Here is a 137501-nt window from a genome sequence, read left to right on the forward strand (position 1 = left end):
GGAATGGGTGGGATTGGTGTCTTACCAGAATGAGGGAGCTGAGTTGATGGGAATTTCTGGTCATTCTGTGTCACCCTCACCCAGCTGGTGTCATCACCAGGTCAGGAAGACTCAAGTGGACCTTTCTGGCCTCAAAATCTCTTCCCAATCTTTCCTCATGGTCTAAAATCAGCCCTGAGCTGTGCCTTAGGTTGCCCAAACCCCGGGTCCTGCCCTTGTGATCCGTCCTGGGCCTGGTGACAGTGACCTGAGGGGCTGGCAGGAGATTTGTCACCTGCAGGGCTATGTGCAGTGGATTTTTGGTGACGTTTTGTCCCCAAGCCGGCTGAGCTGTCCCACATTTGCAGCTCCATGTGGTGACATCACCTCTTCCCAACCCCATGTGAGCGTAAGACGCTTTCAGGGGCTTGCAGGATGATGAAAATCCCAACAGGAGCCTGAGGATCAGTTTTCCCACTGGGAAAGTTTCCTCTCCCTGGGTGCAGACATTTTCCACCATTCCAAACATTTAACTTTCCCACTTCCTCAAGCCCAGGGAGATCCTGGAGAGGTACAAATGTTGCAGCCCAAACCTTGATGTGCCACTCACAAGGGTGGAAGGAGAATCATGGAATGGTTTGAATTGGAAAGGACCTTTAAGATCATGGAGTTCCACCCCCAACCATGAGCAGGGACACCTTCCACAATCTCAGGTTGCTCCAAGCCTCATCCAGCTTGTCCTGGAGCAATTCCAGGGATGGGGCAGCCACAGCTTCTCTGGGAATTCCAATCCAGGGCTTCGCTACCTTCCGAGGGAAGAATTCCTTCCCAATATCCCATCTAATCTCACCCTATTCCAGTTTAAAGCCATTCCCTGTGTCCTGGCACTCCATCCTTTGTCCCAAGTCCCTCTCCAGCTCTCCTGGAGCTCCTTTAAGCCTCGGAAGGGGCTCTGAGGTCTCCCTCGACCCTTCTCCAGGCTGGACATTCCCAGCAGTTCCAGCCTGGCTCCAGAGCAGAGGGGCTCCCGCTTTTGGAGCATCTCCATGGCCTCCTCTGGATATTTTCCAGCAGCTCCACGTCCTTTTGACATTGGAGCTCCCAGAGCTGGATGCTCCAGGTGGGATCATCAAGGCTTCAACACCTTCAGGGCAGATCTCCAGATCTCTTTCTCCCTTTTCACAGGATTTTATAGCTCAAACCCATGACTCTTTGTAGTTTAAGGTCATTTCTTTGTCTGTTCTGATTGTTTTGATCTCAAGGATTCCCTGATTGCTGAGAGGGGTAACAGGGAACACTGGGAATGGCATCATGATGAGAGTGATTTTATATTTCTCTTCTGCTGTCTCAGATCACACAACAGAAAAATTCCCAAAACCCAGTCCAGCTTTTTTATTTTAAACCAAATCTCTACTTTGTGCTTAGCCACATCTGAGAACACCTCATAATTTTTCTTTAAATCCCTAAGTGGAGCATTTGACAAGACAAGAAAAAAAGGGAAAAAGTCAAAAGTATCTTCCTAAGGTGTTTGGGAAGCTGAAAAGTTTCTCATTACTCAGTCGTGGTATCAAACAGCCTTTTCCCCATCCATATAAAATAATTCCCTGGATCTAATTTTAAACAATTTTAGGCCATTTTGTGGGAAATCTTAGAAAAAAAAATTAACTGGTGTCTTTTGAAAGTCAAATCGAGTCAGGGTTTTTTTTTCTTCTTCTTCTTCAGGGAAGATTTTCCCTTTTAGATTTTATGGATCTTGGTGTTCTTCCTAAGGGGAGTGGGGAACAAAGTCCTTGTGAGCAGACAGAGTTCTTCCTTGGCTGCTTTCATACTGAGTTTAAATCTGAGGAGGAAATTTAAATAGACATAGATAAATTTATAGATACAGATATGGGTATATGTGCACGTATGTGAGCAAAACAGACTTAAGACAAGGCTTTGCTTTGGCTTAAAATATTAATATTTAAGCTGAGCACCCTCTCCCATCTGCCTCATTCCCAATTTAATCCACTTTATACATGGGGTAAACTGAGGCACAGCCATTCTGTCCGCATTCCCAGGGACCCTGATTGCTCAGCTCTTGGCTTGGCACCTTTTGGGGCCGGATCCTGGTCTCCTGGAGGATGAGCATCCTCCAGTGACCAGGAACAAACCTCGGGAATGTCACAAGGCAGAACTGCTCGATGACGCTGAGCCCATGCTGGGAAGTCCCTGTGGCTCCTGAGGTAATTTCTAAGCAATTCCTGACCACTCAAGCATTTAAATCTTTTGCAGACTCAATTAAAAGGTTTTGAGGGAGTTGCTGGGTGTTTTGGGAGGTGTTTTTTTTCCCCTTAAAAGCCTTTTAAACACCACTAAAAAAGTCTTTCCTCATTTCTGCTGCGGGATTGGTGGAGTGAGGACAAGGAAAGCCTGGGGTCATTCCAGGAGTCATTAATCCTGCTGGACAGGAGCTTTGTTGGCAATATTTCCCTCTCCAGCTGGGTGAGATCCCACTGTTCCCGAGAGCCTGGAGGAATCAGACCCAGCTTTGGGCCTAGGCTGGAGCAGCAAAGCCTAAAGTCATCCTAACAACAGTAAACTGGGCTTATCTTTATCTCTTGCTGTGAGGCATGAGGGGGTAGAGACAGAAATTTCTCCTTGCAGAGGGTTTTCTTCTCTTTTCATCTGTGGTTGGAGCAATCTGGGATAGTGGGAAGTGTCCCTGCCCAAGGAAGTAGGTGGAATGAGATGGACTGGAAGTTCTTTCCAAGCTGAACTATTCTATGATCCTAAGACTCTTCCCCTTGCTGGTTTAACTGGCCCCATAAAATGGGATTTTCAGCTGCTCCGGTTTTCCTTCCCAGCTGTCACATCCACATGGAACATTCCCCATGGAAGGCAGAAGGCAGGGCACACATTGGGATGCTCTCAGAACCAGCCAAACATCTCCTGGCTTGGAGAGGAAGACAAAGTCTTCCCAAATCTCTGCCAATCCACCCTGGTGACCAGGCTTCTCCTTCATCCCCATCCTGGGATCAGTCTTTGAACACTTTCCAAGTGGTGGGAAGATGCTGTCAGTCACCCTTTGCTTCCTCTTTCCCACCTGGGATTGTTCCTTGCATTCCTGGCAGTTTTCAATCATCTTTAGGAAAAGCAAAGCTTGATCTTTCTCCTCTTTCCCCCCATCATCCCAGTCCTGTCCAGAGCAATTCTCATCCTTGTCAATACTGCCTTGGATGGACAGGTCAATCTGGTCAGAATCCACCCTGGAATAATTTCCAGGGGTTATTAGGGATAAAATCAATCAGTCCATGAATGACTCATTCCCAGCTGCCACAGGCCAGGTCTCTTGCATCCCACTGTGGGGTGACTTTTTGGGATAAATGAATTTTGTTTTTTCCTTGCTCCACCTTTGTTCCCCCCTGACCCTTTCCCTTCAAACATTCCTGTTTCCCATCCCAAGCCCTGGAAGGTGCCTCTAAGGAGCCAGCTGGACTCCATAAGCCCTTAAGCAGCTCGGGGCCATGCCCACGTCACCAAAGCCATGGCTGGGATGGCCGAGGTGAGCAGGACAGATTTTCGGGAGCTCATCTCCCACTGGGATGCTCCAAGGCTGGGACAGACGTTAGATTAGGGGTTATTATCCCTTCCCAATTATAGCAACGCCTAATCCAGGGATGATGCTTTTGACAGGTGGAGATGAGGGATGGATCCATCCCTCCTGACATTAAGGCGCTTCCAGAGGCTCCGGCATTGTCCAGACTTCCCGTTATCCACAGGGATCCCAGCCCTGCTCCAGGTGAGGTCCTTGCTGCTGCTGGATCCTCACCTTTAGCTGGGGATAAAAAAAAAACCCAAAAGAGTTCAGAACAGAGTTCCCAGCAGGGACAAACAGGAGGGATCATATCCAGGCCCTTTTTCCTGGGGAAGGTGGCTTTGGGACACAGCAGCTCCAAGGATTTTTCCTTTAGTGCAGAACCTGACTTGGCACTTTTGCATCTGTGTCCTAACGAAGCAGTGATTAATTATCACTGGGATCCTCCTAAAGGAGCCAGCACATCCCAAACCTGGCCCTGGCTCCCCTGGAGCAGGGCTGGGCTCTCTCCTCTCCCCCTTCCTTGTTTTTCCACTCTGCCTTCCCTCTCCCACTAAATTAATCTCCATTGCTCCAAAGGTCTCTCTGGCACACGCCGCTGACCCAAGCTCAAATTGATTTTTTTCCCTCACCCCTCACCCCTCGCTGTTTTCTGCCAGCAAAGCACAGCGAGGATTTTTTTTTTTTCCCCACCTGGAATTATTTTGATTTTTTTAGTTTTGGAGGGACTAAACTTTGACCCTTTAAAAGTGAAAAGGAATTATTTCCATGCAGGGAAGTGGGGAACGAGCCTAGAAGGTGGGGACCCTTTTTATGGCTGTTTAAGAGGTGAAATTATCGAGGCAGCTCCTGGGGATTCATTTTTACTGCTTTTTCCCTGCTTGTCCTGATCCAGCCGTGGGTTAAGGCAACTGATTTCTCCTGTTTCCAAAGAAATCAGTGGAAAACCATCCTGTCCTGTGGCTTGGAGGTGTTCTGGTGGCCCTAGTTTTCCCTTTTTTTTTTTTTTTTTTTTTTTTTTTTTAAACCTTCAAATTAGGAAGAAATTCCTTATTCAGAGGGTGGTGAAACACTGGACCAGGTTGCCCAGAGAAGCTGTGGCTGCCCCATCCCTGGAAGTGCTGAAGTCCAGGTTGGATGGGGCTTGGAGCAACCTGGGAATAGTGGAAGTGTCCCTGCCTATAGAAAGGGGTGGAATTCCATGACCTTGAAGGTCTCTTCCACTCCAGACCATTCCCTGATTCCATGACTTCACTATTCAAATCCTCTCACTGATCAAAATGAAGCTCATCTGGCATATCCCTGCCTTTGAGGAAGTTTTCTGAACCTCTGGAAAGAGCTGGAAATGTTTCCTGCATGCTTCCCTGCAAAGGTTCCCGTGTCTCTATGACAAAGGAATTAAAATTTTTCAATAAAAAAGAAATCTTCCTGCAGATGTAGAGCAGGATGGTGGGATGGGATCTGATCCATTTCCACTTCCAATTTTTCCACTTCAGAGAGGAAAATCCACCAGCATAGGCAGGAAATGTCTCCATGAAGGAGAAGGAAATATAATTATTATCCCTGTTCCATAAATTAGGGATGATTTAAGGAAAAAGCACGTTCATGGTGTGCCAGAGAATTCCCAGGATGTCCCTACAGCACCAGCTCTCACAGTGACTGCCAAGGGAAAAGAGGTGGGCGTAGAGAGCAAGAGGAACAAGGAAAATCAAGGAATGACTCTGATCCACTGGTCGCCAATGTGGGGTTGAGAATTTTTCAGCATTTTTCCAGGGAATTTTTCCTCCTGGGAAGTTGGAGAGGAATGGAGAGATGAATCTGGGTGCTTGATCCAGCTTTTCCTGACTAGGATAGGCACTGGGAGAGGGAGCATGGCTGGATTCTCAGGAATTCCCCATCTCTTGTGGGTTCTCTCTTTCTCTTCCCACTCTGGAGTCTGGACACGCTGCAGGAACACCTCTCATGGAGGAGCATGTGGGAGCTTCAATCCTGGATAAAACATTCCAACATCCCCCTTGGCATGGCAGGGCCTCTTCCCTCCCTGCACAGCATTCCCAGGCTGCTCCTGGATATGAGGCAGGGTGTTCGGGGATGTATTCCATGGGATGAAAGCAGTGTTCTCAGCCCTGGCATGAAACATCTTGGCCAAAATCCAGGAAAATAGGACCCTGTGGATCTTCTCATTCCAGGGCTTGGACAAGGAGCCAGGGATGCTCTTGGCAGAGGCACTGAGGGCAATGTTAAACTGCATTAAAATCCAAGGAATTTTGTCCAGGGAAGGGCATTCCTGCTTTTCTTAGGTCCAAGAGTGTCTGAAAAAGGAGTGGGAATGTTTGAAAACTTGGCCTGGTCCCACCACGGGATTTGGGAGCAGCATCCTGGCAGTGACAGAACATTCAGCATCATCCCAAGGGTCAGCCTGGAGTTGGATTTCAGCTCCAGGGCCCAGGTGGGGAAGCTGCTCCCAAAATTCCTCTGCGCAGCCAAGTCAGCAGCTCTGGAATTGGTTCCTCAGCAGGATCTGGGGGACGTCTCAAGGACAACGCTCCCGCAGAGGCCACACAGGGCTGAGGACACCAGGATGTCACACACAGCAGGGTGGGATGGGTGGAGTGGAGGGAAGAGGCAAAGAGAGAATTGCAAGGAATTTTGGATGGACTCATCCCTGAATTTGTATAGGAGCAAATTTGGGATAGGTGGCATTGGGAGACTGTCCCCTCTGGAAGTGTCTTGGGGACATTTGTCCATCAGGATCCTGCTGAGAAGCACCTTGGGATTGAGACATTCAGGACACCCTTTCCTACATCCCTAAAGCAGGAATTCTGGGCAGAATCCCTGATCCAAGGGGTTTCCCAGATGGGACCTTCATGAGGGAGACAGAAGGGGAACCTTGGAATCAGCCATTCCCTAAATTGTGCTCCTTGCTTGGAGCTGCAAAATCCAGGTCCCTCTCCTGTGGTTCTTTACCATTGACACTTCACATTCCAGAGTCTGGTGGTTTCAGAAAAGGGTTGGAATGCCAAGACAGGAAATATTTTGGGATTCATCTCCTGGACAAAACAGATCCAGGTTTTGTGGTGTCCTCAGGAGCTGCTCAGGTTTCTTCAGCTTTGCTGGGCCAAAACCCCTGGAATGGAGGGCAGGAAAAGGGAGAAGTGGTGTCTAGGGAGGAAGATTCCCAGCAGAGCTGCTGAGAAATACTGGGATGAAAATTCCTGTGTAATCCTGGCCTGCAAATGAAGGGCTGGAGCAGCTGGGAGATAATTCAGGGAAGGATTGAGACCATGTTTCCCATGGGATATGGTGGAGTTGGAGGAGATTTGTCACCATCAGGTTTTCTGGGATGTGCCCATGTCACAGCTGATCAGTGTGGGATCAGTGTGGGAAGTCTCCAGCTATTGTGGAATGATCAAAAATAGACACAGCCCTGCTTCCAGAGCCCTTGGAAAATGGGAATGGGAAGAGAGCCTGGGAAATGGTGGAAATACAGCATGTCCTGCCAGGTTAGAGCCAGGCCAAGCTGCAATCCTGGAGGAAAAATCTGTGTAGGCATCCCCTCCTTGGACTAGGATCCCCAGGGAATGGTCACAGCTCCAAGGCTTCCAGAGCTCAGGAAATGTCTGGAAAATGTCCTCATGGTGGAATTCTTGGAGTTGTCCTGTACAGGGCCAGGAGTTAGAGTTGATGATCCTTATGGATCCCTTCCAAATCCGGATATTTTGATTCTCCTGAAGATCAGCATGAATCGGGTCAGGAATTGTGGTGATGGAGAGATAGCAAATAGCAGCAATTTCTCCAAATGGAGAATCCACTGGAAAACTGGCCTTTCCATCCCAGGAGAAGATTGCCTATTGCTCCAATCCCAAGGATCCTCACCTTTCCTGAGGTTTTCCATGAACTCACAGCTTGCTTTTCCATCACTCATGAGGGTGTTCCTGGGATGGATCTCTTGCATTTTTGGGAACAAGTGGAGGCATCACCCCCTAAAGTGTCTCCAATCCCAATCCACTGCCATCGACTCCAGGGATTTTGTGTCCGTTCTGCTGAGCTGGTTGGAATTCCAGGTGTGAGTTGGCAGCAGGATCACATGAGCAGAGGGAAAACTTTCCTCTGGACGTTGCTTCCCTTGGGTTTAGGATGGAAAAACCCAGAGTGGATCCACAAAAAAAAAAAAAAAATTCCTCCTGCCCTGAGGAAATGTTGCTGTGGATTTTAATCCCACTAAATTCCAGGCCCATTTTCACTCATGAATTTGTTAAAAATCCATTAATAAGGGAACAAAAATCTGCGGATTTACCTTAGGTGGGATTATCTCTCATTCATCTTTATTTTTCCAGAAATTCTCTGTGTTTTCCATGAGAAAATGAAAAGGCCTCAATTCCCAAGTTTTACCTAAATGAAAACACTTCCTATCAAGTCACCAGAGTAAACCAGGTGGTTTTCAACAAAGACACAGAAATAATATTTTGAATCATAATATTATCGAAATATCTGCGGAATTTGGGCTTTTAAAGTCCATGCAAACACCACTTTTTCTGGGAATTTTGTTTAAATAACAAATCACAATTCCCAACTCTTACTTATTCAAGTTCTGGAAGGTTTTCACTTTTATTTTCATTTATTTTCCTTTTTTTCCCATTAAAAAAAATATATTTTTTCATTGGATATTCCTGAAGGAAATCCACCATGAATCCACCCAAATTCCACAACTGAGGGCCTCCAGGTCTGTGGGGAAAATCCAGCAAGAATTCCACAAGTATATTCCCAAGGGGAGGTGAAAATCCTGATAAAATATTGGCCGTGATTCCCTTTCAGTGGAGTTGGCATGTTTAACATCCAGGTAGGATCGTGGGGAAAGAGAGGGATCATGAACTCATTGCCACTCCATAACTACAGGACTGGGGAATGTGGATGGGACTTTTCCAGCTGTGGATTTTTGGGATTGTAGGAACAGGAGCATTGTTGCTCATATGGAGATGTTGGGAAGCGTCATTCAGACTTTTCCAGGTGAAATCCATGAAAATCTGCTCAAGCCACAAAAATCCTTCCTGGTTATCACCAGTGAGACCTTCAGGGATGGGCACAAGGAAAATATTCCATGGGGAGGGGTCAGATGAGGGATAAGATGAGTGGGAATGATTTGGGAAGAGGGCAGGATTGTGGGATTCATTTCCCAGACTGGAAGGAGAACTTGTCCTGCTGCTGGAGGCTCTGGAAATACGGGATTCATCCCCACCTTGTGCCCCAGTTGCAGAAAGGATTTCAGACTTCTGGGATTTGCTTCAGGACACAGACCGCTCCCCAACCCCCCCCCCCCCCCCCCCCCCCGGCCAATATCCTGGATTTTTCCCTCCAAAGCTGCTCCCAAAACAAAGCAATTCCACGGGCAAACAGGGAATTTTGGGAGTGTGCGGATCCCCAGGATTGTTCCTGACCATCCCCGCCTTTCTGAGCTGGACCTCACTGGTGCTGCCCCTCCTGATCTGAGTCTTGCACAGGAATTTTATGTTTCCTGGATTCCAAAGGATGAGGAAAGGGTTAAGAGGACCTGGAGCTGCTCACGGCTCCCGCTGTGGGGCTGGGAGTGGGAGCTGAGGACACTCCCGGGAATTCTGCCTCATCCACAGCCCATTTCCAGAGGCTTCTTCCCAGCTTTATTTACCTGTTCAATATCAGGGAGCAATTCCCACTGCAGCCTTAACATTCCACGCTCCAAAGTGCCAACTCCACAAAATCACCGCTCCCTCTTAAAGGAGCACATTCCACAACACCCTGCATCCCTCCGTGGGGCATCCATGCATCCCTAAAAATGCTCCATGAGGCACCAGCCAGCTGCAGGGACCATCTGCACATGGATTTGCATACACAGCACTTTTCCAGGGAAATTGTGTGATCAGAGTCAGATCCAGCTCCACTCCTGCAGGAAAAGCTCATCCGTGGAAGCAAGGACTGAGCACACACAGGGAATTGGAGGGGTTTTCCTCAAATGCTGCCTGGGTGGGAATTCTGAAGTGCTCATTCCAAGCCCATCCAGCTCTGAATGTGTTCCTTGGAGGTTATCCAGGGAGACATGGAAGTGGGATCCCACTGCGGTGTCAGGAAGTGAGGGAAAAGCAAATAACTACAAAGAAGGGGTAAGAAGAGGAATCCTAGAACTCTCTGAGATTCTTCAGTGGGATCTGGTGAGCTTCAGGGAAAAAAGGGGCTGGGAAACCACAGCCACGATGAGGAGAGGCCCCAGGATGGAGTTTCCATGTCCCCAGCAATATGTCCATGATCCATAGAGACAGACAAGGCTCAAAAGGCCTCGCTCAGCCCTGGGTGCTGCATTGGGAACATCATTCCCAAACCCTGTGGGCAATCCAAGATTCCTTGAGCCACCAGGGAATCCCAGTGTGTGACATCCCTGTCCCTCCGCATCCCTGGATTGCATCCGGGGTGAAAAATCCCATCTCATCCCACTGTCATCCCAATTCCCATCCCGAGGTGGGATCCTTGCACCACCTGCAGTCCGTCACTGCAGCTCCATTCCCCAAACAGGTGCTTTTTCCTGGAAATCAGGATAATAGCAGGGGTTTTCTTGGACAGGGATGTCCCCCCTGCCCCGCTGCCAGATGTGCTCCACAGCTGGTGGCTCCAGCTGCCTGTGGCTCCTCTCCTCGTGCCAGGCTGATGGATGGATTTTCCCAGCAGGAAATTGCTGGCAGCAGCTCAGATGATCCATCAGCTGCTACTTGCTCCCCATTTTTCCCTTTCCCAGCTGAGCTTGGCATCCTTGGCCTTTCCTCAAGGCTCGGAAAGGCCTGGGAATGGGGATGGGAATGGTACAAGGAAAGAAGGAGCTGTTCCCAGGAAACTGGGACAACCTGGTGGGATTCAAGCTCCCCAGGGCCTGACGTGGTTTCAGTGCTTCCAAACCTGCCAGGAATCATCTTCTAATTCATGTATTTATTCCCAGATTTTGGATGTCAAACTCTTCAGGGCAACACTCCCGTTGTGGGATGGGTTTTGCTTCCTTGGAAAACTGGATATGAGGAGGATTCCTGCTTTTCCCCCCATCCCTGAGGCTGGAAAAGAAGTGGTGGAGAAGGACAGAGGGGCTGGAGAATGGATACTGCTGGGAAGCTGCCCCTTGGCAGAGCCGGAGCCTCAGGATTAATGCTTTCCTTGCATTTCCGATGGAATTCTGTCTGCTCCGGAGGAGCCGGCTCGCCTGGTATTTTTCCTGCTGGAGCCGGAATGCTGGGACAGGGAAAATCCTTGCAAGGTGAGGGGGAAGGTGCTGGGGCTCCAGCTTGGACTCCTCATGGCATGGGAGAGCAGCTCTGGAGGTCGGTGCAATGTGGATGCTGACCTGGACTTGGAGGGGGAAAAAGGAAAATTCTTTCTTCATTACAAGGGAAAATGTGGAAAGGGCGGGATGAGGTGCTGAACAACCAGATCTAGTGAAGGTATCCCTGAATATTGCAGGGAATTGGACTGGATGACCTTTAAAGGCCCTCCCCAAAACCATCCTGAACTCATGGAACGGGAATTGCACAAAATTCCAGCCCAGCTCTGAGACAAGACCCTCCTGTTCCCTCTGGATGAGGCTGAAGAGCCCAACCGGTCTTCCCAGCTCCCAGAAGCCTCCTGGTGCCTCAGGAAGGGTCTCCCTGGAGAGGGGACTCCCAGGATCCTGCATCCACACAGAGATCCCTCTTTTCCACCCTCTCCCAGTGCTGGGATCAATTGATACGTCCAGATCTAATGAGCCACAGAAGCGGAGTCCATGTGGGCTTGGGCAGGGTAATGGATGGGAAAAGCCCATTCAGCGAGAGGGAAAGTGGGAAAAAAAGGAAGGAAAAATCAATGGGAAGGACTGGGATGACATCATAGCACCATTATTATGTCATCAGCCCCACTCCAAGGATTTATCACTCTGGTCGTGATTTTCCTTGGAGCTTCCTGCCCTTCTCATACCAGAGCATTCCCAAAGCTGCTCTTGGCTCAAAAAAATAGGGAACAAGGACATTCCAGACTTTGCGACATCCCTCTGGCCTCCCCACTGCTGCAGGTTTTCCCAGAGAAATTAGGGAAACAATGCTGGTTCTTCCCTATTTTCCTTTTCACCTTTCATCCTTTGGGAATGAGCCTGGAAGCATTCCTGAGCCTGACCTCTTTTCTCCAAGCATGTTTTCATCCTTTTCCATCCTTTCTGTGGAGAAAAACATGGAAAACAGAGCCCAAACCTCTTGGAACAGGCAAGTTCAGGGATCAAAACTCTTCTTTCCTGTTCTACCTGTCCTGATATCAGGATAGAAATCCAGCGGGATGAGTTTCCCACTTTCCCAGTTTCTTTTCCCATTCTTTTCTGCTGATCTTTGCTGGGAAAAAACCATCAGGATGACACAACACCTGCAGTGTTTCCCTGTGGATAGGGAAGGGAAAAGGCTGTTTTGGGATACCCAAACCACAGGAACATTTGTGTTTGCCTTGGCCTGATTTAAAGGAAAGATTAAAAAAAAATTTTAAAAATCAGGATAAAGTCAACACATCCTAAAATGGGTAATTAAGAAATCTAAGTCTCTGTAGAATAATTATCCAAGCAGCATTCCATGTGGATGGCAATTTTTAATGGCTGTTCCAGCAATTTAATATCCACTTTAATATATCCATGTTTTCCAGCACACAGAGCCAGGGCAGGGAGGCAGATTTGGGCTCAGCAAGGATTAAATGATGGGATTGTATCCCATGAAAAGCTGAGGGAACAACTCCCCTCCCTCAGCCTGGTGATTAGGGAAGATGAAAGATAAGGGGCAACAGCCAAGCTGCCCCCATGTGCCTCAGTTTCCCATCACTATGGAGCAAATCCAAGGCATTTAGGGGCTCCAAGCCAACCGGACACGGGAAAAATAAAATTTTCTGGCAGGGCTGACCTGAATCCAAGGAAAACCCACCCAAATCCTCACATGCCACAGAACATTCCCTGTTTTCTCCAAGCGCTGAGTCACCTCCCACCCCAACTAGTTCCCACTGTGGGAAGGGGCACTGAATTCCCAACTCTCCCAGTCCCACATGCTGGTAATTTTTGAGCTTTGCCAGGTGGGGACTCGCTGGTTTTCCTCACATCCCACACCATGGGAATAGTTCCGTTCTCCCAGTTAAGCCTGGATTTGTTATTTGATCCCGAAAATTCAGCACTTCCAGGCTGCGGCGGTGTTGAGGCTGCACCTGATTTCCTGCAGGGCTGGGGCGCATCCAGATGTGCTGGGCTGGATTTGGTATCCAGCTGTGGCAGGCTCTGGATTCCCATGTGGAGCTCAGCATCCAGATGTTCTGGATTCACTTTCCAGCTGTGCCAGGCTCCTCAATCCCATGCGAGACTCGGCACCAGCCCATGCACAGTTCCGGATCAGCTCCCCCCATCATCCAGATGTGTGGAGCACAGCACCCAGCTGTGCCAGAGCCATATCCAGCTGTGCCAGAGCCATATCCAACTGTGCCAGGCTCCTCATCCCTGTGCAGGATCCATGCCCAGCTCAGCATCCAGCTGTGCCGCATCCAGCTGTGCAGAGCATCCAGGCCCAGCAGGATTCTGTATCCAGCTGTTCAGGATTGTCTTGGGACATTCTGGCCATATGAGGCAACATGTTTGGAATTCTTTTGGATGTATGTCGGACATTACCACAAAAAAAGACTGGGAGAGGCAGAGACAATCCACAGCTGGTGACTGACAGGGATTCACACCAGGGAAAGGGCAGGGAAAGTCTGGGGAGAATGGGAATGTCTCATCCCTGAGATATCATTACGCTGAGATCTTTCCTTAGGGAATTTTCTTTGAACAAAACATTTTCCAAAGAGGTTTTCCTTGTCTGGAAGAAAAGGATACCCGCGTGTTATGGGGGTTGCAGTCTGGTTTTCCTTCAGAAAGTTGGGATACTCAGCTGAGGTGGTGGCCGGAGGTGACAATGCCACCACCCTGACCTGTCTCCTGGGCTCCGGAGGTGGGAATTTCCCCAGGACTCAGCAGCACAAGGTTATGGACTCCGTGATTTTTAATTAATGCCATTGACTCGGAGCGTGTTGGGAAAGGGGAGGGCCTGGAACGGGAAATTGTCCCTTGGAGGGACAAAGCCTGACAACCTTGTCATCCTCAATTAGCAGCTAATTACCTCCATGACGAACATCTTTATTAATCCAATTAATAGCGCGGGTGGCGTGACCTCAGCAGAGCTGCTGACTCAGGGTGGGGCTCGCCAGGAGTGGGATGGGAGGAGGAAGGAGTGAATTCCTCCTTTCCCAACTCCTCTTCTTCACTAATTAGTGGCTGATTCCCACTGATCTTCCAGCCTGATCCCAAATATTTCCTCTTTCATTCCTCCTGTCCATCCATCTGTCTGTTTGTCCCTTTATCCATCCACCTTCCAACAGTTTTTTTGGGAAAAATAACCCCATCTCTGGGTGTTAAATCATGGATCATGATGATCCAGGACACTGGAATGTCTCCCTCCTGGAATGTTGTGCTCATCCCTGGTGACCTGCAAAGATCTCAGTGTGCAAATCTTCCCTGAGCAGGGAAAAGCTCAGGATAGATGGAGAAATGGATGGATCAGTGGAAAGATGGAGGTGGGTGGATCTATGGATGGATGGATCGATGGGAAGAAGGATGGATGGATGGATGGATGGATGGATGGATGGATGGATGGATGGATGGATGGATGGATGGATGGGTGGATGGATGGATGGGTGGATGGATTGATGGATAGGCAGATGAATGGTTATATGGATAAATAGGAAGCTGGATTGGTGGATAGATAACTGATAGAGGTGAATTAATGGATTGATGGATGAATGGACATTGACTGAATTGGAGCAAATGGATTGATGATGCTGATAAGGATGGGACCAGGAATCCCATGGGAAGAGCTGGACATTGAAGGGTCACTGGAAGGCCACGTGCAGGTCGGACAGGTGGGATGACAATCCCTCATTCCTCCTGTGAGGCCAGGGCTTCCCAGTATGGATGGAGGTGCTTCCAGCACTTCCCACTGGGCTTTGTGGATCCTCATTCCCTGCAAAGGGAGCATCCAAACTGGGATGTCCCCTCCCAGGCAAAGCACAATCCCACGGAGGCACCACTGAATGTTCTACATTCCCAGGGCCACCAGCTGGGCTGGGAATTGCTGCAGGAGTGTTTATTTTTTTTTTTTTTTCCCCAGCTCTCTTGTGGAGTGACCTCTCCTACGTCTTCCCCCACAGATGGAGCCTCAATTAAATTCAGGAATCCATTTTTTAATAGGACTTTCACCTCAGCTCCCTGCCGGGCCATTAAAGCCATTACGGCAGAGTTAAGTAAGGAATCCTGGGAGCCTCTGGAGCTGTCATCCCATGTTTATGGCCCAGGCAATGTTTGCTTTATTAAAGATTCAGGAGCCATTTCCGAATGCCTCCGTTCTGTCCTTCCCATTAAAGGCTGGACCCTGGCAAAAGGGTGACTGCAGGGAAAAAGAGGATTGCTCCTGAGATGGGAAAAAAATAGGATAGGGTTGCTGGGAGAGTCTAAGGGCATGGCAGGAGCTGGAGAAAAAGGGAAGAGGAGAGGCAGGAATTTCATCCCAGAGTGCTGCTGGGTGTTGTGATGAAGCTTTTCCAGCTGCTGCAGGGTTTGGTTTTCCCTGGTTTCCAGGAGTTGAGCAGGATCTAAAGGCAAATCCCTACCTGGCCCAACCACACAGGTTGCCCAGAGAAATTGTGGAATCCCCATACCTGGAAGTGTTCAAGGCTGGGTTGGATGAAGCTCTGGAATAGGGCAAAGTGTCCCTAACCATGGAAGGGATTGGAATGGGATGGATCCCAACCCAAAACATTCCATGATTCTGTGATCCAGCCACGCAGAGTGAGTTGACATCATCTGGGCTTTTTTCAAGCCATTATGGGGTCCCCACTGACTTCCAGGTCCCTAAAATTCCCTTTTTCCCACCACAATCCCCCATTTCTCCATTCCATGACCGTCCCCCCTCCTCTTTTGGACTACAGAGCACAGATTCTTCGAAAGCACCAGCATCCTACAGAAAACAGGGATCCCTTCTCCATCCCTGTCTTGCTGCCAGGCCAGGTCTAACCTGCTTCCATATGGGAGACACTTGTTCCCATCCGTGGGAATATGATCAAGGGATGGGGTGGGATGGGATGTCATTCCCAGGTTATCCCCAAGTTCTTGTGCATGAGAAGGTGGTCAAGTACTCCCCATGGATCACACATGGGATGGGATAAGGGGTTATCCCCATCCCAGCTTTTGTCCCCCATAGGAAGCAGCTGAGGATGAGGGGCCTTGGGGACAGGCAGGTCCCTGCTGTCCTTCTCTCATCCCAGCTGGGCAATTTTTGGAGCTGAGCACCCTCGGGTGCACCTGAACTCCCACCCATGTGACACCCAAGGGTAGCCAGAGGACGTGGAGCTACACCCGTGCCCCACATGTGACTATTTGAGTCCAGGGTGACGGAGGGATGTGGAGAACAGGATCCAGCGTGGCCCAGCTCTGCCCTCTAGTGCAGCTCCACCAGGTGCCATCGCCACTCCTGAACCTGCTGGTGTCACCCCTGCAGGTCCCGGTCCTCCAGCTGAGGTCCCCAGCCCTGGTGGCTCTGGTGGCTTCACACCCCCTGGTGAAGCCCCTCTTGGTGGCCTGATGAACTTCTCGGTGTTTGCTGCCACCTGAGGTGACACAGAAGGGATTTTGTACCTCCAAGGTGCTGGGAGACAGGGGCAGGAGGGGACCTTGGGCCAAGAGAGGACCTCAGACCAAGAGTTGACCTTGGAAATCTTAGAGAGCACCTTGGCAAAGCTTTTAGGATGAGCCCAGGGGAGCAATTCCCTCTCTGCAGCCCCACAGGAGGACGAGGGATGAACGCTCCAGCTTTTAGGAGCAGGGTGGTGCTCCCACTGCTCCCAGGAAAATTCCAGCCCTTCACGGGATGGGGTTTGCTACGAGCTCAGGGTGTATCTGCACTGCAAATGTTTGGCTTCACTCCTTCCACACTTTTCCCAGCAGGATTTTTCAGGATATAGGGACTAAAACCGCTATTTATGCCCTTTTTTTTTTTGGGATGCACTGGACTCCAAAGCACCCCAGGGACAACTGTGCCCGGCCTTGGGTGCCAGCGTGGGTGGGGGGTGCCGAGCTGGGCAGATTTGGGGGGGTTGTGGGCAGTGGGTGCATTGCACAGGGTGCTGCTGCCCTCCAGTGGGCTCAGGCTAGAGAGGAGGCTGGAATTCCATACGGATGCTTGGGAAGGCAGAGGTGGAGCTGAGGATGTCCCTTCCCATGGGGTGGAGCAGGCGCCGAACAAGGGATCCCACAGAGAAATCCTGGAGCAGGAGAAATCCTGCTCTGCCCCATCCCACCGCTCCTGGACCAGGAGTGGTTGGAGGCAGCTCCAGCCGCCGATCCCTCTAAAAAATTCTGAACTTATTAGATTTATTAGCAGTGAGAGCACCTGGCCTGGCTCCAGTGTCCCACCACCAATCCACATCAACCCTCTCTTGCTCTTTTCCCTCTGTTATCCCCAGGGAAAGGCAGGAGCATGGATTTGGAGCCAGTGACAGCTCCAGAGGAGCCACTGTGGGTCATGGTGCCAGTGGGATGTGAAGGGACAAGGACAGCACAGGGACCTTCTCCTCTTGTGCAATTAATGAAGGAGGGGATCAAATTCCCTTCCCACCAGGCTGGAAGGGCTGGTCCATGGGCTGGGAGATTTTTATTATGGAGGGTGATGCTCCAAGAAGAGGAAAATCAGGAAATTTGGGTGAATCCTGGTGGTTTTGCTGGACTCTCCAGGATGGGATTTCCAGGCTGTTTTCAGACTCAAAGGCCCTGGAAATCATCAGTGATTTAAAAAATCCCCAAAATCGTCTTTTCATCTCCTCTCTGGTCATAAGAGCTGCATGAACTGGTCCCAGTCCAGGATATCCAAACATTCCTTGTTTGTTGATTCCCCTGGAGCTCCTCTCTGCATGGACAGAGACACTTCAATTTCTTGGTAAATGTGAAGTTATTTTTGCCCTATTTTTTTTTTTATGGTTTTGACCACGTTTTACCCTACAGGACCTCTCTGCTTCCTGGTCAAGCTGGAGAAAACATGCATGGAAAGGTCCAGCTCCATGGATTTCAGGAAAGAGGGAAGGAGCACCAGGCTCTTGCTGATGGAGCACAGGTCCCATCTGAGCACATCACCAGAGGGGGAGGTGATCCCAGCTCTGGAGTCACGAGTTTTCCACATCCACTGAATGTGGGTGGGAAAAGGATCTTCTGCAGCAGAACGACTCCACTGTGGGTGGCTTCCAAAACCTGGCACAGGAGGGCTGATGGAAGGGGAAACTCCTTAAATTCCAAAATTATGTCCCCCCCAAAAAAAGCTGGATGCTGTTTTAACCCTGGCTTGGTAGACAGGACAAAAAAAGCTCCCACCACATTTCAAAAATAAATCTGATTTTGAAAGTCCTGGCCTTGTTTTTTTTTTTTCCCATTTATGGGGGTTTAAACCCACCTTTCTCCTGTGGGATGAGTGTTCCCATAATCCAGCCCCAAATCCATGGGTTTGGTCATCCTCCCAGGATGATGGGGAGGTGGTGTCCAGGTCCCAAGGGAAAACAGGGGGTGCCATGCCAAGGATTTGCTGCTTTCCACCCTAAATTGCAATTGATGAACTCTTCCAAAAAAAAAAAAGGGATAAGAAACCCTTTATGGAACCAAAAAAAGCAGTTTAAAACCGGCTGTGTGAAGCAAAAATTACTTTCTTGACCAATTCCCTTTTTTTCTTTGCAGTGGAAAAGCCCCAAAGGGATCCAACCTGAGCCCCACCCTTCATTCCCCACTTGACTTCCATGAATTCACGTGACAAAGCTACCATCTCCCATTGCATCCCCCTGGAGATGGAGACCATGGCTCAACAAATTAAATTTGGATGCTTGGGACCTTGTTTTTTCTTGGAGCAGCCCATCCTGGATCCAAAAGATCTCTCCCAACCTCAACAACTCCAGACTTGTGTCAAAATGACCCAAAATTGACTCTTTAGGAGGATCAGCCAGGGCTTGCTTCCCGTCATGGGTGGTAATTCCCAACAAAAGTGCTACAAGCTGGATTTGAATCAGTGCTTTTTAATCCATAAAAGGTGAGAATCCATGTACAAATTAAAAAAAAAAAAAAAAAAAAAAACAAACAAAAAAAAAAAAACCCCAAAAAACCAAAACCCATAACAAGCCCGACATAAAACCCTGGAATTAGGGGAATTATCCCAATCCCACAAAACACAACCCCTTCGCCAATGCTGGGGTTGGGTGATGTGGGCGGAATGCGACGGCTTCTCCTAAATAAATTCCTCTCCACCACAGAGACGTCCGTGGTGGCATCCCACGTTTTTCGGATGGTGGGAAGATGCTGCTGGGATGTTTTAAGGGCAAGGTGGCCTTTTCTGTGATCCCACCCCCTCCTTTCCTTCCCGCTCCCACGCCAAGCAGCCGGGAAGATGACGTGAGAAGCCTGGCTGCTACAGATGGCACCGTGCTGGAAGGCGGATCCGGAATCTGGTGTGGTGATGCCTCTTGGCTATGGAGAGGCCTCCTGGCCAACAGCAGAGCTAAAAAGTCCTACTTGAGCTCATAAATTCCCAGGGTGGGTTGGCTTGGATGGGATCTTAAGGCCCATCCTGTTCCAGCCCCAGCCCCAGCCCCAGCCCCAGCCATGGGACAACTTCCACCACCCCAGGTTGCTCCAACCCTGTCCAACCTGGCTTTTTTTCCTGGAAGTTTTCCTTAAATAAAATTAGGGTTAAAAGCTTGGAAAATGGACAAGGAGCCACTAGAAGAAGTCACAATCCCAGGGGACACTGTGGCCACAAGATCCCACTGCTCCTTTAAACCAACCCTAAAAATTCCTTAGAAAGTACAAAAATACAATCCCATCTCTCCCAAGGGAATTTTCTACCTCCCAAGATCATCCAAGCACTGAAGACCAGACAGCTTCTCAGCCTTCAAAAAAAAAAAAAAAACAAACCAAAAAAAACCACACCAGGCAGAAACAGGATGGAGGAAATTTTGCCAATCTGTTTTGTGGATGCAGAGTCTTCCAGCATTTCCAGGACAATTACCAAGATGCCTGGATCCATCAGGCCAGCCCAGGAATGCTGACAGCAGTGTTAGGGAATTAGCAACATGTGCAAGATCCAACAGTAACACAAATTTAGGAGTTTAATAATCTGGAGGAGATATCTTCCTGGAATTTTAATCTCCTCCCAGGAAAAATAACCCCCCACCAAGGCTCTTAGCTATTAATCTCCTCACAGAATATTTAGGGCAATCCATGTCTCCTGATTAAAAAAGCCAGACAACAACTGCACGTTAAGTCCTTCCCTTTTCTTCCAAAGAATCCGGCTGGGCAGCTGGGCTGGATTTTCTGAGCCAAGCTGGGGGTTCATTCCCCCAAAACAACACCCCAAAAGCACTAAAAATGGTCAAACCATTCTACTTTGTTGGGATAGCCCCACCTGGGAGATGCTGCCTGGTTTGGACCCTGTGATGGGATCACCACAAGTCATCGATGCCCATGTTGTCCCCTCTCCCAAAAAGAGGGAGTCTGGAAGGATTCAGCTCCTCCAGCAGCTCTTGGAGAGCAGCTCCATCTTGTACCTCACAGAGAAAGCCCAGGAGATGCTACAGAAGGTGACACTTTTGCTTTAATGGCTGGGGCTGCCTTTGGCCAAGCAGAAGACACAAACCAGGCCCTGCTTTAGCACAGCTCCCCCCGACCCCCTTGAGAGAAAAAAAAAAATCCCAAAATTAACAATAAATCCGAGTTCCCCCCAGACTGAGGGAATCGTTGGATGCAGGAGCTGGGAAGTGGAGGTGCCTCGCTCACCTCTCGGCGCGGATCCGACCAGCGGCGCATTCCCAGGTCTGGGAGTCCTCACAGCCCAGCCAGGCTTGGGAATCTTCCCAGGCAGCCAGTCCTGGAGCTCAGGGGACACCGTGGAGCACGGTCAGTACATGGCCTCGTTGTCCCCCACGGCAGTGAAGGGGACACCGCTGTAGGTGCTCTTCTTGCTCCTCTTGCTCTTCTTGCTCCACACCAGCAGCGTGCTGGCGCTCTTGCTGTTCATCAGGCTCTTCCTGCTGTTCTCCTTGTTGCTCTTCGGCATCCCAGATCCCGAGGACATCACTGCTGCCTTCCTGTCCATCTGGTTGGGAAAGGTGGAGAGGGGAGTGAAGCCAGGGCAGCGCTCAGAGAGCTCCAAGGAATTCCATGGTTTCCTGTGGGATGTGACTTACGGCTTTGGGACATTCCGAGCCCTGCAGGGTGATGATTCCGATGTCCACCCCCTCCTTCCCGGTGTTCTTCAGCAGCTGGACAACCTCGGCATGCTTGGACCACTTGCAGTCCTTGCCATTCACGGAGATGATGTAGTCTCCCTCCTTCAGCCCAGCTTCCTGCAGGGAATGAGGGAAAACGTGCATGAACCATCAGAGAATCTTGGAATGGTTTGGAAGGGACCTTCAAGATCATCCAGTCCCACCAGGGACACTTCCCACTATCCCAGGTTACTCCTTGGACATTTCCAGGGATGAGGCAGCTGCAGCTTCTCTCAGCAACCTCTGCCACGGCCTCACCACCCTCACATCCAAGAATTTCTTCCCAATACCCATCTAACCCTGCCCTCTGGCTTTGGGAAGCCATTCCCCCTCATCCTGGCACTCCATCCCTTGTCCCAAGTGAAGGACAAGCTCTCCTGGGCCCTTTTAGGCACTGGAAGGGGCTCCAAGCTCTCCCTGGAGCCTCCCCTTCTCCAGGATGAGGAGAAGACACAACTCTGCTCCAGATATGGACCATATCCAGTCCACATCCCAATCTTTGGGGAGATTTGAGTTTTCCAAAGAGGGACGTGATCCTGCTTCTAAGGAGAGTGTTGTTCCAGAGATGCTGGGACCTGGATGGATGGGTTGGTACTGAGGGAGTAAGGAGATCCTTAGAGCATCCCACCAGGATTCTCCAGCATCTTCTGATGGAAAACAAAGCTGCTCCCCCTGTTTTTTGGACGTGCCATCTTGTTCTAGCCACTGTCACATCCCAACACTAAGGGAGCTGGATGGGCTTCCAGCAGTTAAAAACTGAGCAAAATTCCATGTTTTCTCCTTAGCCGTCTCCTAAAAATGAATAATTTCATGACTCCCACCTGCAAACCTCAGCCTGAGCTCCAGCCGGGATAGGTCTCCTCCTGAACTGTTTTAAGACCTAAAAACACCTGGAATCCCTCCAGGCAGCTCCCTTCCAGCATTCCCATGGGAATAGCAAGAAATTGGGATACTCACAGCAGCGCAGCCCCCCGGGATGACCCCAGCAATGAGGACGGGGGAGTCTCCTCGCAGGGTGAATCCAAAGCCGTTCTCTCCTCTCATCAGGTGGACTCTCCGAGCTGGATACCATTTGTTCTTGGCTGAGAACACGGAGAGGGGGCCCTGGGATGAGGCAGAAACATGGAAAGCACCTTTTCAACTCCCTGGAATTGTGCAGCCTTGTAAAAAAACCCCATTGCAGGGATGGGGAGGGGGCAGAGGAAGAAATCCTATATTTTGCAGGGAAAACAGTCCCATCATCCAAGAAGAAACCATGGGGGTTGAGGCTGTCTCGATCTGGGGGATGCCACCAGGGGTTGGTCCAGGAGCAGGGTGGTGGAACAGGTCACCATTTCAGGGTCACTTTTCCCCAATTCTTTCCCATTTCCCCCTCTTTTTCCTGCTTTTCCATTCCCACAGGAGCAGGATATTCCTGCCTGCCCTGAGGCTGAGATGCACAAGCTCTCCCTGGGGCACTCAGGAGATGACCCAACCACAGATCCCACCACTGTCCTGAATTCCAGTCCTGCTCCCCAGGACCCTAAACACCCAAAGAGGACGTGGATAAAGCTCCAGTGGGATTTTTCTGCCACCAAAACCCTTCTTCCCAAGGGTTTCTTGGGAAAAGCCCACCCAAAATTGCTGTGCCTGCTCCCCTGTCACCAGAGGAGCTTTGTGACCCATTTAGGTGTCACAGAGACAGATCCCAGCCCTTCTCCTGCTGCTCCTCCTTGCAAAACTGCTGGAGAGAGGGAGAAGAGGCTGCGGGAGGAAGGAATCCAGGCAAGCAGAGCATGCAGGAGAGGAGGAGGAGACGGCTGCTCCCTCGGGATATTCCGATTCCCAGAGCTGTACATACCAGCCTGTAGAAGAGGTCGGTCACCTTCACCTGGGAGAAGTTGGGGGACTTGATTTCAGGTTTCTGGTGTGTTTTGGCTGATGGGAGGGAGAGAAAAGCACAGACAGGGTGTGAACTCAGGCAGTTGGGGCAGCTGCTGCCATCCCAAAGAGGGACAGTGTGACCCTGTAAGAGCCAGGACCTAAAATCCTGGAATAGTTTGGATTGGAACTCAGAGATCATCCAGTCTGTAGAGTCTTCCCACTCACAAACCCCCTCCCCACCCACAATCCCAAAAAAACCCCACTCACGATGGATGTCCGGAGCCTCTCCAGTCTCAAAGAAATCCTCCTCATGGTCAATCTCGGAATATTTGCTCAGAGAACGTTTGTGGGCGAAGGACAGGACCTCCTGCAGGATATCCATCTTCCTTAGGATCTTGCACAATCCATGGATCCTCATGGCCTCCTCGTGCTTCATGATGGCTTTTTTGAGGTGGGCTTTGCCTGCGAGGGAGCAGAGGGAGCTGAGCCCGACGGAGCGGCAGCTCCGGTGCGCCGTTCCTGCTCGGCTGCCCACGGATTTCAGGAGCGGTGCCACCACCCCGCTGTGACTCAGGGACAGCCCAGTCACGTTCCCAGCCCTAAATGGGGTCGGTCCCAGCTGATGGAGAGCTGGGAAGGGACCTTGAAGGGTGACCTACTTCGCTCCCCTGACGCCGGAGCTGGCAGATGTTCCTGAAAAACCACCCCCGACGTCCCTCCTCACGCTTAACCTCAATCTCCTGAGCAAATTAACTTCTCTCCATCGCCTCAGATCCCTCGGGAATGGGAACGTGGAGAACAACCCAGCCCCATCCTCCTTGGGAAGGTGCAACACGTCCCTGTTTTCTAGGCTAAGCCTTTTCCTTGTCCTGCAGGTCCTGCTCTTCATCCTCTGCTCTTTGCTCCTCTCCACTTGCCTTCAACGCGTTCCTGCCCTCGGGAAATGGAAGTGGTCGGGAAAGAGGAGCTGAAATTCCAGTGACCCACGGATATCAACGCAAAGCATCTCCTCCGTGGGAAACTGCAACCAAGGCAGCCGTATCCAAGGCTAAACTCCCAGAAAAGCTCTCTCCCTGTGTCTCATGGAAACGCGTGTGCCTGTGGCATTTCACGTTCAGGACACACGGTGGCAACAGAATCCAGGGAGATGAGGTCTGCTTCAGACTCCCGGAATCCACAGCCAGAGGAACGTAACAACCCAGGGAATGTTTTGGGGTTGGATGGAAAACAGAGAGGAGACTCCTGGCATTGAGAATTTTTATAAAATCTATAAATTGTGAAATTATGGGGAATAATAACTGTAATAGAATCATGGAATGGTTTGGGTCGGAAAAGAACTTAAAGCTCATCTCATTCCAACCCCCTTCCATACGGAGGGATACCTTCCACCATCTCAGGCTGTTCCCAGCCCTGTGTGAACTGATCTTGGACACCTCCAGGGATGGAAATCCACAACCTCTCGGCATTTTTCCCATTTTTCCCTTCTTGCAAACCAAATCCAAGCTGAGCTTGGTGTCTGCACATCTAGTTTTTACCAGGAATGTTGAACAGAGCCTGTTTTCCCCAGGAAAATCAGGCAGAGCTGGAAAAGCTCATGCAAACTACATCTGAGGGTGTTGGGTGCTGTCACCATAAAAAAACTTGGATTTTGGAGTTTATTTGGAGGTTTCCAGTGAAATCTGGCTGAGCATCCTGAAGGATTCTGCTGAGGCCAAACTCATTCCTGGTGGGATCTGCCTCCTTCCACACATGTGCAAGGAGGGAAAAGAGCTCCTAGGGGAGACAACACCCCAAATTCTGAGTGCTGAGTTTGCTCTTGGTGCAGCCCTGTTGAGGAGGGGCTGCCAAAACACGACTTCAGCTGAATAAGCAGCGTCTGTTCTTTCCCTGGTGCTGAAATTCCGCCTGGGAAGAAGTTCTTGTCTCCCAAGAATTCACAGCAGCTGAAAAAGCCACCCCCTGAACATCTGCTGTGTCTTGTTTTCCAGCCAAGTCAGCCCAAACCAAGGAGCTCCCAGGATCTCCGTGTCCCTATGGATTTCTCTGTAGTGTTGGGTGATGTTACCTGGCTTGGAACACCTGGAATTTTTCCTGTCAGAGCTGGACAGGTTAGGACAAGCACCACGAGTTGGTCCTCACACCCTCAAGGGGACTGTGATGCTTTCCTGCTTCCCAGGAGAAGAAATCTCCTGAGAAATTCCTCTTTGCATGGAGAGATCCCCCTAAAACCTCATCATTTGTGGGAATTATGATGGGATCCAGAAATTTGTGCTCACCCAGCTTCCTCCTCTCCTCGGGATCCTGCAGCAGGACACGAAGTGATGGCCCCTCTGGCATGGTGACATGGAATTGCAGGAAAGCCTTCTCCTGCTCCAGCAGCTCGGCATCCGAGGGAGCTGTGGGGAGGAAATGGATGGGGATGGGATTAAGGAGAGGTCAGGGCCACCCAGCCCGCAGTGACAGTGGGGACAAAGAAGCCACATCCACATTCAGGTGGCCCTGGCAGCACCTTCCTGTCATCCAGCCTGGAAGGAATCAGGGATGGGCCCAGGGATGATCCCAGTCAGGGATGCACCAAGACCTGAAGTTAAGGGCAGGATTTGTCCTGAACACAGCTTTTTTTCCTGTTTCCTCCATTCCTTTGCTCCAGTGTGGAACCAGGGTTGGGAATAGAGAGCCCTGGGAGGTCACTGACAGGGAGACAAATGAGACAACAAAATCAGAGAATCATGGAATGGTTTGGGTTGGATGGGACCTTCAAGACCGTCCAATTACAACCACTTTCCATGAGGAGGGGCACTTCCACTTGGCTGCAAGCTCCATCCATACTGGCCCAGGATAATTCCAGAGATGGGGCAAACACAGCTTCTCTGGGAATTCCAGGGCCTCACCACCCTCAAAGGGAAGAATTCCTTCCCAGTATCCCATCTATCCCTGCCCTCTGGCAGTGGGAAGTCATTCTCCTTGTCCTGTCCCTCCATCCCTTGTCCCAAGTCCCTCTCCAGCTCTCCTGGAGCTCCTTGAAGCACTGGAAGGGGCTTTGAGGTCTCCTTGGAGACCAGAATATTCCAACCCAGAATATTCCAGGGAGTTTTGCTCCAAACAGAGGATCCCAGCGCCTGATGGGCACAGGGGGTTGGGAACTGGCAGCTCCAGGGCTGGCTCTGTCTGTGTCAGCTCCTGCCATGTCAGCATCCCTGAGGGAATAAACTGCAGTGTAAGGAATTTATCCCCAGCTGGTTATGGAAGCAAAAGATTTGTTATTCAGACAAGGGAGAGGTGGGAGCAGGAACATGAGATCCCAACAGCAGGCAAAAAAATCCTAAATTAGGCATCTCCTGCAGATTTCTGCTTCCCACAGTGCCTAAGGACACCAGAAATTTTAGGAGGAAGGTTTGCTCTGCCCTTGGTACCCCATGGAATACCATCTCCATCATCATCCTCTCCTGTTTGGATCTTTAAGCCCTTCCAGCTCCACATTATCCCCCTCTCTCCCATCTCCTTCCTTAATCCAGCTTTTCTGCAACGCCCACATGGCACAAGGAAGATTTTGGGCAGGCTCTGGAGCGGGGGAGGGTGTGAGGACAGTCTGGCAGCCACTGGTCACAGCACTGGTTTTGGCAGCCAGCCCTCAAAAAACTTCTCAGCCACCCACCACGTGACACCAAAGGTCACCAGGAGCATCTGCTGCCCACTCCTGGATCCTCTGCTCCATCCCAAAATTGATCCCAGGGTGTCGGTGGTGGCACAAATGGAGATCAAGGGTCACATCTTTAAGTCACGCTCCAAGTGACTCCATGGGATCACATGTGCCTTGCTGCCACCACCCTGAGATTCCCAGGACATCCATCCATGAGGCTGGAAGTTAAATCCAAGGTAGTTTTGGACTTATTTATGATTTTTGAAGCCCTTGGCTGGCCCAACACAAGGTGACCCAAAGCAGACAGGTGACCCTTCTTTCCCCACCCAGCCCCAAAGGGGACAACAGGTGACATCCCTCCAGCAGCTTTTTCCTCCCCTTCTTAGGATTTTTCCCTGTGGAAACCAGAAATATGGGAAAATCTGCCTTGCGGATGAATTGCTGAGTCCATAAAGAAGATCCACAGCTCAGAGCATTCCAAAAACTTCAGGTGCTGTATCCATAGCCTCTTTTTTTTTGGAATCCCTCCCCAAAACCCAGGAATAAAGTGGAATTAGTACTTGGATGAGCAGGAAGCTCCCTCCAGGCTGGACACTCACCGGGGCAGTCACAGAGGGCGATGGCAGCAAAATAATGGGAGAGGGCTTTGAAATGCTCCGACTTGACCTGGACCATGGTGGTCCAGGAGAAGGGAACGTAATCCTTGACGTGGGGCTGGCTCATGGTCTGGTGCACCAGGGAATAAACATCTTCCACCTGGGAAGAGGGAAGGGAGAAGAGATGGGATGCAGGATGTCCCCTCAGGTTGTGCTCTTCGTGAAGGTTCTGCTGACCACAAAATCCCACCAAATCTTCTCCTTCCAAAAATCCTCACCCTTGCTGCCTCCTGAGCCAGCTGCAGGCGGGCCAGGAAGTCGTTCTGGGAACGCAGCAAGGTCATCTTCTCAAAGACACATTCCTGGACCTGGGCCACCATCAGCCTCACCAGCATGGTCAGGGAGGCCGCGCTCATGTCCAGGCTGGGAGCGTTGGAGAAGTTTTCCTTCAAGTAGTTAAAGGCACCTGGAAGAGAGAGGAGCTCCTGGAAGTTACCAGGCTTCTGAGGAAGAGAATCAAACTTTGGGATCAGGCAGGCTTCCCTCCAAGAACATCAAACATCTCACCGACAGTGGTGGGTAAGAAGATCTGAGGTCCAACCCTTGCCATCTAAACCATCCTTGTGCCCAATTTCTTCTCCAAAGGCCTGGGTGATCCCAGTTCCAGGCTTTGTTTTTTCTATGGGCAGATGGATCAGCATCTCTCCTCTCCAAAGCTGGGACATCCTTTTGGATGTCATCCTTTTGGGGGACATCCTTTTTGGCTGTTGGACCATTCCAATTCCTCATCCCAACCCACACAACCAACATGGAGCCAACTCACGCTCCATTTGCGATCCCTTGGGAACACTTCTTCCTATGACTGCTCCCACTCTTTCCTGTGCTTCTGTGGATCATTCCCACCTTTGGGAAAAGCTTCCTGGGAAGAGGAGGAAGAGGGGAAGCCACTTACCAGCTGCCTTCTGGAAGGCATCGATGGCCTGGTTGAGGCCAGGCAGGGAGGCACGGTCCTGCCGCGCTCCGATCTGGGTGTGCAGCGCTCCAAGGTTGAAGAGGACACTTCCCTTCTCGAAGGCCAGAGCCCTCTGGTGGGATGGCACCCCTGTCAGGGAGTCGTACCTGGAGAAGGGAAGAGCCAACAGCTGCCCATCCCCTGGTCATGGTCCCCAAAGCGTCCCTGTCATGGACCACACAAAGTCCTCACTTGTGGAAAGGGGCTTAGAAGTGGATGACCTTGAAGGTCCATTCCAACCTAAACCAATCCCACGGATGCAGGAGGAGCCTGAAGGGTTTTCAGTGCTCAGGTGGGCTTGCAGGCACCATTCCCATCATGGTACGTCCCCTGGGACTTGTGTTCTCCTCTCCCTCCCCAAATTAACCCACCCAAAGCAACAGCAAATCCAGATCCTGGTGTCCACCAGCCCCGGCAGAGATTCCATCATGGAAATTTGGATCCTGACTCCCTCCCCACCCAGGTGGGACCGGGAAAGCTGCACCCACCAGTGGAAGAAGATGCCCAGGGTCTTGGTGGGAGGGAAGAACCGGCTGTCAAGGAAGTAGAGCTGGTTGTAATATTCCATCAGGAGCTCCAATCCGGCCTCGTTGCGGCTCGGGGTGCGCATGGCCTGCGGGAATGGGAGAGGAGACATGGATGGGAAAAGAGGGACAGAGGGACAGGACACAGGGAATGGCTTCCCACTGCAAGAAGGCAGGGATAGATGGGATATTGGGACAGAATTCTTCCCTGTGAAGGTGGTGAGGCCTTGGAATGGAATTCCCAGAGAAGCTGTGGCTGTCCCATCCCTGGAAGCATCCAAGGCCAGGTTGGGTGGGGCTTGGAGCAGCCTGGGACAGTGGAAGATGCTCCTGCCCATGAAAGGGGATGGAATTGGATGATCTTTAAGAGCCTTTCCAACCCAAATCATTCCATGATTCTGAGGTTCATCCATGGGGAAAATCTGACTGCTGGGACACCCAAATGTGAAAGCAGCAGCCTGGGAGTTCTGCTGGAAAAAACTAATGGAAATTCTGATTATATAAATCCTAGGGAATAAACAGGATTTTTTCTGTTACTTTCCCAGACTGCTTTAAATTTCCTCTTCTCCAAGGCCTACCTGGAGAGAGAGAAGTTGTTCAGCCTTGCCAGGGGTGAATTAATATTCATAAATTATGGTTGTACCAAAATTTTGTTGCTGCTCATTTGTAGGTCAGCAGGGCATTGAGGACAGGAAAAAATGAACAATTCCTGAATAATCTGTGATATTTTGGAACCTATAAACCAAGTCCAAGGTGCTCCAGCATGGGCATGCTGCACCCTGAAATACAAGGAAAAATATGGAATTTGGAGAAAGGATGAGGGGACCCCCCACAAAGAAAATGTGGCATCTCCAAGGAGTGATCCTGGACAAGCTAAACTTTGGAAGCCAAGGGACACCAACCTGTCGCAGCTCCATGAATTCTTTGATTTCCTTTTCAAACAGGACACCCTCCTCTCCATAGTGTTCACGGATGAAATCCTGGATTGGAAAACAGAAGAAAATCCTGATTTTTTTTTTCTTTAAAGGGAAATTTCTGGCGATTTTGCATAAGAATTTTCCACTTCTGCCCACAAGAAAACCTCCACTAAGTAATAATCTCCTCCCTTTCCTGCTCTCCAGCATCTCCAGACCTTCCTCTCCCACTTTCCCATGTTTTAAGTCCAGTTCCTTTCCATGAATTTATTTTTTGGCAGCTTTTCCAAATGGGAAAATGAATTTCAGCTGCTTCATCACTGATCAATGAAACAGCAAAGCTCACCTTGAGTGGGACCAGCAAATCCAGCTCCTTGGTCTCCTTGAGTCCCAGAGGGATCATGGGAACGCTGATGGATTCACTGGGAGAAGACAAGAACCTGTTTGGTGGTTGGATTAAAAATCTTGGATGGATCCTGTGGGTCGGAGATTAAAAGGAAGCAGATCCTTGCCCTGAGCTGGTACTGCTCCTATTGAGAGACTCCACATGGAAAAATGCTCTTCCCAAAAAGATTTGGGAATGGCAGCATAAGAAGAGAGATGCAAAAAAAAAAAAAAAAACACCAAAAAAACCAAAAAAAAAAACCCCAAAAAAACAAATCATCTTCTTCTTCCAGCTCCTGCTATCCAGAGGAATCCTGCATGTTGGGTGGGCAAGGCAGGATCAAGCCCTCACCAACACAACAGACCCCTCTCATTATCCCCTCAAATTGCTGGTAACTCATTAATCAGTCATTAATTGGGGAGGAAAAGAGGCAAAGGAGGTTATGAAAACCAGGAGAGCAAGGCAGGGAATTTGCACCCACATTTTCCTTGGAACAAACAGCTCCAGGAGCTATAATTAGTGCAGAAAGCCATTACTGCTCATTCCCTAACGAGAATTCCACTGGAATCCAATGTCTGGAATAAACAAAGGGGTTTTTGTTTGGCCTGGGCAGGGTTTGGGGTTGTTGTTGCTGCTCCTGATTTCTTTTTAAACCAGGGCAAGCAAGTGCCAGATTGGGAAAACTGAGCATCCCTGACAGGGAATGTGCCTGGAAAAGCACGTGGATGGACAGAGAAACGTGGAATTATGAAATAGTTTGGATTGGAAGGGGCTTTCAAGATCATCCAATCTCACCCGCTACCATGGGCAGGGACACCTTCCACAGGACCAGATTCCTCCAAGCCCCATCCAACCAGGCCTTGGACACTTCCAGGGATCAGGGAGCCACAGCTTCTCTGGGAATTCCATTCCAGGGCCTCACAAGGAAGAATTCCTTCCCAAAACCCCATCTATCCCTGCCCTCTGGCAGTGGGAAGCCATTCCCTGTGTCCTGTCCCTCCATCCCTTATCCTAAGTCCCTCTCCAGCTTTCCTGGAGCCCCTTCAGGCGCTGGAAGGGACTCTGAGGTCCCTGGAGCCTTCTCCAGGCTGGACATTCCCAGCTCTCCCAGCCAGGCTCCACAGCAGAGAGGCTCCAGCCCTTGGAGCATCTTCATGGCCTCCTCTGGATCTGCTCCAGCAGCTCCACATTCTCCTGATGTTGGATCCTGGAGCTGGATGCAGAATTCCAGGTGGAGTCTCACCTGAGTAGGGTAGAGGGGCAGAATTCCCATTTTCCTGCTGCCCATGCTGTGGGCAGGGGGGATTTCTGGGATGTGAGCACACGTGGATGAGGCATTTCCAGCTTTTCATCTGCCAACACTCCCAAATCCTTCTCCTCAGGGCTGCTCTCCATCCCTTCACCCCCCCAGCCTGGATTTGTGCTTGGAATTGCCCTGTCCCAGGTGCAGGATGTTGCACTTGGCTTTGTTGAACCTAATGAGGTTCATCTGGAGCTTATCCAGGTCCCTCTGAATCCAATCCAATCCCATCCCATCCACACAACACCTCATGTTGCCATCCAACACCATCCACCTCAGGAAGGGAAAAGGAGGGAAAAAAAATCCCAGCATCCCAGAATTGTTTCAGCTGGAAAAGACCTCCAAGATCATCGAGTCCAACCTGTGATTGATCCCACCCAGCCCAGAGCACTGAGTGCCACACCCAGTCATTCCTTGGACATTTCCAGGCATGAGGATTCCCATCACCAAAATATCCTGTTGGGAAGAGCTCTGGATTGTCAGGAAAGGGGGTCACTACAGGGGAAGATGGTTCTTTCTTCCCTATTCCTCCTGCTTTGGGACATCAGTGTCCAAAGGATGCTGCATCTATCCCAAAACATCCCAGTATCCCATAGGAAATGCTGATTTTTCTCTCCTTGCAGCTCTAGAAGGGAACCACTGACATTCCCAGGATGAAAATTTTCCAGGAATTCTGGCCCATGCCCAAATCTTCCCATATCCTTCAGCCATCACCTCATTGTCCCTGACCATGGAAAGGTTTGGGTTGGAAGGGAGCCTCCAAAAGTCATCCCAACCCTCAGCCATGGGACAGAGCAGGGCGGACAAGGCAAGAGCAGCCTTGCTCCCAGAAAAATTCCATAACAGTGGGAAAAATGAAATCCCAAGGGAACAGGCTGCTCTTCCCAGACCCACCTGTCGTTCTGATACACGTCCATGCTGCTATTGAGCTCTTCCAGCTCTTCCTTCAGGAGCTGAAGGTTGGAGTTGACATAGCTCAGCTCCAGAGCCACCGTTTCCTTCACCTTGTGGTTGCTGGTGGCCCTGCAAGATACCAATGGATCAAATTTCCCTCTTTTTATCCATGAATTTATTTTTCCACCCCAGCAGTGCAATCCATGTCGAGCCCAAGCTTGCCAGAGGATTGTGCCTCTGGTTCTCCGAGTGATGCTGGAAAGGTTTGGATGGGACCTCTGAGGATCATCCCATTCCACCTCCTGCCATGGGACACCTTCCATGGTTGGAATCCCAGGTTGTTCCAAGCCTCATCCAACCTGGCCTTGGACACTTCCAGGGATCAGGCAGGTGCAGCTTCTCTGGGAATTCCTTCCAGGGCTTCACCACCCTCCCAGGGAAGGATTTCTTCCCAATATCCCATCTATCCCTGCCCTCTGGCAGTGGGAACCCATTCCTTGTGTCCTGTGCCTCCATCCTTTGTCCAAAATCCCTCTCCAGCTCTCCTGGAGCTCCTTTAGGCACTGGAAGGGGCTTTGAGGTGTCCATGGAGTCTTTTCTTCTCCAGGCGGGACATTACCAGCTCTCCCATCATTTCAGAATTAGGGAAGTCCGAACAGCCAGGTAGAGGCTGAGCCCAGGCAAAACTCATTGCACTGCTGCATCCAGGAATTCCTGCTCCAAAGCCACCTTCCCCTTGCCCATTCCTGCTTCAGCTCCAGTGCAACTTCAGCTTGGGCTGTGACCAGTCCAGGTGCTCCCCCATCCCAAATAAACAGTGGGATTTGAGGAGGAAAAACTCATTTTTGGGTGCAAAGAATCCTTGTGGAAAAGAAAGGATTTGTGAGCTCCTGCCCTCCCTTCCCTGCTCCCGGCAGAAGCTGTAAACACCAGGGATTGATTCCAGCTGTTCCCAGCAGGACAAGCTCCCAGGCTGATTATTCCCTGCTTATCTCCTCCAAAGGAAACCAGGGAGAGATAACCCAGAGCTGAAAGGGGCTCTGGCTGCTGAACCATGCTGGGATCCAGGGAAAACAACACATGGACAAGCTCTGCTCCACCAGGAAACGGCTTTCCTCCCGTTTTTCCAGAGTATTGCTTTTGACATGGATTTTGTATGGATTGAATCCTTCTGGGTCCTGCCCTGCCCTGGTTCAGGGCAGCAGAAGGAGCTCCAGGGTCTTCCTTTGAAAATCTGGTGGTTCAGAGTCTCCTCCTGCCTCCCCTTTGCTGGGACTTTTTGATTCCAAACAAACCAAACCACAACACATCCAAAGATCCCCATAGCTGCTTCCATTGAAAAATCCTTCAGCATTCCTGCAATTCTCCAGGCACTGTCACCCTATGTTTCCATATAAACCAGTATTTAATCCCTATAAACCAAGACTTAATTCCTATTTATCCCCCATACATCCCAACACCTCCAGGACACTGTCAGTCTGATTTTCATCCCATATGGATTAAGTTTTCCCTCCTTGTTCCCAGCTGCCAACAATTTTGTTGGCTCTCAGCAGGCCTCTGATTATTTTCCAGGTGTCTTAGCACAGTTTCCAGGAGGATCTGCTCCATGATATTGCCAGGAACCTGTTAACAGGAAAAAGGTTTTTCTGGGGTACTTGCAAGTGACACATGCAGCAAATAATCCTGGAATGGGTTGTGTTGCAGAGGACCTTCAAAATCATGGAATTCCACCCCTTGCCATGGGCAGGGACACCTTCCTCTATCCCAGGTTGCTCCAACCTGGCCTTGGACACTTCCAGGGATGGGGCAGCCGCAGCTGCACTGAGAATTCCATTCCATGGCCTCACCACCCTCACAAGGAAGAATTCCTTCCCAATATCCCATCTAATCTCACCCTGTTCCAGTTTAAAGCCATTCCCTCTCTCCTGTCCTTCCATCCCTTGTCCCAAGTCCCTCTCCAGGCACTGCAAGGGGCTCTGAGGTCTCCCTGGAGCCTTCTCTTCTCCAGGCTGGACATTCCCAGCTATTCCCAGCCTGGCTCCAATCCTTGGAGCATCTCTGTGGCCTCCTCTGGATATGCTCCAGCAGCTCCACATCCCTCTGATGTTAGACCCCAGAGCTGGATGCAGAATTCCAGGTGGGGTTTCACCTGAGCAGGACAGAGGGGCAGAATTCCCCTTTTCCTGCTGCCCACGCTGTGGGATGAGCCCAGGACATGGGGAAATTCTGGGATTTATTTTGTGATTTATTTTTCTTTCATTCCAAAAACATGGACATTTTTATCTCCCCCATTCCTCTACTCCATCCCAGTGTTTGAACAGGAAGGAAAAGGTTTCCTCTGGCTCTTCCCATTTATTTACCCAGCAAACAAGTCCACTGAGCAAATACCACATAGATTTTTTTTTTTCCAACACCCCATTCCTGCCAACTTTTCCAGGAAAAAACATGGAAAGGTTGAACAGGAAAATTTTTACCAAGCATTGGGATAGCTTGTTTTTAAATTTAGAGGCAAAATTCCAGCAAATTCAGCTTCAAACTGCTCCACGCTGGACAATCCACAGTTTTTTCCATCAGCATCAGGCCAAAGATCCAAAGGAACTTTATCCATGCACCACAAATCTTTAATTTTGAAGCAATAACCTTTAGACTTGCAACATAATCCCCCCTCCTCCTCATCTTTTAATTTCAAGCTTGATTATTCCTTTTTCTCTCTCCCCCTGCTAAATTTCCGAAGTTTCATAAGCCTGAAGCACTGGAATGCCGAGAAATCAACTTTATTACTCAGCTGGATTTGTGGGAGGGAGGGAGGGAGGGAGGGAAAGTGGCTGCTCCAAAGGACACCCAGAGTGCTGAGCCAGCAAAAAAAGAGCTCCCTCAGTGCATTTCCCTGATAATTAAGATGTGTTTTGCATCCCGTTTTTCCTCACTCCCACTTCCCACAGCTCCAATTCCAACCTAAACCAGGCTAATTTCTGCTGAGCCAGCACATTTCCCTCTTTTTTTTTTTTTTTTTTCAATATAACACAGGAGGGGCAGAAGTTGGGATTCTGTGGCTTTTTTTCCTTAATTAAACGAGGGACAGCATCGTGGATGGAGCAGTGGGATCTCATCCCCCAGGAAAACACCATTTTTTAAATGGATCAACCATTATCCCCTTCTTCCAGGTGCAACAAGAACACTCCATTGATGTTAAATCATTCCAGTTCCAAAGTGGAAAGTTAATTTTATTATATTTTATTTTATTTGGGATAAAAACAATCAACAAGTTAGTAAAATATTCCCCAAAATTGTACTTTAAGGCAGATTTATGGAATTTTTTAATATTAACAACCTGCCCAGCCTGGAATGTGCTCCAAATATTAAGGGAAAATGAAATAAACACAAAAGATGCTAAAAAAAGTTGTCCTTAGGATAAAATCCCCATGGATGTGGCACTTGGGGACAAGTGGTGGCCTTGGCAGTGCTGGGGGTATCACTGGACTCTATCCTGATGGGATTTTCTGACCTATTTATGATCCTAAAGCTGGATTACATGGAATGGTTTGGGGTGAATCTTCAGAAACCTCCAGCTCCACCCCTTGCCTTGGGCAGGGACTTTTCCCTATCCCAGGTTGCTCCAAGCCCTGCCCAACCTGACCTGAACAATTCCAGGGATGAGGCAGCCACAGCTTCTCTGGGAATTCCATTCCAGCTCCTCACCACCATCCCAGGGAAGAATTCCTTCCCAAATTCCCATCTAACCCTGGCCTCTGGCAGTGGGAATCCATTCCCTGTGTCCTATCCCTCCATCCCTTGTCCCAAGTCCCTCCCCAGCTATCCTGGAGCCCCTTCAGGCACTGGAAGGGGCTCAAGGTCTCCCTGGAGCCTTCTCCAGGCTGAACATTCCCAGCTCTCCCAGCCTGGCTCCAGAGCAGAGGGGCTCCAACCCTTAGAACACCTGGACTCACTCCAACAGCTCCACATCCCTTGGATCCACTTGCTGGGTTTTTAGACTGGACCTCTGCATTCCAAGCCCAACCTCAGCCACAAATTCATTCCCATTATCCCATCTGCTCTGATTTTTAACAATCTTCCACCTGCTGAATCTTGGACAGCAAGACTCTATTCCTGCCTCCAACCAAATTCCAGAGCCAGGGGGATGCTCAGGGGATGAGGACTCACCGGAAGAGGTTTTCTGCTCCTGCTCTCATCCTCATTTCCTTGTTGATCTGTTGGTTGATCCGGGCCCGGCGGTGCTGGAGTTTGCTGCGCTGGGTCTGGGCAAAGGGGTCACAGCCCTGCTGAGAGATAAGGGCAGGTTCTCATCCCAAGTCCACGTTTTGGGATTCAAAAAATCCCATCAATTCCATAAATTGTGCACTTTCACAGCCCAGAGTCACAGAATGGTTTAGGTTGGGGGTTTAAAGATCATGGAATTCCACCCCTTGCCATGGGCAGGGACACCTTCCTCTATCCCAGGTTGCTCCAACCTGGCCTTGGACACTTCCAGGGATGGGGCAGCCGCAGCTGCACTGAGAATTCCATTCCATGGCCTCACCACCCTCACAAGGAAGAATTCCTTCCCAATATCCCATCTAATCTCACCCTGTTCCAGTTTAAAGCCATTCCCTCTCTCTTGTCCCTCCATCCCTTGTCCCAAGTCCCTCTCCAGCTCTCCTGGAGCCCCTTCAGGCGCTGCAAGGGACTCTGAGGTCTCCCTGGAGCCTTCTCTTCTCCAGGCATTCCCAGCTCTTCCCAGCCAGGCTCCAGAACAGAGGGGCTCCAGTCCTTGGAGCATCTCCATGGCTTCCTCTGGAATTGCTCCAGCAGCTCCAGATCCTTCTGCAGTGGGAGCCCAGAGCTGGATGCAGAATTCCAGGTAGGGTTTCACCTGAGCAGGACAGAGGGGCAGAATTCCCCTTTTCCTGCTGCCCATGCTGTGAGATGAGCCCAGGACACTGAATTTCTGGGATGTGAGCACATGTGGCTGGGTCATGTTGAGTTTCTCACCCCTTAGACCTTCCCCTGCCCTTGGAATAACCGATTTATTCCCTAATCCCATGTTTTGCCAAGAGGGATCTCTTTCCCTGAGCTCTTCCTGACAGCCCTGAACAGGAATTCCATATCCCCTTCTCAGGCTCTGGACACAAGCCAAGATCCAGGGGGGCTGGAGATGAGTTCAATACCACCCCAAAGCTCGGGAAGAAATGTGATCCCAAGGCCATCTCCAGGATGTGAAGCACAGGGAGTCAGGAGTTCACAGGGATGCAGCAATGAGGGGCGCAGAGCCCTAAATTGATTCCATCCTTTCCACGGCTCCGGCTCGGAATTTCTGCAGACTGGGAAAACACGCTGAATTCCCGACTTCAGGAAATAGCAGCCACCTAATTTCCCTCTGGCTCACGGGGTTATTATAGGATGCCTCGGGGAATGGAGCTGCCACGAGGAGTGTCCCCAAATCCAGGGCCATAAAAGTTCTGCTCAAGTGGGGATGATTCCCACTGAAGATTCAGAGGCATGGAATGAGCCTCTGGAAGATCCCTGGATAAAAAAATCCCTGGGAAGGCACAAAGTTTAAAAGCACGGAAAGTTCTGAGCCTGCAAATCATGGGAAGATCCCAAAATCATGGAATGGGTTGGGTTGGAAGAGACCTTAAGGAGCATCTGATTCCAACTCCTGCCCTGGCACAGGTTTCCCAGAGAAGTTGTGGATGCCCCGGGAAGTGATCCAGGCCAGGCTGGATGGGGCTTGGAGCAACCTGGGATAGTGAGAGGTGTCCCTACCCATGGAAAGAGATGATCTTTAATGCCCCTTCCAACAAAAAACATTCCATAATTCCATGGAATGCTTGATCACCTCTCAGGTGGAACCCGGCAAGAAGGAAATGGAAAACTTTGCATTTCTGTGGACTTCAGCTTCCTTAAAATGAATTCCTCATATTTGAAGTCCACTGAGTGCTGCTTCCTTTGGCAAAGGGTCTGAAATTAACAGTGGGATTTTCATTTAAGGGAAAGATTGGAGCTCCTAATTGGTCCCTTGGAGACTGAGGACTCAGAGTGACTCCAGCTGGTCCATAAATCTGTGGGATTAATGCTTTACCATGATCCATAAATTTGATGAAAGGAACAAGCTGGAAGCATATGATCCCAATTATTCTGGAAAAGCAGTGGGATTTGAGGAAAACACCCCAATAGCTGCATAAATATTGGATCTGAAACACTCAGGAGCAAATAGAGGAAAGTTTGATCCAGAATTGTCACTTCTGGATTTGTCCTGGGGGGAATCCACCCATCCTGTTGGCTCCCTAGGGAGAAAAAAAATCTAGGAATCAGAGGAAAAAAGGGAAAGGATCAGGAAATCAAGCCAAGATGTAAAGAGAAGGTAGTCATTAAAATTTCAAGGTTTAATTTCAAATTTCAAGATGAGATCTCTGAGAGCTTGACAGATCCAAAACATATGCAAGTATACCCAAATATATGCAAATGAGACAGCTGCAGGTTCCCTCTCTGTGCCTCCAGAGCCACAGAAATCCACACAAAGCTCAACAGGTCGGAAGTTTCTCTTCCCTGACTCCATCTCTTCCTGCAAATTCCAGCACCCTGGAGTCCCTTTTCACCTCTGGCAAAAATTTGTTTGGAAGCAGCCAGAGGATTTTAAGGGAATTTTTGTGGGGGAAAGGAGCAAAAATCACCTGGACTAACAGGGACGAGGCCTGGGAAGTGCAGGTGGGATGATGGAAAAGGCACAAGTAGAAGGATTATCCAAACCCAAAATAAAGATTGTTGTCGGGAAGGAAAACACCAGTAATGAAGGAAAGAAAGGAGTGGGATGCAGAAGACACTGGGATGGCTCCACAAGATATTCCAAGAGGGTTAAAACCTCTTCCCTGCAGGAGCCATGAAAGGATTTAGCAAATTGATTTGGCTTCTTCTGCTGGGAAGCACTAAAGCTGTTCGTGGAGATGAGGGTTTTTTTTTTTCCTGGCTTCTCCATCAGATTTAATGGGATGAGTTCTCAATCCCTATTCAGGCTCCTAAGCCAGCAGCAAAAAGGTGCTGGAAAACCACAAGCCCCTGATATAAACCCAAAGCCTTGTGAGGTTAAGTCAGGAATTCATGGATTTCTCGTGATCTCCACACATTTTGTTTTCCTCAATATTTATGAGGCTGGCAAAGTGCAGGAATATGAGATTGCTGCACATCTTCCCTCATGAGGCTCTTCCTTGATCCCAAAAAAAATCTTCCCTGGCTTGAATGGATCAATAGAAACATCATTCCATGAGGAACAACTAAGCCCCATATGCAGGAGCTCCTGGGGCGTCGCAGGAATGTTTTAATTCCACAAATCTTGGAGCAAGAAGGAAATTTGGAAAGCATAAAAGGCCATCTTTAAATCCAAATATAAATGAGGAAAATAAGGAGTCAAGGGAAGAGCATTCCACCTTCCAACAGTTTAAAGGATCCCAAAGCTTTTCCTGTCAGAGTTACAATTGAAAAACTAAAAACCTCTGAATGAGTTTCCAGGGATTTAGACATGACTTACATAAAGGGGAAAAAGAAATCCCACCAAAATCCCACTGCTGGGTTCCAAAAGGGATTTTCCTCACTGAATTCTTTGCTCAAGCTCTCGAGGTCACCCCTGTAAGGTCAGATGAAAGAGAGGCTCTTTCATCCAGGCTTTGGGGTGCACCTGGGGACACCTGGAAAAGGGAATTTGGGTGTTTAAGAAGTGGTTCTGGAGATAATCAGACTTTTCCTTCCTGGTTTAAAGGTTTTAAAGGAAGAACAAGCACAGAATTCTTCCATACACAGTGGAGGAGCCATGGAACAGCAGCTCTTGTTTGTAGGCAGGGAATGATGGAACAGAAATGCATGAAAATGAGTAAGGTGTGGCCAGCCCTGACATTTATCACCTGTGACAAAGCAGGATTAGGGTCAGGAACTGGACTCTGTGATTCCAACGAGTTCATTCCAACCCATATCTAATGATTTTATTGGAATAAGGCTCTTTAGGCCCAGAAAAAAACAGGGGAAATCCCTCTGCATTCCACCCTCACATGGAAGTGACAATGGAACCAAAAAGCCTCATCCAGGCTCCCCTCATGAGGGAAAAAAGATTCAGTAAGACCCTTTCCAGAGGGAATCAAGCTCCCATTGAGGGGGAGCAAGGATTCTCCAGCCTTATCTTTGCAGGGAATGTTTGGAATGACTCAAGGGCACTTGCCACTTCCAGCCACCTCTCCCAGTTCCAGAGGACCCATCCAGGGCAGCGATTAGGAGTCCTTAGGGAATGTTTACTCAGGGCGGACTTTGAACTTCCCACCCCCAGGAGATGAAGCCTTGGGTGACTCCTAGGTGACAGCCACACCCTGAGAGTGATTTGTGACCTCAGGGACAAGAGACAAGGCTGCTGCCTCCCCAGTTTTCCAGCACCAGGGACAAACCGAATCATCTGCAGGAAGATGTGGAAACCAGTAACTCCAAAGGGTAATTCCATGTCAGAGGGATTGTTTCTGCTCCTTTGTAGCTGGAAGCAACAGAGGAGAAGCGAAACTGAAGGCTATTAAGTGAGAAGGGAAAACTGGGATCTTTGGAAGTGCTGTTAAAGTTTCAAGGAAGAGAGAAATGGAGATGCAGATCCAGTTCCTGAAGAACCAGCACAGATCAGGAATGTGCTGGTAAAATCCAGGCACGGATCTCTCCAGAGAAATGAGGAAGGGTTTGGTAACTGGGAGTTATAGCCCAGCAGGAATTGCAGGAAAAGTTCCTGGAGATACTGAGAGAACCTGGCTGGATCCCAGAAGCTGCTCCACAGCTGCCCAGGACTGGACCAAGCTGGGACATGTCCAAGACCACTTTTGGCCACAAAGGAGTCACCACTAGGATTCCTCCCAATTAGGGAAGCTGGGGAATGCCCAGAGAGAAACTGAGGAAGTTTAATTTGAGTGGAGACTCGAGACATCCATACTGTGGGAAGAGGAGTCATCATCTGGTGCTGAGCTCAGCTCCACAGCCAGCCCCACCTCCAGGGAGACACCTTCCCGCTCCCAAGGACACAGAATCAAGGAACGCAGGACTCCAGCCAGTCTGGATCGCTGCCGTGGGTGCGGGCAAACACATGGAGACCCTTTCATGCCAGGAAAAGGGATATTGAGGGGATGACAGAATCATAGAATGGTTTGGGTAGGAAGAGACCTTCAAAATCATGGAATTCCACCTCCTCACATGGGCAGGGACACCTTCCACTATCCCAGGTTGCTCCAAGCCTCTTCCAACCTGGCCTTGGACACCTTCAGGCATGGGACAGCCACAGCTGCTCTGGGAATTCCATTCCAGGGCCTCACCACCCTCACAAGGAAGAATTCCTTCCCAATATCCCATCTAATCTCACCCTGTTCCAGTTTAAAGCCATTCCCTGTGTCCTGGCACTCCATCCCTTGTCCCACGTCCCTCTCCAGCTCTTCTGGAGCCCCTTTAGGCACTGGAAGGGACTCTGAGGTCTCCCTGGATCCTTCCCTTCTCCAGGCTGGGTATTCCCATCTCTCCCAGGCTGGCTCCAGAGCAGAGGGGCTCCAGTCCTTGGAGCATCTCCATGGCTTCCTCTGGAATTGCTCCAGCAGCTCCAGGTCCTTCTGCTATTGGAGCCCAAAGCTGGCCCACAATCCATGATCCCAAACCCATCAATTGGGCCTGTGGTCTGTGGCTCCAACCTCAACCCCATAAATTTCTCCCACTAAACACCTACATCCCACTCCAAAAAAATAAATAAATCAGGGAATTATTTCCATGCCCTCTCAGCAGCACCAGCATTTCCTAACAGAGTTTTTCCCTTCAAACAGGAAGCTCCCAAGTGCACAGATGGTTCCAGGCTGAAATAGGATAACTCTGAGCACCTGTTTTAATTCCAGAACCACAGCAGTCTTTAAAGCATTTTCACAGAGCCAGAGCTGTCAGCTGGAATTTTTATTCCTTTTTGGAATCCACAAGTTTTTGAGCCAGGCCAGCACAGGAGAAGTGGCCAAGTGACCCTCCTTTAGCCACATTATCCCATGGGACAGAGACGAAAACAAAATCCAGGGAAGCACTCCACACACAAAACCAGGCTTGGAAAGTTCCTTTTTTTTTTTTTCCAGGGTTATCCACGATTTCCTTCCTTTTTTTTTTTCCAGCCAGAAGCATTTAAGAAATTAATACAAGCTGTTATAAGACAAGCAGGAAGTGACAACAAGTGGGTTTTCACTCCCTGAAAATCTATTTAGATAGGAAATTCCCTGTCATGGAATTAATCTCATGGAGCACCCTGGCTCCAAGCTGGGTTTCTGTGGGAGACAGGAGCAGCTAAAACCTCTAAAACCTTTTATTGAGAATATGGTTACATCACAGAGCCTTTGAACAAATGAGGGGAGGATTAAGGTTTTAAATTTCCCAAGTGGCCTCACTGGTGGTTCATGCAGTCAGCAAGAGGAAGGAAAAAATAAACCCAGGGCTAGGAATAAAAATCTGGGGGACTGGGGGTTTTTAAACAGCACAAACTGCAGTTAAAAATTTAATTTTAGGAGGGTGAAAGTGCTCTGAGGAGCTGGGGGAGGCACAGAGTCAGGGCAAGGTGCCAGCAGGAAACAGGTGGATTAAGTCCTCACTCCTGGGACAGAAAACTTGGCAAAAAAAAAAAAAAAAAATTAAAAAAATCACTTCATCAGCAGCATTCAGGATCTCCTGCAAGGCAGAAAATATGGATCCATGCTCCTGATGTTGTCAGGGTGATAAAAACAGCAGGAAAAGGTTGTATTGATAATATCTTTTAAATAACAATAACAAAAATAAAGTAATAGAGCTGATCAGGTGCTCTGCTACTTTAATTAAAAAATAATCATATTATGACAGAGGCTGCTGATGCCCTGCCCAGTTCTCCCTCCAAAGCTTGGCAATATTTACCATGTTTTATTTTGTGCTCCAGACCCGAAGAGAATAAATTGGGAAAAAAGTCCAAAATCCCTTCTGCTAATCTTCCCTCACGAGCAGCACCTGCTCTTTAGGCAAGGCCCTGACTTAAACCCCGACCTGGTTTAAGGTTGCAACCTCTTGAGCTGCAGCCCAGGCTCAAGTGACTCCAGATTAGATTGATCCAGGGGAAACAAAAAATAAAAATGCCTCCCAGAGCTTGGCTAAGTTTGGCTTTCTTGGTTATTTGGGATTTTTTTTTAGGGGTGTTTTAACTTTTGGGACTTTTTGCAAGAAGAGCTCAGCTTATGGAGTGAACTCACTGCTGGTTTATCCCGTTGGATATCAGGAGGCAAAACTAACTTGGGAAAAACACTTAAATGGATCCAAAAATGAATGTTTTCCAAGTTTTCTTGCTCCCTAAAACCTCTCTGACCCCAAGAAATCAGGGTCTGGTGGCAGCCCGAGGGCAATTCCCACTGATTCTACCCCAAATTTTGGTAATTAAACGAAGACACCAGAAGAGCAATCAGCCCCATCTGCCCCGAAACATCCCGACTTTCCCTGGGAGCACCTGGCTGGATCAGCTTCCCGCAGGCAAGAAGGAGGGAAAAAAAAACCGGAAATCTCGAGGAATGAGGTGGGAAGCTTGGGGATGGAGCCAGCAGAAAAGATGGGATTCAGGAGCGGAGTTTTAGGGATGAGGAGCTGGGAGGGAGTTGTTTAGGGCTGTTTATGGGGCAGCAACAACATTTCCACCCCTAGCAGGGCTGGCTGTCCCTGTGCCCCCATCATCCATGTGGACAGCCATCCCTATGGATGGGACAGGGATATGGGGCCAGCCCATGCCATCCTCACCTTCCGTGTGCTGCCGCTCTTCGGGCCGTGCAGGAGGACAAGGCCACCGTCCCTGTCCCCATCCGGGCTCTCCTCCTCGGGGGGCATCATCTCCAGGGATGCAACATCCACAGGCTGGGAATGGTGGGGGCTGGAGCTGGGGGGGACTCCTGCTTAAGCTCACAGTGGGGTTTTGGCGACCCCTCCTTCAGTCCCACCGGGGTCCAGATCCCAGGCCTGTCCTAAGTGGGGGCTTAAACCCTTCCTAACCTCTGCTCTGTTCTGTTGCAAAGCCCCCTGCACTCAACATCTGGCCAGATGCGAGCCCACAGCTTCCCTCCTAGCAGAAATGATTTAGGTAAAAGAGGGGACACAAACCCCCTTTGTAAAGCTACCCCAGACAGGGGGATGTTAAATCCCACCAGACCCTAAATGGGGGATGTTTAAAGCCCCCAAAACCCGCTGGGAAGAGCTGCTCTGGATAAGGGAAAGAGGGAGTTTAACTCCCCTGGCAGAGCTGCCCTAAATAGGGGGGGGGGGGGGGCCGGGGGAATGTTTAAACCCCTACAAACTCCCCCTATAAGAGTTATTCCACAAGGGATGGGGGGTTTAAACGGAGAGACCGGAGTGGGGAGGGAGCCAAACCCTCTGAAAACCCCTTTACAGGGCTACCCCAAATGGGGGGAACCCCCCGAAGCTCCCTTTTAGAGCTATCCTAAATCGGGGGGGGGGGGGAAGTTTAAACCCCCCCAAAACCCCTCTTCAGAACTACCCTAAACACACGGAGTACAAACCCACCTTATACAGCGACCCCAGATGGGGCGAGGGGTCGAACCCCCCCTCCCCTCGCAGCGTAAGCGCCCCCAAAATCCCCCTCCCAAAGATGCTCCAGCCAAGGGGACCTCCCCCAAAACCTCCTTCCAGAGCCAAACCCCGCCGAGCTACAACTCCACAGCCCTTCCCCGCCCCGGGGTGCCCCAGGACCCTCCGGCCGTGTCCCCGCTCACCCCCGGTGCCCCCTCAGGCCCCGCCAGCCCCGCAGCGATCGCGGCGGCTCCGCCGAGCGCGGGGCATAAGCAGGGCGGAGGGGCGGGTCTTAACCGCCAAACAACCAATGAGAGCGCGGCACAGCGTTGATGGACGGCAGCGCTGCCCAATAGAAGCGCGGGATTGGGAGAGGTGGTGGGGGGGAGGAGCGGAGGGGCCGTCGCCCGTGGCAACGGTGGGAATTAGAACGCGGGTGACGTCGCTCAGGGGCGTGGCTATAAGCCACGCCCACAGGCACGGCTGGACTCGGGCCGCCCCTCCCGGCTCCACATCTGGGGGGGCTGCGATCCCCGTCCGGACACATCTGGATGATCCCAGCTAAAACAAGGGGCACCTTCCCCATCCCGGCCACATCTGGACGACCCCTGACTCCAGCCAGGCGACCCCGCCCCCCGTTCCAGCCACATCTGGGCCTGTCCCCACTCCCTGCCTCACATCTGGGTGCTTGTATGTTCCGACCTCGGCCACATCTGGGTGACCCCGCCTACCACAAGGAACCCCCGCCCCCACACCAGCTACATTTGGGCTACTCAACTTCAGTCTTCCCTCGCCCCCCTGGCCACATCTGGGCTGCCCCTCCCTCATTCTTCCCCTGCAACCCCTGCACCCTCTTCCCCCCGGCTCCCCCCTTCCTCACCTCGACATCTGGGGCTGCTGTCCCCTTGCCCTGTTGGTAGCTGGTCCTGTACAAACCATAGTTTAATACAAAATATAATGAAAAAATAATGAAGCAGTCAAATCAAACCCACTTTATTCCTTTTTGCAGGCAAATCCTGCCACATATTCCTGCTCTGAACCTTTGTCACCAACCACAAGAAGGTCCCTGAGTCTTTACATGGGTCACAATGAAATTAGTGAGTGATAAATCCCATTAATATCAGTGGGACACAGGGAATTCCGTGCGGACCCAGCTGCTTATTGGGTGGAAACTGTTAGCCCAGGATACACTAAATATTTTATAGGGTGTGGATTTATTTTATAACTGCATTTATTAAGCCCATTCCACCTTTCCCAGTTATTTTTTCTCATCAGGGCTTCAAGGGCTTATGTGATCCCAGGGAAGGGCTTCTCTCCCTCCAGGATTTCCCAATCCAAAAGGAACAGCTGTAGTAGAAAAGCGGAATTACTGATTAATCTGGAATATTTCATGGATACATCCCCCAACAACTGCTGTGGTGTCACCAAACAGTGCAGGGATCCCATTGCACTCTGGTTTTCCCTAAGGATGAGCCAAACCCTCTTTGTGCTCCACTTTTCCCAAGCAGAGCTCGCTCTGGATGGAGCTCCCATTCCAATTCCCCCCATTGCAAAGAATGTCTGCGAAGGGAAATTCCATAAAAATACACAAAAACTCAGCTTAATTTTTAATGGATTTATCCCAGGTTGTGCTTGGGTGGGATTGAGGAGCAAACTGGAGATGCTCCAGGCTAAAACAGGTTTTTCCCAGCTCACATCCCTGCAAAACCCATCTTTTCCCATCGTGGACACGGAAAACTTAGGAGAAAGCCGAGTAAATCTTGTGGAATCCAGGGAAAATGGGAGAAATTCAAAATTCAAGCTGTCCTTGGAAGGAGGCGGACAAGGGCGAACAAGCCCCGGCTTGAAGTTGTCCTTCCCTGCTCCCTTCCCCGGGGCTGGCTCCCATCCCTGGACAACCTCTACTCATCCAGCCAGAAAGGTGGCTTGGATGTGTTTTTCCTAGGATGGCGCAACAGGGATCAAAGAGGCTTTCCCAGATCCAGCCCTTCCTCCGGGGGTTTCCGCTCCTGGCCGCGAACCGGGCGGGACCTTCCCAAGGGAATGTGGGGTCTGCGCTCCTCATCCTGGCTGGGGATTCCACGTGGAGCAGTGCCCTTTTCTGACCCAAACCCCTTAGTTTTCCTGGAGTTATGGGATGGTTTGGGTTGGAATGGGCTTGAAAGGTCATCCAGTATAGAGGGCAGGGAGACTTCCCACTAGAACAGGTTGATCCAAGGCCTTGGACATTTCCAGGGATGGGGCAGCCATAGCTGCTCTGGGAATTTCATTCCAGCCCCTCACCACCCTCACAGCAAGAATTCCTTCCCAATATCCCATCTAATCTCATCCTATTCCAGTTTAAAGCCATTCCCAGTGTCCTGTGACTCCATCCCTTGTCCCAAGTCCCTCTCCAGCTCTCCTGGAGCCCCTTCAGGCACTGGAAGGGGCTCTGAGGTCTCCCTGGATCCTTCTTTTCTCCCCTAATTTGGGGAAAGCTTTTGCCCGTTACCCCTATTCCCCATCCCATTCCCAGGTGTGCTGCTTGCACCTGTTTTGGGATGGATGAGGACATTGGGAGGCTCAGCTGGGATGAGGTTCTTGATGACATCAGGGGCAGGCTGGAAGCAATGGACTCATCCCATGAAAAGGGCTGGAGAGGAGTGGGATGGGTTTCAGGATGAGGGTTAGGGGCAGTAGGACCCAGTGGGATCTGGGCTTTGTGCCCAGACCTCTCTACATCCAACCATGGAGCTCTGATGGATGAGAGGCAGCTGGGAAAAGATGGATTTGGGGATTACATAATTAATTTAATGATGTAATTGAAGAGGAAGCATCTCCTGCCAAGCAGGTTTTTCCTGATTATTTTTAAATCCATATTTTTGGCCCTGTTCTCCACCTGAGTGGTCCAAAATATTTCCCTGCATCCCAAGTCTACTTGCTGAGGAGTTGCTGGTTGAGGGATATTCCCAAAATTCACCTTTTGGGCTAAAACTTCATTTCCCAGGGTGCATCTTGGGCTGGGAGCCTCCAATCAGGCTGAGGGGGACTTTAAAGGAGTTTCCTGGGGGAGGGGGGACTTCCCTTAGGGAAGCACGTGGGTGAGGAGGAAGGTCTTCTCCAGGCTGGCTGGGATTGGGAATGTTCTTCTGTACCAACTGAGCTTCATCCCAACTGCAGCTGCAAGTGCTCTTGGCACAGCAAAGCCTGGTAAAATAGGGAGTTTTCCCAAGTGTTTTCTACTCCCAGAAAAACTTTCAGGATGTTTCAGACTGGTTTTCACTTACCTCCTTGAGAAATCCTGTGGTTTTTTTTTTTTTTTTTTTTTTTTTTTTCCCCTCAACATGGAGGTTTTTCATGGACGGGGACCAGGAATATGACCTGTATTCCTTGCATCCTCTTGAGTTTCTAGGGAAAACAGGGATTTGGGAGAGTTAGGCTGCTCCATGAGAAGAGGAGAGTGGAGAGGTGCTGGTGGAGACTCAACATCTCCATTTACCCCATTTCTCTGCTGTGCTTAATTATTATTAATTGTGGTGGTGGAAGCTGTGAATTCCTGAACTGTTTTAGGGAATTTCCTCTTTTTTCCTTTTATTGTCTTTTATTTTGCCACCTCCAACAGAAGTTCAGGGACTGAGCTTAAGTTTTTTCAACATGGATCCTCATTAAAGCTGAGCTTGACCCTGTGGGCTCCAAACTTTGGGACTGAGCTGTTGGGGTTTCCTTGCAGAGGAAAACTGGGGTGGCACCAACCCTGTGCTGTTTCCGTCTCCTTCCAGTGACCGTCCTTGGATTCTCTGCCTTAGCACTCCTGGGAAATTGTGGATGACAGAGCCATGGGGGTGTCAAAAGTCAGTGAGGTGAAGAGCAGCAGCAGGTGGGTACCATGGAGCATGGCAGGGAATTCTGGGGGGCTCCAGCTTTGTTAGTGCACAGGTTTTCCTGGGAATTTTGTGCTCAAGAAGAGAAATTCCTCCAGAGTTCCTTTTGGGAAGCAATCTTTGGTGCTGCTGGGCATAAGGATTAGGAAGTATGGCATCATGCCACGATTTATGATTACCACCAAGGGGTTGGTTTCAGTGGGATCAATTCTTCCTTATCCCAGGAAGCGAAAGAATGAGTTGGAAAAGGGACAGGACAAGCCAGAGGTGCTCCCAGCAAAGAAGGAGCTGGAATGCGCAGTGAAGGTACCGTACCCCCCTCTGTGCTTTGGGGTGACCCTTGTAATTATCCCAAAAATTCATTAGGAATCAAACCCATGGCATGAAGTTCCTTTTCCTTTATCCTGCTCTGTCCTGGTGTGAAGCCTTCCACAGTAAAAGGGAAGAAGAAGAAACCGTCAAAAGTCAAGGAAAAGCCACTGCAGGAGAACATCATCAGCAGGTCAGTCCTTGGATTGGGATGGAGATGGGATTTGCAGGGCTGGGCTTTTCCATCTGGATTATCCCAGAGCTGTGCATGGGAACGCCACGTCCATCTCTGCTTTCCTTGGGTTGCTTTGATTATCAAAAGGAGTTTGATAAGGAAAATAGGGTAAAATAATAGGGAAAAATAAATGTGGAGTGATGGGAAAAGAGGAATCACCTGAAGCTAAAGGTTGGAAGGTTTAGATTGGATATCAGGAAGGAATTCTTCCCTGGGAGGGTGGTGAGTTCCTGGCAGGTGTTTCCCAAAGAAGCCATGCCTGCCCTATCCCTGGAAGTGTCCGAGGCCAGGTTGAATGGAGCATGGAAAAACCTGGAATAGCAGAAGGTGTTCCTTCCCATGGAAGCAGCTTGGAACAACACGATCCCTTAAAACTCAAACCATGATCCTAAAAATATGTGTGTCCCTTCTCTGTCCCATTTCTGGCCAAGAAGCTCCCTGAAGCAGGAGGCTGCAGATGGGAAAGGCCTTGGCTTCAGCCTCTGGAATGGGATCCAAGCCGAGGAGGGAGCTGCGCCCGGGTTGGTATGTGGTGGTTGCTGTGCTGAAGGACTGGGGAGCATTCCCCGTGGCTTGTTCCCAAGGGAATTGGGAGGATTCTGGTTTGTAGTTTGGTGCAAGCCCCTGGAAGGACCTTTTGAGCATCTGGAATTAAATTAAGGAATAAATTTCTCGTTTTTGGGGTTGAATACATCACATTTTGGTGACACCAGTGGGGAGCACCAGGATATGGGTGACTCTCACTTCATAAGTAGGAGATTGGGATTGGGAATCCCTTCCTCAGGAATTTGGTTTTCACTGCCTTCCTTGTTCATGCCCCCCTGGAAATGTCCAAGGCCAGGTTGGATGCGGCTTGGAGCAACCTGGGATAGTGGAAGGTGGTGGTGAAATGAGATGATCCTTAAGATCCTGTCCAACTCAAACCATTCCATGATCCTTTCCTGTTGCTGGCGAGCACAAACCCCAGCAAATCCCTGCTGTATTTTGCTTTTCCTGTGTTAATTTGTCCTCCTGGTGTGTAAATCTAGCAGAGATGCTTTTCCTTTTTCCCCTCTTTGCATCCCTCTCACAAACAGGGTCCCAAATGTCCCCAGAGTCTCCTGGATGGATCAGATTCAAGGAGCAGCCTTGAAACCCCCCCAAGGGTGCCTGTGGTCCTGGCATTCCCAATACAACCATCAGGCATTTGCAGGCAGGAATGACTTTGGAAGGTCATGGCTCTTCCTGAATTTCCCAACAGGGTTTCTGAAGGATTGTGAATCCAAGAGCAGGCGTGTTCCCAGGGAATGAAAGTTTATGTGGATGTAACCAACCTGTAATTAACTCAGGGTTTTGTTTTTCCCTTAATGAGTTCACTCAGCAGCTTTCAGGAGAGATCCCTGCGTGGTTTTGGCTTCCCTTGAAAGCCTTGGGAAGAGAAACTTGGGGAAGTTGGGATTTAGAGTGAGAACCTCGGTGCTTGGCAAGCCCCGGATGATGCTGGGATGAGTTTTAGGATGCCTTGTGCAGTCAGGAGCAGGAGAAGATGGTTCCAGCTTGGAAAACAAGTGCAGAAACAGTGGGATGGGATGGTGGCCTCCAAGGGACAGAATTTAGGGCTGTGTGTCCTCTCCAAGCTTGGTTTCTATTAGGTCCCCATTTTCCCTATATTTTGATTTTTTTTTTTCCCTTTCTCTGGGATTTCACATGTGACCCATGTGGCCTCCATGGGTCACATTTTAGGGGCTCCATGTCCCCTCAGAGCTCATTTTCTTTCAGGTCCCCATTTTCCCTATATTTTCATGTTTTTTACCTTTCTCCAGGATTTCTGGTGGCATCCATGGGTCAGATTTTAAGGACCTCATTGTGTCTCCTCTGAGCTAATTTTCTTTTAGCTCCTATCCCCATTTTCCATATATTTTGATTTTTTTCCCTTTCTTTAGGATTTTTTGTGGCCTCCAAGAGTCAGATTATAAGGATTTGTTTTGTGTCCCCTCTGAGCTTATTTTCTTTTATCTCCTATCCCCATTATCTGTATTTTTTTTTCTTTTTCCTTGCTTTCTGCTCATCCTTATTGTATTTCCCACCCCATGGCTTTGCTCCCCACCTCTCTTTCCCTCTTGCCATCTGCTGCAAGGGTGATTTCATCTTCCAAGCACCTGGAATTTGATCCATCTTTATTTTGGAGCCCTCCCATACCTTCTGTTCCCTGGATTCCTCTCCCAGGAGTGCTTCCAATGAGCAGGTGGTTGAGGAGGGCTGGCAGTTTTCCTATATTTATCCATAAAAATTCCTTTATTGTGCTGTTGGAAGGAAACCAGGGATTTCCTAACCCCATAAAACCTCAAAACTTGGGGAAACCTGGTATTTTGTGTTCCTGGATTCAGGCCAAGGGGGCTGAGGGAGGGAAAAGTCCTGGTTTGGGGGTGATGCTGCTTTGGGGTGCTTGTGCCCCAGAACCTTTCCCAAATCCTTGATATTTTCTAGGAGGAGACGAAAGCAACCTCCCCTCAAGGGCCAGCAGTGGGGCTGGAAGGCTCTTCCAGGTGAGTTGGGTTGTTTTTTGGAATATTTTTCTTCCAGGGAACTAGAATTTTCTCCCTTTTCTTGTCCTCCCTGTGGAGCTGCACAATCCTGGTTTTCCCTCCTGGAGCATCTTCTCCACCTCCTAGTGTTTCCGATGACTTTAAATCTTTCCAAAACCAATCCAAAATGGAAATTGAGGCTCAATCCTGGGATTTGAGGGTGGAGAGGGAAGTTCCAGCCCCATCCACCCTCCCCAGTCAGCAGGGTGTGATTGCTCAGGTGCACATTCCTACATAAATTTGGGGAAGTCCTGGTGGGAACAGCCACCCTCCCAAATCCTGGGAAAAGGCTGTTTTTTCCCCTCTAGATCCTGGCAGAGATAGGAAGCAGGATTCCTGAAGCTGGTTAATCCTCTCTGCCTCTTAAAAATTCCTAGTGAGAGGCCTCTAAATAAAACCTTTGGAGGAAGGAGCTGATCCCAAAAAGTTGGTGGGATTTTGCCTTCTGGGTCATGGATCTGCTCCCTGCTGATGGGATTGGAGGGGCTGAGCGTGTTTTGCAGGGTAATTTTCCCTAACTAGTTTAGTGGGATTGTGTAACAATGAGGAAAAAGCATCTGACTCCTGGTGGGTTTTTTTTTTTGGTTTTTTTTGGGAACTTGTTTCCATCCCAAGCCAGCTCGAATGTTTTCCTTGCTTTGATGTCCCACAGCCTGGTAGTTAATTATCTGCCTAGATTTATTTATGGAAAGGGGCCAAAATTCATGCTTTCTGTTGCAGAAATTTTGCCATATTTTGGCTAAAAGCAGGAATTTTGTCTCTTCTCTATTTGGTAGTCCGGGAAGACCAATCATTATCCTGCTTGAGAGGAGGAAACTGGATTTCCAACTCCTTCTTTTTGGAAGGATCAGGGCAGCTGGCTCTGCTTCCAAAGGGTTTCTGCTGCAGGATCCAGGAGCTGGGAAAAGCAGGAAATGGATATGATCCGTGGCTTGAGCTTAGCTCCAGGTTTAGCTAGGATGGATGAGAGGATTTGGCTGGGATGTGGCAGTGACCTGGAAGGGAAAGCCCCAGGTTTCCCTGTGGGAAAGGGACACCATCACCTCAACATTAAACTCATGGAATTCTTAGGGTTGGAAAAAATATCCAAGGTCACCACTAAACCATATCCCAAAGCACCCCATCCATGGGATTTTGGAACACTTCCAGAGTTGGTGATCCCACCTGGATAGCCTCTTCCAGTGCTTGGCCACCCTTTTAGTGAGGATTTTTTTCCTAATACCTCACCTAAATCCACCCTTTGGAGTTTTAGGCTCAGCCTAGGAGACATAAGCTTGGTTTAGGCTGTGCTGCTGTTTCCTCATTCTTATTTTGCTTGATTTTTCTGGAATATGAACACCTTGAAGACTCACAACTCCCTGCCTGGCTCGAAGAAGCCTTGGGAGAAATTATAGGGGCAGGTTGATGCTTTATAATGGTGTCAGATCTCTCAGAATTCCCAAAGATTCACCTGAGCTCTCTGCTGAGCAGGGAAACACTCCTGGATTCCTCACCCATATGGATGGTGGAGATCACGGATCTGGACACTCCTTGTCCTGTATTGATGAGGCTCCTTCCCTGCCCATTCCCCACTGGAATCATCCCCACAGTCCCAGGAATTGTCCCATTTGTCTCCTTTACCATGATTGGCCTGATCCCTTCCTTTGTGCTATTGGTGCTGCCAGACCTTTTCTCCTGAGGTTTCTCTGGGAATATTTCCTTAGGACCTTCCCTGTTCTGTCTGGAGACCTTGTGGTTCTGCTCCTTTGAGCTTCCTCATCCCACAAAATCTGGCTTGGGGTCATTCCCTGCTGCCTCGGGATGTCTCCATCTGTGGTGCTACCACAACTGGAGGGAAATGAGGGAGCAATTCCCTAATTTGGAATGGAAGAGGAGAATGCTGGTGGTGAGAATTGGCTATGATGTTGTCGTAGGTCTCTGGAGAAATCCCAGAGAACAGGACCTGCAGTGGGAGAGAAGCTCTTGGAGACCCAGAATGGAATTGGGGTAGGAAAACTGGGGGGAATGTCACCCCCTGGACCTAATCCTGCATCTCCACCATTCACTTGGGATTTGGGATAACCTCTCTCCTTTCCCAACATCTCTTCCCTTTATTCCCGCTTCCCACAGGTCCCAAGTGAAGGTGTTGCTGGTGGGATTGCATCCCCCTCTGGAGAGCCTTTGGAGAGGGATGTGGGGCTCACAGCTGTGAGGGAGAGTGAGGAGAAGGAGCTGGATCCCCGGATCCCACAGCAGGAAGAGGATTCCCAAGCCTCAGAAAGAAAAAGAGGGAAGAAACAAGAGGAAAACAAGCAGGAAAAGGGATTGAAGAGAAAAGGAGGGAAAAAACAGGAGGAAAACAAGCAGGAAAAGGGACTGAAGAGAAAAAGGGGGAAAAAACAGGAGGAAAACAAGCAGGAAAGGGGATTGAAGAGAAAAGGAGGGAAGAAACAGGAGGAAAATAAGCAGGAAATGGGATTGAAGAGAAAAAGAGGGAGGAAGGATAAATTTGAGGATTTGATGGATGGCATTGAGGAGGAAGAAGGGGATGAAGGCAGGAATTGGGAAGGGGAACAGGGAAGAGCCAAAAGACAGAGAAGCAACAGCAGCCAGGCATGGGATGATGGGAAAATAAAGCAGGAGAAGGGGAAAGCAAAGAAGCATAGGATGGGTAAAGTGGAGAGGGTGGAAAAGGTGGGTAAGAGGAAAATGAAGAAGGCAAAATTACTGGAAGAGGACCAAGAGATGGAGAAAGACAAGGAGGGGGAGAAAAGAGTGGGAGGTGAAGAGGAGGAGAAGGGGGGAAAAGGAAGTGGAGATGGAAAAGGAATAGAGGAGGAAGAGGTGGTTGAGAAAGGGGAGGAAGGATTGGGAGAGACTAGGAGTGCGTGGATGGGGCAGGAGGTGAAGGTGGACAAGGATGAAGGGAAGGGAGATATTCCAGGGAAAGAGAAAAAGAGGAAAAACAAGAAAAAGCCAAAGGGGGAAACAAAAGAGACAAAGAGTGAAGAGGAGGAAACCCAAGGGAAAACTAGGAAAAGGAAATCTAAGGAAGGAGTAGAAAAGAATGAGGAAGAAAAGAACAATAAAAAGACTAAAAAACAGAAGGAAGAAGAAAAAGAAGCAGAAAATAAATGGAAATGGTAAATTCCAGCGTGCCTTTGGCAGGTCTAACCCTGGGACTGGGATTTTAATTTTATTTTGTGGGTCAAAATAGTGACAATTCCTATTTTTTTTTTCTATTTTCCTATATTTCCTTGAGCCTTGAACTTGCCACTCTTGGAAATGGGTGAGAGATCAGGGAAGGAGATCCTGAATGCACAGCAAGATTTGTATCATAATTATTTTTATTTTAAAATTTATTTGTAATATCTTTTCTCCTCCAATGATTTTCCTGGTGCCTGTCCTGGGAAGGGAGAAGCTCATAATTATTGGAAGGGAATTATTATTATTAATAATAATAATAATAATAATTCCAAGACACCAGCACCTCTATCAGGGAGCTGTAGAGGGGTTGAATTCCTTCCCCACTTCTTTCTCCAGCAGATTTGGGATGATCCAAGCAGGTATTTTATAGGAAAGGATGTGGAATGTGGCTGCTGAATTATCTTTTGGAAGTGCGACTTTAACCACTTGGTGTCACTCTCTCCCAGATCTGCCCAAGATCTGGGACAGAGCGGGAGAATTTTTGGGATGCTTTTTGGGAGCCTGTGGCAAACCCTGATCTGGGAGGAGCCATTATCCCAGACAGGGATATCCATGGATACGTGGAGCTTTGAGGTGGCCCTGGAAGGATCCAGGGTGATGTGAAAAGTGGGATTTTATATTTTTTTTTCCTAATTGATGCCTTGTTTGGAAAGGCTGAATCTTGGCTGGTACGTAGGAATTCAATCCCAAAAAATTATCCACAGCTACATTTCCCATGAGGAAATTCCCAAGTGTCACCCTCCTTGGCCTCTGGATGGGCTCAGGGGGACTGTGCAAGGTGAGTGTGGGCGATGCTTTGCAGGGATTTGGGATCCCAGAATTTTGGGAAGAGACACAATCACAGAATTATCCTGACACTGCCTTTCTCCAGAGCTTTCAGCCCAAATTCCTGGAGTTTGTTGTTTTTCCTTGACTATTTCATTTCCTCTGTTTTTATGGCAAAATGCACCTTTGGATACAATGGATTTATTCCACTCTGCTCCCCATGGGAAGGAAAAAAAAAAATCACAAATAACTTCCTGGGCACTGCTGAGCAAGAAACAGGAGTTTTACTTTCTCTGTGTAGAATCTTGCTGTTTTCCCAGAAATCCTTGGCTTTTCTTTCCCTGGAGATGCTGGGATTAAGGGGCCAGTGACAGTCTGGCTGTGGGGGACAGATCCCTGCCTGTCCCCTGCTGTCACCAGTGCTCTTCCTCTGACCCTAACCTGTGTTTTTATCCTTGTTTTTAGAGTCCTGCTCCTGCTTTTCCAGTTGGATTTTTTGACATTACTATTTTTGTAATTTTTGAATTTAATTTTATTGGATTTTTTTTGTTGCTGTTTTTTTAAGTCCTCACAGTTAAAACTTGTAGTGGTTTTAAAACCCCATTTGCTCCGGCAGGGGGAAAGATTCCTTAAGATCTTATTTGCGTTAAAATCAAAGTTATAAATATTTATGAGGCATAGGTTTCCCAGAGAAGCCCTGGTTGCCCCATCCCTGGAAGTATTCCTTGGATTGGATGGGGTTTGGAGCAACCTGGATTAGTGGAAGGTGTTCCTGCCCATGGAAATGGGTTGGAATGACATGGCTTTAGAATTTCTTCACTCCCCCTCTGAGTTCCTCCATGTCACCACACCTCAATTTCATGGATTCCATTCCAGTTTTCCTTGTTTTAAAGAGCAGGGAAACTGAGGCAGCAGCAGAGAAGATGGGATTTCACCTGGAGTTTGCCAGCTGTCACTGCTCTGAGCATTCTCCCAGTGTGACCTTGGGAGGAGGTGCCAGATGCCAGATTTGGGATATTCTCATGGACTCCTGTGTGTTTATTCCAGGTGGGAAGAGGAGAAGAAGGAAGATGGAGTCAAATGGATGCAGCTAGAGCACCGAGGGCCCTACTTTGTGCCCCTCTATGAGCCCCTGCCCAAGGATGTGCAGTTTTATTACGATGGTACAGCTGTGATGGGACCTAGGTCTTGGGGTGGTGCCCTTTCCTTAGGAAAGATGAATATCCCATTGGAAAAGCCATGGGCTCAAGCTGGAGGATCTTGCACGTGGTTGGAATCGGGGGGGGGGAGGTTTGGGGAGCTGATCCTAATTGCTGTTTTTTCTCATTAAGCTGCATTTTGGGTTTGAGCTTTTGTCAGCTCATCCGTGTTTTCCCACGAGCTGGAAAAATGGGATTTTACTGATCCATGGCCTCAGTGACTGACACATCCAAGGATTTGGCTGGGCTGCTCCAAGCTCCTGATGTCCCCAGGGTCACCTCACATCACCTTAGAGCAACTCAGGGCGTCACTGGCAGGACAGATCCAGACCTTTGCTGCCTCCATGTTTTCCTGACATTCCCACTGTGTTTCTTGCCATTCCCTTCTCTCAGTTCATCCCTAAACTCATTTCTGATGGACCAAAAGGAGGGGGAAATAAGGACATTGAGGGTCAGCCAAGGGATGCTGGAGATGGAAAGGGATCACATTCCCTTGATGTTCCTCACTTCCCTGGGGCTTCCCATACTTTTTTGCCGTAGGAAAAAGGCCATTTTGGGAAAAGGAGGTTCCTGGCAGCACTCTATGGGGCTGTCAGGGATTTTGGCTCCATGAGGAGGAGCCTTGACAGGGTTTGGACCTTCTCTGTGATCTTTGAGGTGTTGTGGATCTGGGCTGGTGGCTTTGGCCTTTGGGATCTTTGATGTTGTCTTTTTTCCCTAAAAAATGCCACTGTTCCTGGATGGAAAACTGTGGACAGGCAACAACCCCAAGTAGGAAGGGCCCATGGATGAGCTGGTGTTTGGAGGTTGCTCCAGGGCTCCATTCCCTTCAGTCCAAAAGTCCCAAAAACTAGTGGTTCAAGTAGGAATCAAACATTCCCTGGACATCTCCAGAGGACTTTTTCCTAAAAAAAAAAAAAAAAAAAAAAAAAAAAAACAAAAAAAAACAAACAGTTTTTTCCAAGTAATTCCTAGGATGAGCCAAAATATTCCTTGGTTTTGTTGTATTTCTCCAGCCAAAGAGCTCGGGAGGGGATGGTGGCTTTGCCTCCAAGAGATGATTCAAGATCCTTAGAAAATCTAAGAACTAATAGAAAATTCTGCCCAAAGAAGCGGTGGCTGCCCCATCCCTGGAAGTGTTCCAGGCTGGACAGGACTTGGAGCAACCTAGTCTAGTGGAAGGTGTCCCCGCCTCTCTTTTCCCAGGAAAACCCTTGAAGCTGAGCCTGGCCACGGAGGAAATCGCCACGTTTTATGCCAAAATGTTGGATCATGAGTACACCACCAAGGAGATCTTCCAGAACAACTTTTTCCATGACTGGAGGAAGGTACCTTCCCTGGAGGGCTCCTTGACGTCCATCAAACCCATCAGCCTCAGGCTGTGGTGTGGGATGGAGGGGAATGGGGGGAATTTGTTCCTTATTTGTAATTATTTATAATGATGAGGTTTTAATCCTAATTTATTTCCATGTTTCTTTGTGGGTTTGGGCTGGGATTTTCTTTCTGTGCTCCCTCTGAGTTTTAGTGATGGGTACAGGTGGTGGATCTTGCAAACGGCTCCAAAACCAGTTTGGGACACCAAAGGAATGAAGGAATGACCTCTAATCCCAAAACAACCCAAAACTCTTTCTAGGGAATGTTTACACCTCCCAAATATATTTGGTGCTGTCCCTACAGTTGTGTTTGGGGACTTTTTTTCCGTGTTAGGTTCTTCCACCCCAGAACTGGCTGTCTTTTTTCGAATAATTCCCTTTTCCAAGGACAGGCACAAGCAGCAGCTCCATGTGGAATCAGTTTTGCCTCATGGCTTTTCCCAGCCCCTCTCACCTCTTTCCCAGGAAATGACCTCAGAGGAGCAAGAGATAATCAAGGACCTGGACAAATGTGACTTTGGGGAGATCCACAAATATTTTGTGGACAAAAATGAGGCTCGGAAAATGCTTCCCAAGGAGGAGAAGCAGGTGAGGACTGGTTCCTATGACACGTTTTGGGAATTTTAGCTCTTTGTTGTTGTCTTTCCTGGTGCTGTGCCCTGAGCTTGGACTTCTTTAATCCAGCTCTGTCTCCATGGCTATTGCCCCTCTCTTCCTGAATTTTACCAGCAGATCTGCACCTTCCATGGCTTTGCAGGGTGCTAGTTGTCCTTGGATCATGTTTTGGAATTCTTTCCTGTCCAGAGGATTGTGGACTTTGCCAAGGGAATGATGGCACTTAGACTTCTTGGTTGGAATGTTAAAGATCCTTTCCAATCCAAACCATTCTGATTTTTTTTTTTTTTTTTTTTTGTGGTGTCCTGGTTTCAGAAGCTGAAGGAGGAGGCGGATAAGATCCAGGAGGAATACGGATACTGCATCCTGGATGGGCACCGGGAGAAGATTGGCAACTTCAAAACTGAACCTCCAGGGCTCTTCCGTGGCCGTGGGGAGCACCCCAAAATGGGGATGCTAAAGAAGAGGATCATGCCAGAAGATGTCATCATCAACTGCAGCAAGTGGGTTGTCCTTGGAAGTGCTGAGCTCCTGGGGCTTCCCTTAGGATTTGGGGAACTGGACACTTCCTCTGCCCAGGGTTGGGGTTTTTCCCTCTTCTAAAATCCCTGTTTTCTACATCCTGAGAGTGTTTTACCCTCTGAGTTTTGTGAGCTGGAGTGGTTTTAAGCTTTTTTTGAAGACCTTGGTTCAAAACATTCCCCACAGGTCCAGCAAGTTTTTCTGTTGTTCCCAGCATCCAAATGATAAACACCGGATTGTGGGAAGGGTCTGGAGCACTAGGAGCAGCTGAGGGAGCTGGAGGGGCTCAGCCTGGAGAAAAGGAAGATGGGGGGGACCTTCTAAAATTCTCTGACAGGAAGGTGGAGCAACATAGAACTTGGATTCATCTCCCAGAAAAAAAAAATCATAGGAGAAGAGGAAATGTCCTCAAGTTGTGCCAGAAGAGGTTTAGGTTGGATATTAGGGAAAACATCTCCACAGAAAGGGTTGTCAAGCACAGGAAGAGGCTGCCCAGGGCAGTGGTGGAGTCACCAGCCCTGCAGGGGTGTGAAAGCTGTGTAGATGTGGCACTTGGGGACATGGTTTGGTGCTCCTGGCAGTGCTGGTTCATGCTTGGACTTGATCTTGGAGGACTTTTCCAACTTAAATGATTCCATGTTGTGGAGTAATTCTAGGTGGATTCCATGTTTTCTCAATGTGCTGACCATCTTTGGCTCACTGAAAATTTCATTCTTCATGGTCGGAGGGCTCTAATCCTGCTCTTCCCACAGGGATTCCAAGATTCCTGAGCCCCCAGAAGGTCACAAGTGGAAGGAGGTGCGCTTTGACAACACGGTCACCTGGCTGGCCTCGTGGACAGAGAACATCCAGAACACCTTGAAGTACATCATGCTGAATCCCAGCTCCAAGCTGAAGGTTGGAATAATGCCCTTGGTCGTGTGAAAAAAAAAAAAAAGAAACAACTGGGAAACTCAAGATGTGGAGTATCAAAAAAAATTTTTTTTTTCCTTGCCCTCCTCTTAAAAGTGGATAAACAAAATGAGGGAGAGGACAGATGATTGTGAAGCATCAAACTTATTCCAAGGAATGGGTTGCTCCTGGCAGAGTGATCCTGGTGCCATGTTGCTCATGTGTGTCCAGGGAAGGCTGTTGGAAGCCAGATGGGAGCTGAAAGGATCCATAAGGGCTAAGAAGATCCACAGGGACCAGAGTTATCTTGGTATAAATTAACCAGGAAGTGGAGGGTAGGAAGAGATGGGATTGAGCTCTGTGGGAAGAGAAAGGGGATTTAAGGCTATTTCCAAGGGAAAGTGGGAATGTTGCCCAGGTGGACACAACTGAGCAAGTCCTGTGTCAGTCCACATTGGTGTCTAAGGAGCCACCTTTGGCCATGGCGTGACCACTGGTCCTTGCCATGCTCTGACTGGTGGAGAACACCCTGACTTGGCCATCCAGACCCAGCATGGCCAGCAGAGGGCATAGAAATCCTGGATGAGCTGGTTTTTTTCCACTTTATTCCCTTCATGGTTGTTTTTTTTTTTTTTTTTTCCCAAGAAAACAGTGGGGTTTGAGCAGGATTTAGATGCTGGAGGTGTTTCTAGAGCAGGGCTTAACTGGTAGGGGTGGAATAAAGGTGGGGCACGGAATGGAAAACATCCTGGTTTCCCATTCTAGGGGGAAAAGGACTGGCAGAAATACGAGGTAGCTCGGCGCCTAAAGGATGTTGTCCACACAATCCGGGCTCAGTACAGGAAAGACTGGAAATCCAAGGAGATAAAGAAGCGGCAAAGAGCAGTGGCCCTCTACTTCATTGATAAGGTATCCACAGCCTCACCCCAGGTCCCCCATCCAGGTGGAAGTTGGGAATTCACTTCCCTGATCCACCCCACCGTGTAGTTTTTGGTGTTTGCTGGTTCTGCCACCCAGGGTGGCTCCACATGAGGAATCTGGGGATGATTATGGAATCCTGGAATGGTTTGGTTGGATGGGACATTCAGGATCATCTCATTCCAGCCCGTTCCACTTGACCAGGTTGCTCCAAGCCCCATCCAGCCTAGATTTGAATATTTCCAGAGGTGTGGAAAATGAAAATTGTCCCTAATGGAAAGTGTCCCTGCCCATGGCAGGGGATTGGAATTTGATGATCCTGAAGGTCCCTTCCAAATCATTCTATGAATCTATAGATGGAGATGATCCGGTCTCTTCTAGTCCCGATCCACTTTAACAACCTGGGAAAGGGGAATTGAAGTGGAATGGCATGGGATGGATGACTCCTTATTTTCTTTCCAGCTGGCCCTGAGAGCTGGGAATGAGAAGGAGGAAGGGGAGACTGCGGACACAGTCGGCTGCTGCTCCCTGCGCGTGGAGCACATCCAGCTGCACCCCCAGCTGGATGGGCAGGAGCACGTGGTGGAGTTCGATTTCCTCGGGAAAGACTCCATCCGTTACTACAACAAAGTGTCCGTGGAGAAGCCGGTGAGTGGGGCAGGAGTAGAGGAAGGGCTTGGTTATCTGGGTTCCCTCAGTGTTTATCAGTCCCAAATTCCCATCCAAAACCTGTTACCAAGATGTGCTTTAACCCTGGAGAATGGGAGAAATTTTGGGATAGAACTTCCAAGGTTGTTCTGCTCCATGAGGGAGAAGTCCCACCCCTTGCTGGAGCACCCTCAGTTGGCTCGTGCGTGTCAGGACTTGAAACATCTCAATTTATATTAAATAATTTTCCTTTACCCATGGGAAAGAAGATTTTAATGGTGTTTGTGGAGAAACTGGAATGTCAGAGATGGGAAAGATGGGTGGGGGACACCCAGTGGCACTGTGAAGTTGAGAAGGTTGGTGGGATGTGGGTGAATCAGTGTCCATCTGGAGGAGGAGAGAGATGAGGGAGATGTCTGGGAGCAATTCATTCCTTGGCCCTGACCAGGGCTGTCCTTTCCCCCTCTTCAGGTGTTCAAGAACCTGCAGCTGTTCATGAAGAACAAGGACCCCACCGATGACCTCTTTGACCACCTCAATGTGAGTTGTCACCTTGAAGCTTTTCAAACAATGCTGGTGGCCCTGACGGAGGAGAAGCCAAACCATGACACCCTTGGCCACCTTTGGTGGTCATCCCTTTGCCCTTTTTTACCTCTCTGCTCTCTAGGGACACCACTGTCACTGTTTGAACACCTTGTAAGGTTTTCCAGCCTCTTTTTGCACTGGAGTATCTCCACTTCCCTGTGTCCCTGCTGAGCAGCTGGATTCCTACTCCTTCCCTCCTCCAACTCACCCACTTGGGCTTTTTTTTTAGCCTGGGAAGGTCTGCCCACATTTTGGGAATTACTGGAGATACCAGAGCTCAGCTTTTTGATGCTTTTGCACGTCATTCGGGCTCCACAGAAGTGGGAGAGGTTGCTGGAGGGATGTGCTGCCTTCCCTCCTGGAAAAATCTCCTCCCTCATCTTCCTCAGGATGGGATATGGGATCGATGAAGCAGCTCCATGTTCTTGGTAGAACAGGGGTGTGATATTGGATGTGAGGTCAGGAATGATTGTTTGGAAAAGACCTCTTAGATCATCAAATTCAGGCATTAACCCAGCACTGCCAGGTCTGCCACTAAACCACGTCCCCAAGTGCCAAAGTGTGTCCTCTTGGACGTAGGTGGGCAGAAATTGTTGACTTCCAGAAAGATTTTTTTTTTTTTTTGTGGATTTAGGTGGAATTTTAGGCCAGTTTTGGGTAGATGATGACCTGACCCCACAAGTAGCTCTACAAGCTGCAGGATTTAATTTTTTGTTAATGCCTAATCTTGGTTGCTTAGGCAGAAGATGGTCTAAAAAGAGATTTGTCCTGGCTTGTACTTGTCCTATTCCTTAATGGAATCATGGAATGGTTTGGGTAGGAAGGGACCCTAAAGACTGTCAAGTTCCAAAACCCCACCATGGGCAGGGACACCTTCTACTATCCCAGGTTGCTCCAAGCTCCATCCAACCAGGCCTTGAACAATTCCAGGGATGGGGCAGCCACAGCTTCTGTGGGAATTCCATTCCAGGGCCTCCCCACCCTCATAGGGAAGAATTCCTTCCCAATATCCTGTCAAACCCTTTGTCACTTTGAAGCCATTCCTCCTTGTCCTACCACCAGAATTCCTAATGTGAGTTTCCCTACACTTTTCCCTGTTTTCCCTCCTTCAGACCACCTTCCTGAACAAACACCTCCAGCACCTCATGGATGGTTTGACGGCCAAAGTCTTCAGGACCTACAATGCTTCCATCACCCTGCAGGAGCAGCTCAAGGCCCTCACCAACCGTGAGTGCCGGGGGTCGTGGTGTCACCAGAGCATGGTGGGACCAAAGGGCTCAGGAATGTCCATCCAGTCCCTTGGGATCCCTAAAACTGCCCATGTCCCACTTGGGGCAGGTAATGCTCCACATAGTGGGGTGGGAGTGACATATGGGGATGAGCAGCAAATCGGGGATGTTGGTAAGTGAGAAGTGGTGAACTTGGGGATACTCTGACTAACTGATGGCCAGGATGGGAATATTTTTCCCTCTTTTCCTTGTGTTACTGTTTGGCTGTACTATTTCTGCCTCCTTGGGTACGTGAGGGATGAGTCACAGCACCAGACTGTGATGCTCAATTGTCCTTCCCCAATTCCCACAGCCATTATTGCTCTCCCTGGAGAGAGAATGTGATGCCAACTTGTTTGCCTTTCCTTCTGCTGTATTCCCTGCTTTTCCAAACTCCTGGAATGGAGTCAGAGTGATGGTTTCATTTCTTTCCAGCTGAAGACAACGTTGCAGGAAAGCTCCTGTCCTACAACCGAGCCAACAGGGCTGTGGCCATCCTGTGCAACCATCAGAGGTCTATACCAAAAACCTTTGCCAGGTCCATGCAGGTCCTCCAGGAAAAGGTGAGACAGACCCAGCGGAGAGATCCCAGACCTAATCCGCCTCTGAATTTTGTTTTTGGGCTGGGGTGATATCTGAAGGAATCACCTTGGTCAGGAACATCAGGGAGTGTCCTGGGAGTAGTAGATTGCAACCCAGGGGTGGATAGGGATGTGGTGACCTCAAATGCTGAGGGAAGCAGCTTGGCACAGAATTTGTATGAGTTTTTATGAGTTTAGGGCATTTTTCATCACTCTGTCTTCAAACCAAGCTGGGGGCCTTTTGTGGTGACAGCTCTGGCCCAGTTGTATCAAGATCAGAGAAATTGGTTTTCCTGTCTTTTTGCAGGAGGAGCAGCTTGAAAATACTTTAAATTACCACTTTTAATTGTTCTCAGTTTTTGCTCACACCCCACTGAAGGGCTGGGACTTTTCTGAGCGCTCTGGTGCTGTCACAAGTCCCTCAGTCTCAGGCCGGTGCAGAAGATGGACAGATTTAGGAGCTCCAAGTGTTTGCGGAATCTGGGCTGGGAGGATATTTTAGAAGATGCTAAAAAATGCTTGAGCCCAGAAAATAAATGCTGCAGGGACAAATTGGGAAGTTGGGTTGGTGTAAGAAATTAAGGAATGGTGTGTGAAGGAGAAGAGGGAGGAAGCTAAAACCTTCAGGGAGGTTGGAAGTGTTGCCTGACTGTTTCACAGATCGACACCAAGAAGAAACAACTGGAGGAAGCCCAGGAGGAATTGAAAAAAGCTGAAGATGAGTTTAAAGACACAAAAGATGCCAAAGCAGAACTGTGAGTAGCTTTTTCTTGAAATCCTCTCTTGCAGAGGGATCCTGAGGGCCCATGGATGAGGCTGATGTGTCCCAACACCCCATCAGAACAGAAATGCCCATATTTGGGATCGTGTCCTTCTTGTCTCATGGAAGTTTGGAAGATGGTTAAGATCTTATGGATGGTTCCCTTCAGGGACACCTCCCACTCTCCCAGGTTGCTCCAAGCTCTGTCCAACCTGGCCTTGGACACTTCCAAGGAAGGAGCAGTCCCAGCCTCTCTGGGCAACCCATTCCAGGATGCTGGATTTTGTTTGCCTACCTTTGGTGGTAGAAATTACATTTTTTTATTGTTAATTTTTAATATTAAAAAAGCATCTCACCAGATCTAAACCCTTGAGAAATAGGTTAGTGCTGAATGGCACCTTTGACTCTGCCATTCCAGAGAATTTCTGGGCTTTGGGACATTCTGTGTTATTCCTTCTCTGCCCTCAGCAACGTGGAGAAGAAGAAGAAGCTGTTGAAGAGGCTAGAGGAGCAATTGGCCAAGATGAACATCCAGGCCACGGACAAGGAGGAGAACAAGCAAATAGCTCTGGGCACATCCAAGCTGAATTACCTGGATCCCAGGATTTCTGTGGCTTGGTGAGTCTTGGGCGTGAAATCATGGAATGGTTTGGGGTGGAAAGGACCTTAAAATTTGTGGTGTTCAATGGGCAGAGACACCTTCCAGGTTGCAGGTTGCTCCAAGCTCCATCCAGCCTGGCCTTGGAGACTTCCAGGGATGCAGTGGAGAGGGCACTGCTGGGTAACTGGTCCCTACTGGTGTCTTGTGGTCTGCACAGGTGCAAGAAGTTCGGGATTCCCATCGAGAGGATCTACAACAAGACCCAGAGGGAGAAGTTTGCCTGGGCCATTGACATGGCTGGCGAGGACTTTGAATTCTGAGCCGGTGCCTTCCACGTTGAATCCCAAATCCTGCTCATTTGGTGCTGTTGGGAAGCTTTTTTGTTTTTTAATTTGCTGCTGCTGGCAGCTGAGGGTTGTCTGAGTTTGGTGCCTGCTTTTTTTTTTTTTTTTTTTTTTTTTTTTTTTTGTATGGAAGAGCCAGCACCTGGATTTCCAGTTGAAGCAGGTATTGCTGATAGGGATTTCAGACTTTGGGAACTCTTAATTCCTCTTCAGACTTGCCAAGTACTTGGGATTTTTTCTTTCTTCCTCTGGAGTCCTGGAAGGCGATTAAATAAGAGCCTTAATTGTGCTGATCAACAGTCTAATCCTGTCTCCTTTGTGTAGTGGAGCTGTGCTGCCCCTTTCCAGACTTAGTGGGATGAATGGGGAAACATGAGGTGATGACAGCAGGAAAACAGGAACTGCAATATAAAACCCAGGATTAGGTTAGGGATGCACTGGGGGCAAAGGAAAAAAATCTCAAAGTTTTACGTTTCACAGAATTCACAGAATTTCCGGGGACTTTGTGCTCTTTCACCTCCAGGAGGGGAGAAAGTTGTGCAGCTGCAGGGATATTACATGGAAAAAACATGGGAGGGAATTTGTGTCATGTCAGGGGAAGATGTTGGATTTAAAAGCAGTTTCATGTTGCAGGGGGTTAAAATTCACCCTGGCCATGAACAAAGTACATTTTTAGCACTCCCATGTAGTTAAATTTTTGTCTGGAAGAGGACATTTCACTTGAGGCCATGTTAATTTCCTTATTTTCTTCACTTGGCTCTGGCTCAGCTCCTGTATCCAGAGCAAGAACTGAACTGTCCAGACAGAGGTTTGGGAAGTGGGGGATTTCCTAGGAAATAGGTTAATGGTGGGCCAGGCTCTGTGTGATGTGTGGTGGGGAGTGGGACCAATATTCCTGGAGCTGCTCCTGTGTTGGGATTACACCTTTGGCATCATCCTTCCTGCTCCAGCTGGGAATGGAGCAGGCAGGGATCAACAGCATAAACTGGTAGTGTTTGCTGCTTAATGGGCTGCTTTCCACATCCCCCAAAAAGGCACTATCAGCACATTCCTGGCAGAATTCCCACATCCCAGTCAATCCCAGGTGTGAACAAACTGTTGCATTGGCAGCAAAACCTTCTGGCACCTCAGGACTGATGTCCAGGCCTCTGTATTCCAAAGCTCCTGGTGCTTCCCATGTGTTTATTTCCACTCATTCTTGTGTTGAAATTTTTGCTGTTTTGGTTGGAAATGGAGATCTTGGACTGCATTTCATTAAAACCGGGAGTGATTTTTTTTTCTGAGTATCTGTGACTAGAGGCTTTTTGTAACTCATTCCATGTGTGGTTCTGGGTCCTCCATCCCTGGAAATGTCCAAAGCCAGGTTGGATGAGGCTTGGAGCAACCTCGGATAGGTGTCCCTGCCTATGGCAGGAGCTTTAAAGTTCCTTTCAATCCAAACCGTTCTGGAATTCTATAAAATAAAGGAATGATTCCAGAAAGGCTGAGGTGTTGCTGTCCCAAATGGTCCTGTCCATACTCACCCTGTTTTTCCTGGAGTCCTCCAAGTGTTTCTGGCAATATTCCATAGACCTTTCCCACGGCCTAATGCCCAGGAGCTTTTCCTACTGCTCAGAACCCTGTGGAAAAGGATCATGCTCCTATCCCAGAGAGGAGGATCCCTCTCCCACCCCAATAATTTGGGGTTATTTGGTGTCTCAAAGCAACACTGATGTGCTCAGATGACCCCTCCTCACTTTGGCCCTTCCAGGCGTGGTTTCAGCTTCGTTTTTCCAGTGTTTTTCTGAAGTCTCCATCCCTGCAAGTGCTCAAAAAAACCCTCTGGAAATGGCACTTGAGGATATGGTTTAGTGGTGGACATGGTGGTTGGACTTGACGAGCCTAACAGTCTTTTCCAACTTTCTATGATGTTGTAGGCAGAGGAAAACCTGTGTTTGTTTGGTAACCCAAGGTTGTGACAGCATTTGGTGATTTTCGAAGTCAAAAGTTTAGCATTTTTCCGTTGTGATGACTTCCTCTTTTTATTTAAAAAAGGTCAGTTGTGGTTTGTGACAAAACCAGAAATGACACCTCCCTGTGTGATTTCTGGTTGCCTAATTTGATTTTCATAAAAGCTTGTCAACTCTGGCTGGGTTGTTCAGGGTTTTCTCAAACTTAATTTCAGTATTTCTGTGCAGGGAGATTCCCCCACTCTCAGGGTCACTATTTTGGAAATGAATCACTGCCCTGGCAAAGCTTTTCCTTCCCTAGGTCTTGTTGGAGTTTCCCTTGATGCACCTTGGAAGTGGCTGCTTGTCCTTTGTGCAGAGCCAGAGCCAGATTATCCTTGGACATCAGCTCCACAATTGTCCCTGTTAAAGGCAACAATGCCATCCCCCCTCAGCCTGTCCTTTCCATGGGTTCACTTAGCCCCAAAGTCTGGGACTTAGAACTTGAAACCAAAGAATCATGGCATGGTTTGGGTTGGAAGAGAGCTTAAAGATTGTGGAATTCAACTCCTTGCCATGGGCAGGGACTCCTTCCACTATCCCAGGTTGCTCCAAGCCCTGTCCAACCTGGCCTTGGACACTGCTAGGGATGGGGCAGCCACAGCTTCTCTCGGAAACCTCTACCAGGGTCTCACCATCCTCACAGACAAGAATTTCTTCCCAATATCCCATCTATCCCCACCCTCTGGCAGTGGAAAGCCATTCCCTGTGTCCTGTCTCTCCATCCCTTTTCCTCAGTCCTTCTCCAGCTCTTTTGGAGCCCCTTTAGGCACTGCAAGGGGCTCTGAGGTCTCCCTGGATCCTTCTCTTCTCCAGTCTGGACATTCCCAGCTCTCCCAGCCTGGCTCCAGAGCAGAGGGGCTCCATCCCTTGGAGCATCTCTGTGGCCTCCTCTGGATCTGCTCCAGCAACTCCACATCCCTGTGCTGATGATCTCAGAGTTGGATTCAGTGCTTCAGCTCTGGTGCCCCCAATCTGAGGATGGCTCTACAAGCAATTTCTTTTCCCACAGAAGCTGATTGAGCAGTTGGAAGCTCCAGTGGGATCCATGTCTGCTCGTTGCGTCTGCATCAGCATCCTGGAGATTCGGGAACATAAATCCATTGCCCAGAGCTGTGCACATCACGAACCTTCCCACGTCTCTCTCAGAGGGATGAGTCAGAATCTTGCTCTGTGTCAACTGATTATTGGTCCTCATGGATGAAAAAGCCTAGTCAGCCTCCTGTTTTCCAGAGCCACATTCCATAGCCAGAGCTCCTCCCCTCCCCTGGCCCATCAGATGATCTAAATCATGGAATCGTTTAGGTTGGAAAAACCCTTTAAATTCATCAAGTGCAGCCGTTAATTGCTGCATTCACCACAAGACAATGTCCCCAAGAGTCACATTTCCATGTCTTTTACATCCCTCCAGGAATGGTGACTCAGCCACTTTGGGGAAGGGAACTCATCAGCTCTGCTTGGCTGCTCTCTCATCTGCTTAATGATGAAGCCTTCAGACTTGAGGAGAGGTGGAATTTCGGCTGATTTATCTTAACTGGTGCTGAGAGGGAAAGGGGAGGTGATGGAGCAGTTGCTGCTCTGCTGCTGCTTCTCCCTTGCATCCAGTCCCTGGAGTGATGGGATGAAGGGAAAACCACCCAGCTGTAGCCTGGCAGACTCCTAAAAGGTGGGAAACCTCGGTGGAGTTTTGAGGAAGAAAAAGGTGAAGGATTTCTACAGGGTTTTTCCTCCCTGCCCTTCTCCCCGTGAGGTCTGATGTTGCAAAAATGAGGAGAAAAGAAAATGGGAAATACAGAACAGAAACTTCCAAGGTAATGTTTTGTCTGCTTGAGAGGAAAAGGGGAAGGACATTTGAGGCTGTGGCTGCTGTGATTCAGATGCTGTCTCTGAGCTCAGTAAGTGGAGACGTTTCCTTTTCCAACCGTTTTTAGTGGGAGACAAGAGAGCATGGCTGCGGTTTGGCATAAATAAAAAATGTGCTGAAAGAGCTCCCTGGATTTCTGTCCCTTCACACTCAGCCAGGCTAAGATGGATGGAAAATCAGCCCGAATTGCAGAGCCATTATCCCAGGCCACGTGTTTGGAAGCCCTGATGCCAAGGAAAGTGGCTGCAAGGAAAGCAGCCTGGGAGAAATTTGATCCCTGGGATAAACTGAAGGACTGGGTAATAAAGGGCAGAGAAAAGCCTTCCAAGGAAGGATGAAACTCCAGGATCTCAGGTTTTTACCCGTTGAAAGGGCTGACACTGACTGTGGGGTGAGGATGGCTGTGCATCCTGGGTCTCCCACTAGGAATGAGTGGGTAACATCCAGCCTGGCTCTTCCTATCCCTATTTTTGGCCAGTGGACACCTCTATTACTCAAAACAAAATAAAGAATCAGGAAAAGCTCAGCTGAGTTGTCCCAAGCCCTGAGACTGGCTTCTTCAGACTTTATTCCTGAGCCATTGCAGGCTGGGGCAGGAGAAATCCCCAAAAATTACTTGGTTAATATTCTTAATCCAAGCTGGGATTAAGCTGCAATTGATTTGATTGGTTTGGCTCAGGAATAAGCCTTGGGATAAAGGCTCTCCCAGCTCCAGGGAGGCTCCTAAATTCCTTCTGCTGCCATGAGCCTGGAAGGAAGAGGGATCCATGGAATCATGGATTGGTTTGTGTTGGAAAGGACTTTCAAGATCATGGAATTCCATTCCCCTGCCATGAAGGGCTTGCTCCAAGCCCCATCCAACACTTCAGGGATGGGGGCAGCTACGGCTTCTCTGAGAATTCCATTCCAGGGCCTCACCACCTTCACAGCGAAGAATTCTTTCTTTTCCAGTTCCCATCTGACCTGCCCTGTGGGAGTGGGAAGCCATTCCACCCGTCCTAGTGTAAAAAGTGCCTCTTCCAAGTGATGTGATCTCTCTCCAGACTGTAGGAGCTTCCAGAAGTTCCCTGGGATTGCCCTGTGTTGCAGGAGGCAGGCAGCTGATTAGTTCCCAAAAAATGCCGAGTTTCCAGGTGGGTGGGTGGCATCCAGGCTGCCCCTCCTCTTGGAAACAGGGCAGACGATTTTCCTGGCAGGATGGGACAACAAGGAAGTCTCCAATCCCTTCCCAGGGTCACTTGGAGTTGGATGAGCTCATTCTGTGGAATCTCTTCCATCTCTTTCTCAAGGTTTTGTTGGGATTTTCTACTTCTGAAGGCTGGATTTGCCAAAGTGGAGGACAATGGGGTGGCAATTAATTCAACCAGCTTTAATTGGGGCTCCTGTTCCAATCTGGGCTGTCCCCCAGGCAGAAACAGATTCTGACTTTCCCACAGTACATTCGTGGTGCAGGAAGCAGCACTTCAGTTGGAGGGAACACCTGGAAGGCTTAAATCTCCACGTCCACCCCTCTCCTGTGCATCCCTGGATCCAGTACTGGATTTCTGACAAAAACAGGCATGGAATGAACTCAGATGTCCACAGATTCTGCTGCTGCTGAGGCTGGGAGTTGAAGGTGGTAAGGGGAGATAAACTGGACCCAGAAGGTCTGGCTGCTCTTCCAAGCCCAGGAACTTGGCACAATCCCTTTTTTAAAAGTTTGGTTTCTCTTCCTTTGCCTGTGGGACCCTGTACTGGATGGCTACAGCCATAATTTCATTCCATTTTTTCTCCAGCCACTTGGGCAGGCTTTGGAGTGTGGCCCTTTCAGCAAACACCTGGCTGAACTGAGGCTGCATAACCCCTGACTCCCTTTTGTGATTTAAGAAAAAAAAAAGCTATAGGTATTTTTTATTTATTTTATTTGTTTGATTTTCCTCTGTGTTCTCACATTTGACAGAGCTCCTCCAAGGGGCTGTGCTGGGTCATCCTCACAGGGACCTCTTGTGTGCTGAGAAAAATAAAAGAACACCACAAAAATGACAAAAGCAGGAGATAAAATTCCACAAATAGAACAGAGAATTGTTCAATCCAGGTCTTCCACTCTGAGTCCAAGACAAGGTTGTTCGTTATCCCTTTAATTTGGTATTTTCTATGGATACTCCTCTGCCCCGCTCAGGTGAGACCCACCTGGAGCACCGTGTCCAGAGCTGGGATCAGAAGGATGTGGAGCTGCTGGAGCAAGTCCAGGAGAGGCTATGGAGGTTTCCAAAGGATGGAGCCCCTCTGCTCTGGAGCCAGGCTGGGAGAGCTGAGAATGTCCAGACTGGAGAAGAGAAGGATCCAGGGAGACCTCAGAGCCCCTTGCAGTGCCTGAAGGGTCTCCAGGAGAGCTGGAGAGGGACTTGGGACAAGGGATGGAGAGACAGGACACAGGGAATGGCTTTCCACTGCCAGAGGGTGGGGATAGATGGGATACTGGGAAGGAATTCTTGGCTGTGAGGGTGGGGAAGGACGGGAATGGTATTTCCAGAGAAGCTGTGGCTGTTCCTGGATTCCTGACAGTGTCCAAGGCCAGGTAGGCTGGGGCTTGGATCAACCTGGGATGGTCGATGGTGTCCCTGCCCATGGCAGGAGGAAAATGGAATGATTTTTAAAGCCCCTTCCAACACAACCCATTCCATGATTTTACTACCGGGCCACCAGCTTTGAGTTTGTGAAATCTCTGGATTGAGGCTTCTTAGATTTGCTCAGACTGAGTTTGTCTTGACCTGCCTGCGGCTTTTTTTTTTTTTTTTAATTTTTTTTTTTTTAAATCTTGGCTGAGTGGGAAGAGCAATTTTCCTAATTGACCAAGTGGTTCTGGCTAATTAGCTCTGCTTTTGTTTAGCTTTTTATGGAGCAGCTGTAGATTTGTATAAATAGCAGCACCAAGCCATAATTCAGCACAGGATGAAGGATTTGTGCCTCTGATTCAAGGACACAGAATAGGGAAATTCTGGCTTGGAGATCTGGAGGCGGGGAAATGTAGGATGGGAGAGAAGGGTAGGTATGGAATGATTGGATGGGGTGAGGCCCTGGCACAGGCTGCCCAGAGAAGCTGTGGCTGCCCCATCCCTGGAAGTGTTCAAGGCCAGGCTGGATGTGGATCTGAGTAACCTGGGATAGTGGAAGGTGTCCTTGTCCATGGCAGGGGGCTGGATTGAGATGGTCTTCAAAGTCCCTTCCAACATAAACCATTCCATGATTCTATGAGTTGCCTTCAAAACAGGAATTAACATTCATGGAAAAGCCTCCATCCACATTTCCCCCTGTTGTTCTGCATAGGATTAGTCTTTATTTTCCTGGAGTAGGCAGCACTGGGATGATCCTTGAGATGCAATTCCACTTTTGGATATTTTATGGAGTCACAGGAGAGAAATCCACATGGCCACAGTGGGAACAAGCCCTTCCCAAGGTTCCGGGATTGACCCCAACTGGACAATCAAAACTTGGGTCCTGGTCCTCACAGAGTGGTTTCTCCTGGCTGGATGCAGCACCACGGAAGTCGAGGAATCCCCATCCTGGGGTATATAGGAAGTCAACAGAGAGGGATATACTAAGAACTGGGCTGGAGGTTGGTTTTCCTTCTCCTTCTTGGTGTCACAGCTCCCAGAAAAACTTGGCCTACAAACTTGAAGTGCCCTTGGAAGCTTCTTGTCCCATCCCAATTCCTTGGAATCATGGAATGGTTTGGGTTGGAAAAGACCTTAAAGCTCATCTTGTTCCATCCTCTGTGAGTGGGGACACCTGCCATTATTCATAGTTGCTCCAAGCCCCATCCAACCTGGCCTTGGAGACTTCCAGGGATTCCAACTTATGTGGAAAACGTGTGCCAGGGCCTCACCATCCTCACAGGGAAGAATTTTTTCCCAGTATTTCATATAAACGTTCCCTCTACATCTACCATTAAAAAAAACCCCAAACAATTCCAAGATGTTTATTGTTTATTCTCTTTTAATGGAGAGCTGACTCATAGCAGGGCTGGTGGTTGGGAACAGGTTGTTCATGAAATTACACAGGGAATAAAACAAATTGGAAGTGAGTAGGAGGAAGATCCAATCCAGATCAGCACAGCCCCAGCTCTCTGCATGTCTCAGCCAGATGGAAATTTCAGAAGGTTTATGGGAAAAAATTCTTGAAAAATAATGGATTTACAGCTCCAGTGGTATTGTTCCTGTGTCCTCTCTGGAGAAGCTCTGGGATTTTGGATATGAGATTTTCAGGAGTGGTCTTAATTGGTCAGGTCAAAGCCACGGCGAGGAACACATTAACAATTAAAAAGTGTGGACAGCTGTTCGACAGCCTTTGGAATTGTGCATGGATATTCCATGGTATAGATTCCATGACAGCTCTTCTGCAGTGATTCCAGCCCCAGGGAAACTTGAAGGGCAGTTGGATCCCCCCTAATAATGTCCCCAATTACAGGTGTAATCCTTTTTGTGACCTAATCCAGATCCAGCTGGGATTTGGGCAATACAGGAGCCCCAGAGACACCATAAAATCAGGTAATATCCATAACCAGGGATTTGGGATGGCCCTGGAGCACCATTTCTCTGCCCTGCTTGGAAGAGAGGAAGCCAAAGGGCAAATTCTCAGGATTTCAACACCTTGGTGTACCCCAGCCCTGGGTTACCCATGTTTGGTTCCTGATCCTGAGTGTCTCTTCCCCATGGAAATAGACATGGAGAACATCCAGGAATGGGGAAAATATGGGGGATTAGCAGGAGCAGCCACAAGGATCAAGTCCTTCCATGATTTGATGTGCAAAGGACTTAAGCCTGTGTGGGATGAACTCCAAGCTCCTCTGGGTTTCCCTGGAATCCGAGCACCTGTGAGGGTCTGAGGTGAGGCCAGGTCAGTGTCAGGGGCATGGTGGTGACAGCTCATCTTGGTCTCCTGATTTTGACGAGGTCACAACCAGGCAGGATGAAAAGAATGAGCCTTGCAGGATCAGCACAGAGAAATCCCCTGTGGAGAAGGGATGGGGAAAAAAGAGGGAGAGAAAATCACTTTTCACTGTCGTTGGGTCGAGGAAGGGAAGAGCTGGAGCTCTCAGTCATCCAGGAGGTGCTCAATACACACAGTTCCTCTTCTCCCAGGGCCACCCTCTCCTTCAAAGTGCTGTCATTCATGTCAAAAAGTGGTGCCATATTTGGCCTCTTCTTCCTTCAAAAACTCCACACAAAAAAAAAAAAAAAAAAGGATGGGGAGAGCAAGACTCTGCAATTTCTTCAGTGGGTTTTATTTAGGGCTGGAATATCCCTGGAGTTGAGAATCAATTCCATCCTGCGACCTCTGATGTGCTAGGACTGGGTGGGGAAAGGCAAAACAGAGGGAGAGGGATAGATGGAATTATCTGGGAATCTCCTGAGGTGCCACCTGAAAAGGGATGAGGCAGGTGTGTCACCCTCTGACCACAGGGGAGCTGAGTGGCTAAAAACTTCAGGACATATAACAGGAAAAGGTCCCATGATGTTTCTGTCCTTCCTCATGTCTGCGTTTCCTATGTGGATTCTTTTCCGAGACCATTTTTGAGAAGAGCCCAAGGCTCCCAAAAAATGAGCAGATCCCTCTTCCTTGACTTCCAATCTCTGTTCTACATCCAGGAGAATTCAACAGCCAGAACATTCCAGAGGTTAGGCAAACAAAGCCACATTTCCATGGTTTCAGCGCAGGCATGTAGTGCAGTGTTCCAGAGCCAAGAGTAAAGTCCAGGATCAAGTTCTCATCCTGAAGGATGTGATTTAAATGCTTGCAAGGGCCTAATCTCCAAGGATGAACCCTAAACTAGGGAAATAAACAGTTGCTAGGAACATCCCTGGTCTGGAACATCCATAACATCTAATTAATTGGTTTAATTGTTGGCACATTCCCTGGCAAGGTTCTAAGATGCATCAACCATCATTATTCTGTGTAATATCTGGAATTAAACAGAGGAGGTGACACAAAGGAAGGATTATTCCCAAGAGACTGATATCTGCCTCTTGACCTCTGTGCTGGAGATGGTCCTAGAAAAGCTGAATTTACTGCCACAGCTGGAACTTGTGGATACTGGGACACTTTCTTCCAGGTCTTTGCCCTGACCCAGCCAAGCCTTCCATGCTCCAGTCATGCTGCTTCCATGTGTTGGCCATCCAGGATGACACCACCATCCTGAGGAAATGCCAGCCACGGCAGTGCCACACCTCACACCTGCTTCACACATCCCCAAGGCTGGTAACTTCCCAAAAATCTGGTTCAGTGGGCCACCAGCAACCCCCAAAACGGGAATTGACCCATTGTGCACTGTTGTCCATCATCCCACCTGTCCCTCAAGCCACTCCTGCCAGTGGAGCTGTGGTGGACCACTTCCCATGGCCTTGGAGATCCTCTTCTGGCTGTCAGTGAGAAGCAGATTTGAATCCCTGGACTTGGTAATTTCTCTCTGGATCTGTGTCAGGCAGGAGATATTTGTGTCATCAGTTCTTGGAACTGAGGGAATAAATGTTGTTAATCATGGAATGGTTTGGGTTAAAAGGGGCCTCAAAGACCCTCTTGTTTCAACACCCTGCCATGGGCAGAGACAATTTCCACTATCCCAGGTTGCTCCAAGCCCCGTCTAACCTGGCTTTGAACACTTCTAGGGGTGGAGAATCCACAATCTCAATCATACTGAAGAGTAACACAATTATTTTCCCATTTTTTCCCTCAAAAAACCAGTCAGAACTGGTGAAAACAAAAGGACAGAGCTTTTCCAGGGTGCTCCCACTGCTGCAGGATGCTAAGCCTTGCCTTCCCAGGCTGACCTCCAGACTCCCCCAAAGAGTCACCCCTGATGCCACGATGAATCAAGCTGGCCAATCCTTATTCCCTGGAACAGGTCCTGCTCTTTGATCACTGCCTTGTGACACCTGGCAGCACTGACACACCTCCTCCCTCCGGCATTCCTGGGGCACGCAGTCCCCAAGCCTGGCACCAGTTCATCTCTTGGGCAAGAGATGTGGTTTATCCTCTCCACACCCAGGTGCAGATCCATGGGAGAGGAATGGCCAGTGCTCCTGGGGTTATCAGGGCTGACTTCCCCATCCTGTTGATCCAGTTTTATGTCAGCAGAGCCAGTGGTGTGAGAAACTCCCAAAATATCTGTGAATCGAGCAAAAAAAAAAAGCTCCCTGCAAGATTTCCCCCAGCTTTTTTTTCCTTGAAAAGGAAGATGTGATGGGTTTTGGTGTCTCTGAACTTCCTCTGGCTGTGCCTTCACTGTGGTCAGTGATTGATCCCACTGAATGCTCTGAATGTCTTGGATGAGCATCTCCTCTGTTTCAGGGAATTTTGCTCATGTCTCTTAGCTCCTGCCAAAAAAATCATGTTGACCCCGGTCATTTTAACCCTCGCCTTATCCATCTTTCTTCCACATGTTTTTGGACCCTCTTCCTCTTCTGCTTTTCCATCTCTTAAATCCCAGGCTGTCTCAGTCTCTGCTCTCTTCTCCTGCAGGGTGGAGAAGGAAGGGATAAGCAGACACCTGATGGCCCGAGTGGCTTCACTCCAAGGGGCTCCTCTTGCTTCACCCTCTCTGCTCCTTGGTGGCTTGGTGATTCATGGAGGTGTCTGCTGATGTCCAGCACTGGACATCCTGATAACTCTTTCCTTGGAAGCACAAGTGGGACCGGCAGTCAGATGGAAGCCCCAGAAGGGATGAAGTTATCAGCTCCAGCTCCACCCCTTCCATGCAGAGAAATTGTAAAGGCTGAGAACGTTTTTGTCTGACTGGTATTGAGCAGGACTTTGAATTGGATGCTCCATGGAAAAAGGGGACGAAGATACTTTTAACCCTTGCTGGAAGTGCTCAAAGCCAGGTTGGCTGGAGCTTGGAGGCACCTGCAAGGTGTCCCTGTCCCTGGGAGGGGGTTGGAATGAGATGGTCTTTAAAGTCCATTCCAACCCAAACCATTTGATGATTTTATGATTTAAGACTTTGTAGGTAACCAAGTTATGTATTTCCTGTCCCCATGAATATCCAGCTTGGTTTACCCTGACTGTAGACATTGGGAGTTCTCCAGGTCTAACCCTGGAAATGGACTTGGCGTAATCCACCCAGACAACTCCATTAATTTATATCACTTGTTCCCATTTTCCTTTCCACAGATGCAATGATCAGAACAAAACCCCCACCCTGACATCAACAGCACTGCTGGCTTGACCAGAGATGAATTAAAGGATTAATCCCAATAAATGGTGTGAATTCCCAGAGTGCTTTCACTGCTCCCTGGAATCATCAGCCCAGCCTGAAGGCAATGCCGAGGTGAGAAAACAACCCACGAGCATTCCTGGCCTCTCATCTAATCCATGATCCCTGCCCACTCTTTCCAAATCGTTGGCTTCCTCATCACCCCGTCCAAAGGCAGGGAAGATTTATATCCTGTCCCCAGGTGAGGGTGTTTTTCCTGGGCTGCGGAGACGACCGGGAGAAGATGAAGTTCTCCCTCCTTGTGGTGCTGGCTTTGGTCCTATTTGCAGCTCAAGGTGAGGTTTGCTCCTAGATAAAGTATAGCTGAGTGTTTTAAAGGTAGGAATGCCTCATATCCAGGGAGAGAAATCATGGAAGAGAGCTCCTCAGCTCTTGGAATGGTGCAGGTGAAGGATGAAGTGCTCGCTTTGGGGGTTTTTATCTAGAATCTCAGTCTGGGTGTGTGGAAAGTTTATTTTTTGACTGGAAATTTCCCTGTCCTGCTGGATTTTTATGGAAACCAGACAGAATAAAGGAGGCAGTCCCCACTAGTCTGCCTTTGAGAGACTTTCCAGGGTGTTTTCCTGTCAGGGTGGTGCAAGGCTGTGGTTATTCCTAAATTTTGATGAAGGCAGCACAATGCTCTGTGTTCCTCATCCATGAGGGCCACACCTACAACATCTGGCCCTGTGCAGCTGTTTCTACCCATCTCCATGAGCCCACAGCTTGCTGACTTGAGAGATTTTGGGACAAAGGGAATTAGTGAGAAGTTGGGATGTGGGCTGAATGGGTTAATGGTGGTGGGTATTTGCATAGTAATTGTGTTATAGATTGTGCATTTTATTTCATGGAGAGATGGTAAATTAAGTCAGAGCCTTCTTTATGGAATATGATCCTATATCCTCTGTAGAGCAGAGAGAATAAACCTTTTCCTCATTTTGGAGAGTGGGACAGGCTTTGCCAGCACTTGGAATTGTGCCACATGTCTGGTGCAGAAAAAGAATTCCTTGGAATAGTTATTTCTGGCTCACTGTGTCCTAGGAATACCTTTCTGCTATTTAGCTTTGTTCACTCACCAGAACAGTGATCCTGACAGATTTCCAAGTGTTAACAAGGCCTGGGAGACAGGGAGGTTGTCCTCAGTGCCTAAATGAAGCCAGGCCTAATCCACACTGGATTATCCAGGCAGTAAAAATTAAGCATTCACTGCATGTGTCTTAGGGCTGAATTCTCACAGCAAAGAGTAAAAAAATCCTTCTCCTCATCTTCTTTGTCCTTTAATCCAGGTTCTGGATTTCTTTTTGGGGGCATTGATGTTCCACCCAAAGACAAAGGCGTGGGAGCCTGACTTTTCTAAGCCATGGAGGTCCCAATTAACCCTCTTCATCTGCCAGTGCTTTCTGCCTAATTAGGCTGCAGTTTAATAGTCCCCAGCAAGTAGAAAATGTGACCCCAGGCCTTGGGACATCCTTGGAAACTCCTCCAGGAGTTCCTGTCCTTCCCTGCTCCAAGCATCACATCAAACTTGGTGCCCTTGGCCTATCAAATTGAAGGAGTGGAAATTTAGGTTGGATATATGGAAAAAATTCTTCCCTGTGAGGGTGGTGAGGCCCTGGCACAGGATTCCCAGAGAAGCTCTGGCTGCCCTGTCCTTGGAAGTGTCCAAGGCCAGGCTGGATGTGGCATAGGAAGAGTGGATTGGGTCTTTCAGCTCCATGGCTTTTATCAGACCTGCAGCTTGTGTATTTGGGATTCCATGAAAAGTAGGGGGTGATTTTTGCTGCTGGAATTTCACAGAATCCCAGAATCATTTAGGTTGGAAAAGACCTCCAAGATCCTCAAGTCCAACCTTTGTTCTCCACCAGAGCTCTGAGTGCCATGTCCAGGCATTCTTTGGACACCTCTGGGGACAGGGACTCTACCTCCCTGGTCAGCCCCTTCCAGTGCCTGACCACCCTTTCTGTGAAGAAATTCTTTCTGATGTCCAACCTGAGCTTCGCCTGGTGTAGTTTGAGGCCTTTTCCTCTTGTTCTGTCCCTTGTTCCCTGGGAGCAGAGCCTGATCCCACCTGGCTGCACCCTCCTGTCAGGGAGTTGTGCAGAGCCAGAAGATCCCCCTGGAGCCTCCTTTTCCCCAGAATGAGCCCCTTTCCCAGCTCCCTCAGCCCATCCTGGTGCTCCAGACCCTTCCCCATCTCCGTTCCTTTCCCTGGACACGCTCCAGCCCCTCAAAGTCTTTCTTGTCATGAGGGGACAAAACTGGACAACTGGATTTCAGGCATGGCCTCAGCAGTGCCCAGCACAGAGGAACAATCCCTGCCCTGGTCCTCCTGGCCTCATCACAAGCCAGGATGATTCCATCTCCTTCTTCCCTGCTTTGTGTCTCTTCCTGCAGCAAATGCTCTGTACTGCTACACCTGCAACTGGGAACAAAGCAACTGGAGCTGCCTGAAGGCTGAGAAGTGCTCGGACAAGGACGAGTACTGTGTCACCAATGTGGCCTCTGTAGGAATCGGTAGGTGCTGGTTCTGGCTCCCCTCGTGGGGACTCAGGAATGGGATGAGAGGTCTGGGCTGGATTTGTGATGGGCTCAGGAGTGGCTGGGAAGCACAAGTTGGAGGTGGAGCCCTTTCTAACCCAACCTGCCAGTGCTGAAGGTTTGGAATTCTCTCCATCACACACGGAGATTTTCCTCTTCAGTTGTTTTGTTCCTCCGTTGAAAATCAGGGGACATTGAGAGAAGAAGTATCGTTCAGAGGAAGAATAAAAAAATTTGAACCTTGATTCCTTGTTCCCTGGGAGGAGAGCCCAAACCCATCCTGGCTGCACCCTCAGGGAGTTGCAGAGAGTGAAAAGATCCCCCCTGAGCCTCCTTTTCTCCAGGCTGAGCCCCTCCCATCTCCCTCAGCTACTCCTGGTGCTCCAGACCCTTCCCCAGCTCCATTCCCTTCTCTGGACATGCTCCGGCTCCTCAATTTCTTTGTTGCTGTGAGGGCCCAGAAACTGATACCATGGTTTGAGGTGTGGCCTCACCAGTGATAAGAAGGGGGAAAAATCCCTTCCCTGATCCTGCTGCCATTTCTGATGCAAGCCAGATTTAGAGGGAAACAGAATTATTTCCCTCAAGCAGAGAAGCCTAGAAATGTGATTTAAATGCAGGAATGAATGTTGTCATTGTACACCTAAAAAAGTCTTGATATGAGGATCCATGCTGGGAAGTGCTGGATGCCCAGCATGGGTGTGGAATTCCTTGTCTAGGAGGTCACCAACAATTCCTGGGCTGTGGTAGGACCACGATGGGTCTCATGCTGATCTCTGGGGCTGTGGGGGGACAATGGGACTCATCAACCCAACTCCATCCTGCTCAAAGATCACTCAAGAAATCCCATTGCTAATCCTGCTCTCTCCCTTCTCTGGGCCAGGCTTTTTGTCCCTTTGGAAGAGGATCACCAAGAAGTGCTCCAGCACCTGCCCACACCACAACTTCCTCCTGGGCCTGGCCACCTACACCTCCTACTGCTGCCAGAGCTTCCTGTGCAACCTGAGTGCATGCCCAGGGCCCCGGCTGGCTCGCCCGTGAGGTTCCAGGGCGTCCCATTCAGTGGCCTTCTTCACCTGCCCAGTGCTGCTGGGAGAAAATGGACCCTGAAGGACTGAAGAGCTTGGCCAGATTCCCCCAGGAGGGTGTGGACATCAAACATGAGAAATAGATAAACTATTGTGGTCATCGCTTGTCCTGTGGTGTCTCCCAGCTTTCTTCTCATTTTCTTCTCATCCCTGAGCTCTGCAGCTCCAGCATTTCCACCAGAGCTCTGAGTGCCACATGCAGGAGTTCCTTGGGTGCCTCCAGGGATGGGGACTCCACCACCTCCCTGGGCAGCCCCTCCCAATGCCTGACCACCCTTTCTGGGAAAAAATTCTTCCTGATGTCCAACCAGAACCTTCCCTGGCACAGCTTGAGGCATTTTCCTCTCATCCTGTCCCTTGTTCCCTGGGAGCAGAGCCTGACCCACCCCTGGCTGTCCCCTCCTGTCAGGGAGTTTTGGAGAGCCAGAATGTCCCCCCTGAGCCTCCTTTTCTCCAGGCTGAGCCCCTTTCCCAGCTCCCTCAGCTTCTCCTGGTGCTCCAGACCCTCTCCAGCTCCGTTCCCTTCTCTGGACACACTCCAGCCCCTCAATGTCTCTCTTGTCATGCTTTGTCCTGCAGCTTTGGGAGGGAGACGCTCCTTCTGCACTTCCTGCATCTCCAGAGGGATTTCTCCTGGAATTTTATCCTATTTTGGGTGTAGTTGGAGCCACAGAGTGGAAACTTCTGGGCAAAAATAACAAGACCTCTTCTCTGCACATCTATCCCCACCTCCACTTCCAGCATCCTTGGGAATCCCTTCCTTCACTTTACCTTGCTGTTGTTGGAGCCACATGACCTCACCCAGGGCCAGCAGCTCCCTGGATTCACAATTCCTACTGCTTGGAATTGTGTCTTCCAGCAGTCCATTTGTTCACCTTTTCCTCAGACATCCTCCAAAGCAACAGCAGGGTAATCACGGAATATCCTGAGTTGGAAGGGATCCGCAAAGATCACCAAAGTCCAACTCCTGGTCCTGCACAGGACAACCCCAACAATCCCACCCTGTGCCTGAGAGCTTTTTCCAAGCACTTCTGAAACTCTGTCAGGCTTGGTGCTGGGACCACTTCCCTGGGGAGTTCCAGTACTCAAAGACCCTCTGGATGAAGAACCTTTTCCTAAAATCCAGGCTAACCTTCCCTGGCACATCTCCAGTTGTTCCTTTAGGTCCTGGGCACCAGAGAGAAGAAATTGGTGCCTCTTCCTTCACTTTCCCTCATGAAAAGCATTTGCAGCATTTGGGTTGAGCTGCTGAGGAAACGTGGGGAGGTTTACAGGGGAAACAGAGATTCCAGACAGGCCAAATATTTGATAGAGAGGTTTCCAGAGGCTGCAGAAAAACAAGGGTAAAAAGAGGCTGGAAAAATAAACAATGACAAGACAACAGAGGTTTTTCATTGCCAGATGTGCTCTGAGTGCCTCTCCTTTCTCCTAAACAACACTTTTTGGAGGAATTTTGTGCTGGAAAACTCATGGGAGTGCTTTAACTCGAGTCAAAGCTCCCAAATCTGGAAAACATTCCTCAGCCAAGGGATGACACTCTGTGTTGTGCTTCCAACCCAAGCCTGGTAAACAACGGGGACAAAAGGGGCTTTGAGCTGTGCTGAGCAGGGCTGCCTCAGGCTGGAGCCTGGGGCTGCTCAGGTTGGAGGATTTCTTTCCAAAACCTCCAGAACAGGGAATTCTCAGGGATGTCTCTCTCTTGTATTAATCAACTTCTGCTTTCCTTCACCCCCTTGTACCGTGTGAAGGAACCTTTTCCTCTTATTTGCAGCACGATCTCTTCCCAACCCTCTTCAGGAATTTTTATTTCCCACCCTAAAGCAATTCAAAGCCCCTCCCTTCCCTCAACCCAAAACTCTTAATTTACTCATCACACAATATTTCCTCATAAAAGCAAAACAAAACAACAAAAATGGATTTGTGTGGTTCTTCTCCTGTGTGCCAGAATTCTTCTGCTCTCTGAAAGCACTGAGGAATCCCAGTTGGACAGACTCTAATAATTAATATTTCATTGGGTTGGATTTATTCTTCCTGCAGTCGTGGAGACAGAGGCTCCCCCAGCCTGCAGGAAAACACAGTTGGGATTTTTTTTTGCTGCTTTAAAGCAAAACTGACTGCATGTTTTTTGTTAGTTTTTTTTTTTTTTTTTTTTTTTTTCTTGATTTGATGTGCCTTTGCTGCAGAAAAACTTCCTTGTATCCATGGATAATAGAAAGGGAAAAGAAATCATCCTGGGCATGTTGAAGAATAAAGGGTTATTTTTTTACAACATTAAAAATAAAGTAAAAGAGAGGAGGTTTAGATGGAATATTGGAAAGAAAATCTTTGTTGGGAAGGGAGTGAGGCCCTGGAATGGAATTCCCAGGGAAGTTGTGGCTGCCCCATCCCTGGAAGTGTCCAAGGCCAGGCTAGAGAGGGGTTGGAGCAACCTGGGATCATGGAAGGTGTTCCCATGGCAGGGGGTGGCACTGGATGATCCTGAAGGTCCCTTCCAACCCAAACCATTCTGTGATCCTGTAATTCCCACTGCAGCTCGAGGATATGGAAATCCCTCCTCTCGTAATGCCAATCATCCCTGGTGGCAATTACTCCTCTCCAAGACATCTGAGATGTGCAGGAAGGAGAGGTGGGTGTCATTCCCAGCCACTAATTTTGGCCAGGAATTAGGGCCAGCCGGGACCATGGAGAGATGGGAGTCATTAACACACGGATAAGACTGCCCAGAAAATTACCCCGAGCTGTGAAGTGCAAGGCAACAACCACCCTTTGGATTAGGAAGGTTTTTGGAGGATCCTAAACAAAAAAGAGTTGTAAAAAACTTTTTCTCCTCGCTCCAGACTGCACTGAACTTCTCTGACCCCATCCAAAGACTTGGTCAGGGGTGAAGATGGTCCAGAGGCTCATCCCGGTGTTATTGCAGGAATCTGGGGAGGGAATACCCAACCTGATACACATGGGGACAGAGGGGAGGGGGAGATATTGTCCTCCAAGGTGTGGAAAAAGCTCCTTGGAGGAAGAATTCCCTGAGCATGGCACTGAAAGAGGCAGCACAGAGCAAACACAGAGCCCTTTCAGTGGCTGGAGCTGGCAGGATCACGTGGAATTGAGATGGAGCAACAGTTCCAAATGGAATGATAAATGCCTGGCTGTGGATAATAATCAGTTTAAATACCTCAGGGACGTGCTGGATGGAGTTGTGACGTGGTTCCTTCAGGTCCAGGATGGTTGTCACCCTTCATCTCTGCTATCAGAGCCACCAACGGCCAAATCCTCGTGGAGAAATTGATCCCTGTGCCAATCCATGTGTGTGGGAGAGGCTGAGGAGTGCTGGGAGGGAGGGGGGAATGGGATGGAGCCATCAAACCTTTAAAAAAGAGGGAGAGGAATTCCCAAGGCAGGATTCCATGACAGAGGGGACATCAGATGGTGGCATGTGACCAGTGGCCACCCCACTGTCCCCCTGCCACCCCCACCATGAGATGAGTGTTGGGCCAGGCAGGAAAACCCCAAACCTCCTCTCTGAGGCACAGTGACCCCAGAGCTGTTTCCTAATTCTTTGTAGGGTTCAGGGAAGAGGGTGAGGTCCTCGTTTGATTTTGGGATTCTGGATTGACCGGCTGCTTCACAGAAACCAGGAAATAAGGAGAGGGGAGAAGTGTCCTGGCTGTCCCCAGCCAGGGATGGACAAATGCATCTCTGAGCTCGTGACACTTTTCTGCTGGGATTTTGGGTGGAAAAAGTGCAGGAAATTCAGCTTTGGGGGAAACTCCAGCTTTTTGGGGAAACCAGGAGTTTTTCAAACCAAAAGCTGGAAGCTGAAATCTCTGGAGCTGTTTGGGGTCAAGATGGAATGAAACAAAAAAAAAAAAAATCAAAAACGTGTTTTTAAAAATTTTCATTCTCCTTTTTGTTTAAACTTTTGGCGTCATGAAACACATTGGATTTCCAGCATTCCAAATTGAAATAACTTCTGGGGATTTGTGTCCTGGCCTTATCTAAATGCTGGATGCCTCAGTCTGTGTCTGCCCCACAAACTGCAGATTTTGGGATGACTCCCCCCTGCCAGGACAGCACCTGAGTGGCTCCATGGAGACCCCCAAATCTTTCAAGAGGCCCTGGGCAAGTGAACCCGAAGGATCAACCTTTTCCATGCTTAAATGAGTTGTTTTGAATCCCAGACTGAGTGAGGAAAATAAAACCAATTAAAAAAAAAAAAAAAAAGTGGTGAAACTATAAAAAACCCACCCACCTACGAGGTGGGATTTGATGAAAGTTGGCACTTTCCCATAAAATTTCCATCCTGGGGCACTAATTATTATTCTGAATTGCGGGAGGGCGGAGGGGGGTGGGGGTGGGGGGACAACAAACATCAATAAAACCCCAATTTTTTTAGGAAATTCTGGCTGCTTTCCAGCACAAAGAGCCAGACAAAGCCCACGAGAGGGAGCTGCTGCCTCTGTCCATGGAATGCTCCAGCCCATGGAGAGCCGCTGATCCTGAAGCAATTTCCAGGGAAAAAAAAGCGAGCAGCCATGTGAGGGATGAGCCAGCTGAGTTGGAAGCAGCCCAGGGAAGGATCCGTCCAGGCTGTGGGTCCATCCTGCTGATTCCAACTGAGCAGGTCCTGGCCATTCTCCAGCGTCTGCTCACTTCCACGCCGTCAGCAATCCGGGATGTGCCTTGCTTTGGACTCCAGGATAATTCTGGAGCACCCTGTGCTAGAACAGGGGGAATTTCCATCTGAATCCCAAAGCCCTGCAAGGTTTTAATCCAGAGTTTGGGCAGCTTGGAAGGGGGTGTGACCCTCTGTCCCACTCTTGGGAATCCCCAAAATTGTCGGGATAGGCCTGGCAGCATGAAGGGAACTTTATTTTCTTGGCATCCATGAGGTTTTGGGGAGTGAAGAGGGGATCAGATTGGATGGGACCTTTTTGCTCCATTCTGAGTGACTTTTCCTGATTTTCCTATCCATTCCCTCTTTGCAGTGACTGCTTGTGCTGCTTCTTGCCCCTCTAAATTCCACTGGCTCCCTCCAGAAACGGTCACAGCCAAAACACGGGGCCAGCACTTGGCCTAATAATGGAAATTCCCCTTTTTCCCTCCTTTTCTCTGAGCTTTCACCCTGTATTCAACCTGATTCATTCAGCACTTCCAGGGAAGTGGAGCAGGAAGGAAATTCTCCAAGTTTTTTTGGGAGAGGGTGGTCCAGGTAGGACTTTAAACCAAGCTTTCCCACCACTTCCCTGTGTCTGACCTCGGGAGAGTCATTTGGTGTCTGATTCTTGTGATAAAAATGGAGATAACAACTCCAGGTGACCTTAGGACTCTTTGGATCTCAGCCCCTTGGGAATGTTTCATCCAGGGATGACCTTAGAGCAGGATCAGGAGGGTCAGGGGTCCACCCACAGTGTCTGGCTCTCTGGCAGGCCTCTGCAGCTCCGTGCTGCTCCAACTGCTAGGAACGCTCCTCCTTCCCACAACCTGTCCTGGCAATGCTGGGGCTGCTCCCACGTCGCTCCCTCCTCCGGAAATTCTGTTCCTTGACTCACTGGAAAGCTTTTTTTGGGAGTTCTCTTAGGAGCCAGGCCGGCAGAAAGACATCCCAGCCCTCCTCCCCATCACAAAGGAGCTCGATGTAGACACAGAGGTGAAGATGAGGGTATGGCCATTGCTCAGGGCCTTGGTCACTTGGCCACTGCCTGGTTTGGTGGCACCAGGGTGACAGGTCTCACATGGGTTGAGGTTTCTCAGGAGGTCTGGTGGGATCAAGGACCCCTTGTTCCACTTGGAGGGTCCTGATGGTGGAAACAGAGGAGCTCTGAGACCAGGATTTGGTCCTTGGAGTGAGGTGGGTTCCAGGATGGGATGCAGAGCCCTGTGTCCTCAGAAAACCTTGGAAAGCTCAACCGATCTGCTTCCCCCTCCAGCAGCTGCCTGCTCCCAGCACTGTCACAGGTGTGCCACAGCACACATGACAGCAAGGAGGAGCTCAGGGATCAGCTCCACCCTGGAAAATTGGGAAACCGGCTTGTCTGCTCCTCAGCCAGCTCCCAGCTGGATGTCAGCGGGGAGCAAGGGAGCTGGTGCTTTACCCCCTTCCAACAGCAGAAAAACCCCAGAGAATCCCAGAATGGTTTGGATTGGAATGGACCTTAAAACTCATCCAGTTCCAAACCCTGCCATGGGCACCTTCCACTATTCCAGGCTGCTCCAGACCCCATCCAACCCAGCCTTGAACCCTTCAAGGGATAAGGAAGCCACAGCTTCTCTGGGAATTCCATCCCAGGGCCTCACCACCCTCATAGGGAAGAATTTCTTCCCAATATCTGATCTAAATCTCTCCACTTTTAGTTAAAAAATGTTTCTCTTTTCCCTACGCTTATAATTCAATGCTTTTCCTGGACACGTGGTCCTTGCTGCAGGATTGGATTATCTGCAGACAGATGTTCTTCCCAAGGTTTGCTGCCTGCTCTGGGGCTGACAGGTTCAGAGGAAGCAGAGCTTGGTGGTTTTCTACATTTAACCACATTTCATTCCCCAAAAGAGCCCCAGCCCCCAAGGTTTGGTGGCAAAAACCCAGAGCTTCCCCTGGATGCAGTCCTGCTTCTAAGGAAACCAGCAGGAGTGGTGCTCCACATCTTCCCAGGCATTCCCGAAGTATTCTTTCTTCTTCTGTGCAGCAAGAGGGAGCTGTGTTGGAGGCTGTCCCATCAGTGTCCCCACAGATTGTGCCACCTCCCACCCCAAATCCTCCACCCTAAATTTGGCACTGCAGGAATGGGAAGAAGCAAACACGTGAAAGGTCCCGAGGTTAAATCCTACAGGGAGAGGCTCCGTCCAGGCAGATAAACAGCACAGGGCAGGGGATGTCCCCCTGCTGTGAGGACACGCGTCACGGCGTGCTTGTGGCACCCTTTCCTCCCCCAAAACATCCAAATCCATCTCCTGGGCACAGACTGGGAGGAGTTTCTTGGCACAGGAGTGTTGACAGTGGGAAAATGCCAAGTTTGTGACAGATTTAATGGTGTAGAAGTTGATTCACAGCTCTTCTTCATTATCAGAGTATTTTGTGAACCTGCCCAGGATCCCTGAGTGGCTGAGAAACCCAAAGGAAGCAAGTCCTGAGGATTCCTGAGGATTGCTTGGATGGCGTGGTGCATTCTCCTCTTCTCTGGGCACACTTCCCCAGGAGAATGAGATGGATCAGATGGGGTGGGCAGGAGCCATCCCACTATCAGGACCAGGTGGCAGTGAGGACAGAGGGGATGTCATGGCTGGATTTTGGCTCTGGAAGTGCCACCAGAGGCACTGCTTGGTGCTGTGGAGGAGAGGAGATTCCCAGGATGTCACTGTGAAAGCCATTCCCAGGGAACAAGGGCAGGAGGTTTTTGGCCTCCAGGAGCTCAGCCATTCCCAAATTTGTTTCTGTTGGCACTTCCTTCATCAATCTCCCTTTCAGTTTGAAGGGAAGTGGATTTTCTTCCACGTGGGGAGTCAGGGAGCAAAACCTGGGCCTGATGCCAAGAAATGGCATTCCAGAATGTTGTTCCAGAAATGGAAGGATAAGTTTCTGGAAATTTTCATGGACCTCTATCTCCACTGGAGATCCTCTTTCCTTCCTCTTCCCCTACTCCTTGAGCAGTAATTGGGCTGGAAAGCAAAGCTGGAGAGAGGCTGAGGAACTAAAAACACCTCTGTCCCATGCCTGTGACTTTGGGAATGCCTCTCTTAGCTCAAGCTTGACTTTAAGGCTCTGGAATTCTTTGCTGAAGCATTTTAAAGTCCCTTCACGACCTGGTTGTGCTTTTCCTGACAGTTTAATAATTTGGGGATGAGTCAAACCTGGGACACAACCAGCACAGGGCGAGTTGTTCCTACTGTGCCCTTTCCTTGGCAAGCAGGTGGTGCCTGCAAAGCCAGGGTGGATTTTGAACCCTTCTGTTGTTCCCTGGATCATGTGGGTGGATTTTGATTCCCATGCCCCTCCCAGGCTGCCATCCATGAGGTTTCCAAGCCCTTGTTTGTCCGCTGGGCTCGGAGGGGATCCTCTGCCAGTAGATGGATTTGATTTTGGCACTTGAGCTGCCCTCACCAAACCCCAGGGGTGGTGGGAAGAAGCCAAATCCATCTGGAATGTGCAGGGATGCACCTGAGCTGGACTAATTACTTCCCCTCCTTCTGTCCCACCCCGACAAAACCATTCCCTGCCTTCCCAAAATAATAATAATAATTAAAAAAACCCCAAACCTAAACAACAACACAGCCTTGAATTTTTGGCCAACCCTCCTGGGAAAATGCTCATCATCTCTTCCAGTGAAGGACACGATTGAGTTCTCAGATAGGACTGTTTGTTTCTGTACCCTGGTGGCCACACCCATGGGGTTGGGATGGTTTCAGCCAGGATTTTTCCTGGCTCTGGAGCTCCTCCACCAGCGTGGGCTCTCCCTGGGGACAGCCTTGCTGTCCCTGGCCATGGCTGGGGAGGTTTCAGCAGGGCCATTACACAAGGTGTGACAAGTTTCTGGACGTAACAAGGACCAGCCCAAGCTCTCGTTCTCACCACCCAACTGGGCTTTTGATGCTGTGGCAGTGGGAGTGGGGCAGGAGAGAAACCGGAGCGTCTGGATCTTCCCACACGTGGGTTGAGTTTTTCCACTCTCGTTGAGTTTTTCTGCTCTCAGTTGGGATCTTCTTGTGGAAAAAACCCAACTCAGAAAAGTTAAAATAAATTAAGAATGGTGATAGGGTGAGGGGGAATGGATTAGAACTGGAAAAGGGTGGATTTGGATGGGATATCGGGAAGGAATTCTTCCCTGGGAGAGCGGTGAGGCCCTGGCACAGGCTACCCAGAGCAGCTGTGGCTGCCCCATCCCTGGAAGTGTCCAAGGCCAGATTGGAGGGGCCTTGGAGGAACCTGGGATAATGGAAGGTGTCTCTGCCCAAGGCACGGAGCTGGAATTCAATGATCTTTAAATTCCCTTCCAATCGAAAGAGTTCTGTGATCCCATGAAGAGCAGACAGATTTTCTGTGGAGCTCATCCCACATTTTCCACAGATAAAAATGAAATTATTTATGTCATTTGATTCCCAGCTCTCACCCAACCTTGTAAATTCCAGCTCTTGTCTCCAGTGCACAGGATCACTTCCACACCTGGAACAGCCATCATGGAAGAGATGAGTCAAGAACTCAAAGCACATGGAAATGGGCAGACATGGAAAATGATGGTTCTTGTGGAAGATGACCCAAAATGCAGCAGACTGAAGCTGTCTTGGAGGCCCTGCAGACACCTGGGGATGCCCTCAAAATGCCACCACAGCCGTGTCACACCAGCCTGGCAGGTTTGAGTGACAGCTCCCTGTACCACCCTGGATCTTAAAGTTCAATTTAAAAGCACACACAAAATAAACACAGAACCCCCACAGTGCTCTCAGAGGTGTTGTGACAAAAAACACAGCAGGTGCCACCTACTTGTCTTCCTCAAACCCTGGCCAAAATATTCTGCGGCAAAGATTTTGGTTGTCTTTTTGTAAATATTTGTCCTGGCACGGTCAAGATTCCTTTCACAGGCCAAGATTTACAAAGAGGCATCAGAGCTTGTCAGGGCCTGTAGGATCATGTGGTGCTGGGGACGATCCCATTTTAGCTCCTGTATGTTGACTCCTCGTGTTATGAAACAGGATCAGCAGGGTTGGACTTGGACAAGGGGAAATTCCCACTTTCAGTGCAAAAACAATGTCAGATGTGGGATTTGTCAGGGAGAGTGGTTATTTCTTCCCAAGTATGGTTGCAGCCAGTGGACCCCTCCTTGAGGGGGACTCGAATTAATTGTTTTTGGGAAATTCCAAGAGGATGCTGGGGTTTTTTTCCCCCTCTCTTTTCTTCTTTTGTTCCTACTCCCCACCACCCTCCTCATTGCCCTTTTCCCCTCAGACCCCTGCAGGTCTCCAAAATTCCCATTCCTGGCTGTGGAGATGCCACCACCGAACAACAAACCTGGCTCCAAGAAGGATGATTCACATCCATAACTCCCTTTTCCTCCACAAACAGGGTGGTTACATCCAAGTGGCTTCCACGCAGCAGCTCCATGCCAGGGGACCGTCCAGATTGGGGTGTGCCCAAGCCATGTTGGTGGCCCGATGGCTTGGGTGGCGCTGGGGCCGGGCTGGTGCCCTGCTTGATGACAGAATCTGGATCTGGCTTTCCATCAGGATTTTGCTGGGGGTGTGAATCATGGAGGTTTACTCCGAGCATGATGGTGCTGTTTGATGTCGCTCCAAGCTGATGGGGCTGAAATATCCCTGAGGATCTTGGAGACTGAGGGAATGTGACAAAATGGCTTCGGTTCCCTGTTGGCTGCAGACCCAAAGTGTTGGAACCCTGGTTCCTGCTGAGAATTTTAGACTTTCTGTACTGACAGGCACTGACCCCTGAGAGAACACTGCATTTGAACTGAGGCCGTGGAGAAGGCTTCCAAAATGGAATGACAGAACTGGGATTATGGGTGTGTGGTTTGAATAGGAGTGTGTAATATCACAGGGTGGAAAACTTAAAGGTTTTAGAATATTGTAATATATATAAAGCAAGAAGAAGGACCAGCCTCCACCCTAAAACCTCCACCTTGTTTATATATGTTACAATATTCTAAAACCTTAAACTCTTAAGTTTTTCGCCCAGTGATATTACACACTCCTATTCAAGCTGTGGGCAGGAATGTCTCCCACTACCTCAAGGTGCTCCAAGCTCTCTCCAACCAGGCCTTGAAGACAGCCTTGATCACCTGGTATTTCATCTACACATGGTGGATTTGGGCTACTTCTGTCCATCCCAGCTGTAAGTTTGGTAGCCTCTGTCATCTGCTGTCAATCATCTAAAACTACTCCTCATACTTCTTACTTCAATACATCTTTCATAGTTCTAATTCTCTAAAATATCTAGTCTTACTCACAAAACCATCTTTTAAAACTTTTTTCTAACTCCATTTCTCTCTCAACAATATCTATCTTATTCTACACCATTTCTAAATCAACATTTCTTATTTTAAAGTTTGTGTGAAAATACATACTGCATGACCCTTCTATTAAACCCTAAAAATTCTCTACAAATCTATTTCCCACAACCTGCCTTGGGAATGACCTGAGGAGCTGTGTCCTGCTGTTTGGAGCCTGCCAGAACAGAGGTGCTTTGGGAAAGAGAGGAATAGAGTAGGCTGCCTGCAACAGGCCTGAGTGGAAAAGGCAAAATGTCACACTCAGCTTCTCCTTTTTTTCCATGAGTTTCTGAGTCCCACAATCTCCCACTTCTGCTTCTTCACCAAACCCTGTTGCCACTGCAGGTCCAGATGAAGCAACCCAGCCTTCCCTGACCCTCCAAGGAAGGAGGAGAGGACACAACCAGACCAGCCTGGTGTTGTCTGGTGTCAGGCCGGACCACTTGCACCACCTGTGTGACTCAGGGACACGGGGAGCACCATCCATGTCCTCCACCCTCCCACCTTATCCACAGCCCTCTCCTTCCCTCTTGGCTGCACTTCACAAGCCTGAGCTGAAACAGAGATTCCTCCCTGCACCACTGAGGGGAGCTGAGATTGGAGCCACCCTCCAGAGAGAAAAAAGGGAGGAAATTTTGACATTGAAACATCCCTGGACCTGGCTCCATCCCATCCCTCCATCCTGGGTGGAAACCATGCTTTGTCTGGCTCCAGTTACACAAAAAGGCCTGGCCTTGCACAAAGCATTTCCAAAGTCTGGCACAAACAGCCTCTGTGGCTGCCAAGCCCCAAGTGGGTGAAGGTTTTTCCTAAAACTTCCAGGCCCTGTTAACTGTTTAATTCCCCTTGTGACACCCACTGGGTGACACCCAACAGGTGACACCCACCTGGCCCAGTTTCTGCTGCAAGGCTCACTCTGCTGCCCTTCCCTCACCCTGCTTTTTTCATGTCCCTGGGAAACGGTTTTAACACCTCCCTGCAGCATTCTCCTGGCACCATCTGCACTCCCACTCCCTCAGATGTCTTTGCCCTGGATTTTCTACCAGCTCTCTTCACCCCTTGCTTGTAAAAAAATGGATTTTTCTTCCAAAGGCACCGTTCCCTCCAGTGTTGCGGTGCTGGTTGGAGCCCAGAGCCCTTGCAGTGGCCCTGGGCGTGACTGCAATGCCAACAGGGCCCAAGAATAGCAGGGATTTGGGACTTGGCCAGAGCCTGGGATGCCTCCCAAAGCCTTGGCAGCCTCCCCCAGGGACACAGGGATAGGGGTCAGGTGATGCCCTGGATGCTTTCCCCATCCAGGTCGCACAGGAGCCCCCAGTGGTTGGTTAAACTGGGATTTGGGGAATCCTGCAGCTTCCCAGCCCCTTGCAGGGCTATTTTTAGCACCTGAGGAGGGTCTGGACATAAGAAAATGTACATTTTCCACACAGGAGGGACTTCCCTCCCATCCCATCTTATTCCTTTCCCTCACTCTGCCATCCTTAACTATTCCCCCCCAAGCTTTGTGTGTTTGCTTTGAATTATTTTGCTTTGCAACAATATTTCTCCGCTCCCTCCTTCTCTCTTTCCACTTCTGTCTGAAATATTAATCTTGTTTATTATTATTATTATTATTATTAACCTCTCCTCTCTCCAATCTATTTAAAAGCTTTCTCACATTCCCACTTCCCACAGCTCATTTCTCACTTGACGGTTTTTCTATTCAGCTGCACTTTGTTTTAACAGCCTCATTTATTTACTGCTCATTTATTTGTTTTAATTCCAAAGCTTTTCTTCTTTCTTGTTGTGGGCTGTGTTCAAGCCTTGTTCCCTCTTCCCACTGAGAAGCTGCATTTTTCTGCTCGATTGGCTCCGAGATGAGCTGGATTTGGGGTGATAATTCATTTTCATTTTGGGATTTTTGATGGGATGAAAGGGAAGGAAGTCTCATTTTCCATTTTTCCAGCTGACTGAGACAACCCTAGTGTTATACATTAAACAAACGTGGATTAATACCTGTTTTTTTTCTCTCCCTGCTCCAGCAGATCCCGTTTCCTGCCTGATGTTTTTCATGCCTGTATTTATAAAGAATCTTGCTCAGAGAGAATGTTTTTTTCCCCAGATTATTTCTGAAATATTGTTGCTGCATTATCTGTCACGTGGGCCTTTCACATCCTTGCTAAAAGATGAAATAGTTCAAGATTCCCGCTCAAGGTCAGACCAGAGAACAGAATGGAAAACTTGGAAAACTGGGGGCTCATCCCCTCCACCCTCTGGACACTGAGACAGAATCACTGAGGGTTGAAGCTGCTGCAGAAAAAAAGGAGGGAATTGGGCAAAGGAAAAATTATTAAAAGCAAAAAACTCCTAACAGGGGTTGGGAATGGGTCCAGCTTCCCAGGATTTTGCCTGGGCAGGGCAGGAGTTGGCCTCGCTGATCCTTTTAGGTCCCTCCCAACTCAAGGCATCCCATGATTCTGTGATTAATTTTGGGGAAAACAAAGAGCACCTGGATGTTCTTTCTTCTTTTTCCACACCACTTGTGACCTTACAAACCTTGACCCTGAGCTCCCCTTGGTCATTTCTCTCTCCAAAAGGTCCTGCCAAGACCTTCTGACCAGGATTTCTTTCATTTCTCAGTCATTTTTGCTCCCATTTTGTAGATTTTTAAATCCTGCAGGTGCCTCCATGCACTTTGTGTCTCTCCTGCAGCCTGAGTCATTTGGCTCTTCTGCACCCTGAGTCAAGAGGTGGTGTGGGAGCAGAAGGAGGGAGCCCAGAAAGAGTGGAAAGGTCATGGGGGACTGGAAAAACCTGACAGAGTCCAGAGCTGGTCTCCAAGGAGCAACAAACATTGTCACCTGGAAACCCTGGATGGTTCTGGAGGACAGAAGAACAAAACAAAAGCATCAAACCCCCATCCCTGCCTGGACTGCTGGAGCCTCTGAGTGACATCTCCAGGCATAAATACTGGGATCAGGGGTGGAACAAGAGAATCTTTAAGGTCCCTTTCAGCCCAAACCTTTCTATGATTCCACGACTGAAGGAATGCTGCTGCTTCCTGCTTAAAGCATTGTGTTCAAGGGAGATAATTCTGAATGGCTCTGAACAACACAAAAATCTTTTATTGCCTCTTCTCCCACTTCCCAGAGATATTAAGCTCCCCATTCCATGGCAGTGAGAATGGATGGAGGGTGCCAGCAAACAAGGTGTCGCCCAGCCATGCCCTGACTCACTCCAGGTTTTGTGGCTCAGCCCAAAAAGGGACTCCCGTGTTTGGATCAGCTCAATTACTCCCCAAAGTAGCAATGCAGACAGGAGCAGGCCTCGGAAAAAAAGATTTGATGAGACAGAGATGTAAAAAAAAACATTGCTATCTGCAGCCTCATAATAGGTCCCTACGCACAAACACACCCAGCACTGATCACATCTTGGGTGCTGCCACTGCCCAAGCCTCAAATTATTGCAATCAAAGGAAGCCAAGGATGAGGCAGGGCTGGTATAAAACCTCCCTGGGGTGCATCTTCTCACACTGCTCCAGCTCCGAGGGCACGAGGACCAACCATGAAGGCTTTTCTGGTGGCCCTGCTGGCTGCAGTCCTGTGTGCCCAGCAAGGTAAGGAGGCTGGGAGAGCCAGAGGAGACGAAAAACAAGGAGATAAATGAGGGACGAAAGGGTTTGGCAGCTTTTGTTGCAGCTGCTGAGGTCTTGGCGGGGTATTTTTGGTGTCAGCCACAGCGAGAAATATTTTGTGTGGTTGAGTGCTCGCTCATGGGTGGGTTCTCTGTGACCCAGAGGAGATGAATTCTGGTTTCTCACACCCTCAGATATCCACTTCCAACCACTCACAGCTGAAGACACGACCCAAAAAATGCTGACAGGAATCAAGCAGGGCTCAGAGTTTTTGCCTTTGGTTTGATTTTTGTTCCTGAATGAAACTCGAGGAGCTGTTGTGGACTAAAGCGTGGAAGGTCTTGGCACTACATCTCCTGCCAGCATTTCACTTTGTTCCCCACAACTCCAATTAGGTAATGAGGCTGCTGGCAGGTATTTGAAAGCCTCAGAGCTCTTTGCTCCTACACTGGAAGAGCTGTTAAGTGCCTGGGAGTGTGTTTGGAATGGGACTCACAACGCTCTGCTCTTTCTTGTCCTTTTTAAAAGGAGGGGCAGCCGTACCTGGATAATTGTGGGGGACTATCCGGTTGGGAAATCTTGGCTCTGGGCACGGATTTGCCAGCCCGAGGAGCACAATTTGCACCGTTAAGGTAGTTTCTGGCTGCATTTGCAAAACTCCAGCTAATGGAGGGTGGAGGGCAGATGCAGGAAAGGCTTTAGAGCAGCTCTAATAGCTCGAGCTGTTATTGTTTCCTGGCTGGAAGGGATTTTCCTTGGATCACTTAGGGAGCATCAGAGCTTTCAGCTGCTCCCAGGCACATGCTGAGGACACGGCTCCATCTGCGGCAGGAAGTGGTTTGGGAAATTTGGCAGAAAAGCAGATCAGGGAGAGCTCCAGGGTCTGTAAATTGCAATAATCCTCGCCAGGTCTGGGTTTTGCTTTGCCTGCAGAGGGACAGGAGCCCCCAGCTCGGGCTGGGGAACCTCCAGAGGAGAGGCGGGAGGCTGAAAATTCCCAAGTGATGGAGAAATAGTGAAAGATGAAGAGGAGAGCTTAAATCCAGTTTGAAACAATGCTGATTTTACCTCCTACTACAGAGACCCCCTGAGCTTGCAACACCTGGCACTGGGAAAGAGCAGAGAAATCAGCAAATGATAAAATAATTTGGATTGACAAGGATCTTAAAGATCATCCAGTTCCATGGGCAGGGACACCTTCCACTGTCCCAGATTGTTCCAAACCCTGTCCAACTTTCCTTGAAGCATCTGGGAAGGTTTCAGAGCAAGCCAGTCCTGTGCTGAGACACCCAGAACTCTCCAGATCACAGAGGGGAGGCCTTTTCTCCTCCTCCTTTGAGACAGTTAGAGACCAAAACGGCTTTCACTTCTCTTTTAAATCTGCCTCTGGAATCATTTAACGAAGTGTCATGGGCAGACTCAACCTCAGATGAGAGCTTGAATAGAGAACAAACTCTGAAGGGCTACTGGGAGGCATTTCCTGGCTAAAAACAAATATATATATATATATATATATATATATATATATATATATATATATAGCCTTCCTGGGCTGAGAAAGTCAGGAAAAACAGAACCAGGGAAATCTCAGCCTCATGGAGACACCTCGCTGGTTTGTAATTTTTGTTCACCTTCAACCAAGAGCTCTTCACTGCTGATGACAATGGAGCAGGATTTCCTCAGAGCAGCCCAGCTGCCTCTGTCACCCTTGCCCCAAAATGAGGAGCATTCCTTAGAATTTCAGGCAGGAGGGAAACAATTTCCACCAATTGTGAATCCACCTCTGGGGAATGAGAAGGCACATCTGTGTTCTAGTGGCCTGCCTGGAAGTTTGACTCAATTTTCTTCAGTTGCGCCCAATAATATCCCACTTTTTCTCTGGCTCTTGGATAGACCTGGCTCAGCACTGAGGAAAAAACATCATGGAGAGCACCCTGTTCCAGGTGCTGATAGGAATAATCCAACCATTGTCCAGGGCAGCCTCTCCCAGGGAAATGCTTTTAATCAATTTGGCTCCCAAGGGTGTCACTAGGCATTAATTAATTCACGTCTGGGCAGGGTTTTACAGATGTTGGGTGAAAACATTTAAAACTGACCTCTAGAATTGGGCTGGTTCCTCCTCTCCTCGCCGGGACTTTGCTTTTGAAGATTGGTTTTCAACAAGGCCAATGTGGATCCTGAGGAGAAAAAAAAATCACCTGAAAATGCTGCTCAGGCTGAAAATTGTAAATTTAACCCCTTAAAATCTCCAGTCCAGAAAGAAAACTTGGTTTGCTCTCTACATTTGTTTTCTCAGCTCCATGAATCAACCCCAAACTTATTTCACTTGCTGGGAAAAGTTGTTCACACCAGACTTTTCCCCTTGTATTTTTCAAGGCTTTTGGCACTTTTTTTTTTCCCAGGAGGGAATTGCTGGGAATCACTAATCTGTGTTGTGGGTGTTTTTTCCAGCTTCGTCCCTGTTTTGCTACATCTGTGACAACGAACATTCCAACTGGAACTGCATGAAAACCTACAAGTGTGAGGACCATGAGAAATACTGCACAACCACATACAGCACTGCCGGAATCGGTGAGTCCCAGAAAATAGGATTTTTTTTTTTTTTTTTTCTTCTAGAGATGTTGGTGGGCAACTTTTTAAAAGGAAATGGATGGAGATCGGTGGTTTTGTTGGAAAGAAGTTATGATTTTGAGGTTGAAGTGTCTCAGTGTGATGAATGTGAATAGCTCAGCGGTGCTTTGAGGTAGAAGGGACCTTCAGGATCATCTTGTTCCAGGGACACCTCCCACTAGACCAGGTTGCTCCAACCTGGCCTTTGACACTTGCAGGGATGGGGAAGCCACAGATTCTCTGGAAAACCTGTGCCAGGGCCTCTCCACTGTGTAGAAGGGCTGGCTGGAACAACCAAATTTCAGGAGCAGCCTCTGTTTGATCTGAGAAGTTGTGGGATGGAGAATAGAAAAGGGTTGGGTGCCAATAACATGTTTTTTAAAAATGCATTGGAATTGGAATGCATTGGAAAAATGCATTGGGAATGCATTGGGATTGCTGTCCTACAGGAACCACAGAATCATTTAGGTTGGGGAAGACCTCCAAGGTCTCGAGGCCAACCTTTGACTGGCCACCACCTGGGCAACCAGATCAGAGATTTTGGCCAGTGTGGATTTCAGTCAAGGACTTCCCAGTGTCCCACATTTGATCCAGGACTTGTGGATTCACACCCAGCCCTGTCAAACCCCCTGAGAGCTTTTATTGCTGTGTGGAAAAATTAAGGAAATTGCAAATCACTCTCCTCTGGTCAGCTCTTCCAACAGAATGCTAAATCCCAGCTCTCCTTTCTCACCCTTTCTCCACCCAGGCAAGGACGTGGGACACCGCATCACCAAGAAATGCTCTGCGGACTGTCCCGAGACCAACGTGAATTTCGGGATGGCCGCTTATTCCACCAAGTGCTGCAGCACCTCCCTGTGCAACTTCAGCGGCGCCAACAGCATCCGGATCAACTACGCCGTGGTCCTGCTGGGAATCGTGGGAAGTTTGATCTGTGTGCTCAGGGTGGGATTGTGAGCAGGGCTGGCAGAAGATTGTGACCACCCGAGAAGCCACAAGGTATTCCCCAAGTGAGAAACCTCAGCCGAGTGTTTCCAGCAACGACCCTGTTGTATTCCAAGACATTGCTTCAGATCCCAACATGACACCTATTTTCCCCCCCACGTTGTTTTGTACTAATTTTCCCCTGGAAAAGCTCTTTTGATAGCACGTGTGTGATAGTTGTCAGACAAAATAAAGATTTGTGTTATTCTAGAGTGTGTTTGTTGTATCTGCACCAGGACCAGCCTGAGAAATCAGCTCTGCTTCACATTGAATTCCTCTTTTTAGCACTTGGGAGCCTTCTCCAGGCTACCTTTCCTAACTTTCTTCCATCCAGCAGCTCCAGACACTCCACAGAGCCAGATGGTCTCCCAGATCCCTCTGAGATAAGGAAAGGTCAGAGATGTTTGTGTTGTTCCCATTGCAAACACCAACGGGAATTGTCTTGTAGATGCTGATGCAGGACCAGGAATTTGGTCCTACAGGAATTTGCACTGGGAAGTTCTCCTGGGATCTCTGCAAAGTCGGTTGCTCCAGCTTTTAAAACAGGTAAAGGTCCCACCCCAAGATGCTGGAGATGCCCAAGGTAAGGAAAACGCTGATGGAATCTGTCCTCATGGAAAGGAGAGCCCTGCGTCTGCTTGGAGAAGCTGCTGAGTGATTGCTCCTGATTTTCCTGTGGGAAATGGGCAGGAAGAGCCTGGAAGAGGTGATGGTGTCTGAGCTGATTGGGGAGGTCTCTGCTTCATCCCTTTCCAGGGTTTCTGCTGCATTTCCAGGCTTGAGGATGGTGGGGATGGGATAGAGATCCCCTTCAGCTCTTGGAGGAGCAGAGCTACAGCTTAAATAGGCAAGTAAAATAATCTTGGAGATGGAGAGTGTGGAAAAGTGCAGCACTGAATTTTGGGAGGGTCTTTATAGCGGCACATGGAAAACAGGCCTCCAGCCCTGTTTTATTTGAGGGGAATCTGGTAGTCCAGATTTGAGAGGAATCCTGCACTGGATTTTAGGGGAATCTGGTGCTGGATTTAAGGGGAATCTTGTACTGGATTTGAGGGGAATCTTGTGCTGGATTTGAGGGCAATCCTATGCTGGATTTGAGGGGAATCCTACTCCACCAGCACTGCAAACTCCATGTGTTTCTGTGCAGCGGTGAAATGCTGGGTGAAGGTCGTAAAAATGGGATTAGGTTTAGTCATCCTACAAAGATTTAATTTCTGGTCAGGAAGGGTGTTCTGGAATTTATTTCAGTGGGATAACTGAAGTGGAATTGTTGAAGAATTTCTGAGGGGACTATTTCCCTGGAAACTTGGAGCTTCACATTTTTTTAAATCACTTTTCCCATCGCTTTATGTTAATCACAATCTGTGATTTCTGAGATGCTTCTCAAAGCTTTCGGCCAACTTGAAGTTCCACATTTAGTAACAACATCTGAATTTCACAGCTACTTTTGCATTTCAGCACTTGTTTGATGAAAACTGCATTTTTCCCCCAAAACATACAATTGTTTGCCCTTCTCATGGGACAATTTCAACCAGGTTTAGAACAAGATAAGCAAAACATTCTCCTCCTTTCCTTCTCCACTCCACTGTGCCAAGGGAAATATTTTTTTCCACCTCACCTTCCACTTTCACCTCCAGTTAAATGCCCTGTCACTCTTTACAAAATCGTCCTGAATTTTCATGAATTCCAAACTCTTGTAAACTGGGATTTTAACTTCTTCTTTGCCTCAGTTCTTCTTGTGTCCTTTCTGCCTTCATGGGCTCCTTTCATTCTGTCACCTGGCCGGGACAAAATATCAGAGGGCCATATGGACCAGCTGGAAGATTTCAGGAGCATCTCGTGGAAAATCTGTCAGGAATCCTGCAATAAAGCCTTGAAGAAATCCATTCTGTCCTTCTCCAAATCTCAGCAGCTTGCAGGAGACAGGAGATATTTTAGGGTTTGGCATGGATGAGATTTTGAGGGAAGGAAAAAAAAAAAAAGCAGTGCCTGAGCTGCTATTTCTGAACCTGTCAGGGGATGCTGCTGGAGATAAATCCCAACGTGGGCTGGCTCTGGAATGGAACAGTATCTCCTTGGGACTGGAGCCCTCCAGATAGGCCCCAATAAACATGGATTTACCACTAAGTACTCATTAAATGTATTCTGGCTTGGGGAAAATAAAATATTTTGCAATATTTTGTGCTGGCATAGAGGGAGCTTTGTTTTCCTCCTGCTGGGTGCCTTCAGGAGGCTGACGGAGCCAAACCTCACCCTTCCTCGGAGCTTTTCTGGCTAATTGCCACCTCTGCTCCAAATTAGTTCCATGCTCTGCCTATTGGGAAGGCCAAAATTCCCTTACTCATGCAAGGTTCCAGAGGGACAATGTTTATAAGTCCAGCTTGGAGGTGCTGGAAAAACTGACATCACTTCAGGAACCCGGCGTGTTTTCCCAGTGAGAGGAGGGCTGGAGGTGGGACATGTTGGAAGCCCAAAATATTCCATGGGAGATGGGAATCTGAGCGAGTTGGAGAGAAGGAGAAAGGGGATAAAGCAGACAGAGAGCAGCAAGGGCGCTGGCAGAGGATTTGGGGCAGCTCCTGCAGCTCCGAGGGTCACGTGAGAGGATCCAGCTCAACTTTTCCTGGGATTGTGCCTCCGTTCTGTGACTCGATGGCAGAAAGGCAACAGTGGGAGGGAAAAACAACAATCCTCAAGAAGGTGGGAAAGGTTCTGATTTTATTCATGGAGATTGGATGAAATGTGATTTAAAGGGAAAAAAAAAAGGGAGGAATAAAGAGCACAATCTGGGAATCCAATGGAATAATCCTGTTTGGCATTCCACAAAATTTCTTTTTCTGAAGACTTAGTGAGTTAAGATCATTGATCAGCCAACCCCTCCTTCTCCATGCTTTAATTGGTTTGTGTTTTTCTCCCTGACACTTTTTTTTAAATGAATTTGTGAAAAAATTCCCAGCTTGTTCCATGCCATGGGAGTGGGTGTTATTTCTATTTTTTAAACTTAAATGGCCATTTCCCTTTGCTTTGTGGAATTTATTTTTTAATAAGGTAACATTTTCTCCTCATAAAAAATATCTCAGAAATATTTCTGATTTTGAACTTAAAAAGGAGATAGAAAATGATGCCTGGTCCCCTATGAAAAACAGTGGAAGGATTCTGCTCTTCTGATCTCACTGCCTTGACAATCCTGGGAGACACTTGGGAGAAGTTTCCATCCCAAATTCAATTTTAAATTTAAATTCCCTCCATTTCCATATGTGCAAGGACACAATCTTGGAGGATGCAGCCTGCTCTGAGACCTGGAAAAGAAAACCTTATTCTTTTGCAGGGAAAATTGCTTTGTTTTTATGTTTTGCTTTTCCCCCACTTCTCCAGAATTAGAAACGGTTGCAGAGTTCACGTCAGCTGGAGCAGCTGCATTGTGAAACAACGAGGAAAAGTTGTGGGGAAAAACACACCTCCCTCCTTATTTCCAAAAAAACGCCCTTCTCCATACAAGCCTGGACACGCTGCTCCCAATTATCCAGCATCTGACACAGCAGCCTCTGGTTATTATCTCTGGATCAAAGCAAGCACTGCAGAGGTATAAAACCTGCCCTGCCTGACTCCTGCTTATTTTAGAGGCTCCCAGACCTCTAAAGGATGAAGCTTTTCCTCCTGGTCGTGCTCGGCGTCGCCCTGTGCACGGAAAGTGGTGAGTGCCGAAAGGATTGGGGAACCATCCCAAAACTGGGGCATGGCTTTGGTGTTCCAGGATTTTGCAGTGTGGATGGTGAACCTGAAGGGTCAGGAAGGAGTTATTCCAGGAGAAGGGGACAGGGGGTTTAACCCCACCTGAAGTTGGAGGGGTGATGAGGAGTGGGGGGTGAGATTCCCACCTCAGATGATTCCTGCAGACCCAGCCCAGCCCCTGGGATGGCTCAGTGGCAGCTGAGAGCCCTTGGGGCAGCTCCATGGGAATAGGGATATCCATGAGGGATATCCAGGGCAATATGTGCAGTAGATCTCTGGATTTGACACTAAAGCCTGATTTTTTTTTTTTTTTTTTTTTTAATTGGTTGCACCTCAAACCATCGTTTCCTAAATTGACAGATGTGGTTGAGCCACAAGAAGGTGCAATTCTGGCTCCCAGCTCTTCCCTGTTGCTTCCAGGTGCAACTTTGCTGATCACAGAATCCCTAAGGTTAGAAAAGACCTCTAAGATCGTGGAGTCTGATCTATTAGGAAAAATTCCATCATGGAAAGGGTGGTCGAGCATCCAGGCTGCCCAGGGAAGTGGTGGGATCACATCCATGGGCGTGTTCAGAAAATCAGTGGATGTGGTGCTCAGAGCCAGGGTTTAGTGCTGAACCTGGACTCAGTGATCTTGGAGGTCTTTTCCAGCCTTAATGATTCCATCATTCCCAGCTGATCCCAGGCTTGGGATGGAGATGCAGAGTCCCATTCTCATTCTGATAATTGTCTGGGGGATTTTCTGGGAGAGCACTGGGAAGCTGCACCTCAATTTTCCTGGCTGGACTCTGCCAAGGACCACACCTTGTGCTCTGGGTCAGGCAGGGAATGGGAGGTGCAGCCTGGAATATCCCTCTCTTTTAGGGGAATGGTTGATTTCCTCAGATCGGGGGGCTTTTGCCTCTTTGCAAACTGAATTTTTCCCTGCAGGATTTGACCTGCAAATTCCTGGCCATTCTGGTCCTGGACTAACAGATGGTTTTGGCTCCCACTTAATTTGAGGAGGGAAATATTCCTATTGATGGATTTCACAGGCTTGGAACTTGGAATTGTGCTCAAGCTGAGGATGTTAACGCAAATAAAAGGATCTTTTCCTGCAGCTTTACTCCCATTTTCTTTAAAAGATCAAGGAATGAGACAGCAAATTCCTTGAGGAATGTTTCTATTCAGTTAGAGCAGAGGTCTTGGTGAGTGTGGAGACATCCAAAGGCAGCCTGGATTAACTCAAGGTTTGCATCTGGGAGAAATAAAATTCCCTTCCAGTCCCAGCCCTCGCTGCAACAGAGACCTCAAGAAATGAAATAAAATTAAAGTGTTTTTCTGTAGCTTGCCCAAAATTGTCCTCCCTGACTTCAGGGTGTGCCAGTTTAGGAGCCAATCCCAGAGTTTTGGATTAATTGGTGAGTCAGAGATCTCTGGAGCATAGAGAGAGGTTGAAAAATTCATCCTTGGGTGGTGCTTTCACCTTCTCCTGCCAAGGAGGCTCCCAGGGCAACTGGAGTCTGAAATTAGGAGCTTTGGGAGGTTGGGATGAAACAGGATTTGGGCATGGAACTGGTTCCACTGTTTCCTGCACTGATTCAGGAAGTTTTTCTGGAAATGTGCTTGGATTAAAGATGCTGCATTTATTAAGGATTAAAGTGAGCTCTGTGTCTGGAAAATCCAGTTTGGGGACTGAGTGTTTCTGTGAGGAAAGGGTGGTTCCCAGTGGGGGGGAGGTGAAATATCCCATATTACATTCCATGCAATAGAATTTTGCATGAGAAAAGAGAATGAAACCAAACACTTTGGACAGGGACTATCTAAAGGAGGGTCCCAGACTTGGAAAAAAAAAAAAATTGGGACTGAAAGGTCAGGACAATATTGAAGGCAAGAGCCAGGTAGGACAAATGGAGCTTCTGGAAATGGAAATGACCATGATAGGAAGTAAATTGAAAAAGTCTGGATATGAAGTCAAAGAGAGCCGAGTGCCAAGGCTGAGGCTGTTGGAATGACCATGGGAATGGTGGGAAGTGGGATCTGAGTTGTCTGGTGGCCTCTGCTCAATGCCAGTCAGTGAGGGACAGCAGAGGAAGAGTAGGGAACGTGGGGGCTGTGGACCACAAGAGGAAAGGCCATGGGAAAGAAGGGCATGTTGGCTGGAGTGGGAGGAGAAGGCAGAGTTTCCACACAGGCAGAGGAAGAATAGAGAGCTAAAAGCAAAACATTGATCCTGCGGTCACAGACTGAGCTGGAGCCAGATCTGGGCTAGCAGGACACTCAAGGAGCCTGTTTGGGCCAGAAGGACTTGTCCAAGGTCAAACAAGGGCAGTGGCGAGGTTGGGACATCGCTGACAAAGGCACGAAGAAGCCTGGGCAAGGGCGAGGAGTGAGGAAGATGAAGAGCAAGGAAGGCAAAGCTAAAGGACAAAGCTGCTGCAAGAATTAGTTGGGCATTAAAGGCCAGTAGCCAGGGATATTCCTGAAATGAGGATGAGTTTAATCCCTGGAGGGTGACATTGCAGCCAGATAAACAGATGAGGAGGAAATTCCCCTTATCATGCAAAGAATCCTTCCCCAAGGATCTCTTTGCTCTCAATGATGCTTCAGCCTCGAGTGCCAGCTGTTCTCATTCACTGATTTCAGCAAAGCACTTTGCAGATGCAGAGTCTTCCAGATGTGCACATTTTGTGGAGCGAGGACGTTATTCCCCATGGATGGCTGGAAAAAGGAATCTGCTGCAGCCAAGGCAGGGATTTGCTAAGCCCGGACTTCCACAAATCCAAGATTTTCCACCTGGCACAGGAGAGCTCTGAAAAACAGCCCAAATCATAGAAAGGTTTGGGTTGGAAGGGATCTTAAAAACCATCTCGTTTTAGTGTTTGGTATTCAGAGCAAGTCCTGGACAGTTGCTGCCTTTGAATTTTTGTCTTTTTTGTCTTCTTTTTAAATTTTTTTTTTGTTTTGTTTTGTTTTTTTTTGCATGGCACATGTCCACACCCCATTTAAGACACAGTTTAGACAGTGACAGAAATCCTAACTCAAATTTTTCTAGGGTTTTGCTGGATGACCTAAGTGAAAGAACCATTCTGATGCCCACGTAGAATAAATCATAGAATCCTGGAATGGTTTGGGTTGGAAGGGACCTCAAAGATCATCCAGTTCCACCTCCCTGCCATGGGCAGGGACACCTTCCACTATCCCAGGCTGCTCCAAGTCTCATCCAGCCTGACCTTGAACACTTCCAGGGATGGGCCAGCCACAGATTCCCTGGTCCAGTGTCTCCATACAAGAATCAGTGGCCAGAAACTGAGGCTTGGAGGGGCCAAGTAGGAAAGAAAATCCAAAAGCTTCACACTACAAATGGTGGGAGACTGAGCTGCTCTTCCCAAAAGCATAGTGGAGATGCCAAATGTTTTAATGAATTCAAGGAAGAGTCAACCAAACATCCTGAGGGTTCCTAAATGAGCAAACCACAGCTGTGGCAGCAATTTGAGCTTAGTCTGTCTCCTGAAGAGTCTTTCGGAACAAGTTTAGCCCATGCAGGAATTTTTTGCCTGTGGCCACTGGGTTTGACAGATCCTCCATCCATTCCATTCCCCCCCCCCCCCCAGTTTTGTGCTCCTAAGGATATTCCCAGAGGATGTTTTTGTGCTTCTTTTGCAGCTTTCTCCCTGACCTGCTTCTCATGCAAAGATGCAACTTCCAACATCCATTGTCTCAGCACCACCACATGCTCTGAGAACGAGAAGTATTGTCTGACAACCTATACCACCTCAGGAACCGGTGAGTGTGGAGCTTTCCCAAGGCCCTGAGGACAAGGTGGGGCTCAGATGGGGCTGACAGCTCATCCTCCTCCCACCAGGAGGTACAGTGGAGGAATTAATGAGGATTTTAGAATGCAGAGAACAAATCCTGGGAAGGTGGGAACTTGGCCTGGGACTGTTGCAACATATCATGAAAATACTTCTGATTAAACTCAATTAAAATTAAATACTGCTGATTGAACACTCTTAGGACAGGGAGATGATGGAATAAAAAAAAATTATTTTTATTATCCCTGCACAAACTCCTTGTCTCAACTCCAAGCTCAAGTTCATGCCCATGAGGTAGTGGAAATGGAAAGTGCTGGGTGCTGTGGAAGGAGCAAACCCAAGGCATGGTGCCAAAGTCTTGCAATCTCACATTGTACAAATAAGTCCCAAATTCTTGCCCTCAGCTGGCCCTGAAACCAGCAAAGGATTTGTAAGGCCTGGAGAGGGTGTCCATAGGTCACACATACACAAACAATGATGGAATGTGATGAAGCCCAAGGGAAAACCCAACGACATCGAGGGCAGAATAACAAATTCCCTATGGGATTGCACAGCCAGGCTATGACTTATGACTGAAACTTAAAAAAAAAAAAAAAAGATTGAGATGAAAACCTAAGCTTTTCCTGCTGTTTTTTCTCCCTCCCAATTCAGGCAGTGACCGGAGCCAGCGAATCACCAAGAAATGTTCTGCATTTTGCCCAACAATTGACCTGAACATCGGCATAGCTGGAGTCGCCACCAGCTGCTGCGAGACCTCCTTGTGCAACATCAGTGGGGCCAGCAGCGTGAAAACCAGTTCCACCATCCTCACCCTGGGGGTCCTGGCCAGTCTCGCCTGCATCCTCAGGATGGGTTTTTGAGGGGTTTTTGGGGAAAATGAGCTGCTTGGCTTTGCATGGCATGGTTTGAGCTGTGGTCCATCAGGTGGGAATGCTGCCCTGTGCCTCCTACCTGGAAGGTCACCTCCCATCAGGAGGTATTTTTTGCTCTTTCCACACTCTGATGACAACACAAAATGATGTTTGGGAGAGAAAGGGGTAAAATGGAGCCCTGCACATGCAGAATGGCCCCATGTGGCCTCCATCTCTCCTACTCCTGGCATTTGTAACTCCATGCATTTTTTGCCTTTCATTTTATCCCCGCCATTCTCTTGTGCCAATTTTTTTTCCCATTTTCCACCCTGTATCATTTTGCTCTGAGAAAGCCTTTAATATTCCAGTTGTTAAACAGAAACTGGGCACAATAAAGTGTTATTTTATTCAATTGTGTGGCTGTGTGGAGTGGCACACTGGGCGTAGCTGCTGGATGCATCCATGTTATGGGATAAAAGCGGAGGCGTTTGCCTGCAAGTTGAATGGGGATAATGCTGAAATATATTAAAATTACTTTGCATTCACTTCAGGAAGCCTCTCCCCAGATTTTATTTTTTTCTGCACTGACAGAAATGGCATTTTTGTGACTCCATTTTGGAATGAACTGAATTCTATTTAACTTCCTTTCAATTCCTCTCCTGGGTCAGCTGCCTGGAAGGAAATGGCTCTTAGCTCTACAGGAAACAGAGTGGACAAGGCAGGGAAGGGATATGGAGCATTTTCTTTAAACTGGTTTAAGATCTCCCAGTAGAAATTCCTTTAGAAGCGTTAGGATTATTTAGAAAAGGGAGAAAAGTATCTTGCACTGTGCTTAAAGGAAAATAATAAGAAAAGACAGATGGTTTCTGGAAAGAAACCTGGAATTTTTCAGACTCATCTGTGAAAAAATATTAACACTGCAAATAAACCTTTTATGTTTGCTCATCAAGTTAAAATTGAAGGGACTCATTACCCTGCTCTGGCCTTCCTTGTGGATAATCTTAGGAATGAGAGGTTTGCTCCCTCCAACCTTTCCAGGGAGGCTGAACTGCTTTCTCCTGGGAGGAAGGAGCTCTCCACAAGGATCATCCCGAGGAAGATCTCCCAGGGAAACCAGTTGGGTGCAGCTCACCCAGCTGGTTTTCTCTCCCTAAGCTCCTTGCACAGCTCCATTTGACAGGCATTTTCTGGGATTAGAGGAACAACAGCACTCGGGAACAGCCACATCTTTGTTCTTTACAACAGCTTTGCAGAGGAAACATGGGCTCGTGGCTCCAGCTCATCCCAATCTGCTCTTACTCCTTCCCGTGCACCTTCCTCCCATCCATGTCCAACCCCAGCTCTGCATTCCCTGGCTGTTTTCTCTCCCAGATTTTCTTGTTGGCTTCTTCCTCCAGTCTTACTCGGGGTTTTTCCATCCAAACTCTATTTCCTTGCCTCAACACATTGCTCTGTCCTTGGTGTAAATGCAAGTTTGGCCAAGGATGCTTTGAATTTGGCCATGAGTCTCCCCATTCTCACCACAGATTTTATTGCCTTTCCCAGCTGAGCTGGCTCCATCCATCTGCACAATTTTTTCTCCTCACCCTGTGTCCCTTCCTGACAAACTTAGGGATATTCATGTGACACAGATGCAAAAACCCCCAAACAAGCCAATTCTGTGACCTTGGCTGGCCATATTCTGCCCCACACCCCACTCCTAACACGGTGACAACTGAACTATTTGGAAAAATCTTCATCCTGTGCCATCCACAAGTTTAGGATTCCTTAGGGACAATGGTTGGCACGGGGAAAGGCCAAGATGGGGCTGGTACGGCCTCAGGTCTTGTTCTACTCAGCTTGGGAGTCCAGACCTGCCCTTGGCAGCCAGGTTTAAAATTAAGGTCATGTCCTGACCTGCCTGAACTTGGCAGGTGCCTCTATTTTGGGATGGGAAGGATCCTGGCATGGCAAAGGGGATGGAAGCATGTGGGACATCCCTGGAGGGTTTAATGGCTGTTGCATGGAGAAGTTATAAACAGCTCTGGGAATCCAGAAGTGCCATCCCTAAGGGAGCAGCTCCATCCTGGCTGGCTCCTTCTTGCCTAATTTCCCCCTGACCCCATCGGTTTTTCCCTAGTGCCCAACACAACTCATCCATGTGCTCCAAAGCTGACCCACATCCCAAAGCCCTTATCTGAAGGCGGGAGCAGCAACTTCCCTGAGGCACAGGAGGCCCTAAAAACATGACAGCTCCCGTGGTAAACCCTCCTCTTGGAATGTTGTGTAAGAGGAGATTCTGCCAGCCCTCCCGAGAAATCCTGATTGACACCTCCCACACAGGTGCTGCTCCCTAATTCCACATCCTTCCATCACCCTGGGTTTCTGGTGCCTCCCATGGCTGCACACTCCTCACATGGAAGCGTTGAGCTGCCCCATGAGCAGAGACATCTGTGATGCCTGGAGGGCTTTTAGGAAGGAGATGGGAGTCTCATTCCAGTAGCTGGGACTGGTCCTGGGAGGTAACTGCCTCTCTCTCCCTGTGGATTATATAAAAGTCATTTTTCAGAGCTCTGAGTCACTGCACCAGGACCTGGATCAGCCAAAGAGGCCCTTCCCTGCCTAACGGAGGGAAGGAGGCATCTGCAGGAGGTGCTTTAACTCTGGCCCTTCTTTTTCCTCTCTCAGGCTTTTCCCACCACTGGTTTTGAAGGATTTGTGCTGCCTGCTGTTCTCCTTGAATAATTCCCCTGCCTTTTCCCCCACAACATGAAATTTCTCCCCCTTTTCCCTGTTTATTTCCCCAGATCCAACACAGTGCCTCGATGCCAAAGCAAGAGACAGGATGGGTGCAAGAGGTCAAAGCAACACTCTCAGTGGGTCTAAAAATCTTCTGGAAGCCATGGAAAGGGACAAAAGCAACCCTTTTTCCAAAGCTGACTGCTGCTTTCTTGTCACGAAGCCAACCCATGACTCCAATTTAAGTCCATTGCCAACTCATGGCTCCAATTTGATCCACTTTAATTTTCCTGTATGGATAATGATAAGATTACTCCAGAGAGGTGACTCAGCATCCTTGGGGATTCTTTTCTCCCAGTCTTCCTCAGTCTTACTCCTCACTTGGTGTCCCTGCTCCAGACCCTCCTCCAGGCTGTGATCCCAGGCTGCAGGAGACACCCTCTCCATGCTGGATCCTTGAGTGATGCCTCTGAGTGCTTTTGAATTTTGTAATCTGCCCTGTTGGGAAATAAATCTCTTTTCCATGCTCTCCATGAACCGGGAAGGGGGAATGCTCCAGCATTCCAAGGTACCTTAGAACCACAGTACTAAGGAAGACATTCACATCCTGGAAACAACTCCCAGAAAACTCAGAAAATCCCATTTCCCACCCAAATTTCTCTCCTTAGTACATATTTGTTGGATGTGCCTGGGATGTTTCAGCCTCAGTGCTCCTTCAAAGTCAAAGTCAAAGTCAAAATCAAAATTGATGTCGAAGTCTAAGTCAAAGTCTACATCAAAGTCTAAGACAAAGTTGACTTGTGCTTATCCTATTCCCAGAGGATTCATGTGGGAATAAAATGGATGTTGGAAAAGTCAACAAAGCCAGGTTGGATGGGGCTTGGAGCAACCTAGGATAATGGAAGGTGTCCCTGCCCATGGAGAGGTGATTTTTAAGGTCCAAGGTGGTTTTTAAGGTCCCTTCCTACCAACCCAATCAATGACTCTATGGAAATCAACAGGAGATGAGATATGGAAGGGGAAAGGAATAAGCACAACAAGTCTGTGGGATAAAAAAGACCAAAAATATGGGGAAAAAATGGTTCTTTCAGCCTCACTGCAAAATGCCAGCAAGGAGACACACCCACTAACGAGGGAGAAAAACCTGTCTATAAAACACTGGGGCAAAGGACCAAGTTGTCCTGCGTAAAGCACAAGGCTCAATTTGATCATCACCACATCCACACTGACCTCACCGACCTCCAAAACCCAGGGAATGTCTGTTTGGACACAGGGCTTGAACAACTCTGGAATTCACCACCTGATGACGTCATTCCGGGAGCAGATCAGGAGGGCCTGAAAAAAGTGTCAGAAAATCACATGGATCGGGAAATCATCCAGTGTTGGGATGATTCATGTAAGAAAGACAAAAATACCCTGCTGATGGCTACCTGGAGGGAACTGCCAGTTAATTTATTCCCTAATTGCCAGAAAAAGCAGGGTTTGACAATATTTTCTTTCTGCTGTCCAGGACTAATCTTGTTTTAGAGGAAGCTCTTGTGGACGTGGCAGCTTGAGCTCTTACAAGATGCATCTTGAATGAGGGTCTCTATCCCAGACTGTCAGGAACAGATTTTAAGGAATTCAGAGGGGAGGAACAACACAGAGGAATAAAAGCAAAAGGATTGATTTAAGGGGAGAGATCTGAGAAAATGACACTTTGAGGGATGACTCTTTCCAGAGCAGAGCTGCAATTCCAGGGTGCCAATTTGTGGGCTTGGAAATGGAGGCCTGATTTTCAGAAACTGTTGGGTGTGGAGAAAAGCAGCTCCTCTAAAGAATCCCTGGATACCGGCAAAATGTCATTAAGTCAAAATTGTATGAGATATTTGAGGATTACAAGCAGAGGGATTAACCAGAGGAAAATTGATAAAGAAATGAAGACTGACATGAAAATTTGAGGAAAATCTTCCATTTAACCAACCAGTAGCTAATTTAATTTAGTGTAAAACACACTGATTTTGAGGTAAACCAGCTTAGGCCAGCTCAGAGGATGGTGCTGTTGAATAATTAAAGCCAGTGAATGGTACAAACCCTGGAACATCACGTGCTGTCTATGCAAAGGGACTAGAAAAATTCATTCCTAGGACAATCTCCCCGTGCCTCCGAGCTCTGCCTTCATCAGAGCAGCGGCTCTGGAAGGAAGGGAAGGAAGAAATTCAGAGGAGGAGAGAGCAGATCCCGACTTCCCATCACTCACACGACCAGAAGAGCAAGAAATGTGTGGCTGAAAGGGCTTTTCCCCAAGGTGCCAGCCCATTTCCAAGGGCTCTGGTGTGGAAAACTCCCACATGAACACTCCACACCCTTGGGTTGATTTCATGTCCACCTGGAACCTGTAAAACTGCTGCTGTTGGGCTGGGGTATAAAACCTGCCCTCCAAACAGCTTCCCAGTCCTGCTGGGAGGATCTGCTGGAGATGAGGACTCCTCTTGTCACCTTGCTGGCTGCTGTGCTCTGTGTGGAACAAGGTGAGCCTCTCGTGCTGCTCCTACTTGAGACAAGGATTAGGGGGAAGATGGTGACAGTTTTCCACGTGGCAAAACTTCAGAGGGCTGTCACCAACTTTGCAGTGTTGTGGTGGTGTCACCCATGTCCTTTTGCACCTCAATCAATGATTTGATGCAGAAATGAGAATCTGAGGAATTGATTCTTCTTTCCAGTGCTGGAGCTCTGGTGGTGCTGGATGCCAGGTTAAATCCACACTGTGGTCCTTGGGATCTTCCAAAAGGAGGCAAGCTGGAAGTGATAGAAAGCATAACAAAATGGGTTTTTCTCATTAATAATTTCAGTTGTTGAGTATTTTAGAGACTTTTCTGTCCTGCTGCTGCCTCCCTTGTAGTGGTTTGCCACATGTCTTCCTAGGAAATGCAACACTGGGAATTTTTGTAGATTAAATCAGCAGCAGAGGTGACAGAACTTTTCACGTTAAAGGCATCCCGCTCCCAAAGGGAAGGCTGAGTGTTGTCCTCCTTCTGGGAGTGAGACACACATGTTGCTCCATCGCTCCTGGCATGCGGGAATGATGAACAGGGTGCCAAAATTTCCCCCACACCTGATGGTTTCCCAGAAACCACGATACTAATCTGGTTGAGAAAGCGGCATCTAATTAATAAATTATCACTGATGTATCAACCCCCTACTCCTACATCCTTTGGAATGGTTCTCTAGCGTGCCTGGAAGAGCAGGACCTTTGGCCGGTTTTGGGTGTGGGAAAAAGACTGTTCAGTTATTGAAAAAAAAAATTGATTTAGTGCCCACAATTCCTGACTGAAGCAATGTAACATGAACAGAAGAGGAGTATTTTCAAAGGTAATGTTCTCAGCGTGACCCAGGATGAACTGAAAGGCTCACGGAGATCCAGGATCACAGGTTCATGGTGGGATTCCTTACTGGTGACATTGGATATTGGCAGCAGATTCCCAACGGATTTAAGGACAAGCTTTTACACAGCACCTTTCTGTGGCCCAGCCCAGATCCAGAATAAGAGATTGCAGCTTTCTGGCCTAATACTGGGACAAAGGAAAATGTGGAAACTGGCATTTGATCCTTCTCAGGTATCCTGGGTCTCATCCGAGACCCTAATGACCAAATTTTGGTCAAAACTCTTGATCTATCAGCAGACCAAAGAGGGTCTTTTGCCTTTTTAACCCCTAAACTCACTGTTTTGTGAATTTTGAGTCCAGAAAAAATCATAAAAGGTCTTGATAATTTTCACAGAATCACATTAAGGGTGGAAAAGACCTCTAAGATCGTCAAGTCCTTGCTGTAATGTTGGACGAGACCAGACAGATATTTTCTTAAGGTGTCCCTGAAAGTTTCCAACAAGGAAGACTCCAGAGCCTGGAATTGCTCAGAGACTCTCATCACTTTAGGAATTTAGTTTTAATATCTCTTAGCACCCATTTTTGTTCTGTTCTCCCATATTTCCACCACGGGACACATAAAATATTTTATTACTTTCTTCTTTGCTGCATCTTTTTTCTTGCATGAAGAAGATTCCTGTGACTTTCATCAGCATATTCTCATTTTCAACAAAAAACCAAAATGCTTCCAACCTTTTTGACAAGGTCACATTTCCAAGATCTGTGACCTTCTCTCCTCCCTCTCCTCTGGTCCCTCTCCAAATGCTCTGAATTTTTGGAAGTGCTGCAGAGAGATCTGGGCACCGGGGATCCAGCTGAGGCCTTGCCAGGGAGAAAAGGCCACTTAGTGTATCTTGCATATGACATTTCTGCCCATGTCCCCTTGGGTGACTCCTGTTTCCATGGCTGGAATGTGACACTGTTGACTCCTGCTATTGTCACTGTGGATCTGAATCGTAACTGAACCAATTACTTGTCACCCTATATTTAAGTGTCTAAGTTTTATCTATTGTAATTTGTTTCTCTTTACTTAATTGCATCCACTCTTCTTTTTCACTCTTTTATTGCATCCATCTGTCAAAATCATTTAAAATCATGGGATGGTTTGGGTTGAAAGGGAGTTTCAAAATCATCTCATCCCAGCCCCTGCCATGGGCAGGGACACTTCCACTATCCCAGGTTGCTCCAAGCCCCATCCAACCTGTTCTAGGACACTTCCAGGGATGGGGCAGCCGCAGCTTCTCTGGGAAACCTGTGCCAGGGCCTCAGCACCCTCAGAGGGAAGAATTCCTTCCATTGCTTCAGTTGGTTTGATCAATAATCCTTGGGAATTACCGTCTGAGGGTGTTTTCATGCCTGGCTTTGCACCCATTCCCTGGAATTTTCAGCAGCTCATGTTTCCTGGGCTTGCTCAAGAGCAACATTATTCAGTGTTGTGCCAAAAACTCCATAAAACCTCCTTGAATCTCCTCTACTCGGCACATGAAAATTCAACTTCTTGTAGAGGAGAATGATGCAAAAAAAGCTGCACAGGATCAACAGCTGGGGACGTTTTTCTTTCCTTTCTATCAGAAACTTCTCATTTCATGGTGTGACCTCTGCTGTCCTTCCACTTTCTCACTGCCAGCTTCTTATCGGGCAAAAGTGCACTCACAGGGATGTGTCCTTTAGTTGTTTTTGCCCTTTCCAAAATGACAGACTGGCCCCAGACTTAGCAGGAACTCAGCCAGCATTTGGCTTTGTTTCCCTCAAAAAAATTAGCTTTGTTTTTAAAAGAACTCAATCACAAAACCCCACACTTTGCTCTGGGTGATTTCACGAGCTCTGAACTCAACCACCACTATTAAACCTTTCCATCTGCCTGGCTGGGGAGTGCTCTGCATGTATTTTAGGGTTTTTTACCACCCAGACTCTGTTTTTGCTCCTCATCATGATACCTCAGGTTTTAGTTTTTATATTTTTCAGATTCTGTGCTGCTTTAGTGTGCAATTCTGAGCTTCATATTAGGGGACGGTGAGCTCTCTTCACAGAGCAGGGAGACAAAACAATTCCTTCGCCAGCCGGGGACCAAGGACAAATGATCCAAATCTCAGGCCCAAGAGCACAAACAACATGGACTGAAGAGAGAAAAACAAGAAGGATGGGACTTCATAAGCTAAAGCTATAATTGGACAATTAACTCCAGTATGCAAATTGACCAGAACTTATAAAAGCAAGAGACCCTGTGAGTGGTCGTGCATTTTGTGACCATTTTGGGTTCATCTTGGGTGTAGCCCTGGCTGGGCTCTTGTGCTGCCCATGGTGCATCCATTGAGGCCTTTTAATAAATCCCTACTTTATTCTTTAACTCTGTCTAGTCTCTGTCCTAGGTCAGCCTTCACAAGGCATCACTTCTTCTTATTTCCTACTTTCCAGAGGTCTGGCCTACCACATTCTGGTTTTGAGAGCAAACAGAGACATTCTCAGCAGGAAACACAACTCATCGCTGCGTGACCTTCCTGCCAATCATCTGCCACTGCTGCAGACGTAGGAATTATCTCACCAAATCTGCCTTTAGCACTTAAACAAAGATTTTGGTTAAGATTTTCTATCCATTCCCAATTTTATGCTAAAACAAGGAGTTTGACAGAGCATATGAGGGCTCTCACCAGACTTCCTAGAACTGAGGTTAGGCCAGTTCAGTGACGTTCAAGCACAAAAAAAAAAGAGATGTGACAGCAGACTCTGAGCCAGATGAAAGAGAAGTAGGACACTGGGCATTGTCCACCTCCTTGAAACACTATGAGCATCTTTAAATTCTCCCTGCCAAGCCCTACCCAGGAGAAACCCTGAGCAGTAATTGGCAATTCCCATGGCTGAACCCTCAGGACTGAGCTGCTATGGCTCAGCAATAATCTCCTTCATAAAAGCTCTCAAATCCTTGAATTCTATTCACATCTCCTGCTCCCAGGAATTGCAAACAGATCGATAACGCTTCGCAGCCTGAGCCAGAGGAGACAGAGAGGGATTTAGCGCTGCTGCCACGGGTCAGGGGATAAAGAAAGTGCTGGTCATTCCCATAAAAACATTCCTCAGGCTGTAACGAGGGAAATGGAGATCTCTGCACTGGAACTTTTCTGGTTTTTAAACCTTGTAATGTGCTTTTTCCCGTTTTTTTCCACCCAGTTTATCCATTCATGTGCTACACCTGCCAAGAACAGGAGTCCAACAAGGACTGTTTGACCATTTCCATGTGTGCCAAGGAGGACAAACACTGCGTGACTGTCCAGAAGGACATCGGGACAAGTAGGTTTGGGAACAGCACCTTGTTTGTTTTGTAGGAGAGCAGTCCCAGGAATGGGATTTCATCCCAGTACGGGAGCAACAGGCCTTGATGACCAACTTTTAGGAGACACTGACCTTGTGGCTGCTGCAGTGTCCAGACACACTTGATACTCCTGCTGGAAATTGGGGAAAAGATGAGGACACTCAGAGCAGCACCAGGGAGTGGATTCCCACCCAGAGCTGTGCGTGTTTCACTCCCAGAACTGTTCTGAGAAATGTTTTGGCCAAATCTCACTGTGGCTGACTCCCTGTGCTAAGCACAATCCTTCAGGTCTGTCCTGGGGGCTCTGTGCCCTCAAAGACCTTGATGTACTCTTGTCCCAAATCTCAGGTCATGCAGAACATTCCCCCTGTGTTTATGCTGTAGGAAAAACCATCCTGGTGGGAATAACCCAGCCTGAGCATCACTTCAGGCAGCTGGAGCTGAGAACCACAGGTGCTAATTCCACATTAGGATTGACAAAAGTTAAAAACATGGAGCCCAGAGAAGTCCTGGTTGGACTTGATGATCTTAAAGGCCTTTTCCAACCTTAACAATTCTAGGATTCTGTGGCACTGTGGCTGCCCCATCCCTGGAAATGTCCAAGGCCAGGCTGGATGGGCTTCTTAGCAACCTGGTCTGGTGGGAGGTGTCCCTGCCTGTTGGATTATTCCTGGCTTTTATAGAAATAGGGCAACTGAGAGGCATTTTAAAAGATTTTATTCCATTATCAGTCTCGTAGAAGGGTGAGACATTAGAGATGTAAAACTCAATACCATTCTATCAGAAGCCAACCCACTTCCTAGTTACAATACTTTATAAATGTTTTCCAGCCTATTAGCTTTAGCCACACAGTGCTGCTATTACTTTTAACATCAATCACTTATATTTTTACCCCACGTGGTCCTGCTACAATGTATCTTTCACAATTCTAATTCTCTAAAATACCTGGTTTTTTTTTGCAAGGTCATATTTTGAAACCTGTTGAAACTTGTTCCTAGCTCAATCTCTCAACAATGTCATCTCTGTTTCATGGCCTTCCTAAGTCAGCACACCTCATCTCAGTGTTTGCATACACATGTACAAGACTTTGTGAGCTTTCAGTCAGTTTTGAGAATTCATTACAAATTCCTTTCTCACATCTCACCCTCTGTTTTGGATTGTAAAAACTTTTTTGATGGTTTTATTTGTCATTTGTTGTACATAGTGAAGTATACAAGTATACAACTCATTACAAATCCATTTCTCACATCTGTCCATGGATGATTTTTAAGGTCCCTTCCAACCCAAGCCATTCCATGATTCTATGATTAATTCTATTCTATGATGAAATTTGCCTTGAGGACTAGTGCCTGGCCTTCCTTTACTCACCAAAACAGATTTAGCCACAAAAATACTTAATTATTTTTCATCCCCCTTTTTCTCTTTTCTTCCCCACTTTTTTTTTCCTTCACTAGAGCCCAACAAGCCTAAATACGTCATCTCCAAGATGTGCTCTCCAACGTGTCCAGCAACAGGTCAGCAACAAATCCAAAGCACCCAAAATGTTTCCTGCTGTGAGAAACCCCTGTGCAACGTGAATGGAGTCAGCAGCAGGCAAAGCAGCCATGGAGTGATGTCTCTGGGTGTCCTGGCCAGCCTCACTTACATCTTTGCATACGGATTGTGATGGGTTTGGAAGAGCTCCCCGTGATGGCTGAAATAAAAGTGTTGTTCTGGGATAATTTTCCACTCTCAAAAATTCGTGTTTTGTGGTTGAGCTTCCCTCTGGGATTTTTGAGAGAGCCTGGATAAGTCAGGTGCTGAACTCCCATTGATTTCCTGAGCCTGCTTGAATCCGAAGTGTGCCCAGACATCCAATTCATCTGAGAAAACACAGAAAATGGCCTTTTTGACATGTTCAAGCTTCAAATCATTATTGCTCCGAGGAGATCCTTGAAGGCATAGTTTTGTCTCTCACTTTCAAAGCTCTGTGAGGAATAACATCCCACCCTGCCAGAAACACAGGGAATGGCTCCACAGTTGTGTCAGCACAGGGGATGATGGGTGAATTTGTTCACAGTGAGTCTGGTTATCAAACATCTGTTTGCAAACAAGCAGGTGGAAGTAAAGCTGATTTGTGGCAATGCTGTGGACGATTCTCCAGCCTCGGTGGGGAGCAATTTCTGGCTCCTCAGCTTCTTTCCTCCCATTCCCGTTTTGAAATGAGCTTCTCTCATCAGAGAAAAGAGAGAAAGGCAGGGAGGGAAATATGTGGCTGAGAGAGGAAAGGCAGTGGGAAGGTGGGAGGGAGAAGGGAAGGAACTGGGGGCAGCCCGCTGAGCTGGGAGTTGCTCTCACACTGCCTCCTCATGGACCTCATCCAGCTGGAAAAGACATCCCCATATCTATTCTCCTCTTTTCTCCCAGGGCCAAAACAACCTCACACAGCTGTCACCAATCCCTGTCATTCAGAGGTTGTGAGAAGCTTTCCACAGACCCATGTTCCTGGCAGAGAAACCATCGATTGTGTTGAGCTTTGTTTGGTTTTGCCCTCCACGCTCTCTGCTCCCTCCTCTCCCCGCGGGAGCTGCAGCTGAGGGGAGACAGAAAAGCTCTGTAGGAGGCCTGGGGGTGTCACAGAGAAGAAGAAGGGCAGCCAGCCAGGGACTCACAAACAGCTCAGAGCTTCTTGGGTCACAGCCCCAGCTGCAAGCTCCCATTCCTGGAAAACACACACACACACAAAAAAAAAAAAAAAAAAAAAAAAAAAAAAAAAAAAAAAAAAAAAAAAAAAAAAAAAAAAAAAAAAAAGAGAGAGAGAGAAAAGGAAAAGCTGGCAGCATCCCTAGCTCAGCTGTGTCCTGGGAGAAACCAGAGCTGGTCCAAACAATTGAAGGGTGTCAGTTTTTTTGTTGTGTTTGATGGTTAAAACAAGATCTTTGCCTTCGCCGAAGCACTCCCTTGGGACTCTGCTGGGTTTTGGTTGCACATGTGGATTTTTGAGGCATTTCACAGAGCCTGGATTTCAGAGCCACTGGTTTTCCAGGAGGATGAAAGATTCCACATCAACTTCATGTTTTGTGCTGTGAGCTCTGGATCTGGTGACTGGTTTTAAATATATTGTTTAATGGATGGAGGGGAAATGAAGGAAATGGAGGTGACATGACACTGGTGGGCAGGGACAAGAGCACACTGACACCCCACTGAACTGTGGCTAGAGATGACAGCTGTCAAAAACCCAAATCAACAGCAGAACCTGCTGTTAATTTTCTCTCACCAAACACAACCTCAAAAGGGAAGGAAAATTAGGATGGAGAAGGGGAAGAACAAAAAGAAGGAAGAGATGTCCAGCTGCTCAGGGCAGGCACTGGTAGGGCTGTGGTGGCTGTGCTGCATCCCAGTTCCAGGAGCAAGTCCTCCAGGAGCATGTCCTCCATACCCTGCACAGTTTTTCCCTGCAGGACCTCAGGTGCTTTCAAAAAACTCCAAGAAATTTGGGCTCCAGGCCAAAGCTGTTACTGTTTTGCCACCTGTCATATTGGCAGGAGAACGAGGAAGTAGAAGTAGCAATTTATATCTCAAGCAGTTTTGCTGGACACAAGAAAGCAAAATCTTGGTGGCGAGACCATATGGAGGGGAAGGAACAAGTGGAGGGTTGAGATAAGTCCAGTGAGGGTGTGGGGAACCAGGATGGACACAGTTCAGGAGGGAAAACAAATTTTATCTTGATCTTTTGCAGACCCTTACTCCCAGCTCTTCCCCCACTTTTCACAACAGCAGTTTAAGTGCTGCCAGAAGGTCAAATGAGAGTGGTTTCCTAGAACTGTCTACAAATTTAGAGGAACCCTTTCTTCCTGAAATTTCTGGATGCCAAAGCAGCTGAAGTAGCCAGGATTATCCTGACTGATTCTTTGGAGGTGAAGGGATTGTGTTTAACAGGATTTACTCATTGTCTTCTCCACCCACCTAGCTCCTGGACTGAAAGCTCCTGGTTGTGGGAGCTGAAAGTCATGGAAAAGAAAATCTGGAGGTGGGAATTCTGGATGGACTTTGTCAGCGCTGATCCTCTGAGTGGAAAATTGCTGGAACTCTTTCAAATAAAGAAGGAAGAGGGACAATTTAAAACTCTTCTTCTTGATTGGAGGTGAGGAATGGGCTGATTATGAGGTCACAGCTCCTTTTCCACACTGGTTCCTCCCTTCCCTGGGCTGGAGGAAGGTGCAGGTAGAAGATCAAGGCTTCTATGGCTCAGCTTTAGGCAAAGCCTAAATCTCCTTTTTTTCCCCATGGATTGAATCAGTCCCATTTCCCTTTTCCAGTGTGAGGTTTGGGTGCTGGTGCTCTCCAGGCTGAGCTGTCTGGGAGAAGAATTCCAGGTGATTCTTGGAGCCTCAGTGTAGGATTTGTTTTTCCAATCCCACAGCTTTGAGCTGCACTTGCAGAGTCAGGAGTTGTGTTTGTGCTTCCACGTGTGGAGTAAGAGGGAAAACAGGTGTGGAGACACAACCACATCAAACACAACAGCAAGAACCACTTTGCTGCCACAGACATTAATGAGATGAACTAATTAACACATCAAAAGTGAATAAAATTAGTGTTTTCTATATAAATATGCAAATCAGTGAGGGTTGTCAGCCAAAGTGGTGTCCAGGAAGATTGGGAAAAGAAATCCATCATAGCTACCAAACACAGCCTGTTTCTCCTGCTCCTGTTCCTTTGTAACAGGAAAATCTGGGTGTTTTGGGAGATTGGGTAACAACAAATCACAGACTCATTAAGGTTGGAAAAGACCTCCAAGATCATTGAGTCCAACCTGTGACCAATCCTCACCTTGTCAACCAGACCAGAGCACTGAGTGCCACCTCCAAAGCCTTTCCATGAAGAAATATCACAGGTAGGTGATATCCCTCCCTGTGACAAGATAACAAAAATCTGTGAGGGTAAAAGTGGTACCTGTCACACAGCTCGGCCTTAATAAAGCTTTTGGCACAGTGTCACGTGATGGGCTCAGAAGCAAAACCAAGGAAACACAGCCAGGCTGAAATCACGAACAAATCACAGCCAACAATTTGCTGTCAGGCTGGAACGATCCATTAAAAGGCTCCTCTTGGCTCTGTGATGATGCAAAGTTTTAATTGCTGGTTTGGATGATGTATTAGACAATAAATTCACTGAGCTCACAGGTGACGAGCTGAGAGAATCTGCAGACAGGAGAATTCTGGGTGATTCCAGTAAATTTAAGTGGTAGGTTGAGAAAAGAGGGTGTCATTTAGGAAGGACAAGCACAAAAGCTCTCCAGTTAATGTGGCACAAATATGGGATGAGGGAATCTTCCTTGTAGCAATCTGTCAGGAAAAGAAGGTGTGCTGGATCACAAGTGTAACACGTGTCAAACTTTGGGAAAAAATGTGAAACAAAACCTTGCTGGAATTCTGAACTCCACGGAAAAATCTTACACATTGCACTGGGAAGTGTGAACTGGTGTGTGACGGGATGAGAACCTCCCAGATCCTCCAAATGGAAGGCTCGGGCTGCTTTGTTCTTCCCACTTTTTGTGTTGGGGTTGACGCAGCAGCAAAGAGGATTTTAGATAGGATCAGAAGGAATTCCTGGCATCTAAAGTAGGGTGAAGAGTTGGAAAACTGCCTCCAGAAGCAGCAGCTTTAGTACTATAATTAGGATTCATCAAAGCATGGAAAAACTCCGGTCTCAGCGTCTCCTTTGTGTCTCCACTGGGGCTGAATGAACTCATTCCTGGTCATTCCCATTCCTGCCTCTCTCTGTCACCTTTCTGTCATGTGGAGCTCATTCTCTCCACCAGAGCAGAATTGGGGTGCTTGGGGTTGGGCTTTTCTTTATCACAGAATCATGGAATGTTTTTGTGGGAAGGCACCTAAAAGATCTCGTTCCAACCACTCTGGCCATGAGCAGGGACACCTTCCACGAGATCAGGTTGTTCCAAGACAAAGACTGAACAGCAAAAGTGACCCAAAGCTCTTCCAGTGATGTGGAAAGAACTTCCATGTAGGAATTTTCACTTCAAAAGATGTTCAGCTCCAGGGGTCCTAGGATTTCAGTCAACATTAAAGCAGTGCTGAGGCAGAAGGTGGAGAGAGCTCTGCACAGGAATGATGGTTTTACTATTTTCCAGCTGATTCCTTATCAGGCAAGTCCTTAAATTCCACACAAAGAACTGGGGGTGCCAGGGGTACAATTTTCCTTGGTCCAGGAGAGGCAGGAACAGGCCCTGGCTCTGTGCCCAGTGCTCACAACAGCTCACCTGGGACCTGCCTGCAGCTCCAGGATGCAGAATTAGATGTTAATCAGCAATTAGATAACAAGCAGACGCTGCTCCTAGGAATGAGAAACTCCCTCCTTCAGTCACAGGAAACTGGAGGAATAAAACTCCCTGCAAGATCTTCGGGGAGAAGAGAGATTTTACACTTGATAGTATAAAAATCTTGGAGAAAGTGGATTTTGCCTTTCACACTCTTCCTTGTGGATTTCATTGGATCACAAGCACCAGTGTGGGTGTGCCCAGATCATCTGGCCCGTGTCACTTCTGTGCCACCAGCAGCCAAAAAAAGATGAAAGCCCTGCAACTCCCCTCGTGCCTTTAAGGCTGAGCACAAAGTGAAGGCAAAAGGTGAAAGGCAGAGCAAAAAAACCCCAATTTTGGACTTGTTTTTCACAGCTTTTGGCGAGAGGATGCTGCCTTTGCTCACTTTCTCTTTCGTTTTTCCCCTTTTAGATGCAATTCCTGAATATCCCGGCCCTTTTGTTTACTTTAGCTGGGCGTTTTATGGCTCCCACCTTGCTCTTAGTCCTCTGGAGTTTCTTATCCAAGGTCAGCTTGTTCTTTCTCTACTTTTGAATGAACACAGGCACAGTGCTCCACAGCACTCAGTAAATGCATTTCCTTTTCCCCTTTGCTCTGCTGGTTCTTCTGGTTCTTCCACACCTGGGAATATTCTCATTCCTATTTTTTACACCAATTTTAACATTTCCACTACAAACCTTCATAAGTCTATCACCTTGCCTACAGCTTCAGCATATTTTTGTGCTGCCTCCTTGGAGCCTGGTGAATTCCTTGTCTGTAGAAAAGTGCATTTTTTGGTGGAAGGAATAAGGGAAAGGACCGAAAAGCCTCTTCCCTCCCCCCCCAAAAAAAACCTAGAGATGAGACTTCAGGGAGAGGAGGTGCCCAGGAAATTTTGCAGGGGGTCCAGAACCTCTGATAGCACAAAAAAAAAAAAAAAAAAAAAAAACCAAAAAAAACACAGGGCCAGGATTGGGAAAAAAAGCTATAAAATTAGTCCAGAGTTTACCCAGGAGATGGAATTAGGCCTGGAGACAGGGATAGATACTATATAGTTAAGGATCAGTGTTGGAGAAGAGAATAATGAAATATCTTGAGTTGGAAGAGCAAAAGGATCAGCAATTCCAAACCTAAAAGTCACAACCTGAGGCCAGAAACAGATGGAGACAACCCCCAGCACACTGCTAAGGTCATCCAGGATGTCGCTGGAGACAGGGACGCTTACAGGGCCTAAAGGGTTAGGCTTGAGCTTAACGGGGGTTTCTGGAGCCATGGGCATAGTCTGAGGAGGGCCCTGCTGAGACTGCTCAGGGAAATTAAAGTTTTTGCCTGAGAAACAAGCTCTTCTTTAAAGAGTCACAGTTGTTTTCCTGTCAAAAGCCTAAAACAGGCACGGCTGAGGGTGAGTCACGCAGACATTGGAAGGAGGAAGTGTGAGAATTCCAACACCAGCTGAGCATCACCAGACAGCAATCCACTTTCACCTTAGGCTCAGGAGAGAGAAAGGAAAAGGAAATGTGGATGTCAGCCAGAAGTGAAAGTTCATCAACCTGACAGCCAGACTCTGACAGCAGGTTGTGGTTGGAGAGGGCAGATGAAGGTTTTATTCCTTTATCTATAAAAAAATATAATAAATGGCATGGCCCAAAGACCTGGTTGGGCACCCTTATTTCAGGAATTTTTAGGAATCTCAGTAGCTACCTGAGAGAAATCCCAGGTTTTTCCCCAGAGGATGCAGCAGAGGTGCTAGAGGACAGTGACCTGTTTGGCACCATTGACAGCAAAGGATAACCTGCAGCTTGGTTTGCCCATGGAAAATCTATGTCCAGAGCATCCTTGGATGCTCCAGATAGGATCCTGAGGGTGTCCTGGACAACTTTGTTACAAAGAGATCAGGAGAGACTTCAGGAGGAGGAACACCTGGGGTGGGATGAGGAGGAAGGGGTGGGATATGGAGTCAGGCCTCTCATTCAGCCAGGTGCAGCAAGGCAGTGGGAGCAGGAATTCCAGGGATGGAATTCCAGCTCCAGCATTCCATGGAGTGTCGGGGGCTGTGCCAGCACCTGGGCGAGGAGCACCTTCATGCCCAGATTATGTTGCAGCAAAGTGCTCTGGACAAAGAGAATTCTGGGGATGAGAGGAAGCAGCAAGAATGGAGATGCTGGGTTCCCGCTCCCTCATGTCTTCCCAGTCCTCTGCCAAAATGATTCTCCACATTTCGGCAGGTGAGATAGGACTCTGTCACAGAGCAGTTCCAACCCTCTCTGGAAGAAATCTGAACAATCCCCAGCTCCAGAGCATGATGCAATTACTGAAAATATAAAGGGTTCTGACCCCTTCCTGGGTCATCGGAGGAAAGCTGTTTGAGCAGTTCTGCTTCGCTAACAGGGGGAACGTCTCATTTGCAAATTCCTCTGGGGTTTTGGTGCCTCACATGCACAGCCAGGCCCAGGAAGTCTCACACAAACCCTGAAACAGAAGCGTGGTGGGGGAGGAACCTCTCCCTGTCCCACCTGACTCCACAGAAGCTGAGCAAGCTTTTTACTGACCCTCAGTTACAAGCTTTAACTGGTCTAGTGCCTGTTCAACATCAAACCCTTGCAGGCCTAGTTAGTCTAGGTTTAATTTCTGCACCATCCCTGCTGCCCCGACCCATCAAGGGACCCGTCTCACTCATCATTTCCTGATTTTAACTGTACACATTCCTCCCCAGCATGCCACAACCATGAAGTATTTACCCCAGCACCAGTTTGCCCTCTGATCCAGCCACTTCCTTATCTCCTTCTCCCTCAAGTGTGTTTTTGTAGCTGTCTTCACCTTTCCCCAGCACAGGCCACATTCCTGGTGCTGGACTCTATCCCTGCTGCCTCTCTTGCTTCACCCTTCTTTTTGTGAAGAAATTTTTTTTGGCCTTGCCCTAACAATATTAAGCCAGTGGTTCAATAAAGTCCTCCAGTGACCTCTAAACTTGCAAGAAGAGGCTGGAGCACTCGGGGCAGTGTTTTGTAGGCTGGACTAGAACAGAAATCTCTGCCATCAGAGTTGCTGTGTTGAGCTCTGCAGTTTGTCCCACACAAACTGGGGGGGAGTTGGGAGATGAGCTTAGGCCATGGGATATAAAATATCCTGAGTTGGAAGGGACCCAAAAGGATCATCGAGTTCTCAGAAGGGCTTCCTTCCTTACCTGGTGTAATTCCCACCACAGAAAACTGGTGCCTGGTGGCTCTGGTCACCTCTTCCTTTTGCAGCATCCTGCCATTAGTGCTGTCCCCGCCCAGCCATTTCAGCAGTATCGGGATGACTCCCGATCCCGTGCTGGGTTGTGACCTCTGTGACTCTTAGGTCCTCCCTATTCCTTCTTATCAGCAGGCAGACCCTCTCCAGGAAAAAAAATGGGGCTGATAATGTCAAATTTAAGTGTGGGAGAAATCCTGGAAGCTGTAGATCCTGGGGATGAGGAGGATGTAACATAAAATCCCAAATCCGGGTTGGAAAGGATCTTAAAGATCATCCAGTTCCAGCCTCCTGCCATGGGCAGGGACACCTTCCACTATCCCAGGGTGCTCCAAGCCCCATCCAACCTGGCCTGGAACAGTTCCAGGGATGGGGTAGCCACAGCTTCTCTGGGCAGCCTCTGCAAGGGCCTCCCCACCCTCATAGGGAAGAATTCCTTCCCAATATCCAACCAAAATCTACTTCCTCAGCCTGTATAAAACAGGGGTTTTGTAAATGTGTCTGAATTACATTTTCTCAAGTTACCACAAAGCTGAAACTTCCCATTTTTTTTTAGTATTTGGTTTGTCCCAGCCGTCTGTTCCAGTGGAAGATATGAGACCACAGAAACTGCTTGGAAGTCAGTTCCTGCTAGAGTACCTGTCAGTGACAAATAAAACTGAGCCACAGGAAAGAAAAGGGAAGCAGGGGTTTGCCGGCACGGGTTTGCTTCCCAAGCAGAGTGCTCTGAATGCCTCCAACAAGACAGGAGCCGGAATTTCTTCTGACAGATGCATTCGCCAAGAAATGCTGACTCTGCAGAATTAAACCCATCTGTGGCACAGAGTTTGTCAAGCCTGCTTGTTTCCTGCTGGCTCACCAGCCTTATGCTCCATTCCCAGGCTTTCTTGACAGCCAGTTTCACAGGGGCCCTCCCCCACTGCCCCTCCTGCAGCTCATTTCCTAGAGGATTTAGTTATTTCCATGGGACCTACTGAATTTGGGACACTCCAACATCAGGGGACTTATTTACAGTCTGAAGACTCATCCTGCCAAACAGCCCAGGCTGTCCCATGCCACCCCAGCTGCTGGACTCTTCAAGCTTCCCAATCCTGTATGTCTAATCCAATTTAGGCTCTGGTCAACAGATGGGGGAGTTGGTTCCTTATGTGCTTGGATCGTGAATGGGGGCTGTGCGTGCAGACGGGTCAGACCTGAAGAGGGGGTGTTGAATGCAGGGGGAGTCTCGCCTGCAGGAGATCCATGCAGGGAGCCCTGGATACAGGGAATGTGTGAGTACAGGCTGGTTTGGAATGTGTGGAGGACGATGTGTGTGTGCTCAGAGAATCTGTGAGAGGAGATGCACGGAGGAGGGAAGGGAGGCAGGAAATCAGCAGGTGCTGTGGGTAGAGGGAGTCAGAGAATCACGAAATCCCAGAATAAGCTGAGTTGGAAGGACTGGACTTAGATGAGTGGGGTCCAGCATAGAGGCAGCCCAGTACTCCCGTCTCCTCCTTCACGGAAGCAGAGGGGATCTGAGAGGGGGCTGGAAAAAGCCTATTGGGGCACGGCTAGGGGAAAGCTGGCTCTGTTCCTCCTTTGGTCAGCCGCTGCCATGCCGACACACTCTTCCCAACGCCCCTTTCCCGGCCCCGGTTCTCCCTAGCGGGGAAACGAAACTAGGCGTGGCCGGGGAGGCGGAGGGGGGAGGCGGTGCGGGGGCCGGGCCCGGCCCGCGGGGCGGAGCCGCCGCTCTTTCCCCACCCCCGGCTCCCGGCCCTGCCGCCAGCCCTGAGCTCCTCCAGCTGCCCTGCGCATCTCTCTGGCCCCATCGTCCGCACCATGAAGGCGCTCCTGCTCGCTGTGCTGGCCGCGGTGCTGTGCGTGGAGAGAGGTAAGGGAAGGGGATGCCCCCGCCACCATCGCCTGCCCCGCAGGTCCCCCGGTCCCTCGCCAGCCCTGCGTTAGAGAGCAAATTGGGGGTTGGGGGAGTGATGCGTGTGGCAGGGTAGGCTGTGGAAGTTGGAGGTTTGTAGGGGATATAAGGGTTGAAAAGGGGTTGGGGGCACAGCGCTGAGCCGCGTTATGTTTCGGAGCGGGATGCGGGGGTGTCTTTCCAAGACGTGCCTCGCAGCAATGTCCCTCCTGAAGCAGGAACTTCAGGGCTGCCCCGCCTGTATGAATAGGTGAGCATCTCCGGCTGTGCGGGTGGATATCCTGGAGCTTTTCCCAGTTGCAGCTCGAACAAAGAGCAGGGCCGGCTCCGCTCCCCTTTTTCGGCGCAGCCAGCCGGGATAACGGCGCTGGGATGGGCTGAGATGCAGCCGAGAGGAAGGGGGGTGGACGGGAGAGGCAGCCCAGCCCCGGCAATGGCTGATAGAGCAAAGTCAGGGCAGAGCCACTCGTGATTCTGGCTCCTGCTGCCCCCTCCGAGCATCCTTCGGGGCCGCCTGCGGAGCGCGGTGACCCCTAAGGGAGAATGCCCTGTGGGGCGCATGCTGGGGCTGCTGCCGAGCCTGGGGAGAACGCGGTTCCTGTTGCTGTGTGTTAAACTGCCAAGTTGCCCAAGTCGCAGGGCCTGCCATCCCCTCCTTCCCCATCGACTCCATTCCTCACTATCCAAACTCCTTGGGGCCGTGGAAACCACGTATTGTTCCCATATGTCGCTGCTTGGAGAAGCCAAACAAAGAGCCAAACGGGAGAGTTCTGAGCTCTCCCAGCCCCTGCTCAGCAAACAGAGTCCCTTCTTTTCTGAGGGCACCGCTGAGATGGAACCTGGCTGTTTGCTGCTCTTTCCAATTCCCCCTCCCAGTGGGATCCGGGGAAGCAACTGGCGATTGAAGCGCTGGGTCTCGGGCAGAGCCCAGCTGGCTTGTGCTCAGTTCCAGCGGGCAAGGCCAAGGCAATGAAGGGTTTCATCCCCCCCCCCAAAAAAGCACAACCCCTTCAGCTTTAAAAGTAAGTTTTTATCCAAGCAAAAGGGTTTGCTGCAGGTGATTTTATCCCCAGACACTTCCAGCATTTCCTGGGGGGATTTCACAGAAGAGCTTTACCTCCTGCTCAAAGATCTTGATAAGGATTTTGCCTAAGAGAATGGAAAAGCTGCCGAAGCAACAGCATTTTCCTGGTGCTAACGAGTTCCAAAGTGGGCTTTTAAGGGCCTTTTTTTGTTTTTTTTTTGGCCCCTGTCTTTGCAAGAATGATTCAACCCCTTATCTGTAGGAATTCCCCCAAATGCCCTGGTCTGTTTTGGGAGCTCTTTTTTCCTCCGAGAAGCCGAGCTGCAAACAAATAAACATGAATTCTTCCATTGGTGAAAACAAGGCTTCTCTTTTGCATTGTTCAGTCTTGTGATTTTTCCCCCTTTTTTCTTTTCTTGTAACCTTGAGCTCCAACTCTTTGCTCCGTCTACAGCTGCATGAAATTAATTCTGCCACCCCTCTTGCGCCTTTTGTCTAAACCATTCAGCCTGTTTGTGGTCTCATAACTCTGCAGTGGGTGTTTTTTGGGGGCAGAAAGTGGCTGAATATTTCCGTTCTTAAACTCTGCCTCTCCTGGAAGGATTTTTTTTTTTTTCTGTTAAGACAAGGGGTAATGGGTAGGTGTGACAATGAAAACATGGGGACAGGTAGGATATGCAGTGGCAGGAGCAGGGATTGAGTCACCTGGCAGAGAATTTCATGCCCAACAGCACTTTTATGTCATGTCCAAAGATTTCTGGTGTGTTTGTTTCTGGAGCTTTAATGAACAGCATTGCACCACTCATGCCTTCAGTGCAGTGAGCAAATACATATGGGGACATCTGTCCTGCCAGAATGCCCACAGCAAGCCTGTAATCCACTTCATTCCTGATTGCTGAAGATTCCTGGGATGAGTCAATTTGCCTCCTCGGGATGGTTGTGAGGTAAAGAGTTTGGGACAGGTCACCTGAGAACTGAGCTGGGCTTCACTCCGAGGTCCCACATGGAGTTGTGGCCAGCCCAGTGACTCAGTGGCTGGTCCCATCCTCCTAAACGCAGAGATCCACTGAGGAATCTCTCCGGGAGGTTTTGACTCAGCTGGTGGCCCTTTAATCCTGGTGCTGTGGGTTGTGGTGGCTGCCTTGGTGTGCTCAGGTAACCCGGGTTTGTTGTAGGGATTGTGTCCAGAGTAAGGATCCTTGAAGGAGGAGTGAGCCAGTCCAGGAAATTCCTGCTTGGTGGGATTGTGGTCTTGGCTTTCACTCCAAAGCAGAGACTTGGCTGCTCTGCTGTGACATTCAGGATCTCCCACTAACCCAGTTTAATCTGTTTCTCTGAGATTATATTTTGTTGTCTTTCCTCGGCTGTTGCTGCTCAAAAGTCATTCCTCTGAGAGCAATTGTTTTGTTTTTTTTTTTTTTTTCTTATTTTTTCTTGTAGAAGCCTTTTATATTCCTGAGACAAACTGGAAAGAGGAGAACATTCCTATGGCAGAGTGGGACAGATGCTGAGCAATATTTGTCCAAATAATAATTCTTCAAGCTATCCATGTCAGTGACTGCTGTGCCCCAGAGAGCTCTCCCAGGGCTTTCCCTGCTTCACTTCCTTAGGAAAATATTCCAAGGGGGTCTACAAGAAAGCTGGAGAGGGATTGTTTTTACAGGGATAGGACAAGCAGGAATGGCTTCAAGCTGAAAGAGAGTAGGTTTAGGTTGGGTACTGGGAAAAAAAATCTTCCCTGTGAGGGTGGTGAGGCCCTGGCACAGGTTTCCCAGAGAAGCTGTGGCTGCCCCATCCCTGGAAGTGTCCAAACCCAGGTTGGATGGGGCTGGGAGCAACCTGGGATAGTGGAAGGTATCTCTGTCCATGGCTGGGGGTTGGAACTGAATGATCCTGAAGCTGCTTTCCAACCCAAACCATTCTGTGATTTTTGATAATCCATTTCTGGTGGGTCTGAAGGAGGTGGGAGCAGGGATGCTGCCTCAGACTTCCCACCCTCAATCAGCCCCCGCTCTGTTTTGCATCCCATAAATACAGAAAGGGAAAGGCGGTTCCTTGTGGAAGGGCTGCCTGGGAGCTCCAAAATCCCGAGTCCACGGAAGATTGGGAGCAGACCTGATCTGTCGGCATATGTAGGTCAACAACTGCAGCATGGATGTGATGCTCCTGTATGTAAAATACAGAGATCAAAGTGCCCGTGGCCTTGCTGAGTCTCTGGTCCAGGCTGTCTCCACAACCATTTCCCACCCCAAATGCTGTTTTCCAATCATACCTCTTTGTGAGGGATGAGGGATAAGAGCCAGCTATTCCATCCTGCTGCTGTAGGATAAGCCTTAAATGGCCTCAAGTTGCTCCAGGGGAGGTTTAGTTTGGAAATGAGGAAAAATTTCTTCACTGGTCAAATTTTGAAACGGTGGCAGAATCACCATCTCTGGAAGTGTTGAAAAAATTGTGCCTAAAAAAAAAATTTAGCTGCCTAAAGACTTGGTTTAATGGTGGAATTTGGCAGTGCTGGGTTAATGGTTGGATTCAGAGATCTTAGAGGTCTTTTCCTGAAATGATTTCACAATTCTATAATTTTAGGGGACCTGCTGGTCTTGCAGGTCTTGAGCTTTCTGCAGCTGAAAAATCATTTCCACCACATGCTCCAGCTCAAGCATGGCCTGATCTTGGTGCCCAAAGCCGGGTCATGGAAAGTTTGAACTCGTGGTCACACCTGGAGCATTTCCCATCAGTGTCACAGAATCATAAAATCACAATGCTTTCGCTTGGAAGGGGCCTAAAGATCATTCAGTTCTAACCCCCCTGCCCCAGGCAGGGGGACACCATGTCTGTGGTGGCTGAGCTAAACGAGCCCAAACCTCAAAAATTCGCCTCTAGAGTTTGGTTTAGAGTTGGCAGCTGTAGCTCGCACACATTCTTGGTGCAAACAGGGCGGTAACAGAAAGTACCAGGATGTGCTTGTATCAGCTTTAGGTGATAAGGGCCTGAAATGCCTCTCTGAGGCTTGAACCCTTCACTTGGCTGATTTTTTTGGGAAAAAAACATCCCATATTGCAGGTTGATAAAACTGAAAGTGTGGCTGTGGGCAGATGCAAGACATCCTGTGGGACGGAAGTGGGGACCTCTAAGTGAGGACATCTTCCCACCAGTCCCTAAATGAGGTTTGCCTTTCTCTTGCAGCCCACACCCTCATCTGCTTTTCCTGCTCGGATGCCTCCTCCAACTGGGCCTGCCTGACGCCTGTCCAGTGTGGAGAGAATGAAAACCACTGCGTGACAACGTACGTCGGAGTGGGACTCGGTGAGTGGTGACAGCACTTCCTCCTGCCCCTCCTGGCTTCTCTCCTGGGTCGCTTGCTGAGCTGCAGCGAGGCTTTGCCTTCTTCTGGCTGGGGGAAAAAAAAAAGGGAAAGTTCTGCTTAGCAACTGAGCGTCGGACCATCCCACGGGAATTCTGAGGAGGGACGAGCTGCCAGGAGGAGTCACGTTAAGGCCCACGTGCCTGCACTGATGCCCGCGAGTCTGGGGGGAATTTCAGGCTGGGGGTGGGGAGTTTGCTGATGAATAAGTGAAAGCTTGGAGGATGCTGCAGGCTCCCTGTGTGGGAAGCTCCAGGGTTGCTGTTCCTGCTGATTTTTTGCCTCATGTTTGGGTTCTTCGTCCCTGAGTCCCACCTTTGCTTCGCTTTCTGTGGACGAGGCAGGAAGGGAGGGTTGCGGCTTTCCTTCCTGAGTGCCTGGAGAGATTTGGGGTGTTCTTTCCCTCCCAGCTGCTGCTCTGAGAGAGGCAGGATGCTCTGGCAGATCTCCTGGAGCCTTTGCAGGAACCAGAGCCCATTCCTGGCTCTCCCTGGCAGGATAAGGGGGAATTTCATGCCCGAGTCTGCATCGTGGGTGGGTCAGATGTGCACAAACAGTGACTGGGAGCTTTTATAAACTTCCCTTCGTAGCCCAGTGCTAATGGCTTCCTCTTTCCTGCCTCTTAATGTGGGCTGTGCCTCTCTGGAAATGCAGACTTGGCTCTCAAGTGTCTCCCCAGTGCTCCCTGCCTCCCTTGAGAAGCCCCAGAGTGAAGCTCAAGTGGGATTTTTGGGATTCCTCATGGGAGCCATTGCAGCTGAACATTGACCAATCTAAAGGGGTGTCCCTGGGGTGTTGTGCGGTCTCTGGGGTGTTTGTGTGACCTTATCACGGGTGATCCTTGATAAGATGGGCTGGCTGGGATTCCTGTCTCTGAGAACCACTTCATTCTCTCCGGAGCACTTCATCCTCCCTGTGCCGCCTGCACCGCGCCCACTCTTCCAGCGCTCTTAATTCCTTTGCAGAGCAGGTGATCAGAAACCCAAAAAAAACCCCATTCTAAACCTGCCTCTTTTCCTTCCTCTCCACCCCCCCCCAAATCCAGGCGGCAAATCCGGCCAGTCCATCTCGAAGGGATGCTCTCCCATCTGCCCCAGCGCCGGGATCAACCTGGGAATAGCAGCTGCCTCTGTTTACTGCTGTGACTCCTTCCTCTGCAACATCAGTGGTTCCAGCAGCGTCCGAGCCAGCTACGCGATCCTGGCCTTGGGAATTCTCGTCAGCTTCATTTACGTCCTCCAGGCTCGCCAGTGATGGGGCTGCCCGAGGAAGAGCCGCCTCCCACGGGTCTTGTTAGCCAATATCTTCTCTGTTGCTGTCTGCAAGGAGATCCTCTACTTCTCAGCAGGCTTCCAAGGTGATTGTTTCCCAGACTTTTTTTGCTCTTCCAAGCGTTGGAGACCTGGGCGGTTTGGCCGAGCTGTTCTCCTCCTCCTGTGGACGTCTCCCGCTGCACTCTCGCTCCTCCTTCGCCAAGGTGGATGATTTTGGAAGGGTTTCTGCTTTTTCTACCAATTAATAATCCCCCCCCCCCCACCCCCGTAATTTCTAAGGTTGGTTAAACCAGGCTGGGACTCGCTGAGAACAGATTCACCCCAAGCACCACCAGGTCTGCTCCAGCACATCGGTGGCACAGGCAGCGGGAATGCAGGATTCAAAGGGAGATACATTCCTGGCCCCTCGCAGCTGCAGTCTCTTTTTATAAAATAGTCTCGTTTCTTCTGATCCTGGGCTGACTTTTCTGGAAAATCAATGCCGTGTACCTTGTCCTTCCAAGTTCTGTAAGTGCCAGACCTGAATAAACTTGCTCCTGTTGTTACCTGAGATGGGACGTGTGTGTGTTTCCTTGCTCCAGGGATTAGGAACTCTTTTATGGAAAATCCCATTATTGGTACCCAGCCCAAGGGTCCCTCACCCTCTCAAGCAGCTTTTGGATGCTTCGTCTCCACATCCTTCCCAGTGGTGAGCAGCAAATCCATCTCCTTCCTGTTGCTGTCCTTCCTGATAAAAACCTCTGGGCCAGCTTGTTCCACCTCCCTTGGGAATGACTTTTTCCAGGTGCATTTTAGTGAAAAATGCCAGGTTTTGGGGTCTGAGTCGACCCTAACAGAGCAATTACCTTGGCAGGAGGACTTTGAAGTGAATCTGCATTTTACAAAGACTTGGTGCCTCAGTTTCCCCACTTTGGACTTGTCACGGTGACCACCACAATGGCGATACCTGAATGACCATGGGCAGCAGGTCTGAAAAATTTGGTGAAGTCAGAGGAGAAGATGTCAATACCCCAGATCTTTAGGTCCAGCCTTCAATGCCTGATGGTGCCCATGGACTGCTGGAGGTGACTTCACCACCCAACCTTCCACATCTGCTATCCCTCAGCTCCCTGGATCTTCCCAGGTGTTTTGGTAAGGTTTTCCCTAGAAGTTCTCAGCTGTCCCCTGGGAGATGCGTCCTCCTGCCCTCTCTGTGTCTTCTGTCCTGCCTACTCTGCTTGCCTGTGGACCTGCTTGCCACAAACCAAGCCAAAATACAACCTTAAGCTGCCAAGTTCAAGCTTTTTGCCACTTCCACTGATTCATCAGAGGTGCACTGGGCTTTTTTTTTTCTTCTATTTCTAGCAGCAAAACCCAGGTGTTGGCACATTTTAGCCATGCCTTGTACCAGCTTCTCCTATTCTGTGTCAAAACCCAAACAAAAGGTCCACAAACCTTCAGTTCCACCTCTGTCCCCTCTTCAGGCAGTGATAAATGAAAGGTGGTTGCAGGTGTACAGAAATACTATAAGAAAAGTGGTTTTAGGGTTTTTTTCCCCCTCCCTTCTCCCTCTGTTTTAATTAAAGTGACGGAGATGTTAATGACAGCTTTTCCAACAGGAGGGATGGGTCAGTGGGATGTGAGCTGCAATTTAGTGGTTAATTTGGGAAGAATGCATCACTTGTGCTGGTCCTTGGATGTGCCTTCCTTTGGATAATACATTCTCCTGGGACCTTGGGGCCCGAGGTGCCCCACAAACCTCTGCTATGCATGTGGGGCACAGGGAAAACGGGAAAAACTCCCTAAGCTGAGATTAATATTCCCCAGCTTCCCTGTGCCTCAGCCTTCCTCCCAAAAGGGTTCAAAACCTCATTTTTTGGGTCCATTTGTCCTTCAGCACTAGCTGTGACACTGGGGTGGCACCCAGAGCACTCTACATTGAATTTAGGGGGCTCTGTCTTTTTTGGCCATCTGGAAAAAGAGGTTGGTTTGGGTCTCGATTACCTTTAGCAAAGAGCTGAACTTCAAAGCCATCAGCTGTGTCCTGATGTCCATCCATGCTTTTATGAGGATCCTGACGATGCCACACTGGACAACCTCATGGGCTGAAGACCTGGTTGTCTCCTCCAAGGGCCATTTCCTTCCTTTCTCGGGGTTCCTTGGCCAGTGCCAAGGATTTGGTTATGCCAGGGAGCAAAGGCTCATGGGAGGAGCATCCAGAGGATGCTTATCCCAATAAATAAAAAATTATATTCATGGAATTGCCAGGGGAGTGAGCTGAGGGTTGGCTGGATAAATTTCACAAGGAGATTTGCTTTTCTTCCTCACTCTCTTTTTGTCTCTTCCTTCCCATGTATTCTAATCTAGAATATGGAAAAAGGGATATTTTCAGTATTTCCTTTCCTGGCAAAAAGACATTTGGACAGATCCATGTGTGTTTGAGAGAAGGAGGGGGTGACAGCTTGTCACAGTTGAATCCCAAGCACTTTCTCATCAGTCATGCCAACTCTCACTATTCCTGGTCCTACTCTAGGTTTATTTTTTGCCTCCAAATTCCCGGAACGACAAATCTGGTGAGAACCTCATCTGTTGTAAAACCTAGGCCTAAAAATGGGCAGGTGAAGTAATTAAAGTCATTAATAATAAGACAATAAGTAGGAAAAACAATGGGATTTATGAAGTGTTCAGACTGGTGGGTGGGTTGTTGATCCAAATGCTGGATTTGGAATTTGAGGGCAATGGTGAGACAGCCCTGAAGTGTTTCTGTGGACTGTAGAAATTAAGAGATCAAAATCTGAGCAGAAAACTCGGATATTCAGCTGTTCTGACAAGACAAGAGGTTATGAGGGGAGGAAG

General features: G+C 48.7%; 7 protein-coding genes and 2 long non-coding RNA genes across 16 annotated transcripts; 7 read left to right on the top strand and 2 right to left on the bottom strand.

Annotated features, from left to right (window-relative positions):
- Window positions 1-19616: 19616 nt before the first annotated feature.
- RHPN1 (rhophilin Rho GTPase binding protein 1) lies at window positions 19617-44962 on the bottom strand. Of its 3 annotated transcripts, none has more exons than XM_068171493.1 (16): window positions 44831-44962; window positions 43845-43958; window positions 36228-36346; window positions 32067-32195; window positions 29834-29909; window positions 29476-29553; window positions 28538-28662; window positions 27990-28156; window positions 27316-27503; window positions 27041-27197; window positions 25078-25197; window positions 23069-23263; window positions 22779-22855; window positions 21896-22042; window positions 20858-21016; window positions 19617-20766 (listed from the first exon to the last, which is right to left on the bottom strand). In XM_068171493.1, exons 2-16 carry the CDS (start codon window positions 43932-43934, stop codon window positions 20569-20571), a joined length of 2025 nt encoding a protein of 674 aa, XP_068027594.1. In that variant the 5' UTR covers window positions 43935-43958; window positions 44831-44962; the 3' UTR covers window positions 19617-20568. The 3 variants fall into 3 exon arrangements, with proteins under 3 accessions (XP_068027594.1, XP_068027677.1, XP_068027746.1); XM_068171576.1 differs by having other exon boundaries at window positions 36228-36343; window positions 44831-44869; XM_068171645.1 differs by lacking the exons at window positions 43845-43958; window positions 44831-44962 and adding an exon at window positions 41939-42081 and having other exon boundaries at window positions 36228-36343.
- Window positions 44963-47683: 2721 nt separating this feature from the next.
- On the top strand, window positions 47684-55017 carry LOC137462816 (cilia- and flagella-associated protein 251-like). Of its 4 annotated transcripts, XM_068173862.1 has the most exons (9): window positions 47723-47816; window positions 48386-48483; window positions 48712-48793; window positions 48913-48989; window positions 49463-49556; window positions 51498-51556; window positions 53509-53581; window positions 53705-53946; window positions 54004-55017. In XM_068173862.1, exons 2-9 carry the CDS (start codon window positions 48443-48445, stop codon window positions 54719-54721), a joined length of 1386 nt encoding a protein of 461 aa, XP_068029963.1. In that variant the 5' UTR covers window positions 47723-47816; window positions 48386-48442; the 3' UTR covers window positions 54722-55017. The 4 variants fall into 4 exon arrangements, with proteins under 4 accessions (XP_068029804.1, XP_068029963.1, XP_068029723.1 ...); XM_068173703.1 differs by lacking the exon at window positions 47723-47816 and adding an exon at window positions 47684-47703 and having other exon boundaries at window positions 53705-55017; XM_068173622.1 differs by having other exon boundaries at window positions 53705-55017.
- A 1550-nt stretch (window positions 55018-56567) lies between these two features.
- TOP1MT (DNA topoisomerase I mitochondrial) lies at window positions 56568-66150 on the top strand. 2 transcript variants are annotated; one of them, XM_068173198.1, is made up of 13 exons: window positions 56568-56709; window positions 57952-58073; window positions 58584-58706; window positions 59049-59236; window positions 60008-60152; window positions 60912-61055; window positions 61527-61712; window positions 62184-62252; window positions 63410-63524; window positions 64001-64128; window positions 64807-64901; window positions 65375-65524; window positions 65725-66150. In XM_068173198.1, exons 1-13 carry the CDS (start codon window positions 56631-56633, stop codon window positions 65825-65827), a joined length of 1647 nt encoding a protein of 548 aa, XP_068029299.1. In that variant the 5' UTR covers window positions 56568-56630; the 3' UTR covers window positions 65828-66150. The 2 variants fall into 2 exon arrangements, with proteins under 2 accessions (XP_068029299.1, XP_068029376.1); XM_068173275.1 differs by lacking the exons at window positions 64807-64901; window positions 65375-65524; window positions 65725-66150 and adding an exon at window positions 64454-64566.
- A 14035-nt stretch (window positions 66151-80185) lies between these two features.
- LOC137463690 (uncharacterized) lies at window positions 80186-81659 on the top strand. Its single transcript, XR_010993967.1, has 2 exons — window positions 80186-80447; window positions 81355-81659. It is a non-coding gene; the product is annotated as an uncharacterized lncRNA (long non-coding RNA).
- Window positions 81660-95267: 13608 nt separating this feature from the next.
- Window positions 95268-99964, top strand: LOC137461906 (lymphocyte antigen 6E-like). The gene is made up of 3 exons (XM_068171774.1): window positions 95268-96142; window positions 98612-98731; window positions 99519-99964. Exons 1-3 carry the CDS (start codon window positions 96091-96093, stop codon window positions 99725-99727), a joined length of 381 nt encoding a protein of 126 aa, XP_068027875.1. The 5' UTR covers window positions 95268-96090; the 3' UTR covers window positions 99728-99964.
- A 2118-nt stretch (window positions 99965-102082) lies between these two features.
- Window positions 102083-108541, top strand: LOC137461969 (lymphocyte antigen 6E-like). Of its 2 annotated transcripts, XM_068171988.1 has the most exons (4): window positions 102083-102188; window positions 103136-103448; window positions 107132-107251; window positions 107932-108541. In XM_068171988.1, the coding sequence occupies exons 2-4, from the start codon at window positions 103397-103399 to the stop codon at window positions 108138-108140; spliced, it is 381 nt and encodes a 126-aa protein (XP_068028089.1). In that variant the 5' UTR covers window positions 102083-102188; window positions 103136-103396; the 3' UTR covers window positions 108141-108541. The 2 variants fall into 2 exon arrangements, with proteins under 2 accessions (XP_068028089.1, XP_068028004.1); XM_068171903.1 differs by lacking the exons at window positions 102083-102188; window positions 103136-103448 and having other exon boundaries at window positions 106915-107251.
- A 4364-nt stretch (window positions 108542-112905) lies between these two features.
- On the top strand, window positions 112906-119281 carry LOC137463619 (lymphocyte antigen 6E-like). Its single transcript, XM_068174937.1, has 3 exons — window positions 112906-113359; window positions 117419-117538; window positions 119015-119281. Exons 1-3 carry the CDS (start codon window positions 113308-113310, stop codon window positions 119224-119226), a joined length of 384 nt encoding a protein of 127 aa, XP_068031038.1. The 5' UTR covers window positions 112906-113307; the 3' UTR covers window positions 119227-119281.
- A 6799-nt stretch (window positions 119282-126080) lies between these two features.
- On the bottom strand, window positions 126081-128304 carry LOC137464312 (uncharacterized). Its single transcript, XR_010994200.1, has 2 exons — window positions 127043-128304; window positions 126081-126169 (listed from the first exon to the last, which is right to left on the bottom strand). It is a non-coding gene; the product is annotated as an uncharacterized lncRNA (long non-coding RNA).
- A 508-nt stretch (window positions 128305-128812) lies between these two features.
- On the top strand, window positions 128813-135216 carry LOC137464202 (lymphocyte antigen 6E). The gene is made up of 3 exons (XM_068175538.1): window positions 128813-128965; window positions 133215-133334; window positions 134438-135216. The coding sequence occupies exons 1-3, from the start codon at window positions 128914-128916 to the stop codon at window positions 134644-134646; spliced, it is 381 nt and encodes a 126-aa protein (XP_068031639.1). The 5' UTR covers window positions 128813-128913; the 3' UTR covers window positions 134647-135216.
- The last annotated feature ends 2285 nt before the right edge of the window (window positions 135217-137501 follow it).

This window comes from Anomalospiza imberbis, chromosome 1 (genome assembly GCF_031753505.1).
Source record: "Anomalospiza imberbis isolate Cuckoo-Finch-1a 21T00152 chromosome 1, ASM3175350v1, whole genome shotgun sequence".
Classification (NCBI taxonomy): domain Eukaryota; kingdom Metazoa; phylum Chordata; class Aves; order Passeriformes; family Viduidae; genus Anomalospiza; species Anomalospiza imberbis.

What these genes read in the sequence shown, in the direction of transcription:
- RHPN1 (XM_068171493.1), bottom strand. Translation starts at nt 43,934, where the DNA reads ATGATGCCCCCCGAGGAGGAGAGCCCGGATGGGGACAGGGACGGTGGC. An exon ending in AGAGCGGCAGCACACGGAAG is followed by an intron (nt 36,347 to 43,844) that starts GTGAGGATGGCA and finishes CTTATCTCTCAG; the next exon opens with CAGGGCTGTGACCCCTTTGC. An exon ending in TCCCGGGGGGCTGCGCTGCT is followed by an intron (nt 21,017 to 21,895) that starts GTGAGTATCCCA and finishes CATTCCCTGCAG; the next exon opens with GAAGCTGGGCTGAAGGAGGG.
- LOC137462816 (XM_068173703.1), top strand. Translation starts at nt 48,443, where the DNA reads ATGGGGGTGTCAAAAGTCAGTGAGGTGAAGAGCAGCAGCAG. An exon ending in GAGGTGAAGAGCAGCAGCAG is followed by an intron (nt 48,484 to 48,711) that starts GTGGGTACCATG and finishes TCCTTATCCCAG; the next exon opens with GAAGCGAAAGAATGAGTTGG. An exon ending in AGACCCAGAATGGAATTGGG is followed by an intron (nt 53,582 to 53,704) that starts GTAGGAAAACTG and finishes CGCTTCCCACAG; the next exon opens with GTCCCAAGTGAAGGTGTTGC.
- TOP1MT (XM_068173198.1), top strand. Translation starts at nt 56,631, where the DNA reads ATGCAGCTAGAGCACCGAGGGCCCTACTTTGTGCCCCTCTATGAGCCC. An exon ending in AAGTGTCCGTGGAGAAGCCG is followed by an intron (nt 61,713 to 62,183) that starts GTGAGTGGGGCA and finishes CCCCCTCTTCAG; the next exon opens with GTGTTCAAGAACCTGCAGCT. An exon ending in ACCTCTTTGACCACCTCAAT is followed by an intron (nt 62,253 to 63,409) that starts GTGAGTTGTCAC and finishes TCCCTCCTTCAG; the next exon opens with ACCACCTTCCTGAACAAACA.
- LOC137461906 (XM_068171774.1), top strand. Translation starts at nt 96,091, where the DNA reads ATGAAGGCTTTTCTGGTGGCCCTGCTGGCTGCAGTCCTGTGTGCCCAG. An exon ending in AGTCCTGTGTGCCCAGCAAG is followed by an intron (nt 96,143 to 98,611) that starts GTAAGGAGGCTG and finishes TGTTTTTTCCAG; the next exon opens with CTTCGTCCCTGTTTTGCTAC. An exon ending in ATACAGCACTGCCGGAATCG is followed by an intron (nt 98,732 to 99,518) that starts GTGAGTCCCAGA and finishes TTCTCCACCCAG; the next exon opens with GCAAGGACGTGGGACACCGC.
- LOC137461969 (XM_068171903.1), top strand. Translation starts at nt 106,930, where the DNA reads ATGAGCAAACCACAGCTGTGGCAGCAATTTGAGCTTAGTCTGTCTCCT. An exon ending in CTATACCACCTCAGGAACCG is followed by an intron (nt 107,252 to 107,931) that starts GTGAGTGTGGAG and finishes CTCCCAATTCAG; the next exon opens with GCAGTGACCGGAGCCAGCGA.
- LOC137463619 (XM_068174937.1), top strand. Translation starts at nt 113,308, where the DNA reads ATGAGGACTCCTCTTGTCACCTTGCTGGCTGCTGTGCTCTGTGTGGAA. An exon ending in TGTGCTCTGTGTGGAACAAG is followed by an intron (nt 113,360 to 117,418) that starts GTGAGCCTCTCG and finishes TTTTCCACCCAG; the next exon opens with TTTATCCATTCATGTGCTAC. An exon ending in CCAGAAGGACATCGGGACAA is followed by an intron (nt 117,539 to 119,014) that starts GTAGGTTTGGGA and finishes TTCCTTCACTAG; the next exon opens with AGCCCAACAAGCCTAAATAC.
- LOC137464202 (XM_068175538.1), top strand. Translation starts at nt 128,914, where the DNA reads ATGAAGGCGCTCCTGCTCGCTGTGCTGGCCGCGGTGCTGTGCGTGGAG. An exon ending in GGTGCTGTGCGTGGAGAGAG is followed by an intron (nt 128,966 to 133,214) that starts GTAAGGGAAGGG and finishes TTTCTCTTGCAG; the next exon opens with CCCACACCCTCATCTGCTTT. An exon ending in GTACGTCGGAGTGGGACTCG is followed by an intron (nt 133,335 to 134,437) that starts GTGAGTGGTGAC and finishes CCCCAAATCCAG; the next exon opens with GCGGCAAATCCGGCCAGTCC.